Source organism: Ruditapes philippinarum, unplaced genomic scaffold, assembly GCF_026571515.1.
Source record: "Ruditapes philippinarum isolate M1 unplaced genomic scaffold, ASM2657151v2 ctg3691_1_1_1_1, whole genome shotgun sequence".
NCBI lineage: Eukaryota > Metazoa > Mollusca > Bivalvia > Venerida > Veneridae > Ruditapes > Ruditapes philippinarum.
Genome location: NW_026863494.1, coordinates 1 through 130,703, shown reverse-complemented (window position 1 = coordinate 130,703; position 130,703 = coordinate 1). Strand labels below are relative to the sequence as shown.

At 32.2% G+C, this 130,703-nt stretch overlaps 8 protein-coding genes, 1 long non-coding RNA gene and 1 other non-coding gene across 12 annotated transcripts; 4 read left to right on the top strand and 6 right to left on the bottom strand.

Annotated features, from left to right (window-relative positions):
• Positions 1-7,475: 7,475 nt before the first annotated feature.
• Positions 7,476-24,047, bottom strand: LOC132722229 (neuroendocrine convertase 1-like). The gene is made up of 14 exons (XM_060706679.1): positions 23,731-24,047; positions 23,191-23,283; positions 22,478-22,558; positions 21,898-22,029; positions 20,112-20,200; positions 19,540-19,628; positions 17,551-17,747; positions 17,112-17,303; positions 16,688-16,788; positions 15,992-16,101; positions 15,455-15,569; positions 12,946-13,048; positions 10,798-10,984; positions 7,476-8,751 (listed from the first exon to the last, which is right to left on the bottom strand). Exons 1-14 carry the CDS (start codon positions 23,887-23,889, stop codon positions 8,363-8,365), a joined length of 2,037 nt encoding a protein of 678 aa, XP_060562662.1. The 5' UTR covers positions 23,890-24,047; the 3' UTR covers positions 7,476-8,362.
• A 5,735-nt stretch (positions 24,048-29,782) lies between these two features.
• On the bottom strand, positions 29,783-43,279 carry LOC132722231 (uncharacterized). The gene is made up of 3 exons (XM_060706682.1): positions 42,311-43,279; positions 30,806-30,895; positions 29,783-30,162 (listed from the first exon to the last, which is right to left on the bottom strand). Exons 1-3 carry the CDS (start codon positions 43,277-43,279, stop codon positions 30,070-30,072), a joined length of 1,152 nt encoding a protein of 383 aa, XP_060562665.1. The 3' UTR covers positions 29,783-30,069.
• Positions 43,280-45,629: 2,350 nt separating this feature from the next.
• Positions 45,630-55,733, bottom strand: LOC132722230 (uncharacterized). Its single transcript, XM_060706680.1, has 8 exons — positions 55,674-55,733; positions 55,175-55,336; positions 54,712-54,823; positions 53,410-53,460; positions 49,336-49,809; positions 48,915-49,130; positions 48,128-48,319; positions 45,630-46,851 (listed from the first exon to the last, which is right to left on the bottom strand). The coding sequence occupies exons 1-8, from the start codon at positions 55,731-55,733 to the stop codon at positions 45,809-45,811; spliced, it is 2,310 nt and encodes a 769-aa protein (XP_060562663.1). The 3' UTR covers positions 45,630-45,808.
• A 1,922-nt stretch (positions 55,734-57,655) lies between these two features.
• LOC132722222 (uncharacterized) lies at positions 57,656-62,065 on the bottom strand. The gene is made up of 5 exons (XM_060706671.1): positions 62,020-62,065; positions 61,131-61,330; positions 59,676-59,812; positions 58,115-58,278; positions 57,656-57,735 (listed from the first exon to the last, which is right to left on the bottom strand). The coding sequence occupies exons 1-5, from the start codon at positions 62,063-62,065 to the stop codon at positions 57,656-57,658; spliced, it is 627 nt and encodes a 208-aa protein (XP_060562654.1).
• Positions 62,066-72,875: 10,810 nt separating this feature from the next.
• LOC132722226 (ras-related protein Rab-40B-like) lies at positions 72,876-81,097 on the bottom strand. The gene is made up of 6 exons (XM_060706677.1): positions 80,669-81,097; positions 77,718-77,778; positions 76,502-76,562; positions 75,107-75,184; positions 74,256-74,478; positions 72,876-73,487 (listed from the first exon to the last, which is right to left on the bottom strand). The coding sequence occupies exons 1-6, from the start codon at positions 80,838-80,840 to the stop codon at positions 73,240-73,242; spliced, it is 843 nt and encodes a 280-aa protein (XP_060562660.1). The 5' UTR covers positions 80,841-81,097; the 3' UTR covers positions 72,876-73,239.
• LOC132722228 (uncharacterized) lies at positions 78,986-80,362 on the top strand. The gene is made up of 2 exons (XR_009624591.1): positions 78,986-79,643; positions 80,142-80,362. It is a non-coding gene; the product is annotated as an uncharacterized LOC132722228 (long non-coding RNA).
• A 97-nt stretch (positions 81,098-81,194) lies between the features above and the next one.
• LOC132722225 (uncharacterized) lies at positions 81,195-91,272 on the top strand. Its single transcript, XM_060706676.1, has 10 exons — positions 81,195-81,355; positions 83,151-83,213; positions 83,793-84,228; positions 85,121-86,931; positions 87,360-87,521; positions 88,019-88,179; positions 89,054-89,269; positions 89,610-89,700; positions 90,348-90,475; positions 91,021-91,272. The coding sequence occupies exons 1-10, from the start codon at positions 81,326-81,328 to the stop codon at positions 91,229-91,231; spliced, it is 3,309 nt and encodes a 1,102-aa protein (XP_060562659.1). The 5' UTR covers positions 81,195-81,325; the 3' UTR covers positions 91,232-91,272.
• A 5,200-nt stretch (positions 91,273-96,472) lies between these two features.
• On the bottom strand, positions 96,473-121,828 carry LOC132722224 (phosphoribosyl pyrophosphate synthase-associated protein 2-like). 3 transcript variants are annotated; one of them, XM_060706673.1, is made up of 10 exons: positions 121,668-121,828; positions 119,000-119,052; positions 118,059-118,125; positions 117,452-117,624; positions 116,272-116,387; positions 114,731-114,929; positions 108,407-108,466; positions 99,486-99,556; positions 98,608-98,754; positions 96,473-97,582 (listed from the first exon to the last, which is right to left on the bottom strand). In XM_060706673.1, exons 1-10 carry the CDS (start codon positions 121,748-121,750, stop codon positions 97,424-97,426), a joined length of 1,128 nt encoding a protein of 375 aa, XP_060562656.1. In that variant the 5' UTR covers positions 121,751-121,828; the 3' UTR covers positions 96,473-97,423. The 3 variants fall into 3 exon arrangements, with proteins under 3 accessions (XP_060562656.1, XP_060562657.1, XP_060562658.1); XM_060706674.1 differs by lacking the exon at positions 108,407-108,466 and adding an exon at positions 103,165-103,188; XM_060706675.1 differs by lacking the exon at positions 108,407-108,466 and having other exon boundaries at positions 96,474-97,582.
• Positions 121,829-122,000: 172 nt separating this feature from the next.
• LOC132722223 (endonuclease III-like protein 1) lies at positions 122,001-127,284 on the top strand. The gene is made up of 5 exons (XM_060706672.1): positions 122,001-122,583; positions 123,016-123,186; positions 124,845-124,998; positions 125,343-125,454; positions 125,851-127,284. Exons 1-5 carry the CDS (start codon positions 122,047-122,049, stop codon positions 126,029-126,031), a joined length of 1,155 nt encoding a protein of 384 aa, XP_060562655.1. The 5' UTR covers positions 122,001-122,046; the 3' UTR covers positions 126,032-127,284.
• Positions 127,285-127,834: 550 nt separating this feature from the next.
• On the top strand, positions 127,835-127,907 carry Trnaa-ggc (transfer RNA alanine (anticodon GGC)). Its single transcript has one exon. It is a non-coding gene; the product is annotated as a tRNA-Ala (tRNA).
• The last annotated feature ends 2,796 nt before the right edge of the window (positions 127,908-130,703 follow it).

Sequence of the window (130,703 nt, the reverse complement as noted above, 5' to 3'; positions counted from 1 at the left end):
TTCTATAGGATATCATGCAGACGATGGCCGGTAAGACATTTTACAAATGTAGCTATTAAATGTTTACATTAAATGTCATAATAATGTCATTTGCTGCAGGTGATTTAAACGTGACTTTATTATTGTAATATTGCATTAGTAAAATGAAATACATTGATTATGGGTGAGCTAGCGAAATGTGTCTTCGAAAATCAAATTTAACCGTTTTTGTCAATGGAATATTGTGAGATTCTTATTCTAAAATAATAACGGTCATAGTATATATAGAAAGCCAAGAGTGATAGATGTTTCACATATAATTGACCCTTATGAAAGTCTTTTTAAAAAATTTGCCATTAATTTTAAGTTCGACTATACGAAGTATATTTAGAACTGTCCTACACATCCCAGCGTCGGTGTCGGCGTCCAGATTTCAGATTAAAGTTTTAGTGCAGTTAAACAAATTTAACTTAACTTTTTCATTTTTGTATCAACTTTGTATCCTTATCATCACCCAAATCTTACACGATAAGGGTCATAACTTCAGAAGCAATATTTTGAGTATTATCTTCCCTTGAACTTTGAATTTCCGTCAAAAAATATTATTTTTACTCCTACTTTTTTATTTCTTAAGGTATAAACTTCAGACTTTAAACATATTTTTCTAATCATAAACATCATTTTATGTGACTAGGTACATAACTCTAGAATCAATATTTTCAGAATTATTTACCCTTGAACTTAGAATTTTCCTTATGATAAAAATTATCATTTTACTGTAACTGTTTATTATTCGAAAGGAATCAATCGCAAACTCCAAATATATGTCTCTTATCATTACACATATGATGTGTGACAAGATTCATTACTCTAGCACACATTGTATTCATTTTTATCCCCATGTAAGAATTTAAGTTAAAAATGTTATTTTTTTACTATAACTTCTTCATTTCTTAAGGTATGTTCTTCAAACTTCAAATATTTCTTACTTATTATCACCGACATCATGTGCGACAATATTCCTAAGTCTGGCATGAACATTTCCAGAATTATTCCCCCTTGTCAATTTGAACTTGGACTTCCTTTCATAAAATTGTTATTTTTTGTTATAACTTCTTAATTTTTAAAGGATTTACTTTAAACATTTAATCTAAGTTACATATCAATTCCCATATAATAATAATATGAAAGGTTCGTAATTTTAGCGTCAATATTCCGCATTATCTCCCTGTAAAATAAAAATATTTCTTTTTAGTAACTTCTTCATTTCTTCTTGGATTTAATTCAAACTTCAAAAAGATGGTTGTTATCAACACCTTAGTCATTTGTGATAAGATTTATAGCAATAGCTCCTGTATTTACAGAATTAACCCCTTTTAATTTTTGAACTTGGAATTTATATGATTTGTTTTAATTTGAAAGTGTTTAAGTAGTATCTCTGTTATAATAAACGGTATCGACACTAGACCTAAGATAATTAATCTTTGTCATTACTCACATTATGCGCCCGTACGAAAACTTCCGCCCTGAAAACTGCAGAAATTCTGCCTAAGCTACTAGGCGTAATCCGTCTAAGGCATTTCAGGTTTTCATACCGCATATTCCTCCTATAAGCAGGAATACGCTGCGAAATATGCAAAAAATAGGAGGAAAACAGTTAGGAACAGAACAGAACATTATTTTATTTCGACTTGTACATAGTACATAATCATAATCATACATAGTGTTATAATACATTGCAATACATTACAATACATTTTCAATACTAATTTCCAATGCATTAAAACAAACTTTAAAGACAATGTCACGTTACTTTAGTTATTATTCTAGAATGTTATTTCAAATTTACAAAAATTGATATTATAGTGTTGAGGATAAACCATTCAAAAATAACTTTCAACACTGTTTTTATCCGCTTATATTTCAATATTTATTAATTTTTCATCACTACATTTTTTATCGACTTGACCACAAGATCACGTGACTTTGAGAGTAGAGGGGAAAAACCCACCGTGGAAAATATAATCAGGAAAAAAAATCTGCCTAATAAATGTTAACCAGGAAAATCTCAGTTTAAGGAAAGAACTAGCATGAGAAAATTCCGCCTTAGGAAATTTTTTAGCAGGAAATTCCACTTAAAATATTGTAATCAGGAAAAAGATATATTCTCAGAAAATCACTGCCCAGGGAAAAACTAAGCTATTAAATGGTCTGGGACTTCTCCACCCCACCCCCACCCCCACACACCACTACAACATTCAGTACATAACTCAATATATATTGTATACATAGCTATAATTCATTAAATCAAACGTAAGGTTAAATGTGTACTCTCAAATTAAATTTAATGCAAAATTATTTAATTTATTTGAAATATATTTTTATTGTTTAAAACACTTGTTTTTCATTAATGTATCCAAAAGTTATTTACCTGATTTTCTATGATTCTGGTATTTATCTTCTTGTCCCAGGTCATAACGTAGCATTCAAATTTCATTTACAATTAAGCATATCCAAATTATTGTCATTTTTATCAACAAGGCTCAAAGTCTTAATCAACTGTATACAATCCTAACATTTTAAACAAAATATTATCTCCAAAATTGCTTAATATATATTTTCTCCACAATTTCTTGTATATCAATAAGATTCTTTTTTGTTATTTGTTCAATTTCCAAGCTTTTGCTGACTCAGATACCTTAGATTTCAAATTTTACAACTGTATAACTGGACAGAAACATCATATGATGTTAAACAGGGATTATCCAACCAATCGTTTTATTTTTACAATTATACAAACATACCAGAAAATAAATGGAGAATGTAGAATTCAAAATTCATAATTATTTAAAGTTTTTAAAAGAAAACTTCGCAATGTCCTTCTATACAGACTTTTCATATAAAATGTGTAAAGTCGTTCCCCCCCCCCCCAAAAAAAAAAAAATCAAATGGAATAGTTATGACTGTAGCAGAACTTATGATAGGGAAACCATTATCAGATCTGTGTTATCAGGTCTGTGGTGGTAAATCATTATAGTAGAGTGGTTGCTAATAAGAAATTATAAGGGATACTAGTTATTTTATTATATTACAAACCTTAATTTTACATAGATTAATTAAAGATCTTAATATATGAGTGAAATAGTTCATACACAAACTTTACACAGTGAAGTATATTCTCTGCAACAGTGACCACACCATAATAATCTTCTTAGTTTTAATTTTGTAGTAGAGTTGTTTTTTATCAATTAATGATTATGTATATTTATATGTTTTATTTCGTTTTGAAAACCAACATTGAATAAAAGCAGCAAAGTAAATGTTCATCACTTTTACTTTTTATAATTTACCTGTTTTCTGCAGAAGTTGAGAATTTTCCGTCTAGCAAAACATTCTAAGTTAAATTTCTGGTTAATGAAAAAGTCATAGTACAAAATTCCTGATTACAAAAATTCAAAGTCCTAAACCCCGTCTAAATTATTGTTCTTCCCATATTTTCCTCCTAAGCCTTTGGCGGAATATGATTTTGCTTAGCAGGAATTTTTACAAAATTACATGTCCGTCTTAAATTAGTAGGAAAATCTTATATACACGAACATTTTATGCGTATTCCTGCAACGTTTTCGTACGGGGATGACGAGGTTTATATTACATCAGAGATGTTATATTTCCTATCCTTAAAGGTCGTTCAGCACGAAATTATCGTTGTGCTTGTGGAAATTTAATTTTTTTATTGGGTGGTTCTTGAATACTGTTTAATCATCCTTAGGATATGTGGCCTGCTTTTAAATTTGTCTTTTGATTCTTATTTTCTCTTTTTATAACGATAGCATCTTTATTTCAATAGTTCTTTCCTCTTTAAACTTATAATTTAACTTTAAAATCTTTATTTGATGACTATCATTTTGTTATTTAAGGAAATGGCTTCAGATTTCAAATTTTTGTCTTTTCCATTCGAGCATAGAAATGTCTGTTTAACTTTTATTCACATGGTCGGTGCAAAATATTGAACATTTGAGTGGTGCTTTCTTGAGACTAATATAGAATGATGTATATTTATATCATAATTTAATTTGTCATAGTTTTGTCTTTTATTACTGCATCCAGTATTTAATAAGTCGAGCTTCGTCGATACTCTGACATATCTTGTTTATCATCTATCTATGGATTTCTGTTGAGCGAACTCCAACGCCATTTATTTAATCAGAAATCAATGTTTTATTTTATAAGTGTGTAGAAAACAATGATAGCGCCTTTTGTCTCTGTAAAGCAAAAGTTGTGACATGCTTTGCAATGTATTTGTAGTTTAATCTTCCAGGCTTTATCACGAAAGTGGTAGCGGCACGGTGTTTGGGCCGAAATGTCTTGTTGGTGACAGGATTGGTTGCTGGATAAACGGATGTCGTATACAGCGGTAAAAACTATTATTATGACACGAAAATTCATATCAACATTTTATTTCATTAGGGGTAAAAGGAATTCTGTGTAAATATCCTGTTGTTATGTCGAAAACCCATTCACCTCTAAAAGGCAAGAACGAATAAGTAACTATACAGTTTCAGTTTCAGATTTGAGATTTTGTCAACAGATATCTATCATACTCGTATAATTAAAGATCTATTATGTTGCTTTTTTATTCTTTATTTAGTAAAATCAAAATGGCAGAAACATAGAAGTCTAGTTGTAAAAATGTAATGATGTCTTCTGATAACGACATGACACATGAAATGATACGAATCTGGTTCTGAAATGTTTTACCTGCAAACAATAATGTTAAATAAATAATTTTATTTATTGCAGCGGACTTGTGGTCAAAATTGTTGTGAATGCTGTTTTTACAAGAAATGGCAAAAAGGTAGTGAATTGCTGTGAAACAGTGTTTTTTTAGATTATGTGTTTCTTTTACCAGTACATTTTAACAAAACTTTTATCATATACCTTAAAGGTTTGTAAATAATTATTCGAAAAAGAATCGATGTAACTATACTCGTTCATACCTTTACCTTTTTCTTCTATTTTATTACTAGTTCGATAAAAAATCAGTTCATGTTTATTGTTTTCTTTCAGGTTGGAGAACGGCAATTTGTCTATGGCCTCTTTTTCATGTACCCTGCTGTTGGGATGCATTCTTCTGGAGAGAAGGTCAAACTAATTTTAGATGCAAAGAGGCCTAATGTATAAAAACTAAACTTAATACATAATAGTAATGTTAGTTGACAAGAATGTATTTTTAGGCGGTTATTAAATTTGCATCTTCTACAGTTGAAGATTGATGTAACGATTTTGATTATTTGCTTCAATTTTTTGAGTAGGGAGTACATGATATATCAATTTAGTTATAAGATACATGTTTTGTTCCTTGTAAAGAGTTGGTTTTCATTTCTAAGTTTAGATATAACATGTTGCCAAAGCTGATACTAGTGACAATTTCATATATATCGTACTGTCAGGATCACGTAACTTTTCACTTGTTTTCAATTTCTATTTTGTGGGGCATTTATTTTTCCATTGACTCTAAAACAGAGTGCAATGTGAAAAGTTTACCACAATTTATTTCATTTAAAATTTATTGAATTTCATATAATCTATGTTAGTATTATTCTAAAAACGAAGCTATGGTCCCATATCAATTTAAACGTCACATTATATTAGTATAGTTCATAGATATGGCAGGTATTATAATAGAAGACGAACTTAAGAGGAATACTTTATTGTGCATTTCAATTTCTTAATGTTTATGAAAATTTACAAACTTTTAATTCGGACAATTTTTTTTTTAATCAAATACTTTTAATTCACTTTGCATCAAATGAAAAGATATTTGGATCCCTCAATTAAATAGTTAAATAACTATTTTTTATTAGTATGTTAGTTGTGTGCTTCTTTGGCTTTTTTAACATTACAATAGTTGTGAATCTACTTTTTGCTACAGATAATGGTCACTGGCTTTAAATCAAGTATCTAATACAACTGTTAAATTTTAGTATTGATCAAGTCATCCTCTTCACTACAGCAATCATTTATATCAAATATTATCTACATGTTTGTTCAATTGCTTTATAAACTATAAAATGGTTTAATATATATACATTGTTCAATTGCTTTATAAACTATAAAGTGGTTTAATATATATACTATATATCTTTAAATCAGTATGTAATTTAAATGTTACGGTAACAGTGATAAATAATATTTTGTATTTGATGGTGTCTCAGTATGCATAATCATATGATTTTCAAAATATTTTAATTAATATACTCAAACTTAAACTTCAGTGTTGTTATATTTTTCTGGTCCTTCGTGATCATCGATACCAGCACTATTAAGTGTTGAGAATTGAATACAGCGTAAGCCGGTGCTAGGGGGCATGAGGGATGTTGCACTTATTCATAATCTCTCATGAACAGGGGTCTGCAATTTTCATGTAATTATGTTGTGATTAATGCTTCCGAGGGATCACTTTGTTTCCAGATTTCTAAAGAACAGTTTTGACTTTTGTGCAGTTTAAAATGTTTGTAATGTCCCCAATATTATATTTCACTTATCTTGCATCGGCTTGATTTTCACTAATAGTATCAATCATAAGTACAAAAATATGATAATGCAGTGCACACAATACAATAAGCAAAATTTCTCAAGATGGCGCCACATAATTTTACGCAAAATGATAAGCTAAGCCTGTATTTACTGATGCTTTTATTTCATGAAAAAACGTGCATAAGTTGTAAATCCATTATTCTCCGAAAACCTCTCATAGATTTACTATTAATGTAATCACTATTTTTGTGTTTGGGTCAATTAGACAAAAAAATTAAAAACACTTTGCCTATTTTATCAGTTTATGTTTTTTCAAGAGCTTCTAGTTATGCTGATATAATCTGTAATGTTTTAAAATGTATTTTTTGATAATCAATATGCATTGATAACGCATTAATTTAGGAGTTATGCAATATTACGAAAAACAGAAAGAATGATATAAAACTGCAAATCATAATTCCAGCCTTTGTAAAATGAATCATAACAGAAGTCAAATATATTGTTCCGCCTTTAAATTGTTAGTGCCGGCGACATATATAATTAACAAGATTTGACTATTTTTTCTGGTCCTTCGTGATCATCGATACCAGCACTATTAAGTGTTGAGAATTGAATACAGCGTAAGCCGGTGCTAGGGGGCATGAGGGATGTTGCACTTATTCATAATCTCTCATGAACAGGGGTCTGCAATTTTCATGTAATTATGTTGTGATTAATGCTTCCGAGGGATCACTTTGTTTCCAGATTTCTAAAGAACAGTTTTGACTTTTGTGCAGTTTAAAATGTTTGTAATGTCCCCAATATATTTCACTTATCTTGCATCGGCTTGATTTTCACTAATAGTATCAATCATAAGTACAAAAATATGATAATGCAGTGCACACAATACAATAAGCAAAATTTCTCAAGATGGCGCCACATAATTTTACGCAAAATGATAAGCTAAGCCTGTATTTACTGATGCTTTTATTTCATGAAAAAACGTGCATAAGTTGTAAATCCATTATTCTCCGAAAACCTCTCATAGATTTACTATTAATGTAATCACTATTTTTGTGTTTGGGTCAATTAGACAAAAAAATTAAAAACACTTTGCCTATTTTATCAGTTTATGTTTTTTCAAGAGCTTCTAGTTATGCTGATATAATCTGTAATGTTTTAAAATGTATTTTTTGATAATCAATATGCATTGATAACGCATTAATTTAGGAGTTATGCAATATTACGAAAAACAGAAAGAATGATATAAAACTGCAAATCATAATTCCAGCCTTTGTAAAATGAATCATAACAGAAGTCAAATATATTGTTCCGCCTTTAAATTGTTAGTGCCGGCGACATATATAATTAACAAGATTTGACTATTTATACACGTACACCACCTGCCCTCAGCCAATCAAAATGGATAATTTAATACCACATGATAACATAAAATTAAATACAAAAGACCTCAAAAAGGGGCATCTACGGGGTACGCCATTCGCTTTTTTTTGTCGGGATCCCTATACATGTATATAGAATTTAACAATTGTCTTTATGTACGAAACTCGAAATCCGTGTGTAGGCTCTTTTGTGGTTAACAACATATGATATGTTTCTCTTAAAAGAAGAAACATTGGCTCTTTTGACCAGGAAGGGTCTTTTTTACGAAAAAAAAGTCAAATACCCGGCTGAACGTCGATTCCTAGCATTTTTGGAAATGCTAATAAATGTTTTACAATACGAACAAAGAAGACAAACCTGAATGCGTTAAATTAACACAAAAAAGCACAAATTCCTAATAAAATAATTCAACAAAGCATTTTGATGATAAGTGCAATGTTAAATGCTTCTTTGCATGTTAGTGTCAACAAATAGTGTTGGAAGCATCTGTCAAAGTATATTCATATTTATGATAACTAGAGATATTGCGGAGTTTGGTTAAAGCAATTGATGATTCACCATCGTCTTTGTGTTTGCCTTTTCCGCGCTTAGAACGCAAGCATTTATGTATTCGTTTTCTGTATATCATTGCCAGGATGACTGAAATCAAGATAATGGCAGGAACAACGCTAAATATGATGACTGTATAATACGTATTCTTATTTGAGTATCTTATGTTAGGATTTTCTGTTGTTGCGTTGTTAAAATTGTCTCCACATTTTTTTGTCTTTGAATTAGGAATGGAAGAATTTGTTTCTTGTTGTGCTGTTCCAATTAGCGTCAAAGATATATTGACGATTGCATCATTTTGTCCTAAAAATAGAGAAATTCAAGGATTAACAAATAATTTGTATAACTAGAATTTGGCCTTGAGCAAAATAAAGCGTGTAGCTATCAATGGATTAGGGATTTAAACTGCAGAACTTAAAAGAAATAAAGTAGCAATGTTTATATTATAATTCAATTTTATAGTCCGAGCACGATAAACAGAACTTTCTTCATGTCTAAAAATAGAAGCACAGTCCATGAAAAGATAACCATGGGTGATTAACCAAAGTATTTCCATTAAAGATATAGAGATAGTAATTGAAGACAATATAACTTCAGCTGACTCTATAGCGTAGTAGGTTGAGCCACCTCTGCGAAAGAAATTACTTGTGAGTTCGAAACCTCGTTGAACTTTTTGTCTTTTTTTATTCCAGATTCACTGTAAAACACATAAATATCAGTTTGACAGATATGAATATATAACTGAAATAACACAAAGTCAAAATAACGCAGCTTAATACAAGTCAAAGCAGAGAACGAGAATATAAAACATTTTGTGATTGTAGTGCTCTACCGATTGCGCTATTACGGCAACTACAACTATCTATAACTATTATCAACCTTTCATTTACCTTTTTAGCTACAAAATAGACTGTTCCATACTATTAATAAACATGACGAAAGTTCTGTTTATCGTGCTGGGATTATACAATGTTTAACCCTCCAAAGGTTTGGTTGACATCTTGATTGCAATAATGCATTATTTTTCGTTTATGACATATAAATACTTAATTGAACTTTTAATCTGCGTGGGTCCAGTAAACGTTTTGCCGACTTATGGTATGACATCCTAATGGGCACTGTAAAGCACTGTAAAATGACAACATAGATCAGTTATATGCCTTAAAAGACACCTGTATGGCAAATTTTAACTAAAATTTACCTATGCATTTTTCCAGTGAAGGATATTTTTCTGAACTAAAACTTGGCTATACGAAGCTATTTTAAAAAAAATAATAAGAATATTCAAATGATGCATTTAAACTTTTATTATCAACGTTTGAAATACTCATAGAAAAACAACAATCCATGAAGAATATCCAAATAAATCCAGGCCAACGCGATTAAAGAACGTATAATCTATATATATATATATTGGATTTATATATATATATATATATATATATATATATATATATATATATATATATATATATATATATATATATATATATATATTGGATTTATATATATATATTGGATTTATATATTTATATTTATATATATATAAGAATATTTTACAGTCAAGTGGTTGAAAGTAATAATCATAAAAAAACAAAAATTATTAAGTAGCATAATTCAGTATAACTTATTCGATTAAACAATAAACATGTTCATATGCTAACAAATAGGATAGATATCAAACTATTAGTAAGGATTGCAAATACGAGAACAAACAACAAATTATAAATAAATTATACATTTACATCATTGCAACATTTTCGTTTGTGACACAATGTTTGTTTAATCTATATGATAGTGTTTCGTTAACCGCTTGTTTTAAAGATATACATTAATTAACGTTGCCCTAGACTAGTCTGAAACTTGATTACATTTATGTTAACTTTAATTGTGGTATATTTATATAGAATAAATAATGTAGAACACCACAGTCAGTGTTGAAAAACATAAATGATTATGAAGTATATTATGTGTGAGTGTTAGTGTTATTGTTTTTAAAGTAATAAAGTTACTTGAAATGTTTTTAATTACAATATAGGTTTTAAAAGTTTTTTAGATGTCAAGCTTTTGCAAATAAAATACCTTTTTGCAGTGTAATCGGACATGAATGTTGTAAGTTCGTTGACTTCCGTGTGAACGATTTTGAACTTTTGATAAATCCGCATTATTAAATACTTTGTAAAAAACATAAAACATATGACGAGATAAATTAGGGTCTTATTTGTGTTTTACAGATAAAATTCATTTATACATGCAAATTTAATCATAGGTAACTGTGATTGATATAATGTTTTCATGGATAATTTAAAACGAAACTAAACTATCACTCAAAGAAGAAAAAAATCTTACCATTTGATTGCAACTTGAAAACCCACAAACCATGACCCACTTCGTCCCAAAAATGAACTGAAGTTAGAATTTGTCTCCTTTTTTCCCCTTTTGTATTAATCTTCTCTGTAGACAAGTCCTGTAAAACTGAGGTTGTACCACTTGGTGATTTTAATGTCATGGTAAGACGATCGGCACTTGATATGTACACTCTGTAATATAGGCCCACATTTGCCAGAAATTCCCTAGTAGAAGGTAACTGTTTATCTAAATTACTGCTCTGCAGGATATCTTATTATAACCCTGGCGTGAACTATAAACTGTCCATGGTGCATTATCGATACAACTCTTATCAGAAACAATATGGCCATTTACCAGTGGTCAGTGTGGATTGATTTCACCTCAACATTAGATAAGGTCTAAGGAATGAAAATAATGTTGATTCTGTGAAATATGTTTTATATAGATTTAACAACTGATTACAAATATAATAACAAAGCCATTAATTGTCATAGTGTTACATTAAGTTTTATAGTTTTAAAATACATGCATAATTTAATACAGAAAGTTGTAGGTATTTTACAGTTTAGAATAAGTAAACAAAGATGCAGTTAAGGAAACTGATATAACAAATCAATAAATCAGTAGTACTGCATGCCGCATTCAAAACAAATGTAGTAAAACAGCTCATGTGACAATATCAATGACACTTTTTCCAAATACACATTATGACGCCTTTTTAAGCTGTAAAAAACCCTTGTGCACAAATCATGAAAATCAGTTTCCAGACCACTTGTTTGAACAAAAACAGCCCAGACACAAGCTGTTGTTCAATATCTCTAAGTATCTTCTTACAGGAATTGGTTGTATTATGTTGGCATAGATATTTAAAAAATGTCAATACTGTGGCACATTCTTCGCCTAGAATTGTTCTTGAACCACCCTGAAAAGATTTGAGAGCGCGTTTTAAATTACTTTTCTGAATATTGTCTCCACTTCTGCTAAGGACACTATAAACATCCTCAATGAATATAAAATTCTTATTGGTATTCTGATCTTTGTTGATCTTGAAGGTTTGAGAAAATTTCATGATAACCCATTGATGAGAACCTGTAAAAGAAACCTTTAAGTTTGAGTAAAACTTAAAAGCGACTATTTTCAATAACTTATATTTTGTTATAACCTATGGTTGTTAAGAAGTAGTGCCTACGGATGCCGTTAACAACAGACACATTGTTGTGACATTGGACTGAATTGACTGTGTATACATATTTCATTAATAATATTCTATGGTAAATGTAATAAATGTAGATGGTCTATTAACAAATCTCCTACTCTGAACAAGTTCTAATAAAATTAGATAGAAACGGTGACCTATAGATAGTTTGAAAGGTTCTACAATAATTTGATTCAGTAAAATAGGTTGTTGTACAAGGCTAAATTTCAATAGTTTCTTATCACATAATTGTAAACGTTAAACAAATGATTTTTATATATGTTACTTTTTTCTTGATTGTAAAACTGACTGCCAATTCAATGGAAATAAATTTCAAACTAATTTCTGACAAAAAAAAACACAAATAGAAAAATTTGTCCTGAGTGGTATTTACAAAGTTATTAAAAGTTCATATTATTACAGGAAGACCCAGTGCCTGTTACATAAGTTAGCCTTAAATCTATTCATTAACGTAAATATAATGAGCACTCAAAACTGCTTAAATACAAATGCAGCACTTTACTTTCAATGTATGTTTTCTCTTAAATGACCGAATTATTTCTCCGATCTAGACATGTATAAACTAATGCTTGTTACTGAGTATACATTTTAATTCGAACAGTAAATAAATATCTTACCTTTTCATATTTGCCTTCCACTGTGTTTTAAAATGAAAACAATTATCATATAAAAAGAAAACAGACTTAAACCTGCTATTCAACACAATAATATGAACAAGAGGCCAGCAATTTATTTGTATTAGTTTATGTAAACAGAAGTACCATCATTAGTTTCTGGTTTGGGCTTATCAGATGGAAATGGGATATTAATTGCCCCCCATGCTGTGAATCAGCCACACTGACCACTTAATGTCTTCATGGTAATTCTGTAAATAACAGTACTGTCCAGATCAGTAGTGATCAGATTTTTGGGTCTATGGTCTCGTCTGTGTAGACAACTTCAATTTTAGCTTTTTTGATGACAGCAACGCAAGTGGAATTTTCGGTTATATTAGTTCCGCACTCGTGACAAAAGACAGCTGTACGAGTGTCAGTGCTATCAAAATAATATTATTATACAATTTAGACATTGACACATTAATGAAGAAAATGCTATAAATGTTATTTCAATGTTATTGTCCATATGCTATTGAATGCTACTGTTCTTGCTGAATCTGTGTGATGGATTTGTCGTTTGAAGCTTAAGGGATGTTACTATGAAAATACAAATATTGAGCTACCAACAAAATTGGGACTGGGCAGACGAGACCATAGACCCAAAAATCTGATCACTACTGATCTGGACAGTACTGTTATTTACAGAATTACCATGAAGACATTAAGTGGTCAGTGTGGCTGATTCACAGCATGGGGGGCAATTAATATCCCATTTCCATCTGATAAGCCCAAACCAGAAACTAATGATGGTACTTCTGTTTACATAAACTAATACAAATAAATTGCTGGCCTCTTGTTCATATTATTGTGTTGAATAGCAGGTTTAAGTCTGTTTTCTTTTTATATGATAATTGTTTTCATTTTAAAACACAGTGGAAGGCAAATATGAAAAGGTAAGATATTTATTTACTGTTCGAATTAAAATGTATACTCAGTAACAAGCATTAGTTTATACATGTCTAGATCGGAGAAATAATTCGGTCATTTAAGATAAAACATACATTGAAAGTAAAGTTCTGCATTTGTATTTAAGCAGTTTTGAGTGCTCATTATATTTACGTTAATGAATAGATTTAAGGCTAACTTATGTAACAGGCACTGGGGCTTCCTGTAATAATATGAACTTTTAATAACTTTGTAAATACCACTCAGGACAAATTTTTCTATTTGTGTTTTTTTTTTGTCAGAAATTAGTTTGAAATTTATTTCCATTGAATTGGCAGTCAGTTTTACAATCAAGAAAAAAGTACATATATAAAAAATCATTTGTTTAACGTTTACAATTATGTGATAAGAAACTATTGAAATTTAGCCTTGTACAACAACCTATTTTACTGAATCAAATTATTGTAGAACCTTTCAAACTATCTATAGGTCACCGTTTCTATCTAATTTTATTAGAACTTGTTCAGAGTAGGAGATTTGTTAATAGACCATCTACATTTATTACATTTACCATAGAATATTATTAATGAAATATGTATACACAGTCAATTCAGTCCAATGTCACAACAATGTGTCTGTTGTTAACGGCATCCGTAGGCACTACTTCTTAACAACCATAGGTTATAACAAAATATAAGTTATTGAAAATAGTCGCTTTTAAGTTTTACTCAAACTTAAAGGTTTCTTTACAGGTTCTCATCAATGGGTTATCATGAAATTTTCTCAAACCTTCAAGATCAACAAAGATCAGAATACCAATAAGAATTTTATATTCATTGAGGATGTTTATAGTGTCCTTAGCAGAAGTGGAGACCAATATTCAGAAAAGTAATTTAAAACGCGCTCTCAAATCTTTTCAGGGTGGTTCAAGAACAATTCTAGGCGAAGAATGTGCCACAGTATTGACATTTTTTAAATATCTATGCCAACATAATACAACCAATTCCTGTAAGAAGATACTTAGAGATATTGAACAACAGCTTGTGTCTGGGCTGTTTTTGTTCAAACAAGTGGTCTGGAAACTGATTTTCATGATTTGTGCACAAGGGTTTTTTACAGCTTAAAAAGGCGTCATAATGTGTATTTGGAAAAAGTGTCATTGATATTGTCACATGAGCTGTTTTACTACATTTGTTTTGAATGCGGCATGCAGTACTACTGATTTATTGATTTGTTATATATCAGTTTCCTTAACTGCATCTTTGTTTACTTATTCTAAACTGTAAAATACCTACAACTTTCTGTATTAAATTATGCATGTATTTTAAAACTATAAAACTTAATGTAACACTATGACAATTAATGGCTTTGTTATTATATTTGTAATCAGTTGTTAAATCTATATAAAACATATTTCACAGAATCAACATTATTTTCATTCCTTAGACCTTATCTAATGTTGAGGTGAAATCAATCCACACTGACCACTGGTAAATGGCCATATTGTTTCTGATAAGAGTTGTATCGATAATGCACCATGGACAGTTTATAGTTCACGCCAGGGTTATAATAAGATATCCTGCAGAGCAGTAATTTAGATAAACAGTTACCTTCTACTAGGGAATTTCTGGCAAATGTGGGCCTATATTACAGAGTGTGGGTAGACTATACGGATGTGTTGACAGGCCTTAAATTGGTGGCAAATTCTTTCAGATAGGTAAGACCATGGCTAAACTATCTTTACAGAAGAACCAGCTTTGCCTTCACTGCAGTCCATAATCCATACTTTGGAATCTTCTAGAGAATGTTAACCAATAGAAATATTATTATTGACATTTATTTTGTAACATAAAGAATCCGAATTATTATCCCGACATACCGGTTTGCAATAATAACTTACCCTAGGTTTGATGCTTTTAAAGTGTGTTTCACAATTTCTACATGAAATGTCCTATCTATTGCATTTGTTACAAGTCTTGATGCATTCAAAATACCTGGGCCAAATACGGGATGAACTGAAAAATTGTTAATTAAGAGATATAAGTATTATGATCATTACAAAACATATTTCTTAAGTTCTTTTTGTTTTTTGTTATTCTTATTTTTACAGCTATGTGTTTTATAGAAAAAGAGTATAAACAAATCTTTAACTTCACACAAATGAGCAAATAATTCAAACAAGAAGATCGTAATTATGATAAAGGTAATGATAAGGAACATTTTGAAAAAAAGCTATAAATTAATTTTGAAAACTGCTCCTGGGTATTCTATTATATTTTGTACCCTTCGTACATTTTAGAAATGTATAATGAGTATTGAATTTTATTAGTACATTTTATTTCAAATATCCTGCTTCATGTTCCAATCATCAAAAGTGATGGTATTTACTGATAGTATGTATGTATTTAATTTTAAGAAACGTGTACGACTGTCTTACATTTTAGTCCTGCCGCATTTTCTATACCATTGCTTTTATCATCATTTGGAATAACATAATCAGATGAATATACTAGTAAATCCTCCACGTCTTCGCGAGTCAAATTTGGGCTTAAACAGATAGAAAAGAATATATCAAAGAAAATATCAATATCGTCTTTTATAAAAACTTTTTAGTGTTTTATATAATGTACATGTATTGATATAATTGTAAATACTAAATAATGTTACATTCTGGATCAGGGAAATTTAAAAAAAATGCCGAGTTATTATTCTCCTTATAATCATTATTATATTTTAAATCAATTTAAAAAGTTAATTTGTTAGTCATTTCATGTTTAATTAACGCAAAACTAGCTCTGCATTTGAATCTAAATTTATATTCATTGCAACATGTTTAACACATTTTTGTCGTATCTAGGCAGAAGGTCTAACTTATCGGTTTTCCTGGATAACTTAACCAGTATTTACCAATTTTAATTTTTGCGCTTGTGAACAAATACATGTACTAATCCCACGGGATATCTGAATAAGCGGTGTTGACGATCAATTTTCACGAGTGTTCGCCCCGGCTGTGGGTCGAACCGGCGACATACTAATTACAAAGCCGATGCTCTCTCACTATTGAGATCAGCAGACTGACATATTTATTGCAATAAGCGTTCTCTTTTCTTAAATTTATATAAAATGGTTGTACTTTGCCTGAAGCGCTAGAGCAATCATGCCTGCTACTTGTGCTGTTGCTGCAGATACCCCTGCGAATTGTGTACTGCACCTATCATTGATGGTTGCGGTTACCTTTAAATTTGCAAAGTTACTATTGATTAATGAAATCTACAAACCCATTAAATTTGAATGATAGTGTTCCTTTCAATAGCAGGAAATCGTCAAATTTTGTGACTTAATGACATCTATATTTTGAACATATGCATGTTTAAGGCAACAAAAGTAATGATTTATTCATTTAATTATATAAGCGTTTGCACACTTATTTTCTTAGTTAAACATTTTTAATACTTTTTATGTCTTAAGAACTTGCATAACTTTGTGTTTTGATAACTTTAAATCAAAAAGACGATTTTATCCCATTACTAGAAAGTAATATTTGGATATAAATTTACCATATTTTGAGCTGTAAGATTATTTCCGTCGTGGAGTCCCGATGTTAGAACAGCTGATGTTATAACATGATCAGTTGGAATTGTTCTATTTTTACCTACTGCACCAACTGTTATTGTATATTCACTGTTCATCAGTTCATTTATTTCTGGTCCAGCAGGGAAAACAAGTATGGCACCAAGGCCATGTCGACCCTTGAAATTATATTGATATGCAAAAAAAAATAAGTAAATCATGAAAGTAACTTTTTCTTTTTACAACATTGTTACACTATTAAAACCTTTAAGGAAAAGTAAGCACATTATGTGTCAGTCTTCAAAGATATGTCTTGCAAATTACAACGATATTATGCATAAAGTCAATAATACGAGTATGTTTAAGGAAGGTGTTTTAAAAATACCCATGCTTGTTCTTTCTAATAATATCTAAATTTTGAATTACCTCTTTTGCACATTTTTTCAAAGCTGATCGCAGTAAGCCAGTCATACGAGCAAAGAGTGTTTCGAATGCCCAAGAGTTCGAATAAATGTCAACGATACCAATCTTATGCAATAATGATTTTGCCATCACTGTAGAATTCGACCTGGTTTTAAACGAACCAGACTTGTCCGTCTGGAGAATTTCAAATATCTTCACAACTAGATAAGAAATCAGAAAAGCTGTAATCAGAAAACTACCTACTTACAATGTGGTAATGTTGGGTTCCTTCTTTACTTTACTTACATAGTAAAATACTTAAAATTATGATACAATATTCTGATTAGATTTAGATTTACAAATTACATTACCGATTTACGTGAAATATTTATAGAAAATAAAAGTGAAAACGCAATTACAGAATAGGAGTATCGTGAACAGTTACATTATACTTAGCAATGTGAAATTGTGAATAACTGCATAAAATATTTTCTTTCTAGCTTATTACTTTAACCGCTTCAAAGATTTTTTTATCATTTTAGCAATGTTCTTGATTTTTTTCAAGTTTTCAAGTTTTTATTGATACACCAAGGCAAAACTGAGCATGTGAGAAAGCAAAATTATAACACAACATTAAAAACACAGTAAAATGACGTAAAGTAAATTAAAAACAAGTGTTACAATATAACAAAACATTTTTTTTTAAAAAGTAAAGCGACATAAAGTAAAGTAAAAAAAAAACAATAAAATTAATACTATTGCAATATTTGAATAGGAGAATGAGATAATTATGAATTATTAAGAAAGAATTGTCCAAATATGTCTTTCTCATAAAAAAGGGCAATTATAACACATAAAATTTATCACCTAACTGCGTTCAATGACAAAGGCAATATCCCTAGCTTACCATAATCATACATGATGGGGTAGATACTTTATTTCCAGAACTAACTTGATATATTTTCATTTAATTGGAAACAATCAATCATCTCTACATTTTCTACTCCCCAGACCTCTGATTAACAATCGTATTGTGGACCAATTGGTAAGGTAAGGCGAGTTTACGAGTTTTTGTTAATGCAGAGCACATATATAGCTTTTTGTGCTTGATCATTTCTTTTTGTTATGCATAAAACCTAACAATTTAATGAAAACTGAACACCAGGATAGTCAAAACAATCAACGGTCTCAAGAACTTTACTCTCAAATTGTAAAGGACTAATATTTTTCAACCGGTTTTTTACGTTTACAAAATAAAATAATTTATGTTTTGGCAGTATTAATTTAAGACACGAGACACAGGCAAAATCTTATTATTTTTTATTAATGTCTTCGTTTTGAATTTTTCATTCATTATTCTGTAAATGTCCTCAAAAATGAATATACTAAAATGCCACAGGAACAAAACTTATAGAGAATAAAATGGCGCTTTCATAACTTTCAGGTTAGAGCGTTAAAATTTCACAATAGTTGTCACAGTGCACTCTAGAAACGTAAAAGAAACATGTCAGACTTGTTTCAATCATACAAAATCCACAATGTCTGTCATTGTAGCTTCCAGGGTTTGTTCATGTTACATACTTGTTTTTAAAAAAACTTGGTGATTCTGTCGGCGTCTATATATTGTTCAACATGTACAGATATATTTACTCTTCAAATGCAAAATTTACAGAATTTATACAGAAACACATGCTCGGGCTTTTTAAAATGTCGTTTTACCGTGTTTGGAGTACATAGAATCATTTTAATATTTTGTCATTAATTTGCCTGAGTATCCCTAAGTGTAACAGTAATCAGACATTGCTTTTATAAATCTTTAAGACTTTCTGCTAAATAAATGTGTCATCAATATAGGAGGAAGATAAAAACATATCAATTTACTATGACGTACATTATGAGACCAAAAATAAGCCTTCGAATCTCTGATAAAGGAATGAGTATAAGTCATTTTTTTCTGTTTCTATGATTTTTGTTGTTGTTTATTTTTGGAAGCTATTAAATCAATAAAATTACCAGCTATTGTGGCATTATAAGCAATGCCAGTGCTACAAATTCCATTTCCTTTCTCTGCAGCAATAAGACTTGCACATCGGTTACCGTGACTACAATGACATTAAAAATCATAAATAATAATTAAATAAAACAAATAAGAATGTATGACAACGTGTCCTGCAACATTTTGGGTGGCTTCACATATATAAAGGAAGGTCTGTTATACAATAAATAGTTAGGTTTATAGTATTTAGGGAACATAACAGCAAAACACAAAGGAATTATATATGGATGTTGGTGGAAAATTTGAGATACAAGTTACAGTCATATTTTACAAAATCTTCTTTGTTTTTCTTTTTTGTGGGACGGGAGGGGTATACCGCACCAATACTGTAAAGGTCATATGGCGATATTACAACTTTACTGGTGATTGAAGACCTCATGCTACCAACAAAATATAAAAAAACTATGGATTGATATTCGTATCAACGTATGTTGTATTAAGAAACACGAACTGTTTTCATTACGCTGAAAACAAAATATGTCAAGTTATAATTAATTACGTATTATATATTAAGTATTACAAAACTCACTCTGGATATGGTAAATCGGCGTAATCATGAAAATACTCTGGTGTCACGTCGGTTTCTCCTTTGATATAGTTGTATGAAAGGTCCTCGTTCTAAATCAATAGCAAAAAAAAACAGTGAACATCAACTTCTTTCATATAGTTAGATTATTGCAATACAATTTTAATTGAGCATTTTTTTTTGGCAATATGTATCGCCTATAGCAGCTGTGTAATGGTTAGAAAATAATATTTTACAAAGAAACAATAGCATACACTCAGAGGCACTTACGTTTTCTGAGAGGAATTGGTTATTTGTGAACGGATTGTGTTCATCTTTGGACCATACAAAAGTCAGCATATCATACTACAACTTAGAATTTTATTTACAATTCATTGGCAAGAAAGTAGAGAAAATAACAAAATAACTATGCTACTGCAAAATGAAAAATCACAAAATGGCTGTAAACATCGTACCAAAATAAAAAGTCTCTGAATCCCACTATATCTGTATGTGAATTGGTTCTAATACTTTTTGTGTCCTCCCGTGTAAATACCTGTCTCGTAGAAATGACGTAGTTCTCATAAAAGCTTGAGGAGTATTTCTCCAGTCCTGAATAACTGGGCTTGCTCGAGTTCCAGAAGCTCCTGCCTCCAAAGTCACCAGATCTAAACATCACACTTGTGGGCTGAATTGAACAGACGTGGGAGCAAGCGACCAGAAGCCCCTCGCAATTTGCTGAAACTCGAGCAAGCCCTTGTTCAAGAATGGAGAACTAAAAGACAGAGGTGTTTACGTGGTTACAGCCAAATGGGAGGACATACAAAGTATTAGAACTTGTTAACATACAGATTTAGTGGGATTCAGAGACTGTTACTGTTGTCACGATAGTTATAGCCATTCTGTGATTTTTCATTTTGCAGTAGCATATTTGCTTTATTTTTTCTATTTTTTTTGTAGATGAATTGTAAATATAATTCTTAGTAGTTAGTTTGATATAATAAATTGTGCATGGTCCAAATTTGAACAAAATCCGTCCACAAATAAGCTTTTTATAGAGAAAAATGTAAGTGTCGGATTATAAGTGCCTCTGATTGTATAACGGGTAAAGATTATTTGACGTTATTTGTAGTCAATTTTAATTAACCAGATTGTCAATATAAGTAACAATGAATCGCATTATTAAAGCTCGATTGATAGACAATATATGAAGATATATTTCTTTAAGCAGTAACTAAATAATTACGTAAAAAAGCTGCAAAGTTTATAAAGAACTATTTTGACACTTTTTGAAATGGCTATACATGTTAATGGGTTTTTGTTTCTCTGTAAAGGAAGGAAAACAAACAAAAAATGGCAATCGTTTTCAACATTGTTTATTTTACATTTTGTTTAATTCTAAGTCCTTTGTCGGTATGTTTCTCATCTACCTCACATGAGCAGTTTTCAACCCGGATATCTTAGTCTAGATAATGCAATTTCATGATAAGCATTAAAAAATAGCTGACAAGTATTTCTTTGTACAAACAAAGTACTTACTTTTTAACAATATGCATTTGTGTTATTTACGTTCAAAATAAGCTAAATTCATTGTGTACATAAATAGATAAGTATGCAATTTGTCGTCTTTCAAGAATTTCAATACAATAATTACTCAAAAGAAATAGAATCCTTTAGAACTCATAATGAAAAATTTAAAATAAAACATTTTCGGAAATTTTGAAATAATTGTCAATATAATTTCTATCAATTTTATTCAATATTATATTAAATAATTTGGTTATTGCTTTATACATATAAATGTACTTACTATGTTTTTCTTGAGGTCAGTGATATTTATATTAACACCAACATCAGTAATGGCAATAATTACGTTGAGACCGCTAAAGCCACGCCGCCATGCTTTTTCCACACCCATTCCATAGTAACTGTCATGTATTTCCTTATCAAAAGACAACATAATTTGAAAAGAATACTGTTAAATACTGATAAATACATTGTAGCTTCAGATTATTCAACACAGCCATTGGTCAGGAAGTCTATGCTTAAAGAGGGTTCATCCAGGCAGTGAGATTTAGGACCCCGGACAGTCACCAGTCATGTCCTTCAATAGTATTTATTATCTAAAGTGGTTGCCATATTTCATTGTCATCATTATTATAATCAAGCAATCATCGCTACCATCAAAATCATAGTAATCAAGACATTATGTTATCCTGATAATAAAATAAATCATCGTTATTTAGAAATAGTATCAACGATTTATATATAAGATTTTCGCTGACCATATATAACAAATTTAAGAAAATTATTAATGTTTGTTAGACAAGTTTCAACAAACTAAGCAACTGGTATTTCATAAAATAAAAAATCAACCATTGGTACTATACCTCTGTATTAATCCCTCCAGGATTCTTGAACAATACTTTTTTAAGCACTGAATACTCTTTAACTCGATCAAAACTCTGTATCTAATCAGTAAGAAAAATAGAACATCTCACTTTAGGAATAAACTCATTTCACACATGGTTACTATTTCACACCTTATAAAATGCAACCAATGAACATTCAGTGTTTTGTACCATGTAATGCTCCAATTAGAAACATTTTAGCCTTGTTTAAAATTCCAAAGCCCAAAAAGGCCTATATCAAATGCATATCACAGTCCATCTGGTCTTGTTTTCATTTTCGGGGTCCAAAAAATCAATAAAACTACTTCGTGTACTAAACGTTACAAACCCGTGGCAAAATGTCAAGCAATGGTGTTGTGAAATAAAAGGTCATTATACATCGTACACAGTTGCAAAACCTATATCAGACTCAGCTAGTGCCACGACCCATTTAGGGTTAACAACTGTGTACTCGTCACAAAGAGTTCAGTAGTGAACTCAAGAATGTATAATAACCTTATAGTTTTCACATCTACAAAAATAATATATTAAGACCAGAATTGTTTTAAGGCAATACTTAATACGAAGTTCAAGTTTCATTTATTTCAATGTGTTACCAGACCTTATTGGTACTAATGAGGATAAAAAAGAAAGTGAGGACAAAGAATTTAATAGAATTGAATTATAACTATATGCAAGTTGGTTACATATACCTGATTTTTAAACTTGTCTTTTACCAAGGCAATTGCTTCTTCTATACTCATATCATAACCAGAATATTTGAATGTGAAATCCCTTGAAGTAATCTGAATACAAAACAAAATAAAACACAACAGATATTTGTATTAAAAACATAATGACAAAAAATAAGAATTCTATATACTAGTGACTTATAAGTTTTCATTGCAGATAACTTTAGAAGTCTTTAAATTGTAGATTGAAATTCAAATTTAAATGATCAGAAGTAATTAACAAATCCCTTGCTACAAACACAAAATTTAAGTGGTAGTATTTCAAATAATAATGTAAAAAAAGAGAAATATGTATATAATAAACAGAAAATTCAGATTTTTTTCTATAAAAACAGGATTTATTTTTCATCTTGTGATATGAAAATTATTATATGTCACCTGTGGCTACCGCCAGTTATGAAATATTTATTTTCATACGATTTGATGAAAATAAATCCTGTATCTATAAGTAGAAAAACTTAAATCTCCTCTATATAATTATTATATTTGGAGTATACCTACCTTCTCGAGTTTTATCCAATGCAGTGTTTCCATTTCATTAAATAAATCCCCCGTCGGTTCCTCCGTAAATGATATTTCACATGTGTCCGAAGATTCTTCAACCAAACTACTAGAATAACCCAAACAAATGATAACCAAGAAATGAACGTGGATTTTCATGGTTTATTTAGTTCCCTTCCATACTTTACAAAATATTGTGGTTTACTTCCACACAGCATAATAAGAATTATATTTATTTCGAGTGTGATATAATGTTGAAATAGTGTCCACAACTTATAAATTTAAAACTTAATAAATTCAATTTGACCTTATCTCGTTAGTATTATATGTATATATCATAATGATGTCATATGTTATATGAAGGGGGTTTTAATCAGTTTTAACAATTATGTTATCAGCATATCGTCACGTTGGTGCAGTTACTGATACTTAAATAGCACTACTAAAATAGTAGTTAACCCGTTACTGCAATAAGGTGACGCTATCTATTCAATGTAATCAGCGTGAATTGTTTAAAATTAAACTAACAATTAATATTAATAAGGCGGGACCATACTGATGGGCAATGTAACAAAGGTATTTTAATAACTTATTAGTTAGTCACTAATAAAAAAATAAACAGCCAAAAAGCACCGACGAAATTTATCACGGATTATTATCATTAATTTATTTTTACCAATGAAACATGGTGCTATATCAGTCAAATATATAATCATATTCGTTACAAATAAATATGAAATATAAATATGAAAGTCGGAAGAGTCAAAACTCATATTTATTTTAAGGGACTTCTTTCTCGAGTTTCTTTTAGGTCCATTTCTGACAGTTAGTATTTCACTTCATTATCACTAATTATATTAAAGCATCCCGTGTCTTTTGGTGATAATTAAGATGGCATGATAATAACAAGACTGATTTATCTACTGATGATTTCAAACAGTATTTTTCGTCAATGTTTGAAGATATTCAGGAACAATGCGTCGATAAAGTTGAAAATCTACTTTCCATAGACGAAATTAATGTATGTTCTGATGATGATGTATGAGCGAATATCTATTACAGAAGTACGCGAAGAAATAAGGGTTTTAAAGCGTGACAAAGCGTCATTTCCAGCTGAAAATTTACTAAATTAAAATGAATAATTTTCAAATGCAGTTGACAGTTTAGATGGGCATCTAAATGACTTATTGTTTTTCATTCAGGTGTCTGTCTTTCCAGAGAAATGGACCGAAGGGTCCATTATACCTCTACATAAAAAGATGGTGTGGATAACGCCAATAATTATCGTGGTTAAACGTCATTGAGTAATCTCGGTATATTGTTTACGGGTAGTTTAGATGTGCGAGTCGTTAAGAGGTGTGTGAGTCAAAATATTATCAGATGCGCAATTCGGTTTAAGAAAAAATCATAGCACCTTAGATGCAATTTTTGTGCTGCATAATTTGATAGAACAAAACTTTTACGGCAAAAAACGTCTGTATTGTGCTTTCGTTGATCTGAAAAAAAAACATTTGATTCAGTGAACCGTGACGCGTTATGGTTTAAACTGTACAAAAAAAGGAATAAATGGTATAAGTTTAACAATGCTTAGAAACATGTACAATATTGTAAAGTCGAGTATAAAATTTAGAATGAATTTTCTAAAACAAAAATTGAAATCGCGGTGGGCTTACGTCAGGGTCAGACAAATTCGCCGATTTATTGAAGACATCGAATAGTTTTTGCAGCAAGATAATACAACTGGTCTAACCATAAATTAAGTTTGTCTTGTAATTCTGTTATTTGTGGCTGATATGGTAACATGTGGCGCTTATGTAGATTTGCAATCGACACCGAATTCTTTGTGTGAATATTGTGACAAATGGGGGTTAGAGGTTAACACTGCAAAAACCAAATTTGTTGTTTTAGGAAACAAGGGCCATCAAAAAATGAATATTTCATTTATAATGATGAAGGTTGGAAATTATTGATAACTTCAATTATTTAGGAATTACACTGGTACTTTCGCTTTGAAGGTTAAATATTAAACAGGGCAATGTACGCATTGTTAAATAATATCAAAAGATATAACATTCGTAATGATATTTCATTGCAACTTTTTGATGCATTTGTAGGATCAATATTGAATTATGGTTGTCCTATATGGGGGTTTACTAAGTCTAGTGAATTAAAACGCATTCATGTACAGTAGTTTCACAAAACAATCCTTGGTGTAAAACAATCGACAGTTAACGCAGCTGTATATGCAGAATAAGGTCGTTATCCTTTATACGTATTTCGTTTTGTACAATCATATTATTAAATTGTGGGTTAAGATTATCAATACGGATAATATCTGATTAAAATCGGTTTATGCGCATCAATGGCGCAATATTATAATGGCAGAAAGAATTGGGTTTTCATGTTAAAAAACTGCAATAAAATTGGATTACGCTCTGTATTTTGGTAAATCATGAAAATATGAATTTTAAATTATTCGTCAATTTGTTTAAGAAAACACAAACGGATTTTGCCTTATAGCAACTACTCAGAGATATTGTGAAAATAAAATATTGAAATTCTTGTACATGTACATATATTTAAAGCCATGCTTCGGTATATCTGATTACTTAAGTGTAAATAACCTTGACTGTCAATATCAAATCTGAAATTTTAATTATATTTTGTACAGGATTATTACTTTCTTGCAGCATTCTTTGCTGCAATACTCTTCCTCCAAGGAATCGAACGTGCTTCCCGCTTAGCGACGACTCTTGCCATGTTTGTGTTAGAATGTAGGGTTTTGTTAATTAATGTACGATAAAAAACAGCAATTTTATTAAGGAATAAAATGCATGTATCTTTTTTATACAACATAAAATTTAATTCATATTGCGTGTGATTAGCAAACATGTCAATTAACAAATTAGTAGAATTTAAAAATATCTTTGTATTTTAAAAAGTCAACACTTTACGACAATATCATATGATAATGTTACATAATATAATTCAACTATAATTCAACACAAAACATGTCAAGATATTCTACTCGTATTCCACTCGGGTCCTAAAACCTTGAAATATAAGATTTGAATTCCCTACAAAGCTTAGCGTTGGCATTTAAAAAAGAAAGATATGCAAAAGACAGCAAAGAAATATACTCAAATTAATTAAAAATCGTATTTTTGTGATATTCTTAGTCCAATTTGAGCGAAAAACGTTGAAACGCGTTTCAATTTTGGGTCATTTTTCCCCATTAGATTAATTATAGAAGAGCGTAGTGAGCTAATGGTCTGAAATTTTACACACAAGTTATTAATTTAGACCTACATCAAATTGAAATTTGATTTTGAAAAATTATTTTCAGTTGAAGGAACGAATAAAAGAACTAAATTATTTCATATAAGATTTCAACTGTTACTGTTTGTAAAAGTCAGTTAGGAGTTCCTTACAAATACTGCTGTGGGTTCTAATGTCGCCAGGGACTGGATATTATTCATGTGAGGAAGCTTTCCAACTATCTTATGCACACTCGAAGGTCCTACTTATGTGCCCGCTCGTGCCTGAAATAATGTTTGGAGCTGCACCTGTGGTCATCCTCCGCTAATAAAGCTGAAAATTGGCCGTATGATCTAAACACAGTGTCCGTCTGGCTTAAAATTCACCCAAACAAACAAATTAATATACAGAACAAAACATATATTTCATCTGAGTCTTGTGCATAATACATCGTCATGCGAAAAGATAAACAAAACAGTTGTTTATGAATAAGCAAAAATAAAAAAATATTATAATGTTTCAATTAATACACAATACATTTCTTTTCAAAGATGATGATAAATCAGTAATTACATAAGGTACACTAATTACAGTCGTAGAACAAGATAGTACTAGAAATCCTACCGGAAACTTCATAGGATATTGAATACCATATCTTACCAAGTGAGTAGCCGATCAAGGCAAAATACAGATGTTAACCAGAAGAACAAGAGCTGTCACAGGAGACAGCGAAGCTCGACTAATGAAATACTGGACGCAGTAAGGAGGACAAAACTATGAAAGGAAAATCAATTATGTATAATTATGTATTAAGTTATAGTAAAAAAAATAATATTTGTTAACATAAATTCCAAGATCAAGGGGAATAATGCTAGAAATAGTCATGCTAGAGTTATGGACCTTGTCACACAACATTTGTGTAATGATAAGAAACATATATTTGAAGTTTGAAGCAGATACCTTAAAAAGAAAAGAAGCTATTATATTTCTTAAAGAAAATCCTAAGTTCAAAGAGAGAAAAATCTGTTAATATTGCATCAAGAATTATGAACAATGTCACATAAAATGTAATTGTTGATAAGGAATAAGTATTTGAAATTTGAGGTAGATACCTTTAAAAATAAAAAAGTTATAATAAAAAATAACATTTTTCTAGTAAAAAAATCTAAGTTTATGGGGAGATAATTCTTGTAATATTGGTGCTAGAGTTATGAACCTTGTCACATAAGATGTGGATGATGATAACGTAAACATATTTGAAGTATGAAGTTGATCCCTTTAGAAATAAATAAATAACAGTAAAAAAAATATTTTTTTATGGAAAATTCTAAGTTCAAAGGGAGATAAATCTGAAAATATTGGTGCTAGAGTTATGAACCTTGTCACATAAGATGGGGATGATGATAACGTAAATACATTTGAAGTATGAGGTTGATCCCTTAAGAAATAAAGAAGAAACAGTAAGAAATAGTACTTTTTGAGGAAAATTCTAAGTTCAAGGGGAGATAAATCTGAAACTATTGGTGCTAGAGTTATGAACCTTGTCACATAAGATGGGGATGATGATAAGGTACATATATTTGAAGTATGAGGTTGATCCCTTAAGAAATAAGGAAGTAACAGTAAAAAATAGTATTTTTTAAGGAAAATTCTAAGTTCAAGGGGAGATAAATCTAAAAATATTGGTGCTAGAGTTATGAACCTTGTCACATATGATGTGGTTGATGATAAGGAAGATATATTTGAAGTTTGAAGTTGATACCTTAAGAAATGACAAAGTTATAGTGAAAAATATTTTACTGCACCAAAACTTTAATCTAAAATCTGGACGCGGACGCGGACGCCGACGCCGACGCCGACGCCGACGCCGGGGCGAGTAGGACAGCTCTCCATATACTTCGTATAGTCGAGCTAAAAACTATATACTTACTTGCGTATAAACTCTGATGAATTAAGTTATGATATTTAATCACCTTATAATTCCAAGTATAATGAGGATCAGTTCGAATAATGATGAAATCACCCGATTTTTGGTGACAGAAGAATTAATAAAACATTATAATAGCTGACGCATTACTTTACTCGCTTTTTATTTTTTGGGGGAATTTTGGCCCATTTTGACCCCATTTGGGTTTGGGGCCTAAATTTCCCAGTAAATATTTTTTATTTAGATAAAACATTTCTGATGGGGTATAGGGGAAGAATATGGGTAAACTGATAAATATTATATTTAAAAAATAAACTTTATCTAGAATTGTCTTTTTTAAATTTTTTTCCTAAAATAATGAAATAAATTTTTGGATTTTTTAGAGATTTTTGATAAAAAGATTATTATATTTAAAAAATTAATTTTTTAATTAACCAAATTATGAATGAAATAAATTTGAATAAAGGGTCTTTCCCGTTTTGGGGCCGCAAAATACAGCTTATTTCATTAAAATTTTTTAAATTAAAAAATTTTTATAAAACCCTTGAACTAATTTAAAACCTTTTATGTATTTTTTATTTTTTAATTTGGGGGGAACATTCGGGTTTAAACTTTTTTAACAAAAAACCCAAAATTCCAATAAAAAAGTTATTACAAAAACAAATCAATAAATGAAACTGTTTTTAACAAATGAAACTGTAGCTTTTTCCTTTTTGGGGGGGTTTAGGGTGGCGCCCCTTCCCGTTTTTTCCCCTTCCCCCCTTTGGGTTCCTTTTTGGTGTGCTACGGGTTTTTTCCCGGTGGTCTTGTGAATAACGCCCTTCCTAGTTAGTCTTATTTTACATATTCTTATAGAGCTAATGTTTACGATAGATCCCTATTGTATTGAATAACCACTCTGACAGTGTCTTTACTTGATACAATCGACGAAGATTTTACTTCTTTTAATAAACAAGAACTTAAATAAGACAAATAATAATAAAATACAATTATGTAGATACTATCCAATGATGTCAAAACACAAAAATGCATAAACAAAATTTAATATTTGTCTGTTACTAAAACACACATTGTTTGTCCTTTAACAGAACAGGTATTCTATGACCACCATTTCAGACTATGACGAAGCGATCCCGCCTTTCTTTTAATATGATTCATACCGTGCAATTGCAGACGACATTGTAACTGCCCTCACCTGGTTTGAACTGAATCATAACGATAGCGTACGTGGCTATGCTTCCGACAAACTGGAATACAGAAATACGTCCTTGAATAAAATTATCAAAATAATAGTTTGTTTACATGTTGTTTAGGATAATCATAGTTATAATTGAAAAAATTCTCATCGAAATCTAATGACCATACATGAACCAAAAGATACTACCGGGTATAAGAAGAAAGAATTTTTTTAATTCATTAAACTAAAATGAGCCCGTTCTTGCCTGATTAGATGTACGGAGGGGTATCTTATGTCTTCCTCCACCAATAAAGCTGTCCAGAACGTATCTATACAGTATGGCATGTTAGTGCGCCGTAAAACATTAACAAAATTAAACTTATGTAATATTCATTGCATAAAAAATTCTTAATCGCCATGTTACAAAACTGTTTCAGCATACCAAGAGGAATAACTTCCCACATGATGCCAAAACTAATCAGTCAAAGATATAGTTATAACAACAAGAAAAGCATGCTTTTGTTCAAAAACGATGTTACTTGGGTACGAATATAATTTATTCTAGAGAATTATGCGTTTAAAAATCTTATTCCTATTGTAAATTTGAAGCTCGATATATTGTGTGAAACATATAATATCAACTCATTTTTTTTCATCAATTTGACATAATTTAAATAAGAAAGGGATTATGGTAATAGTAAAAAGTGATTTACTGTTACAATAGTTGGTTTGTCGAGTACAAAGAGTCCACATGCCGTCAAACCTATCGGCTGGCTCGTGAGTCGATTTAAAAACACGTTCAACTGAAATAAGAATACAAGGTTAGCTTTTCAAAAAGCTAGTGGGCGATTTCGGCTTCGAAACCCTTTTTTAAAAGGGGGGGTTTTTAAAAATTGAAAAAACCCCCCGTTTGTTAGCTAAAAGAATTTAAAACGAACTCAAAATAAAAGTAAGGGTAAACACGGGGCCCGGTGCCCGAGGGCCAGTGTATATAATTTTGGCCCAATGAAAATTTAAAAAAAATTTTTTTAAATTTATTTTAGGAAAATTTTTAAAAACTGGAATTGGGCCCATTTTAAAATTTCAAAAATCTTAAAACCCAAAAATTTGACAAAAGGCTTAAAAAGGTTTCTTCAGTTTTCCCAAAGATTTGAGTAGGGGTAAAATTTTGGAAAGGTTTGGCCTTGAAAACGATAGAATGAAAAACCCGGGGGGCTATGACATTTTTTAATTGGCCTTTGCCCTTGACCCAAAATTTTGGGGTGGGGGTAATTTAAAAGAGTCTTTTATAAAAAATTAAAGGTTGTAAAAATTGTTGTTTATTTAGTTTGGAAAGGGGAGGACAATTTAAAAGAAAACACGGGTTTTTCAATCATACGCCGAAAACCCGGGACCCTAAAAAAAAAATAAAAGGGACCCCGGAAAATTTGACCGGGGTCTAAAGAAAAATGTTTTAAAGATAAGCGGGGATCCTATTAAAAAATTGGGGGGGATCCCGGGAATTGCGATTGGGGGAAATTTTTTTTCAAAAAACCCGGGATGGGTTTTAAAATGTAAAAAATTCACGGTTTGGCCATTTAAAGTATATATTTTTCAGAAAAGTTGGGATCTTTTTAAAACTTTACGGATGGGGTTTTGCCCAATTAAGAAAATATTTTTGTTTTTTTTCCAAATTTAAATTGGCATAAAATTTAAAAGGTATTGTGATTTCCGAAATTTAAAAAAGTTTTTTTAAATAAATAGTTCAAAAATTTTCTATTTCAAATTTAAATTAATTTAACTTTTTCAAAAACATCAAAAAAAAAATTAAAACCTTTTAAGGGGCCTTTTCTTTAGGGGACACAATCAACAAAAATATAGTTTAACTGGTTTTTTCCCCTCCAAATTTTTTATCGTTTTCCCGGACCCCGGGCGTATCAAATCCCGGCCAAAAATACTTTACACAAAAATACCGGGAAAGGTAAAATGCCCGGGAAAAAAGGAAAAAAAAAAATTTTTGCACAAAAACCCAAAGTTTGTACACTTATTTTAAAATTTTTAAACCCAAAACAAAAACCCTTTTAATTCCCAGAAAAAAACGGGTAAAATGGGGCAAAACAGAAGTCATGTAAATTGATTTTTTTAAAAAGGAATTCATAAAGAAACTTTTTAAAATCATATTATATCTTTTTTTTTTCCCCCCCAAAACAATACTTCTGATTTTTTAAAAATGGGCGTGAAAATTTGGAAGGTTTTTTTGACGCTATGTTAAGATTTAAATTTGAATTGGCTAAATATTTTGGATCCTAGCCCTGAGTAGATAAATTTTTTTGTAAAAGCTGGAAGCCAAGCTTCGATTAAATTTTCGGATAGCTTCCGGAGTTTTAGGTTTTTTCCTCAGTAAAATCCTACCCCCGTAATACCGGCTCGCCGTGGCGAGCCGGCATAAACTTCGTCAAATTGAATCATCATTTATGGTAAGATTGGGGTATAAACGAATCATATTATTTATCATTCCTACCATTTTTTGTTAAATTTCGAAATACAAATACAAGAGCACAATATTGGTATGGTGTAGGGAAAATGTAAAAGTTAATAATTTTGGTTCATATTTTATTATTAAATTTGTTTATATCTTAGGTGAAATTTCTATTAACAATATATTTACAAGTACATTTCAAGTGTGTGCCGATTTTGTGAGTATTTTTACCCGGTCGCCGGTCGTTCAATTTTCAACACCCGCTAATTTTTTGACGAGAAAACGTACAAAAACATAAAATCGCAATCGAGAATGCATTTAGGATAACGCGGAACTGCTGGCATGTACAGACATTTTTGTATTTTCTGATCGCAGATCAGAAAATTCAATGCTGACACTCAATCTCTGAAACAGAATTTTCACGACAAACCTAACAACAAGTAGTTCTCAAAACAGCTCAAAACTAGCGATGTTAAAGAAAGAAATATTTTTATTTTGTTTAAGTATCAAACAAATTACAACGCATTCAAAGTTTAAAAGAAGCGTTGGCTTATAGAATTGTCAATTTACTAATTACGCGGATGAATATGAAAATGCTATTTTTAGCGATGTCGATTACCGAATACCTCAGAGCGTATTACACTGTCGAGTAGTGGAATATATACATGTCGGACTGTTTTAGGGAGAAGATTTTCGCTAAATTATTTACATCAATTTTAGACAACAGGTTATCGTGAAGAAAATACCTCCAAATTAATAAGGATTACATAAGATTTATATATCTGTGGGAATAGATATTCTAAAATTAGAATTATTTGATTTTATTCAGGCTGTTTCCGTTAAACTTTTCCGTGGTGCAAGGGTAACGCGCTCGTTTAGGGTGTGAGAGTCTTGGGTTCAAATCCCAGTCGAGGCAACTTTTTTTATTAAGGAAGTAGCCACGATATGCAAGGATAAAAGGATAAAGTGTGGCTGTCAAAAACAATGAACAGAAATGAATTTTGATGCAACTCTAGTCATGCATAATTCCGTATGTATCAAACTCAAACTGTTAAAGTAAGAAATCAGAACGCAGTCGCTGCATCTCGGTGCCATGCAAGGTGAATTATAGTATATAAAATAAACTTATACAGGAAAATACATACAGATATACAGTACGATTCAGATTGCAAAGATCAGAAAATACCACAGAGATTGCAGCCCTTTCATTTAAAAATGTAACAAATCAAAAAGTATTTGCATCATTTACAATCTGTAATTTCCATCTCTTTTAGAAAGCTACTTGACAGTTCATACAATGATTGATTGTATGTATAAACAAACATTGATAATCATTTAAAACAGCTACTCGATAGGTCACACAATGATTATATGTATAAACAACACCGATGGTCTTTTAAAAGCTACTCGATATGTGACACACTGATTATATGTATAAACAACACCGATGGTCTTTTAAAAGCTACTCGATATGTGACACAATGATTTAATGTACATGTATAAACAACATTGGTGGTCGTTTAAAAAGCTACTAGACAAGTGACACAATGATAATATGTCTAAACAACATACAATTTGATTGTCAAAGATACTCGACATGTGACAAAAAAGTATTGATGAGTAGCTTCCACCAAATGACAATTTACTCGACAGGTGAAAAAGATAGTATGTATAAACAAAAGTGACAGGTTTTTAAAAAGCTACTTGACAGATGTCAAAAAGGAAAGAAAAGAAAGAAATAAAAACAATGTTAACAATATCAAGTTATCATCAGCGTCGGTAGCCACGGCTGAAATAAGATAATATTCTACACCATAGGACGATAACCAGTCCTGTATTTACAGAAAAAAACAAGAGAACTTTAGTATTTTTTATACGTTATAAGAAACAAGATCTTCTTCGTTGTCATCATTTTAGTTTATTGTTTATATAGCAAATTCTGCATATAGGATGAAGAAATCGGTCAAAGGGAATTAACTTTAATCTCGTAACGATTCACTTGTTTGTGAACACAATATGTTTTTCTTTTTGAAAATAAGTGATAAGCGACTGCATAAGACAGTCCTGGTTTGGAATACTGCCTAGGGGTCTGGATTGTTGTTTGAGGCATAGAACTATATGGCTGTTTAGATGTAGTTGAGTATCCTTGGCTTTTGCTTAAATCCTGAGCATGTGTTTTATCCTTTTCCGGTTACGGAAGATGTAACCAATAGCGGTAGTTTAGTTGCAATTGCGTAGCAAATCCCTGTGATGCATATTTCACGTAAATGTTTCCTTCAAAAGACCACGCTTTTTCAACATTTGACTTGTCTTTTACACGACAGGATGCCAACATGTCCGCGTTCATTTTCGTCAAATCTTCGTTGACATAAATCTTATGTTCTTTCAGGTGTTTTGACCTGTTGAAAAGTTCGACTTTTGTTTGGCGTCTTACAAATTTAACTAAATTGTCCTATGCTTGCCGACTTTGTATTTTTCCAAGTTGTGGCTGATGTCAATATCTGCATTCTGCAGAAACAAGATCTGATTTGCTTTTTATTGTGCTATTAATTTTTGAAATCGTCCGTAATGCCAAAAGGATTCGAACACTTATTTCTGCGACTGTATTGTTCGGACTCGTTTTCAAATTTTTTATACAGCAAAATTCATCTTTTTTTAATTCTTTCGTATAGGGTGACTGATTGTGGCGCCGTTATATGTCGCCAACGCCGCTTAAATGTCGCACTTGCCCGCTAAATGTCCACCATTGACGCTAAATGTCCGCCAACCGCGCTAAATGTCACAAAACCATTTGACGTTAAATGTCGCAATGTTAACGTTAAAATTCCACGAATTTCCCTTACGGTTAAATGTCGCAACACTGACCGTTGAATGTCGAAGATTGTAATTTTATGTTGAACTCAAGTTTTATTGTTGTATCATATTAATTAAATCTGCCTACTCAATTTGAAAGCGAGTGAATTTATTATATATGGAACTGCACTACAATTTAGGCGGCGATAATACTCATCTTGTAAATAAATGTTTATTGTTTTGCGTTCGATTTTTAGCTGATCTTATGCAAGTTCATATTGATAATTATACAATTATTGTCTACTATTTGTATGAAACTGCAAAATTGGCATTGTTCTGTAAATAGTTTAGTACAATTGTGTCTGTAAAATGGCAGAAGAGTCAGGCTACCTGAGGTGGCAGTCTGATAGCCTAGTTGACTGAGGAGGCAAATTGTCTCGCTGTCGGAAGAGGAAGCCTAAATTGATGACGACCTGGACCTTAAGAGTTTTTCTAACGCCCTGTAAGCCGAACGTTGGTAGCCTAGTATCCTGAGGAGGATGTCTAACATCCTAACAGCCTATCGATGTCAGCTTTAAACCCTGAAGTTGGCAATCTAACAGCTTAGAGTCGGCAGCCTAGTAGCTTCAAGTTAGTGACTTATATTATAAATTTTGAAACAATTTAAAATACAGTAAAATCACTATGAAAGGTCATGCAAAAGCACATACACATGCATGATTATGGAAAAAAACGCCTTTACCTTTAGGGCACTTAACATTGTAGTCTCATAGCCTAACGCTGGCACCTAAAATTGGTGTCATGTTATAGAAAATTCGAACGATCAAAATAATAAAACGGCTAGTTGGATTTTTCCTAAAATCTACTAGTACAAAGGGCTTCATAATTTACACATTTTTTAATCAAAACAATATACTTGATCATGGCAAGTAACATAATTATTGCATAAATGTTAATCAAGTTATTGCCATTTTCAGCAGTTTGAGAATGAATATCGTTAACTCAACCGGCATGTTGGATTTATTTAAGTACTGTCTTCATAATTTCCACACTTACTTATTTAGAAAAAGTTCATGATATTGCCAGCCATTTTCCCAAGTTATATTCCTTTTTTTCACTTTTAAAAAAGGACCTTGTATGGTTAACCTACTCCGGTAAGTTGGATTTATCTTAAAAATTTATTTAATAATATCTTCCATATCTGGTAGGTGGATACAATAAAAGGCCGTGTATTTTTTATGGAGTAAGGGGTCTCTAGTGTCAAGGTCACTGGTGTGAATTTTTTATAACACTTTTGCTCATTAAGCCTTTATTGTTAAGATAATGTATTTCATTTTTAATACAAACATGCCAAGGGAGGTCCTCTTCCTTTGGGTTTAGTTGGGGGTCCTGTGGGTAAAGGCCAAAGTCACCAATGCCAAAAATAGATTATAACATTTTTACAGGTGTTTTAACATTATTCTTTTGAAAGATGTCCTTTATATTTGGAAGGAACATGGAATTGAGGTCTTCTCCTTTGGATGGTTCAGTTGGGTCAAGGTCACCAGTTCTAAAATAAATTTCTACACTTTTACAGCCTTTATTTATTGACAAATGTATTTCATATTTGGAAGGTAGATAACTTGCATGGTAGTCTTCCTTTATATTGAGGAAGGGATCAATGGGTCATGGTCACAAATGCTAAAATAGATTTTAATTTGCAGGATGAAGTTCACACAAACAGTTTATGCTTTTATCCAATTTGCTAGTCGTATGCGTGTTTTTATTTTCATTTTAACGCCAGAAAGGCAGTTGTCATTCATATTATTGTTGCAATGAATTAAAAAGATGTTTTCTTTACACATCTGTTCCATTGTTCTGTTTTGAAAAATAAAGTTCTTGAAATTATCTTAAAATAGATACACTACTGTGCGTATGTTTGTATTTATGGTCATTTGAACTTCACTATGACGTACTCGACATGCGCATTTTAGGACGAACATAAAAGTGGTTACAGATATCTAACCAATATCGTCGTTACATATGTACGAGTATAATTCATGTCTTGTGTTTTTCGAAAAATGTCAGATTTAATTTCATTGAAATATTTATAAAGAAGCGTTACAGATTAAGATTTTCATTACAGCAAAGCAATGATATAAAAAGCCTAAATTCTCTGGCCAAAACGGCTAGCTGTCTTCAGCCAAACAGCAAGGCCAATATGAGCGTAATCAATTATTTGTATTCTTATTATATGATAGTTACTGAGGATCTTTCATAGTATAAAGCGACTTGGCGAGTAAAATATCACTTGGCACAATGTCAAAGCGTAAATAGTGTTCGACAAATCGTAAAATGTACTAAATCTTGTGTACTTATTTTAACTTTGACATCTGCTTACTATGTGCGAATTTGCGTTTATTTATACTCGCCACCGGTTTTCCATATGGGCGAGTCCTCCAGAAGAGTACAAGTCATTTTAGATTTTGGAGGATAGTGCAATTACAAATATAGAAAGATGCCCCGATTCCAGAAGCTTCCCCTTCCTTAACGTGCAAAGTTGTTTTAACACCCATACACGGGACATCATCCGAAAGACTGATCAGTAATTTTAGTTGGCCAGCCCGGGAATAGAACCAACAAGGTCGAGGTTACAAATCTCGCGCTCTATGCGGGCTGGCTGCTTACAAAAATTCCGGTGCATATAATCGTAAAATTCGCTCATATCTAGCACCCGACTGCGGATCGAATACTACATGATCAAGGAGTACTACATGATATTTTTTTTCGATTTTCGTATTGACCGTGCATTTCATACTATGTTTTTCACGTATTTGCCGTTTCTGTTAAAATAAAAAATTTGCCTTTATAGTCAATCAATATTTCACGTTTGAAGTGAATATTTGTGATGTTTTTTTTTGAAAATATAAAAAGGGAGATATTTAAGAAAAAATAATTTTCAGGGTCATCTGTCCTTTAGAAATGCATTAGTACTTTCATATGAAATAAGTATTTTAAGTTTAAAGTGAATATGTTTGAAATTAGCCGTAACCAAAACGTTAATCAGAGCGAAAACATCTTAGAGAAATAAGGGGAATAACTTTGCAAAATATAACTAGGATTATCTGCCTTTTGATATTGCATCATATGATCATAGTGAACAACTAAACCACGTTTAAAATAAATTCGGTAGTTTCTGAGAAAATAAAGGAAATTACTTAAACCAAATTCTGAGTGACAATACCATAATACCTTTAATCTGTTGTCCATCAGGGTTACAAATGAAAATGTTAAACAAAAGAAAAATACTTATCTATTGAGAATTTATTATCAATTATCCTTTCTAGCCTAAAGATTACATTATATAGCAGCTCAAAACCTCGATATCTATGTTCATTAAAGAAACCAAGTAAGACAAAGATAATTTTTGTGTAATGGCAATTACAATTAAAATAACTATGAGAATGTTAAAAAGTAATATAATTCTACTTTCAACATGATTTTAACATGAATTTACATCTTGCGACATTTAACGGTAGTGTTGCGACATTTAACGGTAAGGGAAATTCGTGCGACATTTAACGTTAACATTGCGACATTTAACGGCAAATGATTTTGCGACATTTAGCGGCAGTTGCGACATTTAGCGTCAATGGTGCGACATTTAGCGGCAAGTGCGACATTTAGCGGCGTTGCGACATATAACGATGCCACACTGATCTCTTTCTTTGAGTTCATTTATAATTAAATCTTTTGTTCTAGTTTTTCAATTGTCTGAGCTTGTGTATGGACGTCATGTTCGAGAACCTCTACTCTCTTAGTCATTGCACTAAGGAAACTTAGTAAACTGGGTAAACAGGTTGATTGTCAATATTGTCACTGGTATATAATTCACTAGCAGTTGAAGAGCGTTTTCTTGCTTTCATTTGAGCTCATCATGATACATAAATAATTTCAACATAAATCTTCGATAAATATATAAATATCACACTGTTCAACAAAAGCATATGTCATGCGTTGTCAGGGACGGTAGACCCTCAGGCTATTTTGCGCTCACAAATTGCTCACAAAAAGTCTCTCCACACATTCAATTTCTAAAAGTTCAAGATAATCTCTTTATGCAACATTCAAATTCAAACTTACATATTTTAATAAAATTCCATATCCTTCATGAATGCAACAGTAACTCAATTATACGAATTTAACATTTACATCGCTATAAAAATCGTGAAAGCCTTTAGCCAAAATACAATATTGTTTTGTTTACATTTACCCGGTAGTCACCACCTTTTAACCAATAGCAAAAATATTACCACACATTGATGGACAAAAGATTACTTCACATTGATGGACAAAAGATTACCTGACATTGATGGACAAAAGATTACATCACATTGATGGACAAAAGATTACTTCACAATGATAGACAAAAGATAACCTCACAATGATAGACAAAAGATAACCCTACATCGATGGACAAAAGATTACTTCACATCGATGGATAAAAGATAAACCCACATCGATGGACAAAAGATAACCCAACATTGATGGACAAAAGATAACCTCGCATCGATGGACAAAAGATTACTTCACATCAATGGACAAAAGAAAACCCCACATCGATGGACAAAAGATAACCTCGCATCGATGGACAAAAGATTACTTCACATCGATGGACAAAAGATAACCCCACATCGATGGACAAAAGATAACCTCGCATCGATGGACAAATGATAACCTCACTTTGATTTAGTATTACTTGATTTTATTCATGCTCTTCGTATAACTTCACCGTGGTGCAGTGGTAACGCGCTCGTTTAGAGTGTCATAGGTCTGGGGTTCAAATCCCATATAAGGCAACTATTTTTTTTATTTTTTTTAAAAGTTTCTTTGTTAAGGAAGTAGCCACGTTAACCTAGGATAAAGTGTGGCTGTCATAAAAATGAACATAAATGATATTTTGATGCAACTCTAGTCATGCAAAATTCCGTATGTATCAAACTCTGGTGCCCTGCAAGAAGAATTATAGTACATAAAAATAAACTTAATCAGGAAAATAATACATAGAGGATATTTGTTTGTTTTGCATGTAAGATTGAAATATAATTTCACTGAGTGAACACCAGATGCAATATTTTCACGAGTGGCGTAGCCACGAGTGAAAATATAATAGCTGGTGTTCACGAATGAAATATATTTCAATATTATATGAAAAACAAATAAATTTTCTTTTTATTTCATGCTTTTTAAGTGATTTTTAGTATTTTTTACTGATTTTGCCGCGTAACGTCGCACTATCTCCTTTGTGACGTCATCACATCATGACGTCACATCATCAATTTGAAATATAGTTCTGTTAAATTTCTCTAATGTTGTTACATTTTTAACATGATGTATGGTGACATCGACTTTCTTTTCCTAAAGAAGCAAAATTTACGTATGACGGCATTTATTTCTGTCTGTTATTCCCTTTAGTTATGATTTTCTTTTCATCCGCATTCAGATATAGTCCGGCTACAGTGAAAATTATATTTTATAAATTTCACTAGTGGTTTATCAGAATATAATCATATGATATATTACAATAAAACACTGGAAAGCATGAAATAAAGATATACAGTGCGATTTAGATTGCAAAGATCAGAAAATACCACAGAGCTTGCAGCCCTTTGATTAAATAGTAGGGCTTTTCCAGCATTCATTCAAAGTAAAGTGTTATGAATTAAGTTTGACCTCGGGCATGTTGGCAACTAGCATAGACGCGAAAGTACGTCCGATCAACTCTTTAACCAGACATGCACATTTCAGCTTCCGTAGCTAGATTTATTTTCGTGACTGAAGTCGCTCAAAGACTGCACATTTCATATACTCAAAACAGAAAGTGCACTTACCTGAGCAATGCTTGTATGTGAAAGTCTGTTTAAATCAATGCGATACAATATGTCTGTACATTTGTGAGCCTGAAAAAGAAGCTTATTTGTGTGCAAGGTGCATAAAAAAGAATTAGCTATATTTCAGAACATTTATACATTGTTAACCCATTTTTATGAATAAATATTGTACTAATAATTTTCAACAAATAAAATATATTCCATTTCCATGAAACTTAAATTTTAAGATATTTAATAAATATCAAATGACTTTGTTTTGATATATATCATAATTGTACTTATGACATAATCATAGTATCGAAATATATAAATAAGAAATTTTCAAAAGAAAATATGGTTGCTATGTCGACATCAGTGTGCCAATTCAAGTGACATTTAATTGAAGATATTATAAAATATCGATGAAATATCACATTATAAAAACAAGTTTTGAACCAATGAGCTTCTCTTATCTGTGCAATGATACCCTGTTTTATTTAGAATAAGTAATCGTTTGCTTTGATTAAATATAACACGCAGCACATTATGTAGAAGTATGATGTTGTATAGCATTATATATTATCTATTGTTCATAATATTAATCCAATTCGAAACGTCAAAAAAGTGAATAGTACAGTACAGGTGGTTGATCCTTTAAAGGTTTAAACTTTGTTACTTTTTAAGCGGTACAAGAAATATTTCATGCGCACGCTGCAAAGTAATATGAAAAAAATAAATACTTTCAAGTCGCAGAATTAAATGATCATTCTCATTGTGTGCATTTTATCTTTGCATAATATAAATTTACATTTAAATATTTTGAATATTATAGTGATTAAATATATACATCTATTCTCCCATTTAGCTTGCTACAAAATAATACTGAATCAAATAATCATGATTTACACAAAAATTAATGGGACACAAACATTGTACCATTGTCTGGCAAAAGAAAGTTATTTTCATATGAATCAATTGTCTTCATATTCCATTACAAAATTTTATTCTTATATTGATGAATTAAAAGCTAGTTCGTGCAGACGGGTTTTTTATGCAAAATCGAGCTGAGATTAAAATAATTACATAAAAGAAGTGGAAATTGGTCTTATACAACATACCATAAAATTGACTGCTCCACCAAGTAGAAATACAACTGTCAGTTGGAGTGTACTCAACGAGATCGACCACCAAGTTGCTGCGTAGGAGAAAGTATGAACGCCGTCCGTGACAAATATCACGAAATATAGCGTGAGCACGATTATAGGAATCGTCGACGCTACAGTTGTCATGATGAACGTGGACAAAATGTCGTCTGCACGTAAAATCATGACGCAAATTTTATCATGTCGTTGTCTAAAACTTTCGATATCTTCAGAGAACTTTTCAGGATTCTCAAAGTAGCTTTTGATCGTTTTGTATAACTCTTGTAGCAGACGGCAAATTGTGATACAAATTATTGCAAACTGGGAAGTCAACAAAAACCATGTTGAAATGAAGAAGAAATAAGCAACAATGATAAATATAGTGATCGGTAAAACAAGTTCTTCTGGAACATACAGTATAAAACCGGAAGGGGGTCTTGGCGAGCTCATGCCTACACCCATAAACGCTGCCGCAATCAAAACCCAAAATATGTAGCAGATGACAACTAATATGCTTAATTTCCGGTTGAAGCGTTTGGAATCAGTTTTATATTCGTTTTCATATTCGTTCCATCGCTTATAAAATCGTTGCCATCTCCATGCACGTATTGCATTGTTCAACGAAAATAACGCAACCTGCATAAACCAAATAGAAGATATCAAACTATTCAAAAGAGCACCGTCAAACCCTTTGACATTTATGAATTCACCAAGAGAAAATATGAAATTGAAAATTAGCAAAACTGGTACAAATCCACGATATATATTGGACAGTCTTCGGAAAAGTAAGCGTTCTTTAGTTCCTGACCAACAGCGTTGGTGTAATCCAGTAAACTTTAAACACCAAAGAAAATATTTCATATCAATTTCAAATCCATCATCAGCAATGTTTTCCGAATTTTCCTTTCCTTTACAGGGAAATATGTTAATAACCGATATAGGCATTCTTTAAAATAGATAATTTTTTATCAGCATAAACTACTATAACATTTCTAACAAATTTGATGTGCTTGTCGATAGATATATAGGTGAATGATCATTCAACTGATTTTATTCAGACTGAGATGTGTTTTCATAAATCACGTATGATCGCAATTAATATCTGAAAATTTGTAAATATTTGCAAAAGTGTCCATCACTTTATGAGAAAATTAAACAATGTCGGTAACACAAGAGTTCGAATATCTGGAATCAATTACGTCAAGTGGTCCGAGCACAAATTTTAAATGGCATTCGGTGTTATTAACGAGATGACCTTACGCTTATACAAACAAACTCAAAGCATATTTGTTATTCTTCTTCTTTACGGTTTTATTTTCTTTTTTATTCTTCATATGAAAAACACTTTAACAACTAAATTGTCAGAGGTCTATACTATTTGCAGCTGTAAAGCAAGTGTACTAGTTTATTTCAATTGACAAAAAGGAATTGCTAGAATAAAAATTCAACTGTTTCTTAAAAGGAGTATATGAAATTTCATATTCAAATGTTAAAAGAAATATGGATTATCTATAATGAAGTTAAGGAAAAAAGTAATTTCACAATATTACATTACTTGTACTTTAACTCATATCGAATCTTGGATCCATTTTGTATCTTCCCCGTTTCATGTGGTCAGAGCTGGTACGCCATTCTTCTCAATTCAGCAAGATCGGCTGTGGCGCCGTTATATGTCGCAACACCGCTAAATGTCGCACTTACCACTAAATGTCGCACCATTGCCGCTAAATGTCGCAACCGCCGCTAAATGTCGCAAAATCATTTGCCGTTAAATGTCGCAATGTTAACGTTAAATATCGCACGAATTTCCCCTACCGTTAAATAGGTCCTTTAATGGATACATGTGGTTGGAACTGTTCGTGCTATAAAACACGCATTGTTGTTTTTGTTGTTTTTTTGTTGTTGTTGTTGTTGTTGTTGTTTTTTTTCCTTTTTGTTGTTTTTTGTTTTTCACTTCATTTTTTTTTGCTTTATATTGTTATGATGTAAAGGTTCATAGTTGGTTGAAATGTTTTCTTCTCACAAGAATTCAGACGGACAACTTTCACTGAACCAAAACAAAAGACAAACAAATTATTTCCGATACTATCATGGCTTCGTTCTTGGTCTGGTTTCTATAAAGTGGTTAAATAAACAACTTAATGAACCTGCATCAATATTTAATTGTAAGTACCATCCCAATATTTTTGAACTGTAAATGACCCAGGTTATAATCATTATTATCATTTTACTTTACTTTGTTGTATTTTTGTTGTTGTTGTTTTTTATATTAATTTTGTTTATTGCGGTTTTTGTGTTTTTTTTGGGGTTTTTTTTTGCTTTGCCTTTTTTATTTTATCTCATTTCATTTTGACAAGAAAACCATTTCGGACCTATAAGGACATCGCGGGTCCCTTTTTGGATCATCGGGTGATTTAGAACCTATGAGATTCTTATAACATTAGAAAAATGTGGCTGTATATAAAACAGTGGTTTTAAAGACAACAGAATGTAAACAAAGCCGTACTTTATTTCCATACAAAATAGTATTACTTAATCACTATATCTTACTAATTGCTAAAAAAGAAAAGAAGCCAAAGATGGTACAATAATATGCCAAAAGAGTATATTTTTGAAAACTCTAACAGGACTTAAAAATAAGGTTCTTTAAGAAAATGAAAATAATATCATTCTTTGAATATTTGCAGTCCTGTTATGTCTAAAATAATCTTAGTGGAGTCTCTTTAATAAAAATCTATAAATGATGAAATTTATCGTTATAAATTCAACCTATATAATAAATAAGGTATTATTGTACATGTTATATGTCGCATGTCAAACAGAAACTCCAAAATTTAGGTACATGTTATGGTTTTGTAAAGACTGTGTACTGCTATTTTAATATTATATTTATACAAAATGTATATTTATATATTAGTAGGTGATATAAACGTTATCTTAATTTTTCTTTATTAATGTTTTGTTCTATATATTACTAGAACATAACCTGCAATTCATTGTAGAAGTAACATCTATACAAAAAACAACACAAAATAATAAATGAAATAAAAACAAAGCTTTATGCTGAAGTGAAAAAGTTTTAATACCAGCAACTTCCAGCGATTTAATTGAATGTACGTACATATAGGTTCCGTTTTTTTAAGATATCATTAAATAATAAATATCATCGTTGAACATACCATTTTACATAAAAGTGACACAGAATTTGAATATCATATATATATATATATATATATATATATATATATATATATAATCATGCGTATTCAATCCTGCATTGCTATGACAACTGGCGTATACATATGGCAACGTCTGGAGAAACTATTAACAATATGTGCAATTCTGTAACAATTAAAACATTTGTATCAACGGCCGTTTTGGCTGACTTAATTAAAACAGATAAAAAGTTAATGAAAAAATATGTATGACCAAATTTACTTCTAAATGTAAAGACAACAAGAGCATAAAAATTCATTAGCCTTTGATTATAATCGACTTAATGAAATTAACTGCAGAAATGATGTGAATCGCATCCATTGCTACGACAGCCCCGAAAATTGTAACCATGCTAGCGACTCCTACCGCTCCAATAACCGCAGACGATCTCCGCTCGTCTGGCATCGACATTTTTGACCTTTTAAAAGCCGACGTTTTTGAGACGGGAACTGTGAGATTTTTTACAATTTCTTTCACAACCTCTTTTAATTCCGCGGATGTATAATTCCGTGTCGCGTTAGAACAAATGCATCCTTTGTTTGCAGTTTGTCCTTTCTTGTTGGACTCGGTTGTCGACTCTAGAGAGATGGTTGTCTCTTTTGTAGTAGTAGCATGTGGAGTATTTTCCGAGACTGCATTTGAAGTCGGATTGTTTGTCCCATTTTGGTTGCCATTTGTAGAAATTGGTGTAACTGTAAGGTTACCTGCTGAATTTGTGGCAGCAGTTGAGAAATCGTTTGGAGTGGCTGATGGAACTGGATTATTTACTAGTGTATTTATCGCAGTTGAGAAAGAGTTAAGGGTGGCCGAGGGAACTGGGTTACTAACTGACGCATTTATCGCAATTGAGAAAGAGTTTAGAGTGGCCGAGGGAACTGGATTATTACCTGGTGTATTAATTGCAGTTGAGAAAGAGGTTAGAGTTGCTGAGAGAACTTGGTTATTTACTGGTGTATTTATCGCAGTTGAGAAAGCGTTAAGTGTGGCGGTAGATACTAAATTATTTATGAATTGATCTGTCGTCGTCGTTGAGTGGTGATTTTGAGTAGTCGATGTTACAGGATAATTAACTAGTGGGTTTGTCGTCGTAGTTGAATGGTGATGCGGGGTAGTCGTTGTTACTGAAAGGTGACCAAGACGGCTAGACGCAATTGTATTCCAATTGTATGTTGTTGTTGTTGTTGTTGTAACTAGCTGCATATCTGGTGGAATCTGCGTAAATGAACTGTAGATTGCTGAAGTGTTTGATACTGTTTGAGGACCCGACTGGTATATCGTAGTTAAATTGGCATTTGATGAATCTGTTAAATTTTAAATGAAGAAAGTACAAAACTCGGTAAATATCCTGTCACGTAAAATATTTGTACAAAAAATAAACTTGTATCCGTTGTCGACAACGTGATCAGGGAAGATTTTAGTATAGCAACGCATTTTTGTAATTTATTTTTCTTTTTGTGATCGCAAGAAAATAAATAAATTGATCAAATTGTGATCACATTCTTTAAGATAAAGTATTATTCTGTTCACGAACAGATGCTTTGGTCATGTCCTGTTACATTTACAAAGTAAATGTGATAAAGATATTAATCAAATGCATTCTTATCAGTACTGACTTAATGTAGTGCCATTTCTACAGATTGAGTGTAACCTTTACATTTTAGGAATAGTCACCTCTAGTAAGAAATCAATCCATTTACTTTAGGAACGGCGAAATTTCTGCATTCAACATTACCATATTTAAATGTATGTTATTTTTTTCATTGATTATGTCCAAATTTCCATATAAAGTATGACCAAATTTATATATTAGGTATTGTAAAAATATTAACAAGTATGGCCAAATTTCTGTTTTGACTATGACCACATTAATATATCAAATATGGTAAAATTTCTTTAACAAGTATGGCCAAATTTCTGTTTTGACTATGACCAAATTTATATATCAAGTATGGTAAAATTTCTTTAACAAGTATGGCCAAATTTCTGTTTTGACTATGACCAAATTTATATATCAAGTATGGTAAAATTTCTTTAACAAGTATGGCCAAATTTCTGTTTTGACTATGACCAAATTTATATATCAAGTATGGTAAAAATTTCTTTAACAAGTATGGCCAAATTTCTGTTTTGACTATGACCACATTCATGTTTTAAGAATGGTGAAATTTCACTTTTTATTATTGTCTGGCCAAGTAATTATAGAAACCATGCATGGATAATATTTCTTTTTATGGCACTATTTATTTGTTCAGTACGGCCATATTCATATATCAAGTATTGTCGCATTTAAAAGTTTATTTAGGTAAATAAAATATTGATAAAATGTTCTTTGCACTCTTACATATCAAATAGCACTTTAATGAAGGACAATGTATGAATAAAGAAAGGCTTGAATAAATTGCTAACTTGCTAAGTTGCTGAGTTGTTAAGTTGCAATTCCACTGAAGATTGCTAAAAATATTCAAAATTAGATACCAGTATGTGTGGAAATATGTGAACATACTACAGAAAACATCTTAAACATGAAACATATCAAAATAAATTAACTTTTTTCACCTGAAAAAAATCACAACTTACTGCTTTGCATGACGCAGGCGTTTATTCTAACTGTCATATCTATATATGTTGTGCTGGTTGCCGGCTGTATATCAAAGATGTGTACATATTTCCCGGCGGCGTTAGAGAACGTTATGACGATAGAATCAGAAGAGTTTTTCGAACCAAAGAGTGTTTCGCCACCAATATCTACAGCAGCTGCAAACAAGGTACCTGTATAAAAAATAAACGTACAATGTTTGTGTTATTTCTCATTTATTTTATAAATAGTGAAAACAATTGAAATAGGCCAGATACAAAGTTTATTTATAAGCAATTTGGCTGGTGGTTACAAAATAATAATTTTGTTAACAGATTTATCTCAAAGGTAATAATGGTGATTACCTTTGTTTCATGCAGAAGTTGCCATTGAAGGGCATGTACAACTTTTTCATTTCATTATTGTAACCGGACTTCTTGTGTTTTGTTTAAATATACTGGTAACTATATAATACGAATTAAGTTCTTGAATGCTTTCGGCAGTTGTTACCTAATGAGTCTGTCTTTTGTGATTATCTCTTAAATTTTTTACGAGATAAAGGGCCGTGACTAAATTTTCCGAAACATGCCTTATCCGAAAGTTTGCAATTCCAACGCGTTGCGTGTATATGAGTTAAAATTTGACTCAAGTTTACATGAAGCGTTCAGTATAGTAAACATAGACGAAATAATAAAATAATAGGGAGATAGACGTACAATCATAAGGTTAAATAAAAATACTAAAATGTCAAACTGTGTATAGTTTACACATCCATTTGACTGAATTTACCTCTTAACTCTACACTTTTCACAGGAATGTCAACGTCCATGCTGAGGTAAATGGTAATTGAAATATCTTCCATTATTGTACCAAGCATGAGACCCCCACCTCCAGGTCGGAGAGCGTCAAAAGCAACGATTGGTCTCGGCTGAAACCATGCCCGGACTGACACATTGTTAGTGTCAAATAGATTCTGTATAGGTGTCATACTTGAGAAAAGATTTCCTGTAAAAAGCATGTGTAACTTCATAAATACAGAAAACGTTTATCAACTGATATTTTGTTACAGTTAACACCGGATGGAAAAAAATGAAACGATCGAAACTCATTCTACAAGCATATACTAGTAACAATACATTTTATTATTAAGCTTTGCTCCAACTTTGCCAACATGATTTACGTTAAAATTATAAACAGGACTTAAACATACCCGGTCCTAGGAAGAATCCGCTTATATTTAACGCAACTGTGAACACAGAATTTACAACAGGGTCGTCAGCTCTAACTTGTATTTCTAAATATTCGCAACAAAATGCCGGCATGTTCGCGACTTTCAGGTCAGCGAACAATTCACGATGAAGGACGTTTGCGGGAACGTGTCTGATGATAGCGTCATTCAAAGAAACTTCTTCTAGATTTCCAGTTGAATGGTTAGTGCAATTTGTATACGTTAAGTATTTTATTGTTATTTCAGCATCAACTGATACCAGAATTTCAAGATTGTTAACCCAGAATTCGGCTGCATCGTGAACGAAAACATCGATATATCCTGCCGATACGGCTGGTACGGTAAATTCACCTCCGTTAGAAAAATTGACAAATGAAAGCGTGAACTGGGTTATATCTATAGCATGGTCGGGTATTATATCCTTCCTTGACATCACTTCCATTTCACTGCAGACGGCTGAAAATAGTCAAGAGTTACATAAAAAAATTGACAGTATATCAACTTTATATTTATTTTAACAAAATCACAGCAACATTTTCATTTTTCTTTATTGGTTCTCAAAACAGTAATTTATCTTTAGTAAAATATTGCTTTCACTCAGCATGATTTTTTTAAATTATAGTCATCTTGCGTTGGAAATAGTAAACTGTTTACAATGACAGAAGAAATGTACGCGTTCGGCAATAAAATGCTATTGTATGGTCATACTTCGTATGTTAGTATTTCGGAACATGTCCGTATATCTGCATTAAAATGAGCACACGTTAATCGTTATATGCCCCTATGATAAAAATGTAAAAGGAAAAGTCAAATTTAAGCTATGATCATGGTTTGCTTGGAAGCATCAGCGAGGTTTAATGCAAGAGTAAACATGGCTGCGAATGAATCTTGTGGCACAACAACTGTGCACTGCATACCTTTAGAACGGTTGAATAAAATGGTTCCTTGAAGAATGCTTGTTTAGATCTACACAGATGTGACAAAGAAATTGGTTTATTATTGTTTATAAGGATTGTGGCGAACGAAAGTAATACTGCTGTATTGCAGAGAAATAGGCAAAGTAGTTTGCCAGATTATTATTCTAATACTTTAAAATATAAAATACAAAAAAACGGTATTTATAAGTTTTGGAACACAGAATTACGTCCGCAAAGCATTATCCCAATCATCTCAAAACAAATATAAAATTAGAAGAAAAAAATCCTGAAACTAAAGTTTATTGATGGATGGATAGAAATATTCAGATGTTTTATAACATAGCAAAGCAACAGCTCTTTGTCCAATGCAATACAGTGCCCTTCTAGATGGAAACCACGTGTTTAAGCAGGTTTTAATTTAAGCATGGTTCCACGATATTAAGTATCGGTTATGCCCCGGTCACATATTCACGGATAATGCCACGGAAGAGCTACGGTCTAATTGTTCACGGATTACTACGGAAATGTGAAATTCCGTAGTCCGCTACGGTTCCAGTACGGACACACAACGGTATGAGTACGAAGTCCGACGGATTTACCACCAAAATCCCCCGGAGAGACGCGGATTGCTACGGACCGACACGGTTTGATACGGAGCGACACGAATCAGGACGGACGCACTACGGATACACTACGGTCTGCTACGGTATAAGCACGGGTTAGTACGAATAAGTACGGTCTGATACGGAGAAGAACGTATTGATACGGAGAAGAACGAATTGCCACGGATCTATACGGGCCTAATACATCCGTCCACAACCTCTTGCTTGCTCATTTTCAAAATGCCTCAAAAGAAAAGAACACCTAGAAAACGAATTGCAGCGTTGAATGATTTTAGCGGAGAGGATTCAGCCTAATCGCGTCCGAACCCCGACACACATCAGGTCCAATTAAAGTGAATTTCTTGAAGGACGCTGGATCCTCAACAAGTTCGGCCATAAGAGCCTCATACTAAACATGAAGCTGTCTTCGTAAAAGCCTATCTCTAGTCCACCATCTCTGTCTTCTAATACCTGATTAGATATTGACTAGTAATCATTAATGAAAAATGTTGATCAATACTGCTTCTCTTTTAATTTTAAGATTTGCTGTTTATCTTACAATTACATTACTTATCGTGATGTTTATGTAAAAAGCTTGTTAATTAATCTTATTATCACTCAAGGGACAGTGTCCGAGGCTTATGAGACACTTCGTTTTATGTACATATTTACTCCATTTTTACGATCCAATGTTTGAAAAATATGTAACATTAAATGTTATTCTATTTCTTATGAATTTTAGCACGATATTTATATAAATTTACTTCTATGCATGTCATCAAGCAGCTTGACCACTGCCTCCGCATTCTGAGCCATTTCAATATAAAGTTGCAGCCAGTAAATGGCAATTATCATTTATTAAATGTTTGTGGAAATACACATGTCTGTTTGTAACAAGATGGTGGTATGTATACACTTGAAAAAGTACATGATACTTAATTCATCCGTACTAAACAGTGGTGGGCCGTACCATTCCGTACCGTTTCGTGTTGCAACGCAATAAACCGTATAAGACCGTGCTAATCCTTGCCTCTCCGTAGTACAACGTATTACGATCGTGGCTTTCCGTGGCAATACCGTATTAATCCGTATTAAAACCGTAGCTTATACGTAGGGTAACCGTACAAATTCGTAGTTCTCCGTACCAAACCGTGGAAATCCTTGACAAGTTGGTGGACTACGAATCAGTACGGACTATTACGGTTTTCGTACGGACCAGTACGTATCAGTACGGATTAATACGGACTAGTAGGGATACGCTACGGTTGATTTTTCCGTAGCAAATTTTTGTGCATGTTCAAAAATTGTCAAGGATCGCTACGGATATACAAGGACTACTACGATTGATTACGGTTAAAATACGGAGAGCTACTGACCAGTACGGGTAGCTACGGACGATGCCGGAATTAATCCGTGGCTCTTCCGTAGGCGTATTCCGTGAATATGTGACCGGGGTATTAACTACCCTCATTACATGAAATCAGACATCTGTTCAGACGTAGAAAAGAAAGCCTTGTCTATCTATGTGACGATAATGTAAATAAAAAACGTTTTGCAACAAAGCAAAAACAAAATAAAATGGGTCCCGCAGTGCTAAGCTGTATCAATGTAGTTGTGTTTTATTGAAGAATCGCAAAATAAATCGTGTCATTCCGCAGTAAATCCTGTCATTCAGCAGTAAATCATGTCCTTCAGCAGTAAATCGTGTCATTCCGCAATAAATCGTGTCATTCCGCAATAAATCGTGTCATTCCGCAGTAAGTCGTGTCATTCCGCGATAAATCGTGACATTCCGCACTAAATCATGCGTCTTATTCTCATCCATAAAAGACTCGGCTGCCTTGCAGCTAAAAAAATGCATTACGCCAACTGCGACAATGAGTTTCTCTTTGTATGACGCATAAAGTAATGTCAACTTGCTTATCATTGATATCACTCCCCTGCGTCACCTCATAGTCTAAATAATACTACTAGTGAAAGACTAGTAATAATAGTATTTAAATTCAAAAATTCGGTTGCCTAGATATGCTGTGTACTAGTATATCCTGTAACGCATAAATGTGAAAATAAAGCAGGAATTGTGCAACAGTAATGCCAAATTGCAACAATACGTAAGCAGGCCAAAAAAGTAAATCAAATATTGAATGGCTCTGAATTGTCGCATACGACTGCTTAAACAATTTATTTTTATCTTCATTAGAAATATTTACAGGTTTACAAGAACATTTATGAGAATGACCTGGCCACTTTGAAGTTTTGTGGGTATCCTTTGGGAAAGATAAAAACGTATGATATAAATATATATAAAATAATACGTTATTTGGTTTGATATTCTTTATACCTGAGAAATTTGCCAAACTACTACTACTCGTGCGTGTCGAACAATACTGAAATAAGCAGATAACATTCACTTCGGGGACTTTTTAACGTAACGCCGATAACGTGAATGATGCACCGTGACAACGCGGGACCGTGGCAATGAGGGACCGTGGAAACACGGGATATACATGGGCAAGAGGAAAAAGTGCACTACATACGTTTATTCCATTCCGCCTTTACTGCCATGTATTCTGCCAAGACGAATTTACCTGAAAAAGAATTATGACATTACCGGTATCTACGTCACAATGGCAGAAATAGCAGAAGAAAATGATAATTAGTATAGTACAAGCAATTTTTCTTAGAGAATTTTATTTTAATTTCTGTAAAGAATTATGTCATAAGAAGAGGCATTTCGACGCTTCCATATACAAACAACGTCGGTGCTTTTTTTCATTTTTTTATAAATCATAAACTGAAATTTTGTGAATATTTTTTTAAAAACACGGTGGATGTAATAAATGTAAAAGTGGATGTAATGGATGTAATAGTATTGACATCAGTGGTTGATGTAATGGATGTAATAGTATTGCCACAAGCGGTTGATGTAATGAATGTAATAGTATTGACACAAGCGATTGATGTAATGAATGTAAAAGTATTGACACAAGCGGTTGATGTTATGAATGTAATAGTATTGACACAAGCGGTTGATGTAATGGATGTAATAGTACTGACGCAAGCGGTGGATGTAATAAATGTAAAAGTATTGACACAAGCGGTGAATGTAATAAATGTAAAAGTATTGTCACAATCGGTGGCTGTAATAGTATTGTCACAAGCGGCTGATGTAATGGATGTAATAGTACTGACACAATCGGTGGATGTAATAAATGCAAAAGTATTGACACAATCGGTGAATGTAATAAATGTAAAAGTATTGTCACAATCGGTGGCTGTAATGGATGTAATAGTATTGTCATAAGCGGTTGATGTAATGGATGTAATAGTACTGACACAAGCGGTGGATGTAATGGATGTAATAGTACTGACACAATAGGTGGATGTAATGGATGTAATAGTACTGACACAATAGGTGGATGTAATGAATGTAATAGTATTGACACAAGCGGTGAATGTAATAAATGTAAAAGTATTGACTGTAATGGATGTAATAGTATTGTCACAAGCGGTTGATGTAATGGATGTAATAGTATTGTCACAAGCGGTGGATGTAATAAATGTAAAAGTATTGACACAATCGGTGGCTGTAATGGATGTAATAGTATTGTTACAAGCGGTTGATGTAATGGATGTAATAGTACTGACACAATCGGTGGATGTAATGGATGTAATAGTACTGACACAATCGGTGGATGTAATGGATGTAATAGTATTGACAACAGAAGTGGATGCAGTATTAGTTTATATGAATGTCACGATTATCCAATGAAAAGCGAGTCAATAAATCATGCAATATCATAATTAAAGCTACCACATACAACACTAAAAAAACTTACTTGTAACCTGTCTTACACTAAGTCTTCTACCCATCAAATTGTCAGTAGAATTAAAATATAAACATCTCGCAAGAACAGGAGCAAACAAATATGACGAACTCATCTCAAATGTCTGAAAGAATATAAATATGAGTATATTTGTATTTACAAACAAGCCACACAAACACGATTTCGAATATTCATAACTTAGTTCTTTTTTGTACATATTTATAAAACATGAAGACCTTTGTTTGTGTAGTTAATTTCTTAGTTTATTGTTTTATTTTGTATTGGTGTCGGTGTGGTCTTTTTCAAATAGTAGCTTTATAAACTCAATACAGCTTCTAAAAAAACTATTTTAGCTGTTCTTACTACCAAACCCCCCCCCCCGCTACTCCCTGTTCTCGCCACACCCCAATCTGTAAAAATCCTGGCGTTCATGCCGTTGCTATGTGCATAAACAATGTTACATATTTTAACTTACTGTAATTTCTCCATTGTTGAAGCCAAGATACCAATCTTCGATAGTTTGTAAATTGCCATCTACCAGTTCTATGCATGATCCTTGGAAGATTTGAACGTTGAATGAACCGCTCCCTTGTTCTATTTTTAGACCATCAATGTATACTTTGCTTCCTAGGTCGACCTGAAGAAGAAACACATCGAATTTTTAATCGCTTGAAAAAAGGGTTCATTTATTGTATAAATCTGACTGAACTTCACCAAATGATGCAGTGGTGTCCTTTAAAACATAAAATATGAATAACAACAGCGAAATAATATAGATGTGCATGTACATTTTTGAAGCATTTAATACTAGACAATGGTTACCCAGCTCCCATCCACGGATAATATGGAGGACTTTAATTTTGGAACAAATTAATCCTTGGTAAACTCCCCACCCTAGAAGGGGCGCACATACTAAAACCTCTAAGTATGAAAGCTATTTATCACCAAAGAAAAATATTTACAGTTTAACTTACTGTATGATCACTGCCAATGTTATATGTCCTTGTTTCATCCTGAATATTGTCGTCTGTCATACCATAAAGCACTTTGATTACTTCTGGATCTGAAGAACACGAGAATAAAATTACATCTCAAGCTCTTGTGCAAAGAGTTTGATAATGACATAAATATTGTAATGAAATTATTTTTGAATAACTTACAAAAAATAAAGCTAAAGGAATTTGTGTTTGATGGAGCAAGAATTACAAAAAAACAACACTTTATTTATTTATTTATTTATTTATTCATTCATTTATTTATTGATCTAAATATTTATCTAAATATCTATTTACATGTATTTATTTATTTTTAATCTGTGACAGGAGGTATTTGTTTAAAAAAAACCATGGTGCATATAATCTCGTTAATATTTAATAAGTAATTCATTTTTAGTTTATTTAACATGCATTCACATTCCCAGAAGAAAAAAGCACGAAACCTTAGTGTTCGAAAACATGAATATTAAAAATAAAACAGGCGCAAAAATCGAGACTGCCAGCATGTCACCTTCATGATCATAATACATACCTAGTGTATAAATGTCCGCTATGGCAAACGAGTCTGGTAAAGTGTAATACTTTTTCCCACATGACCAATCATCCTCGCATACACTGTCACATTCATTCTTTTCATAATCCGGAAGTTTGCCAAGAGGAACGCACGCTCGAGATATCTGTAAATAAAAATGAATGGAAATTTAATAGCAGCCGTCCTGTAGAGCGTTGGACTATGAATGGGGCGACCTGGGCTCGATTCCCGGACAGCGCAGATTACTTGCGTTGTACTTGATCATTAAATTCTTACTACGGTCATTTATACCTTTGCTCTGTTTCAGTTCCCTGCGAAAAGTGAAGCCAGCTATAGTACTGGTAAACTGATTGACAGCCTGTCCGGAAACGATGTGTTGAATGAGCTGTAATCTGGTTAATTCATTGTGGCTTACTGCCGTGATCCGGATTAAAAAATATCAGCACCACCACCATTTAATAGAGGAGTGGGAAAGGCTTAAAATGTGCTTAAAATGTGCTATACTTGTTTCGACGCCACCCAAAAATGACCTTATAAATACCCACTTATGTTTCGTTTGGAATACATGTATGTCCATTTTTACATTCATAAGATTTCGTTTGAACGAACTAATTAATCATTCATTCAAACGAAATAACATTTCTTGTAAACCAAAAATAGACAACAAAATTAATGATTGTATATAGTGTATAACGTTATTTTAAATCGTACACTTGTATTGCAATGTACCATGTTTCGCTACAGAGATACATAAAAGATATACACAATTTTGCATTACATTTTTTTCAATTCGTGATAACTGATTTTGTCGTCTCCACAGTTAGACAAATGTATAATCAATAACAACTAGAGCCTAGTATAGTAATATTTATCATGATATTGGTATATCCTCTGAAAACAAAAATGTTCTCACATGTATTTTAACAGATTTTAAACGAAATTAATAAACATTTTTTTTAAAAAATGAAACAATAGTATAAGTTAGAATGCCCACCTGTTGTGAAGATGAATTCTTGTACGAGAATATTCCATAATACATGCAGTTTTTAACAGTGAGACAATAATAAGTACACTCGAACACTTTCTCTATATTAATGAACGTATTAATTTGAATACCAGCACATTTCACATGTTCTGAAACAAACAAAAAACAAAATTACAAGCAAAAAAAAAATTTTTAACAGCAATTAATGTAAGAATTATAATAATTATCATTTAAATATTTAAGAATAAATAAATGCCAAATATTCAGAATGGTATAAACACTGTTAAACAAAATACGTTGTATATCGAATTCATTTTTATATTACAGTATCTTATGAGCGCCAAAAATGAGGTTTATATAGTGCTTTTATAAAAAGCCATTAATGATTTTCTTTTCAGAAGAAGATTATTTTAATCAAATTTGTGTCAGGTGTTTAGTTGAAAATTACTTAAATGGAACCGCACTATTTTGTTTTATATAATACGCATTTGATTGTTTTCTGGTGTCAGCGTAAGCGGGAACGGCTGAAATCAACCAATTACCGATTGATTATCAAGATATACGGTATTTTTCAGTTATTTCTTGTTTTAATTTCAACAAAATTTTTCTTTACCTATTTTTTTTACAAAGATAAATACTTGAATACTAAGATATTTATTAAAATACCCAACACAAAATAATTAAATTATCTACGTTAATCCGTACGTAAATCGTCCATCAATCTGTTAGATAAGTTGACATATCACGTGCCAAGTTAACATAAAAATGCCCCTCCATGTAACCAAAAACAGGTCACGTGCCCTTCCTGGCCTCAATAACCACTTGTTAACCATAAATGCACGGGGGTAAACATAGCACATAGTCAGACACTCATTATTTCAGCAAATATTTTATATACTTTACCTGCACTTTTGTTAAATCTTGTCAGATAATTTAAGTGATCATTAGCACTCATGATGAATTGGTTTCCTTTAAATGGTGAGAGATCGTTTGTTATCTGTAGTGCCATAAAGGAAAATCGATCATCATAACCAGAACTGTGAATGTATATATCCGGCCCATAGTACCTGAAAAAACGCAAATAGAAATTTGTATGTAATTCTTAAGTCATTTAAAAAGCGTTGTTCTGCTGGCTATAATACAGAAAATATGCAAGACGTCAAGATCGTAGACCGCTGTTACCCGCGTTTTTCTTTCAACAGCTTAACTTAAGGGTAGTGGTGGCATAGTGGTTAATTAAGGGATCATGGGTTCGAGCCCTAATTAGGTTACGACCATGTCTCTTCATATGACACTAGGGTAATGACGTCGTCATTTTAATTATTATTACAAAATGTATTATGAAAATGTATTATTCTAATGTCTTTCATTGTTTGTATTATTATATCAAGTGATACTTTCGGTTTTTCATTGTTTTGCATTTACGAGACTTCGTCCCTCTGCATAAAAACAAACATTTAAAGGAGATCGATTTAGAAACGTGGAAAGGTCAAATTGTATATGCAATTATTGTTACACGAATTGTGTTGAGGATGAATACCATTCCTGACTTGTTTGAACTCATAACCGTCTCATTTTGCTAATTGTCTGCTTGTCACACGAAGGCGAAAACCATGGGGGTTAATGCTGTTTTTGTTGAATTATTAGACACTGTAAAGATGATATGGCGAGTTTTACTCGTTGAAGAATACCTCACCACCTCAATTGCCCTCTGCGCATTTTTTTCAGGGCACTTGAGTAGGACCAAGTGCTGACGTTCGTAAGCTTGGTAGCTTCCTCTCATGTTAGAACTTATTGTCCCTGTCTGGTGTTGTATTCTTAGCATCGACGGATAAGAAGTTTGAAGTCAATGACCTTAACTACTCGGCCTATATATGGGGTGAATTTAAACCACTGCGTTAGACCGATGCAGTCCATTGCCCAGTTACGTGTGAAAATTATTTAAGAATGAGCAAATCTACTCAAAAGTTATGTAAGGTTTTGGACAATCGTGATTTTTTTTATTTAGTCTGTACCCGCGAGGCACGAGGGTACGATGGTGAAAACGCGATAGCACGATGGTACGATGGTGAAAACGTGATGGTACAATGATGAAGACGTGATGGTACGATGATGAAAACGCGTTGGTACGATGGTAAAAACGCGATGGTACGATGGTGAAAACGCGATATAACATCGCGTTTCAGCATCGTACCATCGCGACATCGCGATTTCACCATCGTACCATCGCGAGATCGCGATTTCATCATCGTACCATCGTGTTTTCATCATCGTACCAGCGTGTTTTCATCATCGTGTCATCGTACTATCGCGTTTTCACCATCAAACCATCGTGCATCGCGGGTAGGGAAGAAATAAAAAAATACGATTGTCCAAACGGAACACCGTAGTTATGTCACATCCAGAAAATCGAAGATATGTAAATAATTTCAATGACGTTTAGTCAGTGTAGAAAACAACTTACAAGTCAGTTTCAACGATCATTTTCTGGTATGACTGCAACAAGTAGGTTTGTAAGAAATCTTTGTCCAGGAAGCCATTGTCTTTGAAGTGATAATCTCCCATATATTCCTTCTCAGAGTTGTAAAATGTCAGCTTAACCTGGAAATATTTATAATTGTTTTAATCCATGTCATCTATAAATAGATGTTATTGCTTCGGCAAATTGCTATTTTTTATTATTTTTCGACCGAAGGCCGTCTAAAATGAGTCCGACTTCCTGTAAAATTTACAGGGAAGAACTGAATATAAGTGAATTTTCACTGGTCATTTTAAAGTTAGAAAATGAAATCTGGAAATCTGATTGGTCATTCTAAAATAAGTAAAATGATATATAGGGTCTCTCTGAAACGGTTTACGCGTCTGTTTTTTAATGAATCTAAATGAGTTTCGGAAACGAACTTTTTTCTTAAGTTTCTCAGATTTTAAAATTCTTTCATTTTCTTGTTAAGTTTTTTTTCCTTCAGACATTTAAGTTCTGTTTAACCATGTTTCCAAGTTTTAAAGTCTATATATTTATTGAGTTATAAATTTTGTCCAATATAAGGAGACCGCCAATAACGTTGACGACTCCGTAATGATTTTTGCAAGTAAAATAAGATTTACGTCGAACAAGTATCTTTTTTAAAAAAAAAACCTCTTGCTTAGAAACATTCGATTGAGAAGATACCTAACAAGACAAAGTTATAAATAATGAACCATTGAAATCAGCATTATTTAAATTGACTTAAACATGGTTGACCTATGAGATACATTTCTATTTTACTTACATTTTATATTTAATTTCACAACTTATTTTAAAACTGACTTCTTGAAAACATGACTGAGCCATGTCATGACAAAACCAACATAATGGGTTTGCGACCAGCTACCAGCTAGGCTAAGAGCATTGTAGTGGTTGCACGTTTGGTTGCTACAAACGTTACAAAATGGTAATGAGATTACACTTTATTTTTCGTCAGGTCATGTGCTATCCATGTACCCATGTAGCTTTAACGATGGGCCCCATGAAAATGGTATGACACAGATCCTAGTATGTTACATGTGTAATACAAAAAGAGCTAACTTACGCTAAAAGTAAGTGTTATAGTAACTTTAAGCGCTTTATTAAAAAAAATCATTTTGACCTGTCAACTGTTCTTATATACCCTTTGAAGCAAACAAATATATTCCAATATTTTGGTTGGCAGTTTCCAAACAAATATGCAACGCACAAATTTTCAATCAAATGAAATTTTCAAGAATTCTCTGATTTAAAAAGTGTTCGTTTTTGGTTGCAAACTTATACCCAAACCATATTGTCTAACTCTACCTGATTGTTGGGATTTTCCAAACGGTTTGGTGTAAATGGAAAAGGAATTAATTTGCTCTTAAACCTTATATGATCTAATATCTAATTTTCGGTTGACGAAATACTCACCGAAGTTACCTCCAGTGTGTCCCAGCTTTCAATAAGAGGGCTCCGGAAGTAGACGTCATTGAGAAGTTTATTGACCGGAAGAAGATGTCTGTAAGGATTGATTCTATCAGCAATGTCCGCATTTTCCCAGATATCGTACAAATATTGAATTGTTCCAGCCTTAATGTACATTAAAACACCGGATTCTGTTGGAGACACAACTGCAACAAAACGAAAGTTATACAGTTTATAAAAATGGCGAAAAGAAAAAAGACCTTCAGTTGTTGTTTTTTGGGGGGTTTTCTGAGTCCAAAAAGTCCATATCAAATCCATATCACACCCAATATTGTCTCGTTTTCATTTCCAGAGTGCAAAATATTCATATATAATCCATATCACATCTAAAATATTCTCGTTGGTCCAAAAGGTTCATATCTAATCCATACCATACCCATTCTACCCTCGTTTTCATTTATGAGAGTCAAAAATCCATATCAAATCCTTATTGTAATTGAAGTAACAAAGTTCTCTTAAATTGTCAAACAATGGTGGCGTGACATAAAGAGGTCTTTAAACATGATTGAGAACCCATACTGATTCTGTTGGACTCGTACACAGCTGAAAAACCTTTATCAGGCTCAGCTAGCACCTCGTCCAATATAGATTTGACAGCTGTGTATTCGTCCAATATAATTCAGTATTGTACTCGACAATGTACAATGACCTCATAATGTATGTTTCATTCCCTTACAGTCGTTTCTTAAAATAGATTTACCAAGGAATATCTGTAAAAGATTAAAATCTGCCAAAATATGCTAGTATTCTAGTCAGTCCACAGTAAGTGAATAGTTTTTTTTTCATTTTAAGATTCAGCTCAAGTCTTCTAATATAGTTTGAAACATACAATTACCTGACATATATTGGACTGCAACGAGTAAAGCCAGTATAATCTCCATAATAAAATCTTAGTGTAACAAGACAGGTCTTGGTATGACCGTTTTGGATCTACATCTGAAATTCATCTCCTTTAGGAACTGGTCGGCTCTGAATCGATTTGACCGATGGTTAAAACAACATCATCGTGTGGTCAATGCCATAAATGAGTGTTGTTCTTGCTATCAAAACAACATCATTTCAATTTTGATAATAAAGGGTACGTGTAATTGGATATTGAGATAATATTGGTGCATGCGTTTAATGTTTAAAGTTGCCGGTTCATTTTAATGGACTTTTAAATTATTTTAGCCCATAGGAGAAACAACAACGAAATGTAATTGTCAATAAAGCAGCGCAATTTCACGACAAAAATCGAATATTGGTAGGGTATTTACTTATTAATAATAAGAATGATCGAACGATTTACTTCGGTTTAGTCGACCGTTTAAACGGACTTTGATATTAGAGTCTGTATAAGCATATTGTTTATTATAAACGAAATCTGCTAATACTTAAAGGGGAGATGGTCAAAAAAAATCGTACAAAATGCATTATCTTTTTTATAACTGTACTTATCAATCAATTTGATTTTTTTTTTTAAAATATACTCATAAAAAAACTTAGTATTAATTAAGTATAAATGAAAAACTGACTGCATAATGATAAGAAAATGTTGTTAAATTTTTTTTTTATATAAACAATTTGTAACTATTGCCTTGAAGTTGATATTTAAATGGATTTGGGTTTAGACATAGGCAAAACCAACATAGTGGGTTTGCGACCAGCATGGATCCAGACCAGCCTGTGCCTCCGCGCAGTCTGATCAGGATCCATGTTGTTCGCTATCAGTTTCTCTACTTGTAATAGGGTTTGTAAGCGAACAGCATGGATCCTGATAAGACTGCGCGGATGCGCAGGCTGGTCTGGATCCATGCTGGTCGCAAACGCATTACGTTGGTTTTGTCATGACGCGGCTCAATTATAGTAATTAACGAGCAGCAGAATGAGAAATTACCTTTTTACTTATAACGATGTTTGTAATAAACTTTAAACCTAGCTCCTAAGTCCCTTGTAGAAGTTTCACATTTTGATAAAATATTTAACACATTTAGAACGATGTAAGTAACATACGAAGAAGTTTAAGTCCAATCTGATGGTCACTCATCCGATCCTTCAGACTGGGCTTAAACTGACTTCATCAGTCAGAAATCCGTAAGATTTATAAGTATCATCTTGACCTTTAGCTGAATCAGTTTGGTTTCATCATCCTCTTAGTTTGTTATCCTTGAGAACCAAACACTTGATTTTCAACTGCGGCCTTTACCTAAGGTAAAAATGCAATGCAATGCGACCTGCATATCGCCCTAATTTGTTTTTCGTACTATTTAAGACCAAAGTTTCTCTGGAACCCTTGATTGGGTATATCACCGACACACAGAGAAGACACGAATTTATATTAAGTATCGAACATTAGACTTCCGTATGTTATCTTGAACTAAACCTTACATAATATGATCGTGCGGTCTGCACATTTTCTCAGTGTGGTAAAAATTCACGGATATCTGTAAATGAAAGAGATGTACTGACAGTAAAATCAAAATCAAAGCACCGAGAGTGCTGGTTGTGGCAAGCCTCGAGATTATGCAAATATCTAAGATCACAATTTTTGCGGCAAGCCTCGAGATTATGAAAATATCTAAGATCACAATTTTCGCGATGTTTAAAGAATGCACAAACTATGTTTGGGAAGCTGCATTCCCTATTACTGGTAAAGATAGTTTGGTCTTTTTACTTAAAAAACTGCCAGTTTACAACGTAACATAACTTCACTGCGTTTACTCAAAAAGATGTTTACATGTATTTTTCATTTTAAATGAAATTGTAATGCAATAAGCAGTATTCTCAAATATCAAATTTTGAGCATGGGACTCCATTTCAGTTTTTAGACATGACGAGTTGTTTAAGATTAATATCCCATCTGATTTAGGTCCAGACCAATAACTTGTATGCAAAATCAATTTTTAATTCACCTCTAAATATATTTCCTAATTGGCTTTTGCTTATCTTTCTGTTTTAAGTGTCCCAACTGAAGTATGTAAAAAATCATTTTTTATATTTTAGGCTTTTGGCCCTCAGTGGAGTTCCATTAAAGAGATGATAAAATATTGAATGATTAGTGTCACAATTATTTCTAAGCTATTTATTTTCGCTCAAAATACAGCCAGTGACAAATGCAAATTCTAAAAATGCATCGGTAAAGAATATCCCCGTACTGCCTCTTTCCGATCAGCTAACAGATTTTCCTACAATAACTGACAGTGAAATTATATTAAAAAAATTTCTCTTTCAATTCTGCGAGTATTATCATTTTAGCTAATAAATGCACCAACTTTTTAAAATTTTACCTGAATTATTATTATGAATCGAGGACAAATCATTACTGACCCATTTTCCTGTTCTTCAAAATTTCACAACCACTTTTCAATCAGTTAACAAAATATAAACTGTACCACATAAAAATTGTTATACAACGTTAAAATATAATCAGTTATGAATTATGGAGAAATTTTGACAAACTCAACTTCAGATAAATGGTAATAAACAATTTTAACCTAATTATAATGCCATTTTTTAATCTTGATATCTTTTTGCAGTGGTAAAGCTGTCACAATTAGGGTATGGATGTACATTTCAATTTGCATAACAGAAAAAGCATGTTCTCGAGAAATTTTTAGGATCTTAAGGTCTATATGACACCATTCTAGTGACTGCTTACTGAAAAGTTATCAAAGATAATGTTTTCCATGTTTAAGTGACTGTTACTTTACTGATGTATTACCATCCCAATTAAGAATTGTATGGTAAAATATGTACATATTAAAAAATTATAGCTTTTGAAGTGCAGTATATATTATGACTTCAAGATATTGAAACAGTTGTCTAACTTAATATCCATTTCAGCAGACTGACAAAAACTGAGTCTGTAAATCAATTATTTTTAGGAAAATTATTGCGATTTTGTAACTGGCTAAATAAAGGATTAGTGGAAAACACACATTTCACATATTTTGAACTAAAATGCTAGCATTTTCTTTTTTATCGCCATAATTGACATTGCTGCTAATAAATGTAGTCAAGGTGAATGCAAGATGTGCTTACAGTTTGGTTACATGACAAATAAGGTCAAAAATAAAAAAAATTCTAGGGATGATTGAAAAGTGGTTGTGATTGAAAACTGGCAGTATGTGGATAGTAATGTGTTTTGTTGAAGTTTCATACAGAAGGCTGCTGGTCTACCAAATAAACTTTTTAACCACTCCCACTTCATGTCGGGTGATTAAAAAAGCACATTTTGGTAAATATCATATAGCGTAAATGTAAGGTTACAAGTAAAACACTCGAATACATCCATAAATTCGACTCACAAGAATACGTCAGCATTTTCTACAGAGATTCAAACGCCCAGTGATTTGGGTGCTAAAAATACACAAAAATCATTGTTTTTAAAACTTTTATTTCACCTGTTCTGAAAAGTTGGTGAACATTATCACAAAACAACAAACACTTTATACATCTTTCTATATACATATGTACAAAATAATATAAAACAATATATATTTATAATATATCTTCATATTCGACAAGAGAAAAAAGAACGCATCAATTATTTACATACAGTTGTATTGGATAGGCCAAAGATAGTCCATGGATTAGTTGAATGTTAGAGGAAATGTATACATTTGTATTTATATAGAAAACCTGTTCATGGTAATAACCCTTACCATGCTTAATATCTTAAATGGACTTGTCATTTTTTAATCTGGACAAAACCATTCATTATTTATAGGGAAAATTCATTTGGATAGCGAACAGTGCATGTCACGTGCACGCAGGCTGATCTAAGTCTGCACTGGCTGCATGGATAGAGTCGATTGCTGCCAGCTGGCTATTGGATTATGTAAATTGGTTTCAATTTGTTCCATAATGACAAAATTATCATTAAATATGACAAAAATGAATTTAACAATGAATTTAATTCAAAGGAAGCTTAGCAAATGCCATTTAAAGAATAAATATACAAGAGAAGTAAAGAATAGCTCATGAAATTTGTAAGACAAGTTAAAGATTCAAAATTAAAACCAGTCTATACATGTAAACTTTGTCGCTGGCCACTTAAATTTTAAGTTTTCCAATGAAAGCCTGTTTAACAAGACAAGTCTTCCAAGAGTTTAAAAGTTTTAGAATCTGAATTTCTTGGTAGCATTATGCAAATGAAACCTGTACAAACCTTGTGGCTTTCATATTAAAGAGTAAATAGGGCTTCAATCCACTTGTACCCCACAACCCACACCCTGCCGCATGGTCACCGCATAAAAGAGAATAAACTTCCTCAGATTATCTGTATAACACTTCATAACCTTACATTATCTGATAATGCTTTCATTTATCAAAGCTACTTTAAAAATAAATTTGGTACAGAGGTAATACCTACAAAATAAAGTTTAGAATACTATAAATATACTATAAAGAATGTCTGGCAAGCACTAGTATCTGTATTGAAGAAAGAACATACAAGAAAAATAAATCATAACATCTGTACATGTTAATAAAGTGTATGCCTCTATAATGAAGCATTTACATTTTCTTCTAAAAGATACATTTATAAATGAGATGACATCAAACAAAAACAAACAATACGAAAAAAAAAATTAAAATGAAATTTGAGATCAAATGAGATTCAACACATATCTTGCATAAAAATTAGCCCTGCTCAATCTATTAATGTTGAAGGTAAACAACATTTTGTTGTTGTTTTTTTTCTGGATAATGTGAAAAATGAAGAAAAAAATCTACACGAAATCCAATGTTACACATAATTTTTACCATTTAGCTTACTAATTACAGCACAGAAGAGTTTGAAACTGAGAACTTTTAACAAAACTGTAATCAAAATGATCTAGAGCCTATTAATCATTATTTATAACAACCAAAATCCAATCCTATGCCCTGAAATGTTAATTGTTATTTTACTCCATATAAGATTATACTGTACATTTGTAACGTTAATTTTCATTGGACAACTTTGACTCTTAAATAATCTATATATAAATATCTGCTCTAAGCATATTTTTAACGGTAATTTTCATATTAATAAATGTGATTCATACACCAATAACATTATTTAAGTAGTGTTTCTCAAAATTACGGTAAATGAAATATCTATTCATGCATGTGTTTGAAAACTGCCAAAAAGTAGATGCTAAATGATAGTTCTAAATATATCAACACTATGTAAATAAACATTTTTAAACATTATTACTAATTGCAATGACTGTATTGTTTCTCATAAGCAATACCTCTCTACAGTGCCAAAGATGAAAATATAACATAAAGGTACTCTTTCTTAGGATGATAATCCAAAAACAAATAAATTAATAATTCTAAAAAATACACTCTTAACCTTTAGACTTTCTTAAATGGACTTGTCAAGTTTTTTTTCTTTTAACTGTCCATTATCAATTTTGGCGATATAAAAGCCAACAGCATAGAGCCTGGTCAAACTGCAAGGATATGAAAGCTAGCCTGGCTCTATACTGGAGTCAAAGGAGTGACATTTTTTAGTCCAGCAAGATTTGATACTATTTATTAGACAGGAAGACAGGAAATTATTCCCCTCACTCCGACAAACCTTCCAGAAATAATCCATTCCCAAAGGGCGCTCATTGGAATCAATACAGTATGCATTAACCCAAAGATACTGAGATGCTAACAAAGGTGAACTGCTTGGCTGATTAAAAATGATGGACAAACAAAGTAAATAGAGTGTTATAGCACCAAACAAAATGGAAGATATATATCTGATGATGTACAATTATATCTTATACATGGAATCTTCCACACAATCAAAACAATCATGAAGAAAGCTGAAACATTAGCTTAGGATATATCAACAAAATGACAATCATGTTGACAATATAGCTTACTTATTACGTACTTAAATGATCACAGGATTAATGTTGTTCATTTATTAATTACATGTAATTTGTATTTTAATTTTTAAATACAGAGAATTTTGCCTAATTCTAGTCAAGCACTGTATGTGTCTGATAGAATGATGAATTTACCTCCCTATAAACCCAACTCAAAAAGTATTTGTCAGAAGTGGCAAATAAACAATTTTCTTAGAGAGGCCAATTTCATTTTGACACAAATTGATTTTTGTTAACATTTTGTAGAAAAAAATCTTTAGCTGCATAAAGTATACTTAAGTTGTATATAACACGACATGCTTATTAATTCAACAAAGAAAAAAATCAAACTTAATATATCAGATATTAAAATGGAAGCTTACTTCTTGAACAAGATGTTGATGAAAATATGTTGAGTACTTTAACTTACAATTTTTTTTTTTTAGTGGAAAAAAATCAAAATGTATCGCTGCCAGCTAATTCTTGTTTTACACAATGGCGTCCTTGATATACAAGTATAAACAGCAGATAATGGCATCACAATGTTTAGAATACACCCCTGCATAAATATATATATAACAACAATGAGCCATGCAAATATGTACAAAAATGAGACAGATGTTTATATGAATAAATAACACCATCAGAATTTATATAAATACCTTCATGCAAACTTATATTCACAATGGAATTTTTTTTCAATAAATCCAATGGATTTGTCCATGGTTCATCTGGACATAACAATTCATTTATTTTTAAGGAAAGTTTCAAAATACGTACTGATTGATATCAAGATCTCTTTTCAAAATATATAAGCTGCATCACGTCAAAACCAACATAATTGGTTTGTGACCAGCATGGATCCAGACCAGCCTGTGCATCTGTGCAGTCTGATCAGGATCCATGCTGTTTGCTGACCAACTCTTTTCCAAGTAGAGAAACTAATAGTAAACAGCATGGATCCTGATCAGACTGTGCCGATGCGCAGGCTGGTCTGGATCCATGCTGGTCGCAAACACACTATGTTGGTTCTGTTGTGACGCGGCTCATATAGTGATTGAATAGCCAACAGTGCAAACCATGATCAAACAGCATGGATTTGACGGCTGATCTTGGTTAGCACTGGTTGCATGGGTAAAATCTGTTGCTGTTAACAAACTACAAGTTAAACATTTAAATTTTCAGTCCCCACATTGGAGGCTTCTTGTTCACAGTTACCAATATAACCTGCCTGAAGGTATTTATTTAGATGGTGTAAATAAAGCTGAGCATATTATAACAACAAGTCAGATCTTTCAATGGTAAGTAAAGCTGCAGTTTACGATTACATTTTACAAGATATATAAAAAAAAACTTCATAATTTATAGACTTTGATTCACACATTAGCATGGTATAAAACTTTGATTCCAATTCATTATACCTGAAAACCATAATTCGAACGTATCTTATATCTACAGTACAGCTTACCAAATTACATCAATAAAAGAAAATTCGAGCAAATAAATCACAACCTGCCAAATGGCCTGAATGTTACGATAAATACACTAGTATCATAATATAATAAACATATTTCAGCTAATTCCTAAACTCAAAATAAAACTTGTTTTGTTTTTTTTGGTAATTACTGACAGTTTAACACATGTTTAAGGAATAATGAAAATGTTCGTAAGAAAGAGATCTTATTATTCATACTATATGTATTTATACTATTAATGCCAAGCCATGACTAATTTCATCATAATCAATATTTTGTAATTCAACTCTTTTAATTTAGCTGTTTAACTTAACATTGCAAAATCTATATTCCCACTAAATATCCCTTATTTCTGAAAAAATGATGTAAATCAATTTAATTCAAATCAAAACATACAGGTCTGTAAATTACAATGTTTCAGAAATAGAAGGATTGACATTGTTAGACAAAGTTGGCAGTTAAAACAATCCTGCATTTGTTCCATGTTTCAAACTATTAAATCATTCCCAGTTTAGTCCAAACTTCATCAAATTTAAACCTTCCCAGTTTTGTCCTGGCTTCATATAGTTAAAACCATCTCAGTTTCAAATGATTAAAACCACCCCACTTTTATCCAATTGACAAATGGTTAAAACCATCCCAGTTTTGTCCCGGTTTCAACCAGTTAAAACCAACCTCTATGTAGTCTATAAATGTAACCTTCTACAAGTTTACTATCTTACAAAACATGAATACCTGGAAATTATTACAATTTAGGTGAAAACAAACTGAAAACATATCAGAAGCAAATTTGTAAAAAAAACTGGACAGTGGTCAAGCTTAAAGCTGAATTCAAACTAGACCTATCACTGAAGGTGATTAATACCCCCACCAGCAACTTTTTGAAAAATAAGTAGTCTGAAGAAAAATTTCAACACAAACTATCAACTGTGTACAAAGAAATATTTCAATTAATTGTAATCCCAACTGGGGTCTCCAAATAAGCTTGCTTTTCACAAAGTTTGATTACAATATCTCATTCCTAACTCTATTTATTGTCCGGAAACCATTTTTCTATTTTTATTTACGGTCACCTTGACCTTGACCCCAGGGGGTCCAAAAACAATACCAACCCAGGTCTTCATATAAGCTTGCTATACACCAAGTTTGATAACAATATCTCATTCCTAACTCTAGTTTTTGTCCGGAAACCATTTTTCTATTTTTAGTAACGGTGACCTTGACCTTGACCCCAGGGGGTCCAAAAACAATAACAACCAGGTCTTCATATAAGCTTGCTATACACCAAGTTTTGATTACAATATCTCATTCCTAACTCAAGTTATTGTCCGGAAACCATTTTTCTATTTTTAGTAACAGTGACCTTGACCTTGACCCCAGGGGGTCCAAATGCAATACCAACCCAGGTCTTCATATAAGCTTGCTATACACCAAGTTTGATTACAATATCTCATTCCTAACTCAAGTTTATTGTCCGGGAAACCATTTTTATATTTTTTTAGTAACCATGACCTTGACCTTGACCCCAGGGGGCCTAAATGCAATACCAACCCAGGTCTTCATATAAGCTTGCTATACGCAAAGTTTGATAACAATATCTCATTCCTAACTCTAGTTATTGTCCGGAAACCATTTTTCTATTTTTAGTAACGGTGACCTTGACCTTGACCCCAGGGGGTCCAAATGCAATACCAACCGGAGTTTTCACATAAGGTTGCTATATACCAAGTTTGATTACAATACCTCATTCCAAACTCTAGTTATCGTCCGGAAACCATGATGTGGACCGACCGACGGACCGACCGACCGACGACCGACCAACCGACCGACCGACCGACAAGCTGACTCCTATATACCCCCCTAAACTTCGTTTGTGGGGGTCGACGGACCGACCCGAACCGACCGACCAACCGACCGACCGACCGACAAGCCTGACTCCTATATACCCCCCCTAAACTTCGTTTGTGGGGGTATAATTAACACAAAAAATGCCCTCCAGTTAACACAGCTGAGAAATACATGTATACATACAAATGTAAAACACTGAAAAATCTGTATGCCCACTCGATTAAGTGATCATATATAATAGTTTTGATATGCTACATAGTATGTTTACAAACAACCTTGAATAAATAAACCAATCAACACTAATATCTCTCAACTAAATATACACATAGCAAGCAGACTTATCATAGAGCAGATCTTTTTAAACTAAGAATATGGCCAGCGGCAAATAATGAATTTGTACACTTACTGTTGCAACAAGAGTTGAGATTATGTGACGGCTCTTCCTGTTTATTCACTTCCTGTTTATTCACTGACGAAGAACATATTTGTTCGAAATCGATTTGAATATTAAAAAAATAACTGAATGTACGCGTGTGGTTGTTCTTTTTGGATTCATACACTTACTGTTCAAACTTACAGTGTTTATTTCTCAAAGTTATGGAAAAAAAATCTACAAACAAAGCAAACTATGTCCCTCCTAACACTGATGTGGAATTGGAAGACTTTTTACATATTTTGCAGCAAATTAAATTCAGAGTGATTCCCTTAAATATATGACCAAAACTAAAAACACTAATTAATGACGTTTTCCAGTTACAACACCATGATCAATTTTTTTAAACAAGTTTAGAAACTTGACTTTGTATCAAAGTATAAGAATATTAGACAGAATGCCTGGCCATTCTCACTGTTTAACCCTTATCACGCCAACTATCTAAAATAGATTGGCCAATCTTTAAATATTTGCAAAATCATTCTCCATTTTTATGGGAAATTTCAAAATATTTGTACTGACTGAATAGCTAGCAGAGCAGACCATTATCAGACCATGGGTAAATTTTAAAGGCATTAGCAGGCTACGAGTTGACAGTTGAAACAATGGCAATCCTTGACTTTTCTATATTCCTGAAGGGGAATTATACAGAGAAAATCAATGCTAGAGTCACTGCTCTTGGTCAATAACCTTCATTAATGTCTCACATGACATAACTGTGTGATGGCTCAAGTTATACCACCAGTAGATTGTACATAGAAAATGCAAAACCTAACTATGAGATTTTTAGTAACTAAAGGTGAATAATTCTGTTAAAATCTTAAGCAAGAGTTATGGATCTTGGTCATGGAATACATTAAAGATGTTTAACACATAAATTTGAAGTTTTAAGCCTGTAATTTCAGCAGTTTTGAGTCTACATTAAAGATGTTTAACACATAAATTTGAAGTTTTAAGCCTGTAATTTCAGCAGTTTTGAGTCTTAAAGATGCACAAAAAACCTTTACCAAATATTACACATGTCAAAGAAAGTAAGACAGCTCTAACTAACATACAACATATTACTGCTTTTTATATATAAAAAAATTCTGCCAGCCTATCTACATTCTACTTTCCTATTCCATTGTTGAATAAAGTATATAGCAAAAACATTTTAACTATTCTATAATCTGTGTCAGTAGACTCTTGCTTTTTCATCTCCTCTGATATTATCCTGCAGCCATGAATTACTCCCTGCAGCCATGAATCACTCCCTGCAGCCATGAATCACTCACTCATCAGCCTAATAGTTTAGTAAATGATCACTTCAGCATATTTTAGCACATTCACACTCGAGCACAACTATTTTTACACTTACACTGCACCAAAAGATCCAAGATATTCCAAAAGTATGAGATTTTTTTGTAATCAATTGGAATGCCTCTGCATTTACCCCATATAACTGTCCGAGATATTGCGTAATTAATGTACTAGCTTATCACACAACTCTTTCTGCAGTGGGCTGGGGGTGAATCAGTTGGATTGAGAAACTTTGTCTTTTTGTGTTTATCTTTCGTGTCTCTATGGATGAAGCTAAGCATCCTGGCACGCGTTTTATTTGTGAGAGCGTAAGACTTGAGATGATTTTTAAGAGGTTGGGGTAATGGCAATTGTTCAATACCATATATTGTGGTACTTGATACAATGGTGCGGCAAGCTAGTTCCTGGAGACTGAGCGCTGAAATATATTACAATCTTTCTATATATGTAAATTCGTAATATAACTAATATTATCACTATCTCATTTTAGCTCAGTTACTTAAAAGAAAGGTTTCCATAATGTCCTATTGAATACAAATTCAACATGCTCCCTTTCATTCTAAAGAAATGTTTTGAACATTTTGTACATTAATGGCAGTGACTGATTTCCTAAGCAATCTTGTCCAAGTTGAAATAAAAATCATGCAATGCGTTATAATTGTGTTAAAAATAGGTTTGAATCATAATTATATTTAGTGCCGATGTTATCATAGGAAGTCTTTAAGATTTTATTAAAAATGTAACGAAAAACAGTCTGAAATTAAAGCGAGTTTCAGCTTTTCTAAAGGTTAAAAATGTTATTTTAGATAAATTGTTTCATATAACTGTCAAATCAAAGAATTAAGGTGGAAAATGAAAATTGCCGTGGATAAAATATATAAACAATAAGGAAACCTCTTGATACCTCTAACCTACCAGTCCACTCTCTATATGTAAATTAGTAAAGCAGATGAATTGTTTCCAGATCTTCTAATTTTAGAAACAAACATCACTAGTGCGCTTTAAATAGCTCTCAGAAGCCATTTTGAAGAAGGCTGAACAGAGATGATTTATTTCTCCAAGAAATAATATAGTTTGAAACAACATAGAATTGTTTTTCCAACAAAAAATTAAAGATGAAGGCCGCTTTAAAAGAATCTCATTAAAGAATAATCACTTGAATAATGGAATAAAAGATCTGCTATACCTTTATGACCGCCCCATGATCTAGTCATGCCATTCCTCTTTATGGCAACTCGTGATAATTCAGCAAATGATTCTGTCACATTGAAATCACACAATGGGCTTACTTCAAAGAAAGCCATTTCATTTTTGACAGCGTATGCTTCCGCCTCGCCTTCACTCACCTGACGTTTGTACGCAAGGTGAAGACGATTTCCTACCAAGATTTTAGGGACCCCTGGGGCATGCTGGGAAAAAAAGATACAAATATATTACAGTACAAATGTATACAGTAGATACTGGATGGGTGTTCATTGAATACTAAATTTATTGAAGGAGTTGAATAAAATCGTATTATGCGAGCTGCTGCCAATAGATTGAATCTACACAAATATAATATTTTATTTATCAAATACATGTATCTAAAATAAGAACAGTTTACAGCTGAAATAGTAAATTTTTATTGCCGCGTTTTTTTGTGTAACGCTACCATCAGCGCACTGTAACTGTTCTATTTGTTTATTCAGCAAATGACGTCACACCAAAGTGAAATTACGCTAGGCATATATCGTTTTTATTAACTGGGTTTATTACACTCATGTGCCATGTTTTATGTGATAAGATATATTATTAATAGTAAATATAAGGATATTATTGAGTAAATCTAACCTAGTCACATTCTCAGTTTTATTTTTTATGGTAAAAATATGATACCTTTGTACCATAATTTTAAGATACTCTTGTATTGATTTACCTTTACTTTCAGCTTACATGAAGACCCAAGGAAGAGAATATTAGTTTCCTGTAATACATTACTAAAATATTAATATAACACTGGCATCAAAAGGAACAAACATTTAATTATTTTGCATGTACCTCATCAATTTCTTTGATCCAACGGTCAATTCCATCAAATGACCACTTGTTTGTGATATCATAGACTAGTAATATACCCTGAAATATATATAAAACATAGGGATTAGTAAATAGCAAACAATCTATTACATTGATACACAAGAACAAGGAAGCATCTAATACATCAAATTCTAGGTTCAATAAGGTTATTTTCCAGTCATTGTGTAATGTTTTATAGGCAAGTAACTATTTTTCATTACAAATCAAATTGTTAAACAGCTAATAACTAAAAATAGCTCACATCTTACAATTTTACCAATGGAAATTAAGACTTGCAATATAGGGAAATCAAAGGCTTTAGATATACCTTTTTATTATAAATTTTCTCCCTAAAATACATGCAAATCTTGAAGCGCAAATACGCTTCAACCGATAGAAATTTCCATATTATGTGAGTGACAAATACAGTACCATATATGGAAGTGTCAGACTATTTTTGACGTTGGTTAAGATCTTAGCTAACGTTGCATTTGGAAATGGGAACCAAAACTATTAAAGACATGGCTGGTTTTACAAGAATTACGTATTCATACATTAGTCATGAATTTATTTCTTGACGACTACATTTCATTTTCTGAATAAAATGAAAAGGTATATAATAAAAGGAAAATTATGTTGTGGTTATGTATTTTTCTACTCGCAACGTTGGAAAACTGATATCTCGCTCGACCTTTGGTCAATGGTCTCTCGAGATATCAATTTTCCGCCACTGCTCGTAGAAAAATACATAGCCTCAGAAAAGTACTACAACATAATATTCCTAATATATTATATAATTATTTATAAATGAAATATTGATGAAATTAAATGCATATTTTCGTTTATTAATATTTTAACCTTCGGTTCAGGTCAACTAAAAAGGTATACAATAAACCGAAAGTGTAAGTTTTTTTTTATAAACACGGGTGTGGTATAAAAATTATCATATTTCTTTTGTGACTACTGCCATTTGTGAAACATTTCTTTTATACCACTTGATGAAATAAATCCCATATTTAAAGAGAAAAAAAAACTTGAATATACTCTATTTCCTTAAGATATCAAGCGGTTAGTGGCATGAATAATCTATGATACCGGATACAATATAAAGGAAATTGATAGCTATAGGTGTAACTAAAATAAAATTAATTTCTGAAAGATTATGAATGCATACTCTGATAAGTCAATACGAAAATTGAAAACTGATCAAATAACAAGTTTGTGATTTATAACACTGACAGGGCATCTCCCAAATATGTGTAAACATATTTCATGAATTAGGCCAAGTATATCCTTCACAATTCTATATGACTCTGCTGAATATAACACATCTACAGCCTGCTGTCAGAAAGCCTTAACATTTTATAAAATAGTTACCTGTGCACCCCTGGAGTATGAACGAAATATTGTACAAAACCTCCCTTGACCAGATGTATCCCTATAAATAAATATCACAAATATAAGGCATTGATATAAACTAATTATACATTTGTACATAACTTGAAAATGGTAAAAAGCTTGAAAACCATATAAATGTTTGAATTACATACAACAGTTTTAAAGCAACCTGCCTCAAGATAAATGAAATAAATAACAATAAGTGTGGTTAAGACAGCTTGCTTGCCTTTTCCAGTGTTTCAAAGAGCTGGAATAATGTACAAATTTCCAAGTTCAAAAAGGGCCATAATTCTGTCAAAATCCATGTTAAGACTCAGAGTTATGGGCCTTGGATAGTGACATTGAATTATCTTCTAGAGTTGAGTTAGAAACATCAAAGGAAAAGTATATACATGTGTATATACATGTTGCTTGTTAAATGTAAATATTCATAATCAAAATGTAAAACTTTGAATAATATTAAAATGCAAATATGGAAGAATTCATTATTTTCTATTTTTATCACCAAAATTCTACCTAGTAACTAACAGAAGAGAAATGTCTGCATTATACTCAGACAAATTATGGTCATTTCTACAGATAAGTCAGAGCCTTAAAGGCTTGGTTTAACCACTTTTTTTGTACACAATATTAGGTAAATAATTTTTTAAAACTCTGGAGGACTGGCAAGCTGCTTTAACTTTTCAAATGGAGAATACATGTATCTAATAAATAAAATTATTTTTTGTTTGGTTTTATAATGCACCAACACAATGGCGCCGAAACGGGAAAGATGAATTTGGCTAACCTACATGTAGGGTGTTCGAAACTTAAAATACCAATAGGGGTCAAAACCACCTCACCAGATACATATAGTTATTCAAACCCATTTATTATACAAAATTTTTTAATGTACTATATTTTTACATAGTTTAAGCACGATATTTTACTGAACTTGGATATCTAAAAGCCTACAGTCAGTACTTATTAAAAAGTTTATTCATAACAATCAACAATCATAATGATGCATGTACATGTACTACTTATTGAAAAGTTTATTCATAACAATCAACAATATTAATGATGCAACTTGTACATGTACTATTAAAAAGTTTTACTATTATAAATTCATAAACACTAATAATAATGATCAAGTGTACATCATTAACATGTATGTCAAGATCGTGATGAATCAATATGAAATTAAAGAACTTACCAAAGCATTAGCTTCACTCTGCGACCATCAAGAAGAATTGTGGTGGTCTTGTATTCAATACCTGAAATACAACTAAAGCTTAAAGCTGCATTTTATAAATTTCATTAAAACAGACATAGATACATTTCGTTACTAAAATGGGTTTTATATTGACCCCTGTTTGCATGAGAGACCCCGCCTTTGGATCATCTGAACATTACCAGAAAATCAACAAAACATTGCTTTAAGTGGCAGTCCAAATTCAATGATATATTTCAGCATCATATAGCACATGATTTCAAATAAAATTTTGTCTTCTTTTATTAGATGATTGACAACTTTTTTTGTGAAAGACGGGCCAAGTTTATGGTGAAGCTATAATGGTAAGTTTGCTTGCACAAGGCTGAGTGTTCCAACATGATCTTAATTTTGATATTTTCATACATATAGAAACTGTTATTCAAGCCTTTATGACCCTGTATAATTAACAATTATATTGAAATATTTTACATATATATGTAAAGCTATGATATTAAAAAATATTATAATTCTGGTATAAATCTTCATGACATTTGTTTAATTTTACTTTTGTTTGCCTACAATATGGTAATTTTGAACACTCATACTTTATATGGTAAATAATTATATCAAATTCAATCTTATTGGAAGTATTTTTGTTAACTTAATAACTAAAATCTTTTAATTATAGATTATTTTGGCAGATATATTATATATTCATTATTTTTTTATATTCCTTTTTGTCAGGTTCTCCCTTTTTCTGTAGGGGAAAATTATGTGATCTTCACTTTTCAGCAGTTGTAAGCAGTTATCTTTCTTCTTAACATTAGTATAATACAACAAATATGATGCTTTTTGTTTGTAAAGTAATCTCAATAAAATATGAAATAAAAATGTGTTAACTTATTACCATAAGCTTAAAATTAGTTGTAGGTGGTCATTAATCAAATTTGATTGATTGCGTCAATCATGATTATCACCTGATTAATCAGTAGCCTTAACATACACATGGTAATTGATTGGTGATAAAAGCAGTCCTTTAATGTCCTTTCCCAATTATTAATAATTCCATATATTAGTTATGCTGTTCCAACAATAAACTTTAAAAGTGTGATGAAACAAACCAATTATATTAATAAAATGAAAAGTGGGCCAAGTTGACCTGTGCCGAGTTGGAACAGGGCCGAGCTGACTCTGGGTCCCCGAGTATGTTTTAGGGCCGAGTTGACCCATTGTGCGAGTTCTTTAGATGTTTAGAATTTGGCATAACTGCAGGGCTGAAAATTAGCGGTCGCCCAGTCGCCCACGGCGACTTAATTTGCAATTGGGCCACCAAAAATTTCAAAATAGTCGTCCAGTCGGCGACTAAAAAAATCGGCCGTAGATTAAATTAATATCTGCCATTAAATCAACTCGTGTGAAAAATCAAAGGAGCAAATGAGCAAATTGGCTCCAAAATTATTGAATTGGCTCAAGAAAATCACGATTAGCTCAAACTTCCACTTTTGTAATCTCCAGGCTTAATTTAGAATTTGCTATTTTAAGAATGGAAAAGTACACATTTGGTTTTCCATTTTCAATTTCCGCTTTACCGCTTCTTATCTCAAAACACAGTCTACTTCTTGTGGGTCATTGACTGGTTTATATTTTTACCTCCCCTTCTGTATTAAATATTGATATGAAAAGTAACACAGTCTAATACACTGACCCTCACTGTTTGTTTACATCAGCTGATAAATGACACTAATTGTCGTGAACATACCTGGCAGTTTGTTGAATATGCATTGGAAATTGGGTCTTAATATTTAACATGAAACAATAAGTAGCGGCATCCCAAGATTACTCAAGATTATCGCTAATCAAATCTGAAGTTTGGGTATGAAATAGCGACAAATTATGTTCTGCAGTTGACAACTTGACCTGTTGACGGTAAGTTTGCATTCAGTAAATTTTATCGTTGTTGATAAACAGATCAAAAGAAAATATTGGTTAAGAGTAATGGTTGTTTTTTTATGTTTTTTTTTTTCCTTTTTTTTTTCTTCGGGGGAGGGGGTTAATTGCCATTTTATTCTAACCTAATTATGCCTTTACAAGAAATTTATTTGACATTTGGATTTAAAGAAAATTCCTTGGAAAGAAAGATTGACCTTGATTTGACTTAAAATCAAATTTAAGTTTTGTAACCCCTAAAGCTCTTGCAGAAGTATTCACTTATAAATGGCTTATGACTGTGAAATATTAAAGAAAGATTCAGTTAAGTAACATACAAACAGAAAATGCCTTCAGATAACTTATACTGATTCATGTACTCTTAAAATGACAGTAGTACATGTGATTTTATTCCTTAATTATCTTTAGTTTAGAATTTTCAATATTATTTTCTTCACTCTTCTTACTTTCAAACTTGTTTCTTCTGTATTATTTCAGATACAAATAGTCTTCAAGCCAAATCTTTGTCATTAACCAAGCAAGCTGAAGCAGCACATTGGAATGTGTTTCTGCTGTTACTGTCATGCCACTGACTTAACCAGGCAAATGTCATAGCTACTGAGCTGGAAGCTTTTATAATTATTGACTGTAAATTTTATAAGTTTGATGTGTTAATGTGATAAAAAAATGTAGGTACCACAATAAAAGTGGACAATATAGTTTATGTTTTCTAAATACCTCATGCCGTACCATTCTTCCTTATTTGAAAATAAAATACAGGCACGCAATTTTCGTTGCAAAAAAATTGGCTAAATAAAATTTTTGCCAGTGCTAGTCCCTTTCTGTTCATAATTTGTTGGTCCACTAATATATTTACTGGGCCACCAAAATTTTACAGTCAGTGGCCCAGGTGGCCACCAAGCTTAAATGGTTAGTTTTTATCCCTGTAACTGTATATAATCATGAAAAATTCCAATACTTTTTAAATGGTGAACAGTGCGCAAATTAGTTAAAAAAATAAATACCACAGCTTGATGCAGCAGCACTGTATGGTGATTCTGAAGAGCCATTATCCATTCCACCCAATAACTCTTCCTTGCCAACATCGCTATCCCCCACAAGAAGGAACTTCAGTAAACAGTCATATGGTTTATGTGAGCCAGGACCAGGGGATCTGGGCTCTGTATTTAAAGACATGTGTACCCAGAATGAAAACTGTTCACTACTACTGATGAACTGTGTGTGTTATGGATCAAAATTCATGATCACAAATTATCATTTATCACAAGCTTTTTCAACCTAATTACGTCATTTTTGCTATTTACTATTTAGATCATACTTATAAATATCAAAATAAGAAAATCGCAATCAATGATATATTTAAGATGTGCTTTAAATGCATTAAATAAAGCGAAAATTTTGTTCAGTTCTCGCTGTCAAAACATCCTGATATCACTGTCATGCGCATGCGTGTATGATCAAACTTCCGGAATTTCCAATGTTCGACGGAAAAGACCGAAATGTTACGAATGTTCATTTGGATTTGTTTTAACTTTAACCATTCCACTGATAAGCCCGAGACATGGATAATGGACAGGCGAATTTGCCGGACTTTTTAAAGGGAACAGACGCACTTTCAATAATATTTTAAACTTAAATGTGCTAAACTACCAACTTAGACAATGTCAATTGAAGGACAATCAGAAATAGATGTATGTATGTTTCACTGTTAATAATTTGTTAAAAGAAACTTTATTTTACTTCCCCCCCCCCCCTTTTTTTGAGGGCCAAATATTGAAATATGCCCTATTTAGACCCAAAACCCTTGTTTTCGTTTTGTTATAAAAGTGATTATTCACTCTTTCGGTGCCATCCCCTATCAACGGGGTGCCAGAGGGGGATGTGCCCCCTTCTGCATAGGGGTTATAAGGGGCCAGCTTCCACCCTCATCGCCAAGAAGATTTTGGACTTGTGAGAGGTTAACATTGACCTTAGGTCAATCAGAAGGTACATGTATTAAGCCTTTGACTCTAACACAGATACATATATATGATACAACAGATAGGAAGCTTTGAATAGAGACGATAGTCAGATTCAGACAGACAATCCTTTGTGCGCTTTGGTGATGATCGGGTTTTTCTGCTAGTCTCCGATTTTTGTGCTCTCTTCAACTTCGGCGATATCTATGAATTCTTGTTGGTGGTTTTTGGCTACTTTTACCCAGGATACATCAAATTTCTGAAAATGCTGCAACATATGATATCTTGCATGAACACAATTCCGCTGATACTGAATTTAACTGTGTGACATCAGTTTCTTCTCTATATTTAGCTCCTAGGCATGACTCAATCCATTGAGAAGTTGCAGTACTTTGAAATCAGTTTGGATGAAAAAAATCAATGCAACATAATAATTTTTGGCAATTTTGAGATGTCCCCTCGTTGCCATAGTAACAGGAAATTTAAGATTGAGTATGCTGTTACAAAGGCTATGGTCCAGTCAACATTTGTGCCAAGTTTGATGAATATTGAAACATCCTTTATAGTTTCATAGCAATTTGAACTTGTAACAGGAAGCTTTTCAATGAAAATAGCTATTTTCACAAAATGCTCAGGCAGTAATGACTTAATTTTTATAAATTATTATTCGACCAACTTACGATTCGTCCCAGGCTGACTGTCACTGACACTTGGTTGTCAGACCCAATTCTACTCATCTCGCTCATCTGTCAGGGGAAAAAAAGATGCGTAAATTCCATTTTCAACAGGTACAGGATATGTTTTCCCCCCAGAGAGAGAGAGAGAGAGAGAGAGAGAGAGAGACCGACAGAGAGTGAGACAGAGACTCACTACAAGTCATACATTAGTCAGTTGATAAATACATAATTTCAACTGTCCTTGGGTTGGTTTGAAATGAATGGTTAACAATTTGCGCACTTTAGGAACGTTTTCAATAATTATATACAAAAACAAAAATTATGTAGATTATAAAGAACCAAAATTTGGACCTTTAGAAAATAATTTTGAGAGCTATCTGTTTTACTGTTTGAACTTTCAAACAAGTGATGCTTTTATAAATATCAAAAGGAAGAACAGATTTGTAATACAGGCTGGCATTTGATTGAAAATTTTGTATTGATTTATCAAGAGACAAATATCAATGATATATCGACTTTGACAGTAGATACAATGAAAAACATTTAAAAAAGTGTTATAAATTGGGATCATGGTGTTATGCATGCTTGTATTAGACATTACAAACACTACAAACTAACAGAAAGTTTGATTTTCTGTTATTTTGTCACTTACATTTGAAACAGAGTTTAAAGTTCAAGTTGGCCAAGAAAAACGGAAAAAAATGACTTCTCTTATTAGGCAAAATAGAGAGGTATATTCACTAACAGAAGTAAATAAATTTTAGCTTGTATCAATAAATAAATCATTATGATAAAGTGCATTTGTGCAGGAAATATGGCACTGTCAACTTTTTCATAATTTTTCATTTCAGATCTTAGAAAATAGACTTCATGATTTAGAAAAACAGTATGTTCAGAAGATTAGAAAACTTAAGGTATTTATGGTATTTTTATTCTTTATTTAACAATTTTCATATAGTTTTGAAGTCATTGTTTTAAATAAGTACTTCTACTCTAATTTTACATATATATTTTCAATGTGAAAAATCAGTATTACATACATATAAAATTATATGAAGTTTATTTTAACATTAGAAGAAGTAAGAAGTAAGTGACTTCCATAACAGATAATCTTTATATGCATTATAGTGAGATGATACTGTGATGCTAGAGCAATCTTTTACAGTCATTTATTTTGGGAGTTATATGTACTTATTCTCTGTGTCATCCAAAAACAGCCTAAGATAATACTTAAATATTTTCTGAAAGCTTGACTGAGTTTTTAGTGAAAGAATGCAATTACAATTTGCAAGCTTTGCACCCCAAGTGTCTGTGGATTTATATTCATTTTCTGCAGGTTTTACTGAAATAATTATACTGAAAGTAGTTTACAACAATGTATTGTGCTGTATTGTATGGGCGTTTTGTTGTACTTTGAACCATACCATGTGGAAACTGTTACGATATACCGTCCTACGTTATACTGTTACACCCTTATTGTTCTATACTTTCAGAAGCAAAATCGGGCAGCGGCAGCCCGTGCCTATGTTCAGCAAAGACTTAAAGAAGAGGCTGAACAGACTGATACACATGTGAAAGTACAGGTTTCTAGCTGTCAGAAACAAACATCTAAGTCATCTAGAGCACTGGAACATAATCACTCAAAATCTAGGCGAAAGTCTACTAGCAGTTTGAAATGTGATGATGCAGAGGCTTGGCATCATAAAGCCAGTCTGCTTGAGCCTGAAGCTTCAAAGTCAAGGCAAGAATCATTCAGTGTTTCAGAAAATGAAAATGTGCCATTACAGCACAAGACTTGCAATATTCCAGAGAAAGTAGTCAGGCAAAGTGAATTCGGGAGACTGGAGCAATTACCAGAAGTAGAGAATAATGAAATGACTAAGCAAAGACATCTACAAAAAGATCCGAAATATGAAAGAATGGGAGAAGGTATACTTTTTTATATAAATCAAATTACTTTTAGTTCCTTTTAGTGTTGTCCCGATTGTCTCTGAAAATCGATAACTAATCGGACCACCCCAAAATCGGCGACAATCGATAGTCCTTTTTAAAAATCGATTAAGTTGTATAATACAAAAATTGCCTGTCACAAAGTTGTATTAGGTGTTTGTGTTGTTTGTTTTGGATTCAAAGAGTAAATCTTACTTAATCTTGGAGACAAGAGTTTATATATACTTATTCTCAAAATGTGGTCACTTCTGTATAAAAAAATACATACAAGGATTGGTACCTTAAAAAAATGGCCATAAAAAATGCAAAACTCGATTGCAAAACTCGATTATACTATCGGCAGACAATCGATTGTGTTGGTCCGATTATCGATAGTGATTTTTTAGTCCGATACCCAACACTAGTTCCTTTTAGTTTTTAGCAATAAATAACAATTCTTAAAAAATTGGAATGGATATATGAAACAACTTGTTTAGTTCTTACTAATCTACATGTACAATCATGTAGTCTTTGACACAAGCATTGAAATATTTTCAAGGATAGTCTTAAAAACTTGTCAAATTGAAATCTTTGTTGAAATATATTTTTCACACAAAATTTGACAAACTTGTTCAGCAACATGAATGGTAAGATTTAAACCCTCACTGCACAATTTTTAAAAAAAAAATGGATTTGTCCAACTTTCTATACAGACTTAACCATTTATCCTTCTAAAGGAAAATATCAAGATAATTACTGACTGAATTGCAAATAGTGCAGACCATGATCAGACATCATGGATAGAATATGCTGCTTACAGCAGACTAAAGGTAAAAAGACCATTGGTTACAATCTGCATCCAATTTCTTACCAATAATGTTCTGTATTTCAGAAGAGAGTGAGATTAACAACATTGTGAACGTAAAAAGTAATGATCTAACAATTCAAACAAAGTATGTGCCAAGTATCAAAACTGGAGATATTTCATCTGTAGGGGTTCAAAAAAATAACTCCAAAATACCATTAAAAGCAGAAATAAATAGTGGAAATAATAAAAATGACAATGATAAACAAGTATATGTAGCAGATGGAAGCAGTGAAGATATGTTCCTAACCTCTCCAACTACAACAGTAGATAGTTATACATCTGAAGGAATAGATGCTGACCATGATCAGGTGATCATAGTACCTAGTCATGAAGAATTGGTTAGAAATAAAGAAAATCTCAGACATAAAAATCAAGTGTCAAAATTAAAACTGTCAAAGTACAAAAAGAAGAATTTTGTTAATCGTATTATGAAAGAAGATACAATTGTTGAAGAAAAGAAATTTATGAGACCTATCAAAGAAACAGAGAGACAAGCTTCTGATGTTGTTAGAAATGAATTACAGAATACTTGTAATTCTGATTTAACAGATACTGAAAAAGAGTTAGAAATAGATGAAGTATCTTCACATCAAGTAAACCACAGTGGTGACAGTTCTACACAAGGTACAGTTTTTAGTGAAGGACAAGTGATTGTGTTTGAAAGGCAGCTTAGAGTTACAAACCAAGACAATGAATTGTCTAAAATGTCCAAGAAATGTTTAGATGTTGAAATAAGTAAACCTGTTCGTAACAAGTGTTCAGAGATTTTTGTTACGCAAGGTTCATTAGATTCTTCAGTATCAACAGTATGTGATTATGAATTAGGAATAGTGAATGAAGGAAATACTAAAATTCGGAGACGGTCAGGATCGAGGAAAAGGCGATCTTCTGGTCTTGAAACACAACGAAGATCATCAAGGTTATCTGGGCAATCTAGTCAAGATTCATTGTCCCAGTCAATTGAAACTGAAGGTATTTCACCAATATTTCTAGCAGCTGGAGAATCTGCAGCTAAAAAGAGAGTGATAATATCTTCAGTGTTTCAGTGTCTTATAGACGAGGGAAGACGGAAAAGTGACATTGAAGAATTTAAAATTCCCAATGATGTTCTTGTATCAGAACTTAAAACAAGAACAGTTCCTGATCATGACCTGACTGTAAGTAAAGAGCAATGTTCAAAATTAGGGATCAATGAAGAAAAAATGGTGAATGTCGATCAAAAAGATTCTAAACTAGAATTGTCAAATGAAAAAGAAAACATTCAGCCATTAGTCTCAAATTTACCAACAACTGACACTTGTGATGTTAACATCTCAGAAAAAGATGATGTAATGTCTCCAACTTTATTTGAATCACAGCCCAATGTTAGTAACATCTTTACATTTAGTAAAGAACCAACTATTGATGTCAGTGATACCAAAGCAGTGGATATGGAAAAAGATTTAATAAATAATGAACAAGTGATCAAGGCAATGGAAAAGGTAAATAAGGGAAATGAACAGGTAATGAAGGATGATGAGCAATTTAACAATAACAATGAATTAAAGAAAAAGGAAAATGAGCTAGGCGATAAGGAAAAGGTACCATGTAATATTAATAAGGAAAAAGAACTACATAGTGAGGAAAATGAACTTTGTAGTAAGGAAAATGAACTATGTAATAAGGAAACTGAAATGAAGGACAAGGATGATGAATTAAGCCTGGCAGAAGACAAGGTTCAACATTTGTCACTTGATCAACAACATGATGATCATGTTAGTTATATGGACAAGATTGATGAAAGTAAGAATGAAAGGTCATCTAATTTACAACTTCAACAGATTGGTGATTTTCAGGTAATTAAGTAAAATTTTATATTTAAGAAGCATTTTCAAAGACAGTCTATGTTGATTCAAGCATTTGAATTTTGATATTTATTGTACAGTAAGTTGAGAGATGTAACTTTGAAAAGAATCTATAGATATAATTCAAGCTTTCTTCAATGTTTTTGGTGCACAGATTTTAATCTCTACTTACTAAATAAGGAAGTTAACAATACATGTCACTGCTAGGAATAGTAAAATATATTTTCATTGTTGTAAACACTTTAAACAATTTCTCAGATTCCCATTATATAGCATATAAGTGCATAACGTAACACTTTGAAAGTGTACTCTTTATACTTTATAATGTGATGATTCTAACAATGTGCATATGATATTGTAATATACAGTATTGTAACATGTCTTTTCAAGTTTTCATGCATTATTCTTATTATTTATAGGTCCAAAAAGGTGAAAATGTTCATTCTGTAATGTGTGTAGAGATAACTTGTGATGATCAGGTCCAGCCATATGTTGTGTGTTTATGTTCTTCATGTCTCAAACTTTACACAATATGCAACAATCAATGGACATGTGTAGCCAATACAAAACTGGGATTTGTGGTAAGAAAATAAAACATTTCAATTTACCTGCTTGAATTTTGAAGGTCTACTATAAAACATGAATTCTGTCACCCTTCACATTGATAATTATATTTAGATCATCTGTTTCGAAGAAAAAATCAAGCTATTATGATCTCTGCAGTGTCATTGTTGTCGTTTTGCAAAAACTTTAATGCAGCCTATTATTCAAACAAAAAGGTATCATATACTTGCTTATCCAGACAAGATGCAGTTGTAAGATAAGGCTTATAAATCTGAAAGCAATATTTTTAAAGTTATGCCCTTTTTATCCTAGAATTTTTGAAAGACTGGCATTAATACTGCATGTGGTGCTCTTATGTATATTCAGCATGGATTCTTTGACTGTTACATCTGTTAATGAAAAAAAAAATATTGAAGAAAGAATAATAATTACAATTTTGCCATGATATCTAAGCATTTATTTATTAAATGGTATAAGGTGTAACCGTGTTAGATTATATTATTCCTATTTTCAGACAAAGAAGAAGTCTGGTAATTTGATGTATTTACTACCAGATTCAGACAGTGTATCACTGGTATTGCTGGGTATAAAATCAGATTGTACATGTATATATCATTATACATTCATCAAAGAGAAATGGCAGCAGACGACATTAGATCAAGTGTATTCTAAAAGGTAAAATATTATTGTTATACACTGTAATAGAGTCTAATGATAATTTGAGCTGCGTCACGACAAAACCAACATAATGGGTTTGCGACCAGGGCCTGTGCATCCGGGCAGTCTGATCAGGATCCATGCTGCTCGCTTACAGACCCTATAACAAGTAAAGAAACTGATAGCGAACAGCATGGATCTTGATCAGACTGTGCGGATGCACATGCTGGTCTGGATCCATGCTGGTCACAAACCCATTATGTTGGTTTTGTCATGATGCAGCTCATTTGTCTCTCACTGCTGATTCAGAAATCATGTGGGCTTAGTAGTTGGTCATTTGTGAAGAAAATGGTCATTTCTGGTTAGTTATCCAGGAAAGCTGGTGTGGTGGATTGTCTGAATAGATATGACCAAAAGACGTGTTAAAATTGTCATAAAAAAACAGAAAAACAAACAAACACTGCAATGGAATACATGAACATGTATATATTTGTTTTAGTTACAGTACTTCATATGCATGTACTTATGGGCATGTTTTAAGAGCTTTCACAAATTTGTTTATAGCATCTGTTATTTTCACTACAAAAAAAGATTATTTTTTTCACATCAACCATCAGCTTATCAAGAAAATCTGTTCTGTGCATGATTGAATCCAAGTTCTGCTGACATACAGTTTTGTGGATTTGCCTTTTTTCATTTCTTAAATTGTGGCAATACAATGTATTTGAGTCATGATTCTCATGACTTTTCATTGTTAATATCAAACAGCTGTTGCTTCCGATTTCTTTCAAAAATATTGACATTACCTGGCTTTATTTATTGTTTAAGAAAATTCAGTATGATTTGTGTTTGCATATAAAAGGGTACATGAATATCTTTTCTGTTTTCCCAGTATTCAAGTTTGTCCACTGTCTAGCCGTCTCATTGTGGTCAGTTACTATACAGATGAGAGATCATATCTGTGCAAATACACTCAGGACATCAATAGTGACCAGTGGTCAAATGTCCAGTTAGATAGTACTGAGAAACAAATAACACACCTGATACCTGTGAGAGGTATCCCTGAAGCTGTTCTCACTTTGACAAAATCTATGGAAATACAAATATGGTATGTATTATAACTTTTAAGTTATTTAACAGTGTTCTGTGTATATTATACTTGGAGGAGCACTCAATTTGAAAACCATACTGTGTGAGCCACTAGGCCTGTCAACCGTGAATTTTTACAAGTTTAAATATATATCTGTATTGTAATGACTGTTAAATGAACTTAAATCACCTTTTTATTATATACTCAATTTATCATACTGTTGTTGACATATTAAGTTCTTTCTCACAAATATAATTTGATCTATTTATTATGTTTTTCAAGTAATTCTCTGAGAAAAAAAAAAGAACAGAAACATGTAACATACTGTCTAGTAATTGTATAAACTTGGATGTTTCAGGAATCATGAGCATGGTTATCTGCTAACATCTGTGGATATATCTGATGTTTGTCCAGCAGATCCTATCTGCTCAATCAGTTTTGCTGAACAGGTGAGTGATGCTATATATTAAATATTTCATTTATAGATTATAGTCATATTGTAAGACTGACAGAAATTGCAAATCATGTATGCTTATTTGACATTTAAAGTCATTTCTAAAACTGTTTACAATTTGTTAAATGCTGAATCCCTTAAATACATACCTGGTCATTCCCTAGCATTAAAGATGGAATAGTTCCATAAACCTAACAGAGCAACAGAAGAAAAAAAATTACATGTGTTTAAAAAAGATTGGGTTTTAGCTTGGCTAGTAGAGTCATTGTACTCATGTCAGCATCACACTCTGGTAAAGATTTTGTGTGCAAGTTGTTATCTCCAAAACTGCTGAAGGGAATGGGTTGAAACTTTACATACTTTGTCAGAGTATTATAGAAGGTCAATTTTCAAGGCCCATAACTTTAACAAAGAATTTGACTGAATTTTGGCCCTTTTTGAACTTTAACCATTATCCAGACTCTTGTTTTACTATCAAGCACAATGAAAAATGTCTACCAAACTGTTATACTGAAAGCTCTTGATTTTTGCTACATATGCATTCTACAGATAGTAGTGATCAGGCACTTTCATTCTTATGTTTTTTATATAATGGTTAAGAGTGATGGTAAATGTAATGTATGTATTTCATAAAATTGACAGGGTTTTCTGTTTGTGCCTCTCTTGAGTAAGAAGAAAGGTGGCGAGGCCGGGACAATAGTTGTGATAAATCCAAGTATGAATACTTCAGAGACCTTATCATCAATTACTGTGAATGATAGTTGGACTGGGTAAAGTTTCCTTATATATTTAATAAATACACAGTACAAATGAACAAGTTGCTTCAACAAATAAACATTGATAAATTAAAGCATATTATCTCTGTATGTATGATGCACAATAATTTTCTGTCTAGTGCTGTGGCATTATTTCGTCTTTATCAATGAAGTTGCAAATTCATACGCTACTTTTAAGAAAAAATTCTAAATGAAAACATTTGGTATTAGTGATTTCTTTACAGTATGATTTCTATGCAATTTACAAGAAAAAGGATCATACACTAGCTCTCGATAAGCCGGAAATATCTGACTCTCAGGGTAACTGTTTTGCAGCGACTCAACAAAGCCTCACTTTGGGTTTAAACACTTACCAATGAGTCTGATATTCTGGTCTGTACTAGCAACCAGTGTGAAACCTTAAACAAAAGTAATATCCATTAATTTTAGCATATCCAATTTTTTTTACCAGTTTTGTATCAGTTTTCTATATGTTCACTTTACCAATTACTGTTAATAATTGTGTACATAATTATCATTATATTTATTTTGTCTTTCAGATGTAGTGGTACCTGTATTATGTCAGCTGGTTTACTGCTGTGCAGACAAAATAATGGCTGTATCCGAATATGGAATGTTTACACTGGTGGTCTCCTAGCAACAGTTGATGATGTCACAGTCACATGCCTTTCAGCAACCAATCAGCTTTTAGTAGCAGCTCATAAAACTTGTGTTCATATATATAAACTGGATTTACCAAGTCTTTCATAATACTATTTGAATGATTTAATCTTGGTTGTTTTGGGGTTTTTGTTGTTGTTGGGGGGGGGGGGTGTTACTTTATCGGTGCTGTATAATTACTATAAGTTTTACTGCATGTTTGAAGCATATTTGTGATACCTTGTTTAAATATCAAAATGAAAAATAAATGTTCCTCAATTTGCATGTTGTTTCAGTTGAGACCGATTATCTCAATTCATTTTTGCCAGTTCTTTGTTTGACCAAAGATAAGTCGAAATTGTAACCAAATTTACCAAACAAGTGTAATGTATGTGTCTTCAATGCCAAGTCTATATGAGGTCTTCCTATTACATGTACATATATTGTAGATGTAAATGTATATTGATTATAAATCTTCAGGTTAATTTGAAACCAGACTATTCACTAAATGTGTTTGATAAGTTGACTGGTGCTCTATATTTCAAGGCAAACTGGAATATAACTATATCTGGCTTAGACCAAAAAAAAAAAAAACATTGCACCATGTTAACCTCTAAACATTGTGGTCCATTTAAGTTGGATACTAATTTCTTTACTTTTTTGTTGGTTTTTAAAGATCCTGTAACACAATTTTTTCATGGTTTTATTTCATAAATATGATGCTCAAATTAAGATTTGTCAATATTGTAAGTTCCAATAAGCATTATTTATAAAGATATTACCCAATTTAACATTTCATGTAAATAAAGGGAGGTAATTAGAAATTCATTTTCAATAAATTCTAAGTCAAATTTTCCAATAAGAATTAAATGCCTGTAATTTATTGATTAAATATAATGTGCAAAAATATTTGCAGTACACATTTTACATATTCTTCGATGTTTGAAAATTGTTTTATTTGCATAAATATGTACATATATAACTTTTTGCTAGTGTGGTATTCACACAGTCTTCTTACTTCCCCTCGGAGCGTGCACGTCGTCGCTACAGGGCATCGCAGAAGAGTTACAACTTGGCTGGTAGTCAACTTAAATTTTTCCTTCGGGGAACACCCTACTTCGTCACTTCTGCGGACCAGCTGCCGATGTCCTGACTAATGCCGAGGGGTGTACTAGGGTGCATGAGCCCCTAGTACAGATAGACGGGTAAGGCAGGCCTAAAGCTGGCACCAACAGCCCTTTTCAGGGCTAAAAACACCTTTCCTATTGTCACAGGTTACTGTACATTTAGGTTCTCATTGACCGCCGTACAGTGACCTACTTTTCTGCTCAAAATTCATATCTTTGGCTAATACTCCGTGGAAATTGCATGGAGGTAAATTATCACCATTTTGTGCTTCAAAATTAACTCTTTAAGGACATGACTGGTGACATGTCCGGGGTCCGTACTCGACAGCGCAAGCTGCATTTTGTGCCCGAAAGGGCGGATGGACCCTCATTAAGCTTTAACTACATACATACATAGGTATTCACACAGTAAAAATATCAATCACAAAACATACAGGATCTTTAAGTTACACTCGCAAAAATTAAGCAAGACATCTGTTACACCTACTCATGTAATTTTGGGCACTAGCAAGCACCCAAACATAATATACAACTTGTAAGCTAGCTGAAGAGCTTCCTTACATGAAATTCTCTAATGATATTCCAACCCACAGTAGTGAGGTGCAAGTGATTCTAATTTGGTAACAAAACTTTAGTTCTACACTAGCTGGTGCTACCTTAAGAAGTTCCTCAGTTTTAAACCAGTATAACCTTATTTTTTCCTAAAGAAAATTTCAGCCTCATTTAAGATCACCTGAATCCCAGTTTGATATGAAACGGCATTTGAAATAATGCGAAACATTTGCAGTACATAAAAACATATTAAACCTAGGACTTTAACTCGCACATCTGCTGCCTAAAAAGAAAGGTCTTGTCCATATCCTGTGAAGGGCTTGACATCGCTTCAGTCTTAACTATCTTGATACACAAGACACAAGAGTTATGCAATTTTGCTGAAGACAAAATGCAGCACAGCAGAAGTCATTGTAAAAAAAAAAACTCAAAAGAGTGTAGGATTTCAAAATTTATTAAACATTTCATTATTATCAATAACATATTGGAACAACACACAACAATATTATTTCAATAAACGGAAAATGTGTATGTCTTTAAAACCGAACAAGGTACAATCAACAATAATAATTTGGTCAATTATGAGATGAAATAAAACATGAAACATACATCAAAATATGTCTGAACCAGTACCCTGTCCTACTTAAACTATATTGTATTATAACATAGCTGGAAAAGCAAAATCTCCAATTATAAAACATTTTTAAAAACTAGAACTCCGTGAGTAGGATGTGTCGCCTTGTGAACAATATAGTTTAGGAGAAATGGCCAGGACAAAAATGAAATATGAAAACTAACAAAGGTCAATAACTCAAAATATAAAAAGTGCAGAGCAACAGTTTCTATGTACTGCACTTCTTATCAAGATCTATCATTCTATGAAGTTTCAAGTCAATATCTTTTATAAGTTATGAGAAATAGCCTGGACAAAAATAAAGTATGAAAATTAATAAAGGGTAATTACTCACAAATAAGAAGTGCAGAGTACCGGTCCTTGTGCACTGCACTTCAGGTTATTAAAGAAGCTTGCATACCAAGTTTGAAGTCAATCAGACTTAAAGTAACTGAGTTATGCTCTGGACAAACTTTAGGGGACACCGCCGACAAAAGTAATCTCTATATGTCACCTTTTCAAGGGGACACAAAAACTGTGATAGTTTTTTACACAAATATGACAAAATTTACAAGTGAAATTGGTAATCATCAATTAAATGAAGCGAATTTAAAAGAAAAACTGAACATCAATGCTTATTAAATAGTCGTATTAAATATATTGTTAAAACTTTATACTTGGCAACAAAACAAAATGTTGTAGAACACCTCAAATCTTTTGAAATTCAAAAAGAATCTATTCAATAGCGATCAAACTAAATAAAGTCTATGATCAAAAATCATAGAGGGGGTGGTGGTATTGGTAGTTTTCACTCCAGATCAGGGCAGTATACCACATTGAATTTACCAGAGCACAGTTCAGCCACCGCATCAACCCAGGGCATGCTGTCAAACAGTTAACCAGTAATGGTTACCTTCACTTTCGCAAGGAACTGATTACTTCTGTACATGCCACAGCAGAGGTGCAGTGTGAATGACCGTAGAAAGGATTTCATGATCAATCCCAACAAAAGTGACCTGCACTGCCTGAGAATCCAACTTGGGTTGTTCATTTCAAAATCAAACACTCAACCTACTGAGCTAATCAGATGGCTAAAGATCATAGTCATCTGATCCAAAATTTGTTATACCTATCAACACCGTGTGAATAAATAAGTATTAAATGAGTAAAAAATAATGCACAAATGTCAATATTTAAAGATATTATATATCAATGGGTCAAATTGACAAAAATAATTTCGATACATTTTGGGGCATTTTATGGCAAATCTCAAAAGAAAATGATTAAATACTATGTTAACAAATAACATTTCAGCTGTACATGTACATCTATACAGAAAAATGTGCAACTTTACTCTCAGCTTTTCAAAAACAACAAAATAGAAAAAATATATTGAAATCTAACACCTAATGAAAGTTTATAATTATTATTGCTTTTGAGTCATGGCAGAGTTTCCAGTTAATTTATCAATTGAAAAGAATTTCAATAAAATTTTTTTTTTACAAGACAGGATTGTCTGAGAAAGAGACATCGCATCGTTTGGACACGTCTGATAGTTTGAGATCTGAGAGAAACATTTCAATCCTGTCCAAAACATAGGTATTACGACAGTTTCTAAAGGGTATTCCTTATTCAATCCTCAGCTGAATAGCTTGTTTGATTCTACAAGAAAAATATACTGGTGCAGACAGGAATATCTAAACAAAAGGTACTTTCAAGGAGAGCCAGATAGTCCTGCCTGTGATGACATTCAGTGTTTCATTCTTTTTCTAGCATACCTAACAATTGTCATTAAAAAAGAAAATTCCAGCACAAGGGACCGATATCATCATAAGCACACAACAAGTATATAAAGGCCATGAAATGATGTAATTATAAAGCAAGCAACCAAATTTATACTTGATTTAAGATGAGATTTTCTAAGCACCATCAGAACAAATGCTAGAAAATCCACTTGATATGCAAGAATCAAAACCTACAACACTTTTACCCCTCAATATTTCATATTAATTGATACTTTATTTTTATACCTGTTACATAGTTACAACTACAACAATTAACAACAAAGTTGTAAAGATTTTAAAACAGCTCACAAAACACATATTTCATCAAATAACACCATAATCAAATATTCATTACTCTATTTTTAAATAATCATTAATCCACCATCAAATATTTGTTAACAACATTTGAAAATAAAACTGAAATATCATAAGAATGATAGCATAATGTAGAATCAATTAACAAAAAAATATAACAAAATAAAACTTCTCATTTATACATTAATAAACAGAAAAAACTTACATACAATACAAAACAATTTTTCCCATTCTGTTTCTTCTATAAAAAGATACAATAACATTTCCCGTATCATATCTACAACAAGATTTTCCCATATCGTATCTGTTATATCAAGATACAACATTCCCCGTATCATATCTGTTATGACTAATTACTGTACAAGATTCCAATGCCAATTTCATGACCTGAAATATACATTTCTAGTTCGAACTATGGCCAAAACCTAATTTTCTCATCCATAGTATCATATCAGAGCATTTGCTGTCACATACAGAGAAATTGGTAATATTTCTGGTAAGTTATCCAGGAAAGATGGTTAGGTGGACTGACTGCTGTGATATGACCAAAAACGTGGTAAAACTGGCATAAAACAAGAGCGATCAGTGATCACATGTGTAGCCTCATGATGGCCAATTTCATGTTGGGACAAGTTTTGTGACAGACGGACAGACAGACGGACAGTGCACAACTAGACTTGGTACTGTTCATTCCTGTAAAGTTTGGATAATTGCACCAGTAGTTTATGAGGAGTAGTCCGGACAAGTTTTGTGACGGACGGACAGACAGACGGACAGACAGACAACGGAGAAGTGATCCCTATATGTCGCCACAAAAATCAGATAAACAAACATAAAAATTTTTTTTTACTGCAGTCACAGTAATAAATTGACACATTCTTCACTTTGTGAAAGAAATATCATCTCCAGAAATGATAATTAATAATTAATAGCCGAGCTATTATGCAAAAACTTAACTTCAAACCTTGAATAAAAGGTAAAATACTACTTCATTTAAGAATTTAGGAAAAATTTAATTTCATTTGAGCAAAATAAGTCATATGATTACATGGAATGAAAGAAGTCAAACTTATTAAACTAGACATCATAATGGTAATATTACTGTTTATTGCATCAAAACATAAAATAATGCTTTAATAATATCGAAATACAAAGTACCAAGCTTTGTACACTTAGACCTTTAACCTCATAGATTTTAATGAAACTTTTTTTTAAATAACATAACATGAATATCCTAACATTTTTCAAAAGTTAAAGGAACTCTTCTGAGGTACAAGTTTAAAAAAAAAGAAAAAAAAAAGAAAGAACTTCTTAAAGTGACTGGCTGGGACACTTTAAACAGATAGATTTACAAAAGATTCTAGAAATATATTGAAAACCGTATTTTTTTAGTTATTCTCAGTCTGATTTGAGTAAAAAGCATTGCAATGCTTTCAGGTTTAATTCCTTTTTAACAATTAGAACTAATATTCTGGAAAAACAGAGTGGGCGAATGATCTGAAATTTTGCACACAAGTCATTGATCTAGACCTAAATCAAATGGAACATAAATCCCGGAAAATTATTTTCAGTCCCATCATGTCAAAAAACCTTAGTGGAGTCCCTTTTACATTTTGATTTTTTTAAATAACTGTTTCCTGTCACAACCAGATTACAAATATAACTCAACATATCATTTTAATTACGGACTGCCACTGGCATTTTTTAATTGACATAAAAAAATCTTACATTATACAGCAAGTCTATCTGACCTGTCAAAATCATCATGACAATAGTTCAAAACTTATTCATATAAAATCTTTTCAAGACTTAGTTTTTCCTTGAACTAATGACTATTCATATTAAGAGATCTGTATCTTCTGTACGTAATGAGACAAAAACAATCGTTTCCCCCGATGACCAGATTGCGTGCTCAATCGTCCATTCCGATATACCTGAACAGGTATGACATTGACTCATTATTATGTATTCTACGTATAGCCTCGACCAACATTCCACTTATATCTACGGTCTTTATCTTATGACACTGCATCTTCTGAATCTCATGTGGAACTGTGTTTGTTACTACAACCTGATAGCATGAGGAAATAAATGAATGACATAATTGAAAGTATAGGTTATACATACAGGATATTGAATAAGTGTAGATTTAATACTAAATTATTTGAATGTGTTTGAATATAATCATATTATTTATACGAGTCTCTGGCAAGGTGATACATAGGATATTGAATGAATGTAGATTTAATACTAAATTATTTGAATGTGTTTGAATATAATCATATTATACGAGTCTCTGGCAAGGTTATACATAGGATATTGAATGAGTGTAGATTTAATACTAAATTTATTGAATGAGTTGAATAAAATAACATTATGATGAGCCTATGGCTAACATTATATTGTTTTTATTCAACAAGTAAAATAAATTTAGTTTTGAATCAACACGAATATAATATTTGTATTTTTCTTCTTAGCACATATCCAAAATAAGAACAGTTTCTAATTAAAATAAGAGTCATTTTTCATTAGCATGCTTTAACTCTATGTTTGTATATATCCCAAATGATGTCACGGCAAGTGTTACACTAGTGTAATATCATTTTTATTAAATGGCTTTATTACACCCCTGCACAGTAGTTTATGTAATAAATGTATATATAGTATTATAATCATTAACCTGTGGAATTGTGCACTGGATTTGCTCTACTTTAAATCTGAAAAGTCTGTTTTGAAATTTATGGGAATTCAACATTTTGTTCTGATTGCAAAGGTCAATCCCTTTATGTCCCATTAGGTTATTACATAAGAGATAATATTAGTTATTAAGATTTTTCCCATGTTATATGACCCAGTCAAAATAATTTTACAAAAATATAACCTAAGCCACTAGGCAAGGGTTATACAATAGAGAGAACTGTTACACACATATGAAAATCTTTGTAACAAATCAATAGTACAATACATGTACAACAATTATACTGACAAAAAATTTGCAGCAGTCATGTACAGACTGCCAATGATATAAATGTAACAAATTTCCATGTATTTAATAATCACATTAAAGATAGTAATGGATATAATAGACAAAGATACCTCGTCTATACAGGAATCTTCTATAAGACGTGGAGCATCTGAGGACAACAGGCCGTGTGTTGCCATTGCGTAGATCTTGTATGCACCTCGTTCCTTCAACACCTCGGCTATCTTCACAAATGACATTACATCATCTATCATATCATCCTAAAATAAAACAATCACAATTTCTCAATCATAAAACAGAAAACAAGAGCAGTGTAAACACTCATCTGTTGCTCAAAAATATTGCTTTCAGCATCATGCCCCTTGCCTTACTGCACCTTGATAAGCAAGTTTCTTGTTGGTAACTTTTAAAATGTTTAAATTATAGGCTACATTTAAATTTTTTCCTGACACCAATGATGACAACGATTCAGCAATCATTATAGCTTGTCATTTTCTTCAAAACAGACAAGCTAATTACTCAGAATCTTTTTTATTTTCTCAGATAATTAAACGAATGTTACATACAAACACTGCAGTTTTTGATTTTTGGGAAAGGTTGGGAAAGTTAGAAGGAGGTTGGTGGTAGTGACCAACACAAGCTGAACACCTTGGTTCATAATCACCTACAATAATGGTTTACATACATTTTATATGTTGTTTTTTTTAAGTCACTCAGACACTTCATTAGGTTACATTATTTTGTAAGTCACTCAGACACTTCATAAGGACATATGATGACTGTCCAGCCTTACTGGTGCCTCTCTTAGTATTATTAGACCCAAACAGGCACCTTAGTACAACCACTGACCTATAAACTATCTGGCTATCTCCTCAAATACATGTAAAAGAATCCTGGGTGCTAGTGGGATTCAAACACAGTGTTTGATGGTATAGTGAATTTGAACTCAATGACAGCCACATACACCTCCTGCTCAATATCTAAAACATACCACAATGATTGCTATTCTCCCACCAACATCTCCTACAACATTCAATGGTGGTTTCTCTTTGGCAAGTATTGCTGAAATATGAAATATTTAACATACTTTAACATTACAACTAGAATAATTTTCTAACACTGTTCATATTTACTTCTCAAAATATGTTAAGGAGCGCATAATATAGCGCAAATTTTGTATAAGAAAATTTCTGAAAAAATTTATAACACTGATCTGTTAGGCGGAAATATTTTTTTCATTCAGAAATAAATCTAGGAAACATATCAATACATGTCAAGTAATTGATCTACAAAAGGCCACTGGCCAAGTGTTCCATATATTGTGATACTCTATATTACACTCTCAACTCAACAAATTAATTACCTTGACAGAATAGAGACACAGAGAAGAAATATATGGGTCCTTTCAGCCAAGGAGTCGAGTGGGTGAGAGGGGTAGGGGTTGATGGGGGAGGGGATGGTTTGGTTATAAGTTATAACTGACTGATGTTTTGTATGATACACATTTTGTACACAATACTCTTGTCATAATTACAATATAACACACCTAAAATAATATTGTTTTTTTTACATTCCCAGTAATGATATGGTTTACACTAAGTTGCATAAGCAAGACACTTTTTTCCTAACCTGGTTAAATTTTTAACATGTACTCATCCTACTTAATTTGGAAAAGAAATTGTTTATCTGAACTAAACTATTATTGGTAGGTTCTAGTAGATGAAGGTTGTTAGTAAAAAATGTCAATTTTGGGTTTAAAAAATCCTGTACCTCTGTATAACATAGGATCAAAAATGAATTTGATCATCAGAATAAGAAAGGTAGGGGACATATAAAGTCAATATAATACCAGCTGCGTACAATATGAAAATTTATTTCAAGTATCAGTATCCAATGATGAAATCATATTGGACTATTACAAGATAGAGTATGAAAGTTTCAAATTGTAAACAATAATAATAATAAGAAACATACACTACAATTTGGGAAAGTTAACATAATTAAAACCTTTTTAAAAATTTGTAAAGGTAATTTTTTCGTGCCTGATAAAAAGCAAAGTTAAATATATTCATATATATTATAAGAACCAATATCTGTTTTTATACATTACTGCCACCTGCTTTAACAGAACTTGAAAAAAACCCAAACAGGATTGCAGTCTAGAAAAGTAAAGCGATTTACATACTAGCTGGTGTGATAACTAGACATTTAGTATGCATAACAAAGGTAGTTACCGTAAGTATAGAAGCCATTGCCGTATATTGGAAATGTTACTTTTTTGTTATGCTAATGGAATATGATTAACTTGTACCCTGCTGGAACCTGAAGTGAGACTTTGCCACTTGTATAGAGCCTGCCTAGTCTGCACTTCAATGCAGTCTGACCAGGTTCTTTAACTTTTGCAGCTCAATTCTTTCTATTTTAATATAGAAATTCCTCAGACTTTGGATGGGCTGTTCCAAATCCAATGCAGGGTAAATTTATTATAACTAGAAATGTGTCATCATGCCACGGATGCCCCCGCATGCAGCCAAAATTTCAGATGTTATAATATTGAGTTCCAAATTTGTTTGCACAAATTATTTTTTTTATTTTAAGTTCAAAGCCCTTAAAACTTTTCAATGTTAACACAAACCATTTTCATACAATGTTCAAGGCATTGAAATTATTCAGTCTAAACCTTTTGAAAATAGCATATTTCATATTTGTAGCCAAAAAAATGGCTACATACATTTCCACAAAAGTATGAGTGCTGAAACTGAAAGTTCAAAATTTTTCCAACATTCAAGAAAGATAAGTTTGTCCAAAATCATTGAACCACGACCAAATTCAAACTTAAACTGCTTATTCCTAAGATGTATCTATATTATTTTCAAAGTTAAAGGGACATAACTCTGCCAAAAAATCATCGAACCATGACCAAATTCCAACTTGACCTGCCCATTCCTTTGACATATCCACATGTCAAATTTGAGTTGAATATGTAACACTGTTGGGTAGATAATGAACAGAAACTGTAAATTTCATATTATTTTCAAAGTGAAAGGGGCATTACTCTGCCAAAAATCATTGAAGCATGACCTAATTCAAACTTGGCCTGGGCATTCCAAAAACATATCCATATGTCAAATTTGAGTTGAATGTGTTGTACCGGTGGGGAGATAATAAACAGAAACTGAAAATTTCATATTATTTTCAAAGTGAAAGGGGCATAACTCTGCCAAAAATCATTGAACCATAACCAAATTTGAACTTGACCTGCGCATTCCTTTGACGTATCCATATGTCAAGTTTGAGTTGAATGTGTTGTACCGTTTGGGAGATAATGAACAGAAACTGAAAATTTCATATTACATTTGTATTTTCAAAGTAAAAGGGGCATAACTCTGCCAAAAATCATCGAACCATGACCAAATTCAAACTTGACCTGTATTTTCTCATGACATATCCATATGTCAAATTTGAATTGAATGTGTTGTACCGTTGAAGAGATAATGAACGGAAACTGAAAATTTCATATTATTTTCAAAGTAAAAGGGGCATAACTCTGCCAAAAATCATCAAACCATGACCAAATTCAAACTTGACCTGTATTTTCTCATGACATATCCATATGTCAAATTTGAATTGAATGTGTTGTACCGTTGAAGAGATAGTGAACGGAAAATGAAAATTTCATATTATTTTCAAAGTAAAAGGGGCATAACTCTGCCAAAAACCATTGAACCATGACCAAATTTGAACTTGACCTGTATTTTCTCATGGCATATCCATATGTCAAGTTTGAGTTGAATTTGTTGTACCGTTGGGGAGATAATGAACGGAAACTGAAAATTTCATATTATTTTAAAGTAAAAGGGGCATAACTCTGCCAAAAATCATCGAACCATGACCAAATTCGAACTTGACCTGTATTTTCTCATGACATATCCATATGTCAAATTTGAGTTGAATGTGTGCAACCGTTACTAAGATAATGAACGGAAACTGATGATGACGGAATGACAGAATGACGGAAGGACGGAATGACGGAACAGGGTAACACTATATGCCCCGGCCATTACATGGCGGGGGCATAAAAATTCAGTATGTTTAAGGTGAATTGTATATCTAATCATATTCTTGTATATGAGACAGGATTATCTACTGTTTACATAACGTGCTAGAAAAACCTACACTCCCCATGTAAGACAAGTCACGTGCCCTAAATGACGCCATTTCCAGATGCCAGGATGACATCATTGTGCTGTTATGAATAAGTTGTAAATTCATACGCTACTATAAGAAAAAGCGCTAAACAAAAATATAAGTTTTTATAATTTCTTTTCAGAATGTAACGAAAATGTAATATGCAAGGAAACAATCAAACACCAGCTGTTCTAACAGATGGAAATATCTAGCTCTCCGGTAACTGTTTACAGAAATTCGTCAGAGCCTCGTTACCGCCGTATACAGTTACCCTCGAGCTATATATTCCAGTTTGTACCAGCAGTCGGTGTGCGATCTTTATATTGTTTACATGAGTGATCACTCCAATGCCTAATAAAGATATAGAAACAATGCACCTGAAAGCAACTATGGAAGGCTTATATGTGCATAAAATGTGCTTTGTTAATATTCAGCCAGTTTAGACAAGTCAATCTCTCTAGATATATTATATTTGTACATACTTCGAACTTTTCTCCCTCTTGCACCTGTAGTATCAAAAAAACATTAACTCCTACATAATACGCTTTTGAAAACATAGCCCCGCTAACCAGCAAATAAAATTCTGAATTTAGCTAATGATATATGTACATGAAAGAAATTTTATAAACAAGTGGAGAGCACTCCATATATTAGATATTACACAAGTAAGATCCTATATATAGTCTGACATAGAACAAGTCTACTGTCTAGGAAAGGGTTTTAATGTAAGCCTGTGATATATATGTATAAAACAAGATTGCATTTGAGAAAAATGCTATGCCACCGCATTAATACAACACTAAATAGTAGTGTAGGAACAGATTTTTTTGTTTCTATACAATTTTGAAGATTGTCATAATGCATAGATCCCTGATCTATCTTATTCTTATCATCAGATTAGTGGTTAAATCTGTTGTTAACTCAATAAAAGATCAGAGTATGAATATATCAATGCACTCGAGTCTAGTGAATTTGGTGGTGAAGGTCATATTTCACACAGCCTAAATTTCATGACTTCATCAAAGGACAACACAGTAAGACACTTTGTCAAAATCTAGGTCAGATGAAAACAAAGTTCACTTTACATCTTAATCTGTGCACATGGTTCAAATTTCATAGCTGTACACCAAAGGACCAGAAAGTAGGTCACATCATCAAAATCTAGGTCACCTGATATCAAAGTTCAATTTTACAACAAAAACTGTATACATGGTCAAAATTTCATTGCTGCACATCAAAAGACAAGAAAGTTGGTCACTGTTCCCTTGGGCAAGGCAAAATTTTGAACCCAAGGGTTTAATTCAAAACAATCTTGAAACAACATTTCAAGTCAAATATCTAAGCTGTAGCTTTCTCCCATTCAGAAAACATTTGTTTTATTTTCTTTTTTTACTATGTGTACATAATGAGAATCACTGCCCCCGGGCGGGGCCAATTTTGACACCAGGGGAAAAATTTGAACAACTTTGGTAGAGGACCTATAGATGATATTATATAGCAAACATCAAAGCTCTATGCCTTGTACCTTCAGACAAAAATATTTTTTAATTTTTTACTATATGTACATAATGAAAATCAATGACCCCCGGGGCGGGGGCAATTTTGACCACAGGGCTATAATTTGAACAATCTTGGTAAAGGCTCACTTCGCAAAATCTCATGCCATATATTTAACCTCTAGCCTTTATCAATTCAGAGAAGAAGATTTTTAAAGTTTTTACTATATACATAAAAGGAAAACCTATGGCCCTTGGGGCGGGACTAATTTTGACACTAAAGGCAAAATTTGAACAACTTCGGTAGAGTACCTATAGATGATATCATTTAACAAATATTAAAACTCTAATCCTTGTACCTTCAGACAATAAGATTTTTTGATTTTTTACTGTATATATTGAAAATCAATGACCCCCGGGGCGGGGGCAATTTTGACCCCAGGGCTATAATTTGAACAATCTTGCTAGAAGTTCACTTCACAATGTTTCATGCAAAATATCTAACCACTATCATTTGTCAATTGCTAGAAGAAATTTTTTTAAGTTTTTACTATAAGTTTTTACTATATACATATAAGGAAAACCAGTGACCCCCGGGGCGGGGCCGATTTTGACCCTAGGACTATAATTTGAACAATCTGGATAGAGGTCTACCAGACAATGCCTTATGCAAGATATCTAAGCTCTAGGCCTTTTGTGTCTTTACAAGAAGGTATTTTAAGTTTTTACTATATGTACATATAGTGAAAATCAATGACCCCAAGGGCGGGGCCGATTTTGACCCCAGGGCTATAATTTGAACAACCTTGGTAAGGGTCTTCCAGACAATGCCTTATGCAAAATATCTAAGCTCTAGGCCTTTTGGGTCTTTACAAGAAGGTATTTTAAGTTTTTACTATATGTACATATAGTGAAAATCAATGACCCCTGGGGCGGGGCCGATTTTGACCCCAGGGCTATAATTTGAACAATCTTGGTAGAGGTCTACCAGACAATGCCTTATGCAAAATATCTAAGCTCTAGGCCTTTTGTGTCTTTACAAGAAGATTTTTTAAATTTATTCTTATAATTCCTTTTGGTTGCCATGGCAACCAGATTTCTGCATGGAATAAAATTCTTTGAACAACTTTGGAAGCCCTTCACCCAAGGATCAATCCTGCCAAGTTTGGTTGAAATTGGAATAGTGGTTTTTCGCAAGAAGATTTTTTAAGTTCACTATATAATCTATATAACACACACACACACAAACAAACAAACAAACACACACACACACACACACACACACAGGTGAATCGCTATATGCCACCGCATCGCAGATGCTGCGGTGGCATAAAAATGGCAAATATCATCAAGCTGAGCAATGTGAAATTTCTAGAGCATAGATGATGCTTTACATTAAACAATGCAATGAACATGTATGTAAATGTATACATATATATGTACATAATGTTTAGTATATAACAATGAAAACAAGCAAATGCTATAATGATAAATTTCTATCAAAAAAGCTACAAAATATATTCACTGTATCATCTATGGTAAATTGCTATTAATTTGGGGTAGAGTTAAAACCATTATGCTTTATGCAATGAAATATCAAATGTTAATTTCATGGATATGGGGTCAGGAGCATTTAAAAATGCACTTGAATGACAAAAATTCATTTTAAAAAGGTATTTAGCCCAAATTATAGTTTGAAATGAATAAGTACTTTTTATATTAATCAATATGGTGAAATTAAAGTTTTTTCACAAATAACTAAAAATTAAATAATGACCTTCCTACAGTTATTTGTTTGTTTTGGGTTTTTTTCATTTAACAACATAACTTGACCTCAAGGTAATCTTAGCATTTTAATTGATCTTTGTCATTTTTCAATGTTGAGAATTGAGCTTACCAACTTACAATGACAAATTTATTGTATAAGCTCTGGTCATATTATATAGCAGTGAAGGTTAGCGAGGCTTCACAAAGAATTTAGTACAGGCATGCTGCATACCTAATAACAGTTAGCACTCAATAAAAAGTCACCGTCAATATTAGACAGGATTATACCAAATTTTGTAAAATTTTGTGCTCCATGTCTTGACACAAAAATTTTACACTGATTTCAAATTTGGTGAATTTTTTTTGGAAATAATGAAACCCAATCATTACATAGATATAAAAAATTTGGTAATAGTTCAGTACAATGCTGTAGTTCTCCTGGATAACTTCATTTGTGCAAACTGCCATACCAAATGTGCCAAATTAAGATATCTTTTGCACCAACTATTATAATTATCATCATTTGCGCCAACCTTTTCTTATGATATGCTTCAATTTTTTTCTTTGTTATAAATATAAATATTTATTATTTGCCAATGCTTAGCAACATTGTCCCATGCTCAACATGAGGATGTAGAAATGCGATCTAGAGGAAAATTTATTTTTGAACACAATGTCATGCACATTTAAAGTCAGTTAGCATTCATTAAAACATAATTCTGGTAAAACATAATACATTGTAATTGCCATTTAACAAAATAAAATCTTGAAAATATATCTGTGCATGTGTTTGCTTTAACTTTTGTGATTGTACTGTAGCAAATTTAGGACAAACAGCTTGTCTATCAGGGTTTGTGTTATGAAAATGTTTCAGGAATTATGAAGTTTTCATGAGGTAAATATGAAAGAATTAGAGACGCAAATAAAAGTCTGTTTATCAGCTTTACAAATAATTCATGGCACATTTGATATATATATATGTTTGGTGCATATGATAATTTCTTATTTGGCCAATTAGTGCAATTGCAATTCGCACAGTATGCCAAACAACAAATGTAATTCATCAATATGAAAAATATGTATTTTTGGCAGCATTTTGGCTGTGCAATCAATCATCATAACAATAACTTCTGTATCAAATTACTTATATTGTGCCTTGTCCTAGCTACAATATGCCATAAAAAACATTGTATAGATAAGCTTCCATACAAAATACAATTTATTCAATATCAATGACTGCGCTGAGAATACACTGCAACAATTATTCTGTTTATATATTGCTGAAAGAAATCCACACATGGTATATAAAAATCAAACTCACAAAATATCAATAAACTCCACTCGTACATGACAAAAATAACCCAAAAAACTTTAAATCAAAGAAACATCTTGTTACTTTTCTTGCACTTTAGATCATACAAATTAGTTATCACTTCTATTTCCAATAATATTTTTGTTATGAAAAAGGTTAGAAGGAATTATTAATTATCAACAAAAACAAATTCTTTTCAAGAATAACAGAAAAACAGGAATGACTGGTATGATCCCTTAAAATGAAACAAAGCAAGTTTGCAAAACATAGTAAAACAATTAACAATGTTAAGGTGAAAAGTCCTGAATCTTGAATATTTGATCTTAAATGTCAAGGTTATTTTTGGGTCAATTTCTTATTTTAAAACATCAAAATAAAGTTCTATTCCACAAGTATCATGTCTAAATATGAAGACTCTAGCTCAAGTCAAACTATGTTTGCAGAGGGAGATATTTGCTCACAGAGAAAAAAAAATCCATTGGCTAACCTCAGGTGTTACAAACTTAAAGCAACACCAGGGGTTAAAATCACCGCACCTGCTGGAACTAAGAGATTCATAGACTCCAGTAATTTGAACCCATTTAGTAGCTTTTAACACTCACACAGTGTTAAACAATCTCTACAATTTTGATGCCTCAACCTGTAAAGGCAATCCCTCCACCACAAAGGGGGGAAATTGATCATATTCAAATGAACTTCAGGTGTACTTCTGGTTAAACTCACAAATAGGGCAAGTTTATATGTTGGATTTAGGATTAAATTAGGTCCTTTTAAGACAGGTAAGAAGGAAAACACTGGATATAAAATTTTCAGTTTGCTTAAATACAAGTCACATTTAACTTTTAAATAAACTCAAATGAATGACGTTAGGAAATATTCACCCTAGAAAATTACTCAACTCAAGTATTAGTAGCATTATAAATTCTTGTAATAATTAGATAATGCTTTGCCATATAATGTCAAAATTGTTAATCATTTAAAGAAGAATATTATAAAGTAAAAAAGAGCTTCTAAATAATTGCAATAAATCAGCTAAATCTTATCTAGGTTTCAAATTTTAGCTCAAAAATATACTGTATGAAAATTAGCAAAAATTTTGAACCATCTAGTCAAGCATGCTATTAATACACCTCAAACTAGGTCATTTACATGTTGAATTGCTGTATTCGGCAGCAGGCAAGGGGTGTAACTGTTTACCCTGATCTGAATCTGAAACAGGACACATGAGTTACCTAACATGCTATAAATAGTTTCTATATGATGCAATACAATAAGCAAACAGTATGACTATATAAATGCAGTAAAAACCAGAAATTGTAAATAAAACTAACAAAACACTTTGTTCAGCAGATAACATTTAAAAAATTCTGCATCAAGCCATATTGTACCTATTATGTGTACATATACATGTATATATCTCTTTAAATCTAAAAATCCTAAATTCAGGAATAATCTTGAACTGTTTTACCTATGTGAATATGCAACCATCAAAACATCTTTCATTATTATCTTAATCAAATATAAGATCTTATTACAAATTATAACTAACAAGAAACTTGTTTGTTTACAATTTTGTGACAAATACAAAAATTAATGTATACATGTATTATACTCCTTCTAATATTTGACTGCACTCTTATTATGTACATTTAATAACAAGCAATAGACCTTTAACTCCTTATTTCCATGCATAAATTTAATAAAATATTTGATTTTATGCTTTTTTCGGTGAGATATTGAATATCAGTGAAATACATGTCATATCACAATGTTTGAAAATTGAGTGAGATATAGAACTGCGATTCCCATTGTAAACATTCAAAGATATAGCAAATAACTTATAAAGATTTGCATCATGTCATAAAGCTAATTTTGTATGTCACGGTAGTCATTTGGCACAAATTTTGATTGTTTTGTTTATTTATCCAGATTTTTTTAAAGCCTTTTTTTTACACATTTTTGGTCATATCTCAGTGACTAACTGAGTAACTAACAGTTCAACTAACTGGCTTTTACAAAGCGGTCATCAAATATTTGCATTACATTAAAATTTAAAGGGATCCACAAAACTTTGAACACAGCTCTAATGTACATAAAGTTGTCTGCAGAATATGCTCTCATGAAGACCTTTTCAACTTTTGCACACAAAAAAAAATGTAAAACCGATTTGAGCCGCGTCATGACAAAACCAACATAGTGGGTTTGCGACCAGCAGGGATCCAGACCAACCTGCCCATCCGCGCAGTCTGATCAGGATCCATGCAGTTCGCTATCAGTTTCTCTACTTGTAATAGGGTATGTAAGCAAACAACATGGATCCTGATCAGACTGCACGGATGCGCAGGCTGGTCTGGATCCATGCTGGTTGCAAACGCATTATGTTGGTTTTGTCATGACGCGGCTCATTTTTTTTTACTGATAATTTCCATTAACTGCAGCATAGTAAGTCTTGGTAAAGTTTATAGAATTAACTGAATCACTGTGTGCTTTTTAAAAAAACAAGAGCGATCAGTAATCACATGTGTCGCCTCATGATGGCCAATTTCATGTTGGGACAAATTTTGTGACAGACGGACAGACAGATGGACAGTGCACAACTAGACTTGGTACTGATCATTCCTGTAAAGTTTGGATAAAATTGCACCAGTAGTTTATGAGGAGTAGTCCGGACAAGCTTTTGTGTATCTGGCAACACACAGAAAAAAAACACCTTTTTATCAAAGGGCCATAACTCAAAAATCATTCAACCGGAATACCCGTGCAATATGCGCAAGGACTTGAGCTACAGATCAATCCAGGAAAGTTTCATTGAAATTGCATTAGTGGTATAAGAGAAGTACAAATGTAGTCCGGACAAACTTTAAAAATAAAAATTATTAAAGGGCCATAACTCTGACAAAAATCATTGAACCGGAAAATGCTGACAATATGCACAACTAGACTTGGTACTGATCATTTCTGTAAAGTTTGGATGAAATTGCACCAGTAGTTTATGAGGAGTAGTCCGGACAAGTTTTGTGACCGACGGACGGACGTACAGGCGACGGAGAAGTGATCCCTATATGCCGCCACTACTCCGTAGAGGCGACACAACAAGAGGGCCATGATGGCCCTGAGGTCGCTCACCTGTATATAGGCCCTTCCCTCCTCCCACTCCCCACCCCCCTGCAGGGCCAATTTTAACCCAAGGGCTTTTATTTGAACAAACTTGGTAGACACCCATAAGAAGATGTTTCATGCTAAACAAGTAAGTTCTAGCTCATTGGGTTTTTTAAAAGAAGATTTTATAAACATAAAGTTAAAAACAATGACACCCCTGCGGCCGGGCCAGTTTTGACCCCAGGGCTTTTATTTGAACAAACTTTGTAGATATTTACTAGAAGATGTTTCATGCTTAATATCTAAACTCTAGCTATTTGGGTTTTTTCAAAGAAATTTTTTAAGTTTTTGCTATACACATATAAGGAAAATCAATGAACCCCGGGGCGAGGCCAATTTTGACCCCAGGGCTTTTATTTGAACAAACTTTGTAGACACTCACTAGAAGATGTTTCATGCTAAATATCTTAGCTCTAGCTATTTTGGTTTTTTCAAAGAAGATTTTTAAGTTTTTGCTATACACATATAAGGAAAATCAATGACCCTCGGGGCGGGGCCAATTTTGACCCCAGGGCTTTTATTTGAACAAACTTTGTAGACACCCATTAGAACTTGTTTCATGCTATATATCTTAGCTCTAGCTCTTTGAGTTCTTTAAAAGAAGATTTTTTAAGTTTTTACTATATGCATATAGGGAAAATCAATGACCCCCTTGGGTGGGGCCAATTTTGACCCCAGGGCTTTTATTTGAACAAACTTGGTAGACACTCACTAGAAGATGTTTCACGCCAAATATCTAAGCTCTAGCTGATAGGGTTGTTTAAAAGAAGATATTTAAAGATTTTTCTTTCGTTTGCCATGGCAACCAGAGTTCTGCATGGAATTAAATTCTTTGAACAATTTTTAAAGGTGACCACCAAAGGAACATTCCTGTGAAGTTTGGATGAAATTGGCTTAGTGGTTTATGAGGAGATGTCATTTAAAGCAAAAGTTTACGGACGGACAGACAAGGACGGACGCCGGACGAAAAGCGATCACAAAAGCTCACCCTGTCACTTTGTGATAGGTGAGCTAAAAAGCCATGGTCAGTATAAAGGAAATAGTAAGGCAGTAAGGTTACCAACTCATCTTTATAACATCCTAAGTGGAAATACTATATTAACCCCCCTTTTACATGATAAATTTGTGTAATGGACTTGCCCTGTTTTATTGATGGGATTTGTCTATTTAGTTGTTTGAGGGATTTCATAATGCTAAAAAGAGGCAACTAAAAGTAAAGTATACAGTCTGGTCAAACTATGCAACTGTCTCATTACCTTAAGTTTTTCATTTTGATATCCCTATAATTTGATAATTGACAGTTCCAAATAAGAAAGTTGGAAGAGTCGATAACGCAAATTCAGCAGGTGAAGTGTTGATCTGCTACCGATCAACATTATATTTTCTGACTGAGTTTCCCCTACCTTACAATACCAATTGCCATACCAATAGGTTAATGAGCAGGCAGATAATCTAAATCACAAAGCTTTAGCCAAGAGTTGCATATGCACAACAGATCATGCGGAACCATCTAAAAGCCAGCAGTCATTCCTTACTATATTTCTACTAAATAACAATGCCAGTTAAGACGTATAGCAACACATTTGTTTCATTTGCCAACAAGTATGTTAATCTCGAATTAGGTAATAATTTTTATTTATTATCTGCCCATTTCCAATGCATGGTGAAAATGTTACACAGTTTTTTTTAACCCCTGACCTGCTGGAACTGACAGTGATTAACCTTTGCCACCAGTATAGAACAAAGGCCAGCCTGAATGAATAAGACAAGCCAGCCTGTACATCTGTGCAAAATGGCCAAGCTATATACCGTTTTCTAACTTCATATTTTCACACTGATCTACCCAAATTGAAAATGGACAGTTCCAAAAACAGACGCTGCGCAAGTTAATTAAGAAATTCAGCAGGTCAAAGGTTACAGAAAATCAGAAATGTATATATATGCAGTATTCCTGTGTTTGTGAACCATCAAAACTTTCCCACTTACGTACATTACTTATTACAACTCCTATTTATTTGTTTAATAAATGTCTAAACCTTGTAAATCCTAAAGTGATATCTTATTGAAAATTTCTGTCATACCAATTTTTTTTTACCTTACATTCTAAAGTAATTATTATAACATAATTATTGCTACATATATATTTCAGACTGAATCAATCTATCAATCTCAAAAACATGAATTTCCAGTTTAACAAGATTGCATTTGAGAAAAATGCTATGCCACCGCATTAATACAACACTAAATAGTAGTATAGGAACAGATTTTTTTTTTCTATACAATTGAAGGTTGTCATAATGCATAGATCCCTGACCTATCTAATTCTTATCATCAGCTTAGTGGTTGAATCTATTGTTAATCCAATAAAAGATCAGAGTAGGAATATATCAATGCACTTGAGTCTGGTGAATTTGGTGGTGAAGGTCATATTTTCACACAGCCTAAATTTCATGATTATATCAATGGACAACACTGTAAGACACTTTGTTAAAATCTAGGTCAGCTGATATCAAAGTTCACTTTACATCTTAATCTGTGCACATGGTTCAAATTTCATAGCTGTACATCAAAGGACAAGAAAGTAGGTCACATCATAAAAATCTAGATCACCTGATATCAAAGTTCAATTTTACAACTCAAAATGTGCACATGGTCAAAATTTCATTGCTGTACATCAAAGGATAAGAAAGTAGGTCACTTTCCCCTTAGGCAAGGCAAAATTTTGACCCAAGGGTTTAATTCAAAACAATCTTGATACAGGTTCACCAAACAACATTTCAAGTCAAATATCTAAGCTGTAGCTTTCTCCCATTCAGAAAACATTTGTTTTATTTTCTGTTTTTACTATGTGTACATAATGAGAATCACTGCCCCCGTGCAGGGCCAATTTTGACACCAAGGGAAAAATTTGAACAACTTTGGTAGAGGACCTATAGATGATATTATATAGCAAACATCAAAGCTCTATGCCTTGTTCCATCAGACAAAAATATTTTTTTTTTTTACTATATGTACATAATGAAAATCAATGACCCCCGGGGTGGAACCAATTTTGACCCAAGGGCTATAATTTGAACAATCTTAATAGGTTCACTTCGCAAAGTCTAATGCCATATATTTTACCTCTAGCCTTTGTTAATTCAGAGAAGAAGTTTTTCAAGTTTTTACTTTATACATATAAGGAAAACTACCGCCTTTGGGGCAGGGCAATTTTAACACTAGGGGCATAATTAAAACAACTTTAGTAGAGGACCCATGATATTACATACCAAATATAAAATCTCTAAGCCTTGTACCTTCAGACAAGAAGTTTTTTTTTTACTATATGTACATAGTGAAAATCAATGACCCCTGGGGGTGGGGCCAATTTTGACCCCAGGGCTATAATTTGTACAATCTTGCTAGAGGTTCACTACACAATGTTTCATGCAAAATATCTAACCTCTAGCATTTGTCAATTGCTAGAATTTTTTTAAAGTTTTTACTATATACATATAAGGAAAACCAATGACCCCGGGGGCGGGCCGATTTTGACCCCAGGGCTATCATTGGAACAATCTGGGTAGAAGTCTACCAGACAATGCTTATGCAAAATATCTAAGCTCTAGGCCTTTTGGGTCTTTACAAGAAGGTATTTTAAGTTTTAACTATATGTACATATAGTGAAAATCAATGACCCCCGGGGCGGGGCCGATTTTGACCCCAGGGCTATCATTTGAACAATCTTGGTAAGGGTCTACCAGACAATGCCTTATGCAAAATATCAAAGCTCTAGGCCTTTTGGGTCTTTACAAGAAGGTATTTTAAGTTTTTACTATATGTAGATATAGTGAAAATCAATGACCCCCGGGGCAGGGCCGATTTTGACCCATGGGCTATAATTTGAACAATCTTGGTAGAGGTCTACCAGACAATGCTTTATGCAAAATATCTAAGCTCTAGGCCTTTTGGGTCTTTACAAGAAGATTTTTTAAATTTATTCTTATAATTCTTTTTGGTTGCCATGGCAACCAGATTTCTGCATGGAATGAAATTCTTTGAACAACTTTGGAAGCCCTTCACCCAAGGATCAATCCTGCCAAGTTTGGTTGAAATTGGACCAGTGGTTTTTCACAAGAAGATTTTTGAAGTTCACTATATAATCTATATAACACACACACACACAAACAAACAAACACACACACACACACAGGTGAATCGCTATATGCCACCGCATCGCAGATGCTGCGGTGGCATAATAAAAGGAACAACCTCTGATCTTAGGAGTACTATTACAGTAACCAGACAGAAAGATTTCAAAATATTAAAGCATACCAGGTATAGAATGTAGACCAAAGTCTGCCTCCTGCATTACAGGTGGTGGTGAGGTTCTGCCATCACATGGCTCATCTTCATCTTTTTCCTCGCCATGAATTACAGCGATGCTCAGACGAAGACGCTCAGCAAAAGAAGTGACACGCTTCACTGAGTTCGGATTTCTAGCTACTATCACAGCATTACGGAAATCTGGAATCTAAATTTTGTAAAATTATTAAGTAATATTCAAAGTTAAACCAGGCAGATACTCAGCAAAAGAAGTGACACACTTTGCCAAGTTAGGATTCTAGTTACTATCACAGCAATAAGGAAATCTGGAATTCTTTTCATTTATTATGAAATATTCAAAGTCTAACCATTAACCTACTACAAACTAATGTAGTTAGCCTCTTCCACCAGTATTGAGCCAGGACAGCTCTTACTGGTCAGGCCCTATACTGTTAGTAGCTCCATTGTAGCTCCATTTTTGTATCTTGATAAAATTTGAATAGGTTGTTCCTACTTCAAATCTGTGCCAATTCATTACACAAATTCAATAGATTAGGTCAAACATCTTTAGGCTTCCCTTTACAATACTTATTACTATAATGCTAATCTTAAGTTTGATTACAAACATAAGTTCTCATTTTTGTCAGTTATTACATCACTTGTAATCTGGAACAAAGTATAAACTCTTTTAAAAATATTATCTAATTTCTAATTCCCCACAAAAAGCTTCATTAAAATGTATGTTTTAAACCCTCATGCATAACATTCTATACACTTAAATAAATAAGACTGTATAATAATAAGAAAGGATTTAAATATTGACTATACAACTGTAATGTACTAATAATATCTGTCATATTTTGCGGTTCGGATCGGAATATCCATCCCGAGGTGACCCGCCCATTGGCGGGTGACCGAGGGACGGATATTCCGATCCGAACCGCAAACATATGTCAGATATTTTTTCTTGCATATTCTACCATATTCCATTATATTTTAAATTCTTTATCTTAATTTCAATGAAAATTTATATCATTACAACCGTAACTACTTTCATTCAACAGCGTATGAATTACAAAATCATTCATAACGGTAAAATGACGTCATCTTTCTCGAGCCATTGTACAGCATGCGACTCATCTGGTACCCCCCATGCCAGATGAAATTTCCGGCATGAGTAAAACTAACGGAAACGCAGTCTGATATGCAAGAAAATCTTTTCATATGATTAAATTTCCATTTTTCTCTGACTTACTCCTCAAATATTTTTTTTGCCTCAATAATCTATTCCCTTATTTATCCTCAACATGTTATGATTAAACAACTATTAATGCCTCTTATTACCATAAACTTAACCAGCTAGACCTAATACCACAAGTATAGAGCCAGGCCAGCCTGCACATCTGTACAGCCTGACCAATACCTATCCTGTTGGTAGCTTAACTTTTGTATTTTGATACTGAAATCCCAAAATTTTCAAATGGACTCTTCTAAATTCAAACCTGGGCAAGTCCATTACACAAATTCAGGTGGTTGATGGTTGTACTTACTGTTCCCTGAATGTATTCTATAAGGAATGGTGAAGCTCTGAGATTATCAACTGGTATGTCAAAGAAGCCCTGGATTTCTTTCTGGTGAAGATCAATGGTGATAATGTGGGTAAGTCCTGAAATAACAAGCATAAATACATTGTCATGAATTAACAAGCATAAATACATAGTCCTGAATTAACAAGCATAAATACATAGTCCTGAATTAACAAGCATAAATACATAGTCCTGAATTAACAAGCATAAATACATAGTCCTGAATTAACAAGCATAAATACATAGTCCTGAATTAACAAGCATAAATACATAGTCCTGAAATAACAAGCATAAATACATAGTCCTGAATTAACAAGCATAAATACATAGTCCTGAAATAACAAGCATAAATACATAGTCCTGAATTAACAAGCATAAATACATAGTCCTGAATTAACAAGCATAAATACATAGTCCTGAATTAACAAGCATAAATACATAGTCCTGAAATAACAAGCATAAATACATAGTCCTGAATTAACAAGCATAAATACATAGTCCTGAATTAGCAAGCATAAATACATAGTCGTGAATTAACAAGCATAAATACATAGTCCTGAATTAACAAGCATAAATACATAGTCCTGAATTAACAAGCATAAATACATAGTCATGAATTAACAAGCATAAATACATAGTCCTGAAATAACAAGCATAAATACATAGTCCTGAATTAACAAGCATAAATACATAGTCCTGAATTAACAAGCATAAATACATAGTCCTGAATTAACAAGCATAAGTACATTTTTACTACTGAAATAACAAGCATGAGTTAAATTTTCTAGTCCTAATAAAACCATAGGCAGATTTTGTAGTCCTGAAATTACAAGCATAAATATATTTCCTAGTCCCAAATAAAACAAACAAGCATTAAAAAAATACTGTAACCTACATGTATGAAATTGACATTTAACTGAAGGTGCATGCGCATGAATTCAATAAACATGGAAGTAATTTCTAGGTAAAAATATCATGCATTTTCAGTTAATATTTAATAAAGGATTTATTACTGGTTTTCTGTCACATACAGTATAGAGGACTTTTAATAATGATTCTTAAAAACATTTTTAATGTCACATATAACAAATGTTTCAGTCCCTACCAATAAAAAAGAAAATGCCAAATGTGCTAAGTAACTCACCAGATGTGCTAAGCATTTTAGCAAGCAGTTTACACACAATGGAACCTCTTTTTCTCATTTTGCTCTGTTTAGAATATGGTATATATGGCACTACCCCAACTACCCTCCTTGCTGAACTTGTCTTACAGGCGTATGCTATAATCTGTAGTTCCATCATATCATTATTCACATCCCTATAATATATGTACATGTATATCAAAATAGGTTAATTAACAGAAAATACAGTCATATCATTATGGAACAAAATTATTGCTATAATTAGTTGACTTAATACACTTTATTTTATTTAATATTCTGCACAATACAAATGTTGAATACTTATATAAGTTTCTGCATAATACTACATTTGGTAGAATTAAAAAAAAGCAATTCTCTACAAGTTTGAGGACCTGTCCAATTAAAAAAGGAAAAGCCTATTCCTTCTTGTATGAATTTAAAAATGCTTCAAATTAACCAGTCTCAACTCAAATCTGATTAATATCCGCTCCATAATAATGTTAAGTTTTAGGATATGACAGTCATCAACAGAAGGTCACATTCTTGTGAACTTTCTTGAAAGCTTATCACTTTCTAAACCAGGTAAAATGAATATTTGACAGTTACTTACTTAGTTCCAGTTTGTATAATGTAGACATCTTTTCCTCTGATTGACTCCTTTATTTCGACAACGGTTTCTGTTAAATAATTGTAAAACATAGATATTTATGCACAGAGAGAAAAAACAAAGAAATAATAAGAGCTGTCCACAGGACAGTGTGCTCTACTATTCTCAGTGCTGGATATAGAAAAACAAGACCTTGGATAATGTTGAATTTGTAAGTTCAGAAATTCTGTCAAAATCCATGTAAGAGTTATGGGCATTGGAAAGTGACCTCCTATAAATTTATGCTCTCAAATAAGTGTGTTTAGCTTCAACCCATTCTAAGACACCAACTTGAATGCAAAAACTTAACCAAAGTGAGACATTCTCAATGACAGACACCTGAGTATGTACAATACTTGAATAGTTCTCCATATTCTTGAAATAGTCAAGCTAAAATCAGATACAATGTACATGTAACTGAAACTAAAAATCATCCATTATATCAAAGTGGAAAGCTAATATGGAAAGCAAACATATGTCAAAGACTGGAAAATTAAAAATGTTCCTAACTTGATAAAACATATTTTGTCCGCTACCCCTAGCAATGACTGGCTTAGGCAAAACTGCATCATCTAATATGAAATGGTTATTAAGAATTTGAAAATAAATAAATTCATACATAGCATTATACAGTGGTTACACAGACTCTACAGGACAAGTAGAAGAATATAATTACATGTGTATGTGCCCTAAAAAAGAACACCACATCATACAAATTACAATCCAAAGTCCCTGACGGGATCGAAACCGACAGCAATGATGGATAAGTGATTTGAAGTTGGCAACCTAAACAATGCGGTAAAGAATAACCCTGCTTAACCTCTGACTATTTTTCTACAGCAGTGACTTAAAGGAGGACAAAATAAAGAAGCAAGTAAGCAACAGAAATGACCAGTCAGTCCTACCTCTGTTTGACTTATGGTAACAGCGACAGTCACATAGATGTGTTGACAGCTTCCTGAAACATAAAGCAATGTCATGGTAGGTGATAATGGCACATTATTTAAATTATAGTTACACTGTAAATAGCAGTACTAAAAGCTTACTTTTTGTTTATATCATAATCTGACAAAATTTGAATAATAAACATAATCTATCATTTTCTATATTCCAGTCAGGTCTCTTGCCATGTGGGTTCAAACTCTATCAGGGACGAACCATTGTTTCCTTCAGCAAGAAATTTTACACTTATTGCTCAGTACTGGATAGCTCCAGGAATGGATTCCAGATTGTTTCTGCAAGCCATTACTTTAGTATTCTAAGCTTCCTACACAAACAAACTTAAATAAATTCTTTATAAACCAAAGAAATTGTGGACAATGACGAATGATGAATACACTGCCAAACAAAAGCTCACATCTTAGCTCATATAAGCACTACATGCTTAGGCAAGCTAAATAAAGAGTGATTTTACTTTATTTACTGTTTCAAAACTTCCTAAAATATTGTAGTGCACCAAAGGCAAAAAGGATTATATGAATAAAAGGCGATTTAGAGGGTATAAAAGGTGATTTAGAGGGTATGTGTACAGATTTTTACCAGCAAACAGCATAAATTAGGTTTTCATTGGTATATATTATTTATTGGTATATAAGTATAATAATTTGCTGGGATTGACTTAGTCCAATATATTAGACGTTACAGGCTTGTTATAGTTATATGTTGGTCAAGCCTGACGTCTAATAGTTATTGCTCATAAACGCATAGCATTTTGAAAAATTTAAAAAAATGTCTGTTGACTTGCCTTTCAAGCTTTATTCAAAAGCTTATCTTCTGTTCTTTCAATTGCATGGTCTATCAATAACAAAAACTCTCAAACAATGTACTTATCAATTAAAAATAAAATATCAATATCAATCTATTTCGCCCATCGGCCATACTGGTTAAGTAAAGCGTTTTACAGATTGATTCCAATTTTTTGAACGGGAAAATATATTCAGACACACTGACGGTGCATGGGAAATTATTTCGTTGAAAAAAATATTCCGCTAGAAACTTCTGGACTCATTTAAACGCTTGCATTTGAATTAGCCATTCAGATTTCGCGCACTGTTTGGCGGCCATTTGTATATCGGCTATACAAGGAATTTAATTAAATGAGAGAATTTAATTATGACTTTTCGGATGTGACAGTTTAATTATTTTGTTAAAAGATATTCATTTTTTAGTTTTGTTCATAAATAGGTCAAAATTAATGTAAATACACGCTGTCTTAATTGTTTAAATGCATTAGATCTAAATCGATGTCTAATGTCAATTTTTTTGCTACACGATTTTGCAAAGATCTGTAAAGACCTAACGTAACATGGAAAATGAAAAATGTAAAATATCAGATTAATGAATGATAAATATGAAATAGGTTATGTATAGGTCTTATAATTAGGACTAGGATTGACTAATAATACCATGAATTTGGATTTTATGTTAGCTAAAGATACTTCAGCGAACAGGTTTTATAGAATTGCTAGACCTGTTCGCTGAAGCCAACCCCGTATCGAAAGTCAACCAGAGCCGTGACATTTTTATGTCATGCTGTAATTCAATAAATTTGCGTGATCTGGACAAAAGCTATTTTAATACAGGTAGTTAGATATATTTGGGACCCTTCAGTCTATATTTTTGAACACAGAATGTTAGATTGATGAAATATTGTCTCAAAGTTTATCAGCGGGTTCACATTTAATAAAATTCGCCGCCATTGCTGCCCTAATTATCATGTGACCAGCGAGAATTTAGGTTCGGATACCTTTGCATGACATTTGGTGACACGTGACCCAAATGCTATTTTTAATTGAAAACATGGCTTTGCAATTATGAATAACGGTGTATTTATTAAATAACAGACATTTTACCAAAAACATGTTGGATTTATATTGTTTTGAGTGATGATTCATGAATTATTTGTTTGTTTTTATATAAAATCATACACCTACTAAAAATAGTGTACGGTGCGTTACTAAAAATAGATGCTAGAATTTCCAAAACATGAAGTCCCGCGAGATCTCATTTGGAACAGACTCCATATTGATAAACATTCTCTACATATTTCTCTCAAACATAGTTGGGTACACAATGTCATTGAAGTTTCATTTATAAACAAAACATGAATTGGTTCAAAATCGATTTGTTTATCAAATGGTATTTTTATTTGACCCAAATTTGATTAATAAGGGTGATTTTGATAGGTTTTTATGTACGGCGCACGAACTGTAAAATTCTGGTAGCCTTTGCAAATAGGGTTGACCCATAACTTTACTGTCGCAACGTCAAAATAAAAGCGACATATAAAGTTATGGAAGCCAGAACTAATTTTATGTCTGTGGCTCTGTGTGATTTAGATGTTAAGGGGATGCTTTCATTTCAAACATTTTTTAACATAATCATAGGTGTTGGTGTGTGCATCATTACTTTGTAAAAAATTTTGCTACAACTGTCAAGCAGCTTTTATCAGTTTTGAAACCTGGCCATGTGCAAAATTAAATGCAATGCCAAAGGGAGATAATCATAAACACATTGCCTTGAAGTAAGTTTAGCAGTATAAAATACCCGATTATACGCAACAAATTTCCTTACTCTGCAACAATTTGTGCGAGCTCCGGGTGAGAATTCCCTGAAACAACAACCATGGGACATCTTTGTTGCTCTGCAATCGACATATTTCTAATTAAATTCTACTGCCCTATTTGTTTTGGTTTCATACGTCCTTGACCGTGTAGCCGCTTAAAACATTAAATGTCTGAAAAAATCCAATTTTCATCTAATATCAAGTATCTATGAAGTATCTGTAAATTCAAAGCTATCAGAAATATGAATACTGCTTTATTTTGGTAGTCAATATTTCCAATAATTTAAAGTATTTTGTGATTTCAATTTTGTGAATGCATAGACGACATTATTGACATTTACCATCGACCAATCAAATGCGACCTTACGGGAAATCCAGCATGGTGGAATGTTACAAAGTTTTGGAAGCAGAATATATTTTCTAACTTTTGAAGCAATTGACGCAAGGATCGTGCGATTCTATACGATGAGCAAGTCAGAATATTTTCCATCACATAGATTAACTAGATCTTCATGTGTGACAAATCGGTCGAAGGATACAGTCACTCAAAATACTGGCATTGCTAACAGGATTGCCAGGTCAAGTTCACAGCATACTGCCAACACCAACAGCAGTGCACAATCATTAAGTGGCAAGTTAAGGAGAAAACGTGAACACACTGAAATAAAAATTGAAAATGAAGAAAGTGAAATTGTCAATGATAATGCTTCAAACACCATAAACATCAAGACTGAATTAAAGGCTGAAGTGAAGATTGAACCAGGAGTAAATCAAATTACAGAGGAAGTGGTTCAGGGAAATGTTTGGCAACCACCTTTGTGGAAACAGCAGCTTGATAATATTTATGACATAAGAAAAGCTTGGGATGCACCGGTTGATACCATGGGTTGCGATGTTATAAGTGATGAAAATGCAAAACCAGAGGTTCTTTATTTTATGAGAAATGTTAAAAATGTAATGTAATGTCAAGAAATGTTAGGAATTTTATTTTACTATGCTTATATGTCCTGAAAATCTTGTGGTATTTGATACTCCTTTTAAAAGTAAATGACAGACTATTACTTAACTTTATTAAGAAAATTGGATAAAAAACCAGGCCCAAATAATTGCATTTTGTTAATAGGACCAATTATATAAAAGGGTAATTGTTGAAACCCACAAATCATTACGTGTAGAAAGATATTTAGTGATGGAATTTATTGAAAATAAATTAAGACTGACTGATTAGAACATACAATGAAAGCAAACTAATTTAAAATATGCACTCAGCAGCATATAATCATTTTAAAGCTACATTTGCATGCATTTCTTATTATTTGTCGCAAACATTGAGTACATATTTACAATTTATTTCAGGTATACAGATATCAAGTATTACTTTCTTTGATGTTGTCAAGTCAAACTAAGGACCAGATCACATCCGCAGCAATGAGTAAATTAAGAGCACATGGTTGTACTATTGACAATATTCTCTCTACCTCGGATAAAATATTAGGAGAGCTTATCTACCCTGTTGGATTTTGGAAGGTGATTACAGATGAGTTACCAAACTTTCAGATGTTTTATATTCTCTGTAGATATTTCTGTCACCTAGGTTTATAAATCTGGTGTCTTGAAGCCGTCTGGGTTATTGAAGCTTGATTGTTCTTCAGAGATGTGACTTATGCCTACATGTATATTAATCTAAAGAAGCATATCTGGAGTCATCATTTTATTAACCAGGTTTTCCGAAGGAAAAAACTGGTTATTAGATTGAGGTATGTCGGCGGGCGGATGGGCGAGCGGCGGGCGTAAACAATTTCTTCTGTGCGCAACTCCTCCTACATTTCTCAACAGATTTTGACCAAACTTTCACAGAACCTTTGTCATCAAGTGCCCTGGTGCATATTGTCGGGGTTTTGTGATTGGATAATATTTGACCTAATTATGGCCCTTTGTTTTTTTTCCTTATACAGAATATATAGTAAACAATTTCTTCTGTACGCAATCCTCCTACATTTCTCAACAGATTTTGACCAAACTTTCACAGAACCTTTGTCATCAAGTGCCCTGGCCCATATTGTCGGGGTTTTGTGATTGGATAATGTTTGACCAAATTATGGCCTTTGTTTTTTTTCCTTATACAGAATATATAGTGAACAATTTCTTCTGTGCGCAACTCCTACATTTCTTAACGGATTTTTACCAAACTTTCACAGAAGCTTTGTCATCAAGTGCCCTAGGGCATATTGTCTGGGTTTTGTGATTAGATAATATTTGACCTAATTATAGCCCTTTGTTTTTTTTCCTTATACAGAATATATAGTGAACAATTTCTTCTGTGTGCAACTCCTCCTACATTTCTCAAAGGATTTTTACCAAACTTTCACAGAAGCTTTGTTATCAAGTGCCCTGGCCCATATTGTCGGGGTTTTGTGATTAGATAATATTTGACCTAATTATGGCCCTTTGTTTCTTTTCCTTATACAGAATTATATCGTGAACAATTTCTTCTGTATGCAACTCCTTCTACATTTCTCAAAGGATTTTTACCAAACTTTCACAGAAACTTTGTTATCAAGTGCCTTGGCCCATATTGTCGGGGTTTTGTGATTAGATAATATTTTACCTAATTATGGCCCTTTGTTTCTTTTCCTTATACAGAATATATAGTGAACATTTCTTCTGTATGCAACTCCTCCTACATTTCTCAACGGATTTTGTTCAAACTTTCACAGAACCTTTGTCATCAAGTGCCCTGGTGCATATTGTCGGGGTTTTGTGATTGGTTAATTTTTGACCTAATTATGGCCCTTTGTTTTTTTTCCTTATACAGAATATATAGTGAATTCTTCTTCTGTGTGCAATTTCTCCTACATTATTCATGATTTACATTGCACATAGTTACAATTTGTTGCTTGTATTTGTATTTCAACTACAATATATTTATCTACAATGGTGATAATTGAAAACCTGGTTTTGGGGCATTGCCATGTTTCTTGTTTGTTAGTTAAAGCTGGAAAATGACATGTACAATGTCTTTGTGGTATTATATTCAATAGAACAGGAAAACAGTAAAACAGTAAAACGTTATGATAAACTCTTAAGAATGCATTTAGAGACAAGAGATTTAATACCTGAAAGATAGTTCAAGTCTGTTTCAAATTTTTGATTTAACATAATTTTGTGAAATTATCTATTTTCAGAGAAAAGTGGAATACATCAAGAAAACCAGTGAAATACTTAAAACACAATATAAAGGTGATATTCCTTCAACTGTACAAGATCTCTGTAAACTTCCTGGAGTAGGTCCAAAGATGGCTTATTTGGTTATGAAATGTGCATGGAATCAAATTGAAGGTGGGTATTTTTCAAGACTGTATAAGTCACCTTAACATGTTACATGATTAATAGAGTAAGTACAACACATTGTTCAGAAGGACAGACTTGTGTATATAAAAGAGCTATTCTTTTTATTTGACCCATGTCTCCATATACAGAATATTCTAAAGCATTATTTGTATATTGATTCACAATAAATATGTTTATAAGCTCAGTATATAAACTTGCATGAAGATATTAATGGCAAGTTCTTGTAAAGTATTTTACATAAATTGTGATATCTGACCAGATTAAACATGCAAATTCCAAAATTTGTAATTGGTAACTTTTCTTGTTTTGCTTTATATTTGATATACATGTAGGTATAGGAGTTGATACACATGTACATAGAATCTCAAATCGTCTTGGTTGGGTGAAGAAAACAACAAAACTGCCAGAGGATACCAGAAAAGCTCTAGAAGACTGGTTACCCAGGTGAGAAAAAATAAATTGTTATGTAACTTAGAAGTGATATTATCCATGGCAAGAAGGATGACCCCCCTTTTAATTTTGAGGTCATAAGGTCAAAGGTCATGGTAACAGTCACACCGTGAGAAATCTTTTTCTGACCAGTTACTCAAGAAGGAATTAGCCAAAGTATGTTAAACTTGGTAGCAGCTTTTTCATCCCCATTTGATTTTGAGGTCTTTAGGTCAAAGGACAAGGTCACAGTGAAATTTTGTGTAAAACTTTAACTTGAGAAGGAATAGTGGTTATGTAACTTACATGTAGTGGGAATTCAAATTAAATTTTTAATTTCAAAGCTGGGCAAACCCATTTCATAAATATAGCAGGCAAAGGATTTTAATTTGATATATTTTCTAACTATAGGGAATATTGGACAGATATTAATCATCTATTGGTTGGATTTGGTCAGCAGACTTGCCTACCTGTCAACCCCAAGTGTTCTGAATGCCTAAACAAAGACATCTGTCCGTATGGCAGGTCACAGCTCAGATACTGCAAGCCAAAGAAAATTAAGAAAGAACCAGAAAGTAATGAAGATCAATGAAGTTTTAGCTCACCTAAGTATTATATTGTCACCTAAGTGCAGTAACCGGTTGACTACTATTGAAATACAATAGGAGATAGTTTTTTCTGCACTAACATGTAGATGACAATACATGTATGTTAAGGTGAGATATTGTGTAGGTGTGTTGGTCATTCATTGTTTCTTCAGATAAACTGACAATGCTAAACATAAATTGTTCCAAGTTTGCTGAACAAGATGAAACAAAAAGAAAAACCAAAAATACTTGTAAAACAACATCTCCTAAACATCTGTTTTAATGAACAACTTGGTTCTCTACAAAACCTTTTCTCAATAGCTTAGCTACTGAACTCTATCATGTTCCTCAACATATGTAAGCAGAGACAAAAGGTTTGCTTTCAAGAACATTTCTTCCTTAAATTCTGGACAGATTTCAATGAAATTTGACACAAGTGATCTTTGGGTGGTTTAAAAAAAGGAAGAAGAAGCTATAATAGGTGTTGTTTAGAATAATTTTTCAGTTGTTACACTCGGGTGAGCAATTAAGTGCCATCATGGCCTGCTTGTGTACATGTATATTTCAATTACTTATATATTTTTCTTGTTTCTGTACATAACATTTCATTGTTTTATTACATATACAATTCATATATGTTTTTATAATTTGTTAATGGCTTTTCTTCGTCAGAATTTTATATTGTTTTAACATTGTTGTTGCTCTTTGTTTTACTGTTCGGAAATGAAAAGAATGTCTAAATTTAAAGTAGCTTGATGCTAGCAGAACATAATTATAGAGAATATACCCAATTTGTTACCATTTAAATTAAACATCAGTGGATGGAAAAAGGTCCCAACAATAAATTAACAAGCTTCTATGCGAAGTTGACGAACTTTTGTAAGTGAATAGGATTGGGACGCAATAGTTTTGTTAAAAGTCAGTGATAACAAGTCATAAGAACAACATGTTTATTTTCAGCATTTATATTTTATGAATACAAAATTAAACATTATATAACAAAAGTATAATTTTCTGTTGTGAATATTAAATATCATAATTATTATGAACTGTCTAAATATTTTGAAAGTGGTGGCATGGCATCATAGAGCAAAATAGTACATGTATATAAAATTATTCCAATATACATATTTAAATTCAAAGTAAGCTAAAGTTTGCCTTACAATGATCAAAATACCTGAAGTAGAAGATTGTCTGGATAAAAATGTCATGGATAAATAAAAATTACAAATCAGCCCAAATGATTATCATTTTAGTATCTGAGCAACAAGAATATCTAGCTGATAACAAAATAATGATTGTCTTTAGAAAAAGATATATATATATATATACAGGATATATAATGTTGTGAAATAATTTAACATTCCTGTCGAATCACTGAATACACTGAATATTTTTGTACTTTTTTATATTCCTATGGAAACATACTTTTCATATGGATATACAGTAAGTGCTGTTGTAGGATAAGGAAATTTTGAACATGTAATATGAATATAATGGATATTTAGTATTAATATATAATGTATTCCACATAAACAATATGTAAAATAAAAACATACTAAAATTTGGATTTCAAAGTAAATTTCTGTGAAAAATATATTATTCTATATTTACGAAATGTTAAATATATTGTGAAAAACAACTATTAAAAATAAAAACAAGAGAACAAATGGGACTTTTTAGGTAAAATAAAACGAAATACAACAATGAAATATGAGCATTGAAAGTATATATATATATGAAAAAGTCATGAGCAGGAAATTATACATAGAAAAATCACACAAAAAATTGGCACAAAGAAAGCATCGGCTGCTGTAGTGTAGTGGTTAGCACACTGGACAGGCAATCCAGAGACCCGTGGTTCGAGTCCTGGCTGCAACATGCCGATTTTGTGTGTGGTTAAAATGGATCAATAATTTTGGTGGTATATTAATTAAAATATTTCATATTTCTCATCACAACATTTTTTGTTGTCTCGTATGAATATCTTGAAAATTGTAACATCAAAGGTAAACATTTAAATATATAAACAAATATATACTTTTCAGTATTGGCGATGCAAATTAATAAAGGCGGCCAGCGTGAGAAAACGTTCTTTATTTTTAAAAGATATTTAATTTTCTACCACTTGAAATAATAAAAAAAATATCAGGCTGTCCAGCACCTTCTGACAAAAAATTAGGGCAAATTTTAGGGCAATTTTTAAGAAATTTTAGGGCTAAAATTTAGGAATTTTAGGGTAAATGAAAGAAATTTTAGGGCTCAAATTTGGAATTTTATACTAAATTATGGCCTCAAAAGACCATGATATGGGCTCAATTTTGCATATTTGACACAAAAGTAACTCACAAATAATGCTCTAGTTCGGTTATAGCAAAGGTGTTACCAGTGTTCCATAGTCACCAGTGAATAAATTGATTCACTGGTCAACTGCCTTTAAAAAGAGCTGAAAAACTACATTAAAACATAACTAGAATGAAAACATTTTCAAAGTTATAAGAATCCAGGAACAACCAATATTCAATTAGTTAAGCTATGATTAGCCAATAAAATGCAACTTCCTTGGAAACTTTTTATCACAATTTTAAACAGGTGACTATTTTGATATAGTCAAAGTGGTACAATTTTCATTGTTCCATTTAAAACTAACAGTTTCTTATATTTTTCAGATAACATCTGACAATTAATCAAGTAAAGATATAATAAGCCCATAATAAATGGAAGAGGAAGTTATGCTTTAAATTTATTTTAGCTATAAATGCATTTCTTATTTGGTACATTTAAAACAAGTCTTGATCTTTCTTAAAAAAACAATAAAAATGATATGACCCACTAGAGTCATTCCCAGGCATATTTAAACTTAAATTCAAACAGCAGGATAACCCTTGAAAAATTTTGTTAAAGTAAACACGACTAAAAATTGAAAAAATTTATTTTTTAAAGATAAATCAGGCTACTAAAAAATTGTAAAAAATTTTCATTTTTCAAGATAAATCACTTAAAATTGGGGTGAAAATTTTCACAACAGGTAGAAATGTTTTCAACTTTTTTTTTCCCAGTTTAAAAAAAAATTTTTATAATGTAATAAAATTTAAATCTTTTTAATTGTAAAAAAAGGGGATAAAGGGTTACTTTTTTAGTATGCTAATTGGGGCAAAGGGTTTTAAAGCATTCATTTACTCCAGTTTTCCCTTACCCTTTTTATAATACCGTGAAAATAGGGAAATTTGTCGATCTCCCAGGGTTTCACTTAATTAAGATCTTTTCTACATCTTTCATTTAAAATAACTTGAAAAAATTAAGACGTTATTAATAAGGACCCTTGCATAAAGTCTGGTGAAATTTAGTGGTGATTTGTGTAAATAGTTTGCTTTAAATACACCTAAGACTGAGGTAAATGGTAAAAACTCTGTAGCCAATAAAAATATGACTTTCTTGGAAATTTTTTTATCACAATTTTAAACAAGTGACTATTTTGACATAGTCAAAGTGGTACAATTTTCATTGTTCCATTTAAAACACACAGTTTCTTATTATTTTTCTGATAACATCTGACATCAAGTATGGCATTTCTGCAGGAATTGAAGTATATGCAACATGTGACTTATGCAATTTAGTCAGACATGATATCAACCCCACTGACTGCGTTTGAATTTAGGTTGTGATTGAAACATGGTTGTTTCTGGATATGTTTATCACAAAGGATAAAAAAATAGGAATTTAAGGTGAAAAATAGGGCATTTTAGGAATTCCCTTTGAATTTTTCATTTTTTTAGGAATTTTAGCCAAACTGAAAAAAAATAGGATTTTTTAGGAATTTTAGGGACGCTGGACAGCCTGAAATATATATAAAGGTAAAGCAACTAATCTTTTTCTACTGATATCTTATAATCTTCAACATCTCAAGGGTATTTCACTTCTTTATTTTAAATGGCAAAATTAAAAGTCTACTGACACGTTTTAAAAGTCATATTGTCATGCTGGCAGACATATGTCTTTCCATCAGACAGCTAAATGTATTATCTTATAAAATATCTATAAATAGTTTCTTACTTCAGTGCTTTCTTAATTAACAGGCAAGTTCAGGGGCATATTTTGAATATATTTCATGACACTTGAATACATGTAAGTCCTACATTTTATCTAACTAAGCTTTAAACAAAGGATACTGGCATACTGTATACATGCTTATTAATATATAGATAACAAATTATCTCACAACATATACCGGCTTCTTTTTCAAGTGTTACTTTATGTATATCTTTATTTTTACAAGTGTCCTCTACAAAGCATGCTATTGATCTCAATGAAGTCCATGGATGAATATTCTAAAAAAGAAAGCACCTCACCAAAGATATAGCCATTATTTCTTTTTATATTTCCTAGATTTCAAGGCGCTACTGTTGTCTAAAAAAATTTTAAAACTTGTTATCATTTACATCTATTATCATTCACATTTATTATCATTTATTTGTTGTTATCATTTACATTTATTTACCCCCCCCCTTTCATTTTCGTTTATCATTAAACGAAAGTTAATCATTAATATTTGTTATTTACATTAGTTATCATTTACATTATCATTCACTTTCATTATCATTTAATATTTTGGTTTATTATTTGTAATGATTTCATACAGACTTTACATAACATGCTTTCAGATAATATGTAGTTAAC

What these genes read in the sequence shown, in the direction of transcription:
- LOC132722225 (XM_060706676.1), top strand. Translation starts at nt 81,326, where the DNA reads ATGTCAATTGAAGGACAATCAGAAATAGAT. An exon ending in AACAGATTGGTGATTTTCAG is followed by an intron (nt 86,932 to 87,359) that starts GTAATTAAGTAA and finishes TATTATTTATAG; the next exon opens with GTCCAAAAAGGTGAAAATGT. An exon ending in TCTATGGAAATACAAATATG is followed by an intron (nt 89,270 to 89,609) that starts GTATGTATTATA and finishes TGGATGTTTCAG; the next exon opens with GAATCATGAGCATGGTTATC.
- LOC132722231 (XM_060706682.1), bottom strand. Translation starts at nt 43,279, where the DNA reads ATGCCTATATCGGTTATTAACATATTTCCCTGTAAAGGAAAGGAAAAT. An exon ending in GTGGAGCAGTCAATTTTATG is followed by an intron (nt 30,896 to 42,310) that starts GTATGTTGTATA and finishes TTCTTATTTCAG; the next exon opens with TTGAACGTGTTTTTAAATCG. An exon ending in ACAAACCAACTATTGTAACA is followed by an intron (nt 30,163 to 30,805) that starts GTAAATCACTTT and finishes TCTGTATTCCAG; the next exon opens with TTTGTCGGAAGCATAGCCAC.
- LOC132722229 (XM_060706679.1), bottom strand. Translation starts at nt 23,889, where the DNA reads ATGAAAATCCACGTTCATTTCTTGGTTATCATTTGTTTGGGTTATTCT. An exon ending in GCTCTAGCGCTTCAGGCAAA is followed by an intron (nt 16,102 to 16,687) that starts GTACAACCATTT and finishes TATCTGTTTAAG; the next exon opens with CCCAAATTTGACTCGCGAAG. An exon ending in TTTCAAGTTGCAATCAAATG is followed by an intron (nt 8,752 to 10,797) that starts GTAAGATTTTTT and finishes CTCTATTTTTAG; the next exon opens with GACAAAATGATGCAATCGTC.
- LOC132722224 (XM_060706673.1), bottom strand. Translation starts at nt 121,750, where the DNA reads ATGTCGATTGCAGAGCAACAAAGATGTCCCATGGTTGTTGTTTCAGGG. An exon ending in TTACCATAAGTCAAACAGAG is followed by an intron (nt 118,126 to 118,999) that starts GTAGGACTGACT and finishes ATTATTTAACAG; the next exon opens with AAACCGTTGTCGAAATAAAG. An exon ending in TAAAATGCTTAGCACATCTG is followed by an intron (nt 116,388 to 117,451) that starts GTGAGTTACTTA and finishes TTGTTATTTCAG; the next exon opens with GACTTACCCACATTATCACC.
- LOC132722226 (XM_060706677.1), bottom strand. Translation starts at nt 80,840, where the DNA reads ATGTCTTTAAATACAGAGCCCAGATCCCCTGGTCCTGGCTCACATAAA. An exon ending in CATACTCCAGGGGTGCACAG is followed by an intron (nt 75,185 to 76,501) that starts GTAACTATTTTA and finishes TATATATTTCAG; the next exon opens with GGTATATTACTAGTCTATGA. An exon ending in GGATCAAAGAAATTGATGAG is followed by an intron (nt 74,479 to 75,106) that starts GTACATGCAAAA and finishes TTTTTTTCCCAG; the next exon opens with CATGCCCCAGGGGTCCCTAA.
- LOC132722222 (XM_060706671.1), bottom strand. Translation starts at nt 62,065, where the DNA reads ATGGAGATTATACTGGCTTTACTCGTTGCAGTCCAATATATGTCAG. An exon ending in TGCAGTCCAATATATGTCAG is followed by an intron (nt 61,331 to 62,019) that starts GTAATTGTATGT and finishes GTTTTGTTGCAG; the next exon opens with TTGTGTCTCCAACAGAATCC. An exon ending in ACACACTGGAGGTAACTTCG is followed by an intron (nt 59,813 to 61,130) that starts GTGAGTATTTCG and finishes AAATATTTCCAG; the next exon opens with GTTAAGCTGACATTTTACAA.
- LOC132722223 (XM_060706672.1), top strand. Translation starts at nt 122,047, where the DNA reads ATGTTACAAAGTTTTGGAAGCAGAATATATTTTCTAACTTTTGAAGCA. An exon ending in TGCATGGAATCAAATTGAAG is followed by an intron (nt 124,999 to 125,342) that starts GTGGGTATTTTT and finishes ATATACATGTAG; the next exon opens with GTATAGGAGTTGATACACAT. An exon ending in CTAGAAGACTGGTTACCCAG is followed by an intron (nt 125,455 to 125,850) that starts GTGAGAAAAAAT and finishes TTCTAACTATAG; the next exon opens with GGAATATTGGACAGATATTA.
- LOC132722230 (XM_060706680.1), bottom strand. Translation starts at nt 55,733, where the DNA reads ATGACAGACGACAATATTCAGGATGAAACAAGGACATATAACATTGGC. An exon ending in AAAGGCGGAATGGAATAAAC is followed by an intron (nt 49,810 to 53,409) that starts GTATGTAGTGCA and finishes GACTATTTTCAG; the next exon opens with CCGTCTGCAGTGAAATGGAA. An exon ending in CGGATTCTTCCTAGGACCGG is followed by an intron (nt 49,131 to 49,335) that starts GTATGTTTAAGT and finishes TGCTTTTTACAG; the next exon opens with GAAATCTTTTCTCAAGTATG.